The 122052-nt window shown below is 42.9% G+C and overlaps 1 protein-coding gene across 3 annotated transcripts; it reads right to left on the reverse strand.

Annotated features, from left to right (window-relative positions):
- Positions 1-1997: 1997 nt before the first annotated feature.
- Positions 1998-88776, reverse strand: LOC149446100 (EF-hand calcium-binding domain-containing protein 6-like). Of its 3 annotated transcripts, none has more exons than XM_089653089.1 (18): positions 88488-88776; positions 71950-72035; positions 63077-63177; positions 58973-59050; positions 46716-46889; positions 40401-40520; positions 37461-37603; positions 30161-30306; positions 26679-26872; positions 25366-25473; positions 24023-24088; positions 21187-21297; positions 19649-19778; positions 18185-18309; positions 16442-16685; positions 5262-5431; positions 5043-5187; positions 1998-2302 (listed from the first exon to the last, which is right to left on the reverse strand). In XM_089653089.1, the coding sequence occupies exons 1-18, from the start codon at positions 88726-88728 to the stop codon at positions 2078-2080; spliced, it is 2607 nt and encodes an 868-aa protein (XP_089509215.1). In that variant the 5' UTR covers positions 88729-88776; the 3' UTR covers positions 1998-2077. The 3 variants fall into 3 exon arrangements, with proteins under 3 accessions (XP_089509215.1, XP_089509214.1, XP_089509216.1); XM_089653088.1 differs by having other exon boundaries at positions 88482-88776; XM_089653090.1 differs by lacking the exon at positions 58973-59050 and having other exon boundaries at positions 88482-88776.
- Between the last annotated feature and the right edge of the window lie 33276 nt (positions 88777-122052).

Consider the following 122052-nt stretch of genomic DNA (forward strand, 5'->3'; position numbering starts at 1 on the left):
ATCAGCAGGACCGGTATCTGCTCCTTTGTGTAAGGAGGAACAGGATGAGCACTGCCAGAGCCCTACAAAATTACCCCCAGCAGGCCACTGGTGTGAATGTCTCTGACAAAACAATCAGAAACAGACTTCATGAGGGTGGCTTGAGGGCCCGACATCCTCTAGTGGGCCCTGTGCTCACTGCCCGGCACCATAGAGCTCGACTGGCATTTGCCATTGAACACCAGAATTGGCAGGTCCGCCACTGGTGCCCTGTGCTTTTCACAGATGAGAGCAGGTTCACCCTGAGCACATGTGACAGACGTGAAAGGGTCTGGAGAAGCCATGGAGAACGTTATGCTGCCTGTAACATTGTTCAGCATGACTGTTTTGGTGGTGGGTCAGTGATGTTCTGGGGAGGCATATCCATGGAAGGACGCACAGACCTCTACAGGCTAGACAATGGCATTCTGACTGCCATTAGGTATCAGGATGAAATACTTGGACCCATTGTCAGACCCTATGATGGTGCAGTGGGCCCTGGGTTCCTCCTGGTGCACAATGCCCGGCCTCATGTGGTGAGAGTATGCAGGCAGTTCCTGGAGGATGAAGGAATTGATACCATTGAATGGCCCCCACACTCGCCTGACCTAAATCCAATAGAACACCTCTGGGATATCATGTTTCGGTCCATCCGACGCCTCCAGGTTGCACCTCAGACTGTCCAGGAGCTCAGTGATGCCCTGGTCCAGATCTGGGAGGAAATCCCCCAGGACACCATCCGTCATATCTTTAGGAGCATTACCCGACATTGTCAGGCATGCATACAAGCACGTGGGGGCCATACAAACTACTGAGTACCATTCTGAGTTGATTTCAGAAAAATGGACTAGCCTGCTGCATCATTTTTTCACGTTGATTTTCGGGTGTCTTTGAATTCAGTCCTCTGTAGGTTGATCATTTTCATTTCCATCAAACGATGGGGCATCCTTACATTCCTAATACACTACCCCGTCCATATCAGTATAGATATCCAGCATGAGACTTTTCCCCATTGAGATCTGATGTGTTTTCAAAGTGTTCCTTTAATTTTTTTGAGCAGTGTATTTTATCAGCTCAAAACAAGCTGATGCTGAAGTCTTTTGCTGTAATTTGTTTATTAAGGTGTGATATGTTTACCTTTGTGTATTTGTCCCACAGTTAATTGAGTCACCTATTGTTTCTGTCTGTTGGCTAGTCCTCCTGGATGTTCCTACATAATGGGATTAGTCTGGTGCCAATTTGACCTTGTTACCTAATCAGTGTGGGATGTTTACCCCAATGTGGAATGCTTGTTTTTATTGTTCACATGGGGACTGCCCCTATTTCTGAAGTGTATAAAAACCTGTATTTCTGTTCAATAAACAGTTCCAGTTGCACTTAAGCTAGTGTCGTCTAGTGTCTTTGGGTGCAATGCCAAGCTATAATACCTTGGTCCTGTGTCCCAGCAGTGAGGAAGCAGTTCTCTGATGGAAACACCCAGGCACTGTGCCAGGCAGTCCATCACAGGTACAGTAGTTGGCAATTTTCTGTCCAATGCATGCTCAATTAGGACTTGTATTTCAGATCTGGCGCTGTGCCCGGCTGCAGGGCAATTGATGTTGTGCATACATTGGCCAGATACAGCACTAGATCTACGAAAGACAGGAGTCCCCTACTGCACATGCCCTGACAAGACAGTGCAAGTTGCTGCTACTGGGCATGTACTGGCCAGGGGCAGTGCCAGGTTTCAGAAAGACAGGAGCCCCTACTACACATGCACAGGTCAGGCAGTGCCAGTTGCCACTACAGTGCAGTACCAGGGCACTAAAAGTCGGTGGCCCTTACTGTGCATGAAGTGGGAGCACGCACAATAGGGTGTCAACAGGGAGATACTGGAGACAAAGAAGACCCTATAGGCAGAAACTCAACAGAAGAATCTTACATAGGCTGGTAATGCTGTAAAGACTGCACAAAACTGGGGAGAGGAAACAATGGTGAGCTCAGGTACACAGATACATTTATTTATTTTTTCTAGCAGGGTTTAAAATCACTTTAATCTCCACTGCAGTGGTTTTCTCTTTCATCCTTCCCTCCTCTTGTGATCTGAAACAAGTCTGGAGTAGTTGATCTTCCCTGCTAGATCTTTATCATAGTGAGACATGATATGATAAATGTCATCCTCATCCAGGAGGATGTTGCAGAGCTTCACCATTGATCGGAACTCCGGGAGTAGGAGGTAACCCCAACCGTGTGTGTCCAGTTTCTGGCAAGTTTGTAGAAGGTTCCTCCAATCCACTGAGGACAGCTGGAGAGAACAGGAAAAATATAACTGTGATTGCTAACAGTCTCCATGATCATACAGTTGAACTAGATTATAGAAGATCAAACTGAAAGGATCTGTCCATCTAAAAGAAGTAATATAGTTGTAGGTTAAGCATGGTGAGCTGTAGGAGTTTAGCTTCTAAGTACAGAAATGGTGGGAGCCCCTCGTAATGGGCACAGCAGGTGTGTAGATCCAGGAGCTCAGCACAGGGATGGTCACCACGGCCATATAATAGGCACAGGACACCTGGGAACACAGCACATGGATGGTGGGAACCAGGGGCGGACTGACCATTTGGAAACTGCCCGAGGGCCCGGGGTCAGTAGGGGGCCCCATGAGATGCCCATGGTACCGTTTTCATAGGCTTTTTTGAGTTTGGGCAAGGACACAGGGGCCCCATGATCCCCTATTGCCCGGGGGCCCCATGAGTTGTCAGTCCGCCCCTGGTGGGAACCCTTCATAATAGGTACAGAAGGTATAAAGTAAGTCAGTGCCGGATGGTGAGAACCTCTCATATGGGCACAGCATGTGTGTAAACCAGGGGACTCAGTGCAGGGATGGTGCTCCACCTCATAATAGGCACAGTAGATACCTAGACCCGGCACATTAGAACTGGAAAAGTAGGAGCCACTCATAACTGTCACAGCAGGTGTGCAGAGTTCTCATCCACAGAGTCCCTTACAGATAGAAGATCCATTCCGGGGTGAACTTTCCATGTTGAAAAATCAGGTTTGAGTTGGCTGACCTTTTAAAATGTATCTGAAGCAAGAAAATCCCAATATAGACACCTGTTCTTGGATTAACTGTCTAAATGGAGGATTCCCTCACTTTGGAGAGATATCTCCTTACTTCCTGTTGTGTCTACGGGACAGGAAGAGAAAGGAAATCTCTCCAATGAAACACAGCAAACAAAACCAAGCCAAAGCCAAGTTTGGATTTAGATATACTTTTATACTTCACCATTTTAACATTAAGAATATTGACCCCCAACATTTGTTTTTATTTTTGCCATTTTTCAACATGTAATACTATTTTAACCTATAATGCTGTTATACCCTATAATTGTTATATTATTATATCCTATAATTATTATTGTATCTTCTAATTATTATATTACTGTAACACTAGTATATCTTATAATAACTATATTATTAGATCTTATTATATCCTTTATTTTTAACATTATTATAACACTAATATATCTTATAATTATTATGTTATTATATTCTATAACCATTATATGATGATATCCTATAATCATTATATTATTATAAACACTATATTATTATATCCTATTATTATTACATTATTATTATTATATCCTAATATATCCTTTTAATTATAATATTATATACTAGTATATCCTATAATCATTATATTATATCCTTTATTTTTAATATTATTATAACACCAATATATCCTATAATTATTATGTTATTATATTCTATAACCATTATATGATGATATCCTATAATCATTATATTATTATAAACACTATATTATTATATCCTATTATTATTATTATTATTTTATTAATATATCCTAATATATTCTTTTAATTATAGTATTATATACTAGTATATCCTATAATCATATTATTATATCCTTTATTTTTAATATTATTATAACACCAATATATCCTATAATCATTATGTTATTATAAACACTATATTATTATATCCTATAATTATTATATTATTGTATCTTCTAATTATTATATTACTGTAACACTATTATATCTTATAATAACTATATTATTAGATCTTATTATATCCTTTATTTTAATATTATTATAACACTAATATATCTTATAATTATTATGTTATTATATTCTATAACCATTATAAGATGATATCCTATAATCATTATATTATTATAAACACTATATTATTATATCCTATGATTATTATATCCTATATTTATTGTAATATTATAACACTATTATATCCTATTATTTTTACATGATTGTAGACTATTATATACTATAATCAGGGCTTTTTATCAGCGGGAACGCAGGGGGAACACAGTTCCGGCACCTCCAGAAGTGAATGTATGTAATGGCATGTGGTGTGTTGGAGGATCTATTGTTGCTGGCTGCTGGGGGTTGATTGCCACTGGGGGCCTATTGTTGCTGGTGGGAGAGCTATTGTTGATGAGGGGGCCAATTAATGATGTAAGGGATTTACTGTTGAGGAAGGGGTCTATTGATGCTGGCTGCTGGGAAATCTATTGTTGCTGGCAGGGGTCTATTGTTTCTTGGGTAGATCTATTGTTACTGGGGGAGGTCTATTTTTGCTAACTGTAGGGAATCTATTTTACAACATTTCTTGATATTATGAACAAATTCCATATCAATTACTTAGTAACACAAAATATTATGTTTGTTCTGTATTCTCTGAAAGGGGTACTACTAGGGGGTGGAATCAAGGGACAGTGATCGGAGGTGGGTAGTGGGAGGAGACAAGGAGTGACTTGGAAAGGGGGGGGGGGGAGAGTACCTGCTACTATTCTCTGAGGAAAATTATTATTATAACACTTTTATATCCTATAATTATATACTATTATATCCTATGAGCATTATATTATTCTATCCTATTACATCTTATAATTATTATTTTATAGAAATCGATTGTATAATTAATATAATACTATTTTATTTTATACTTCGTATATTATTACGTATATCCTCTTAGATCCTATCATTTAATAACCCATTTATTACCTTCTGTCGTAGTTTGAAGGAGATTTCATTCAGACTCTGATCTATGGGCCCTCTCGGAGGGGTCACCGGTTTGACTTTGGCTCCATTCTGTCTGATTGTGGAGGTTTCGGTCTGGTAGGGTTGAAGGAACTTCACATAGGAAATTCTGCAATGACAGAATGAAGACGTTGTAGACATTTGAGTCAATATTCCACCAATCACATGATAGCGTTAGCTTACTTGTCTGGCCCGTGTCCGAATTTGGCAGCCAAGGTGTCACATTGGTGAATAGTGAGGTCTGGGCTCAGCTCCTGCAAGATGTCAAGAAATTCTTCTTTGGTGACACATCCCGAATTCTGAGGGTCCAATTCCTGGAACTGTCGCCTGAGGTCAGGCAGGAGGAGTTTGACCTAAAATACAGAAATATATTCAAACGCCCCAATGTCAGGACCTGCTGGAGGGTTATAACCTGTGCATATTTTTTTTTCTGCCATCTGTGCCCCATTAGGGGGATTTCCCTTCACTTCCTCCCCCATAGTCAAAACAGGAAGTGAAAGGAAATCCCTCCAAAATGAGGGAATTCCTGGGAATTTCTGCACATTGTATGTAGGACAGCCCATTCATTTCAATATACTGTTCTATGTGAAAAAAAATGCTTAAAAAAGGTCCCTGACCATTTTGAAAAGCTGCCTGCAAATCACTTTCTGTTGTCACCAGGACGAATAAGTGAACTTTCTTAGTGGGGAATCAAATATTTCCTACCTAGTTTCCTGGCTGGAGGACATCCAGCATTATCTAGCTCTGCCCTCCCCAGCCTGACTGTCCCTGGCCTGCCTCTTTCATTCATTTGATTTCAATTCTTTCAATCATGGAGGCTCAGTATAACATGTGGGAGTTAGCACATCTTCACATTGTGTGCATTAGTGGCTGCAACAAGTCAGATAGAGGCCACCTCATTGTTTGGCTTGAGAACATCCAGCATCATGTAGCACAGTGGTCCCCAAACTGCGGCCCAAAGGCTGGATGTGGCCCTTTGCTAGCCTTTACCCAGCCCTTGGGGCATTATTCCTAACACTGACACTAAAGTGGGGAATAATTCCCCTAACTGACACCAGCAATGGGACACTTTTCTTCCCACTAATATCAACGATGGAGCCCCATTCCATCCACTAACATCAATGATGGGCCAATATTCCTTTCAGTGATAGCAATGATGGGGCACTACTACTCACTGATGTTGGCCCTAAGACTTTTTCTACCCCCACTGGCCACAATCTGGCCCCCCTAAAGTCTGAAGGACAGTAAACTGTGTTGTTATATCACATAGACATAGGATTCTTCAGTTGTCCAATCTGTTGTCTTGTATCAACTTATAAGTCGACCTCAATGCTCTGTGTAATGGGGCAACTATGTGGCAAATGAGGTTTAATGTTGATAAATGTAAGGTTCTGCACTTGGGGGCTAAGAATATGCATGCATCATACATACTAGGGGGGGTACAACTGGGGGGTCAATGGTGGAGAAGGATCTGGGGATTCTGGTAGATCACAAGCTTAATAATGGCATGCAATGCCAAGCTGCGGTTTCTAAAGTGAGCAAAATCCTCTCTTGTATTAAAAGAGGTATAGACTCCAGAGAGAGATATCATTTCCTCCGGTACAAATCATTAGTAAGACCTCATCTGGAATATGCAGTTCAGTTTTGGGCAACAATTCACAAAAAGAACATTGGGGGACTGGAGAAAGTACAGAGAAGGGTAACTAAACTGATAAGAGGCATGGACGAGATCAGCTATGAGGAAAGATTAGAGGAACTGAATTTATTCTCTGTTGAAAAAAGGAGATTAAGGGGGGATATGATCTCCATGTATAATACATAAGGGGGGATATGATCTCCATGTATAATACATAAGGGAGGATATGATCTCCATGTATAATACATAAGAGAGGATATGATCTCCATGTATAATACATAAGGGGGGATATGATCTCCATGTATAATACATAAGGGGGGATATGATCTCCATGTATAATACATAAGGGGGGATATGATCTCCATGTATAATACATAAGGGGGATATGATCTCCATGTATAATACATAAGGGGGATATGATCTCCATGTATAATACATAAGGGGGGATATGATCTCCATGTATAATACATAAGGGGGGATATGATCTCCATGTATAATACATAAGGGGGGATATGATCACCATGTATAATACATAAGGGGGATATGATCTCCATGTATAATACATAAGGGGGATATGATCTCCATGTATAATACATAAGGGGGATATGATCTCCATGTATAATACATAAGGGGGGGGATATGATCTCCATGTATAATACATAAGGGGGGGATATGATCACAATGTATAATACATTGGGGGGGATATGATCTCCATGTATAATACATAAGGGGGGATATGATCACCATGTATAATACATAAGGGGGGATATGATCACCATGTATAATACATAAGGGGGGGATATGATCACCATGTATAATACATAAGGGGGGGATATGATCTCCATGTATAATACATAAGGGTAGATATGATCACCATGTATAATAAATTAGGGGGGATATGATCTCCATGTATAAAACATAAGGGGGGATATGATCTCTATGTATAATACATAAGGGGGGATATGATCTCCATGTATAATACATAAGGGGGGATATGATCTCCATGTATAAATACATGTTCATATTGTTCATATTGTGAACCTGGTGTAGAGCTATTCACTCTGAGGTCATCACAGAGGACAAGAGGGCACTCTCTACGTCTGGAGGAAAAGAAATGTAATCTCCAAATACGGAAAGGTTTCTTCACAGTAAGAGCTGTGAAAATGTGGAATAGACTCCCTCAAGAGCTGGTTCTGGCCAGCTCAGTGGATTGCTTTAAAAAAGTCCTGGATTCTTTCCTATATACACAGAATATAACTGGATATATCATTTATAGGTAAAGTTGATCCAGGGAATATCCGATTGCCTCTCAGGAAGGAGCAAATTGGATCATGCTTTGCTGGGTTTTATTGACTTCCTCTGGATCAACTGTGGGTGTAGGATTGTAACTTTTTTTTTTTTTTAACGGTTGAACTGGATGGACTTTGTCTTTTTTCAGTCAGACTAATTATGTAACTACAGTGAGGAACAGAAGTATTTGAACACCCTGCGATTTTGCAAGTTCTCCCATTTAGAAATCATGGAGGGGTCTGAAATTCACATTGTAGGTGCATTCCCACTCTGAGAGACAGAATTTAAATAAATTCAGGCAATCACATTGTATGATTTTTAAAGAATGTATTTGTCTTGCACTGCTGAACATAAGTATTTGGACACCTGAGAAAATCAGTGTTAATATTTGGTACAGAAGCCTTTGTTTGCAATTACAGAGGTCAAACGTTTCCTGTAGTTCTTGACCAGGTTTGCACTGCAACAGGGGTTTTGGCCGACTCCTCCACACAGATCTCCTTTAGATCTGTCAGGTTTCGGGGCTGTCGCTGAGCAACACGGAGTTTCAGTTCCCTCCAAAGATGTTCTATTGGATTTAGGTCTGGAGACTGACTAGGCCACTCCAGGACCTTGATATGCTTCTTTCGGAGCCACTCCTTGGTTATCCTGGCTATGTGCTTCGGGTCGTTGTCATGTTGGAAGACCCAGCCACGACCCATCTTCAATGCTCTGACTGAGGGAAGGAGGTTGTTGGTCAAAATCTCACAATAAATAACCCCATTCATCCTCTCCTTAATACAGTGCAGTCGTCCTGTCCCCTTCGCAGAAAAGCACCCCCAAAGCATGATATTACCACCCCCATGCTTCACAGAAGGGATGGTGTTCTTGGGATGCAACTCATCCTTTTTCCTCCAAACACGAAGAGTGAGGTTTAGACCAAAAAGTTCTACTTTGGTCTCATCTGACCACATGACTTTCTCCCATGCCTCCTCTGGATCATCCAGATGGTCATTGGCAAACTTCAGACGGGCCTGGACATGTGATGACTTGAGCAGGGGAACCTTCTGTGCAATGCATGACTTGAAACCATGACAGCGTAGTGTTCTACCGACAGTGACCTTTGAAACTGTGGTCCCAGCTCTCTTCATGTCATTGACCAGCTCCTCCCTTGTAGTTCTGGGCTGATTCCTCACCTTTCTTATCATCAGTGATACCCCACGAGGTTAGATCTTGCATGGAGCCCCAGTCCGAGGGAGACTGACAGTCGTCTTTAGCCTCTTCCATTTTCTAACAATTGCTCCAACAGTTGATCTATTTTCACCAAGCTGCTTGGCAATTGCCCCGTAGCCCTTTCCAGCCTTGTGGAGGTCCACAATTTTGTCTCTGGTGTCTTTTGACAGCTCTTTGGTCTTGCCCATGGTAGTAGTTGGCGTCTGACCGACTGTGGGGTGGACAGGTGTCTTTGAAGAGCTCAGACAGGTGCTACTAAGTTAGATTAATGAGTGGAGTAGAGGTGGACTTTTTAAAGGCGCAGTAACAGGTCTTTGAGAGCCAGAATTCTTGCTGTTTCTTAGGTGTTCAAATACTTATGTTCAGCAGTGCAAGACAAATAAATTCTTTAAAATCATACAATGTGATTTCCTGAATCTTTTTTTTAAATTCTGTCTCTCAGAGTGGGAATGCACCTACAATGTGAATTTCACACCCCTCCATGATTTCTAAGTGGGAGAACTTGCAAAATCGCAGGGTGTTCAAATACGTCTGTTACTCATTGTATATCCAATCCATAAGATTTATACATCACACACAGAAGGTGACGAGTGTATTTATAAATGTATTTTCCCACAGCAACAAGTCCAACAGTTCTTTTCCAGAAAGAGATTTAATGTTCTCAGCAACAATCCTTAAGACAGAGGTACAGACAAGGCAGATGACAGGCTACTTAGAATATTCATACAATCAGACACCTTCAGAGGATCCACTTCCTCCTGTCACAACCAGGGGTGGACTGACAACTCCTGGGGGCCCCCGGGCAATAGGTGATCAAGGGGCCCCTGTGTCCTTGCCCAAACTCAAAAAAGACTATGAAAAAGGTACCAGGGGCATCTCATGGGGCCCCCTACTGACCCCGAGCCCTCGGGCAGTGCTCAAGTTTCCAAATGGTCAATCCGCCCCTGGTCACAACTCAACCAAAAAACCTTCCATAATATACACCTTTTCCCATTGACCAAAGTGTCGAGCAATCTGATTGGTTGGTTTTATGAGCATGTTTGATCCTATGTGTTACAAACAATGTATCTAGATCTAGAACAGCTGCATGCATAGATTTTAATTAAAAAGTTCAATGGATACTCCTTGTCTTGTTTATGGCAAAACTGCAATCTTTACCAACCTTGTACAAAGGTGGAAATTCTCTTCACCATAAACAACACTATGAATATTTAAGAGGCACTAAACCCATTTACCATGGTACTTCTCATACTGTTTACGGGAAAATTGGGTGTTTTTACCCTTCCTGTATAGGTAAAGACTATCTCTTTAACAAAGTCTATTTCTCATAATCAAGGGCCTCATCAATATTTAAGACCTTTCCAAATCTAATCAGATAAACTTGCATTTTACAATGCTGGTAGATTTGCAAACAACCTGCTCTGAAACGTTCCCTGACTTTCCACATATTTATCCAAAAACAGGTTAGCCCAACATAACAAAGGTAAGATAATTACCTCGTGCATAAATGAACATAGTAAGGAGTCCTTGGCTATCCTTTTGGCCAAAAACATGAATATACACTATATATATATATATTTACAATATCCTGCAAACTGGCCCTTTGTTTGGAAAGTTTGGAGACCCCCAATCTAGCACTTTTCTGTCCCAGCCTGGCTGTCCCTGGTTCACCCTGTTCATTCATTGGATATCTGTTCTTTCAATCAAGGAGGCGTAGCATTACATGTGGGCTTTATCTAGGGTGGTCTGCATGCAAATACAGCAGGCTTAGGAACCCCCACTCCTCCAGACTGACACCATCCATCAAGGCTTTTTAAAATTCAACATTAACAGCCTCCCAAAGCCCAGGGCCGGACTGACAACTCATGGGGCCCCCGAGCAATAGGGGATCATGGGGCCCCTGTGTCCTTGCCCACACTCAAAGCTCACCCAAAAAAGCCTAAAAAAAGTACCAGGGGCATTTCATGGGGCCCCCTACTGACCCCGGGCCCTCTGGCAGTGCCCGAGTGCTCAAATGGTCAGTCCGCCCCGGTACAGCACTCTGCTAACCCCTCCCACCAGCCATAAATTGCCTGTATTGCATAGAGAAGCACAGTGAGCCAGTGATGACATCATTGGACATAAAATGAGTTATGTAATGACATGAAAAGGCTTTATTTAAATCTTTCATCGGCATGTTGATGAGTGTCGAAAGGAGGAAATGGGGGAGCCAAAATATAAGCAGATTAAACTTCAACTTCATATATTTATATATAGAGGGCCTTGGTGCAAGAAAGCACGAAGGGCTCCTCTGACCCATTTCTGAGCCATTTCCATTGGGATTGGGGCCCTTGCCATTGGTCTTTGGTCCCTTCCCACTGATCCTAGGACCTTTTCCATTGGTCCCAGGGCCCTTCCCTCCAAGGCCAGAGCCCTTCCCACTGATTTACTCTCTTCATGGGGCCCTTTATTATGGCCCCACAGAGGGACACTTTCACATGTTCTGCAGCTGGCCCCCTTCCTGACGTCTTGTGACCCCTCCAAGCTGCTGAATGCCAGGACCAGGTCATAAGTGTGACCTTTGTGACCCTGGTAGTTCTGCCATTGTTTAGATCACTCTTTAAAGGGCACTATTTGTTAATCATTAAAAATAACAGATTGATGTATCAATTCTGTATCAAAATTTTGTTCACAAGTTTCAGAATATCCCCAGTCTAAACAGTTTTACTGGAACTGACTGGGAGTTTCAGAGTTAATGTATCGCTGAGCGATCCACATTTACAGGACAAAGCGCCACAGCGGTCCACTTACAAACATGATTAGCTCCGCAGTCAGCTCCATTGAGTCCTGTCGCTCATTATATAACATTGGGGTCTATAACATCTCCTTCTCCGATTTCCCACCTTAACCCGTACAGCCAAATAAAAGCTCTCCACGATTAGGATCGGGGCTCTTTATTCTCAGCTCCATTAGCTGGCCCGTCAATGTCTTCCTCGCACACTGGGCCCATTGTCCTCCTATGTCCTCTTTCTCTGGAGCAGACTAATTGTGGATGAAATGGGAACACTGTCTCGGAAGATACAAGGTTTCTATCAATTTATGGATGGGCTATCCCTATATCATGGGAACTCTGGAAGTCTATGGACAGGGGCAGCTAATATTGTATATTTGCCTTGCACAGAGACTGGTTTAGTACTCAGGGAAGAAAAACAGATAGCTGGATGATCTATGCCTCGATAAATTCATGGAATTCATGGCTAGCAAGATTTCAAAGAAAATCCACTGGAACAGGCTTTTAAAGTCGAAAACTCCAATGGATATATTTTTGTCCTTCCTGATTGAGATTTACACAGCTCCGTGCCAGCCAGCAGTCCTGATTTATATCTGCTGCTGATGAAGGCTAATGACACCTACTGAAAAATGTTTTTAAATAAAAGGCATTTTTTAATAATTAAAGCAATATTAAACCCAAAAGCAAACATTATATTGCAGCTTACCAATTCTTAGATGTGATGACTGCATTTGTTTTCTTTTTTCTCTCATTCCTATATTTTCATCTGGTGATCTGGCCAGAAAGTCTATTGTTTTTTCAAAAAGAACAAGCTCTGTTCCAGCTGTGTCAGTTTACAGGGATAAGACACACCATTCAACACTGACAGAGGTGCTTAAAATTATCAGTTTTATTTATTTATGTAAAACCTTTATCCCAAAATTAAAATACTGCTTGTGTAACTGCAGTGTGAGCTGGAGTTTGGATTCAGTTTGTTAGTGTATCTAAATCTGCTAGTGCATCTAATAATCCCCTCCCCACAGACAATGCTGCTGTCCAAAGGTGTCACTGTGCTCCTACATCCAGAGTGGGTGCTCTAATACATGAGGTGTGTTACTAGGTGAAAACAGAGGGAGAAAAGAAAAAAAAAAAGAAGGAAACGAATGCAGACAACACATGTAATGATTGGTAGGCTGCAATATATTACATTTTTTATTTTTGGTTTAATACTGCTTTAACCTCCCTGACGGTATTCCTGAGAGTAGCTCGGGGTTAACTTTCAGTACCAAAAGCGGTAACCCCGAGCTACACTTGGGATTACCCTGCAGCGTTGCTCTGGGATCCCTTCTGCACTTACCTTGTCCTGCGCTCCCACGATGTCCCCCCTGCAGCGTCCCCGGCCATCTCCTCTGGCCGATGCCAGCATCTGTCTTCCGGGTTCCATTCCCTGCGAGCGTCAGTACCAGGGGCGGACTGACCATTTGGAAACTCAGGCACTGCCCGAGGGCCCGGGGTCAGTGGGGGCCCCATGAGATGCCCCTGGTACCTTTTTCATAGGCTTTTTTGAGTTTGGGCAAGGACACAGGGGCCCCATGATCTCCTATTGCTCGGGGGCCCCATGAGTTGTCAGTCCGCCCCTGGTCAGTACATACGGGGGACGGAACCGGCGGGAAATTAAAAAATTTAAAAAGTGACATTCACTAAATACACTAAAATCACATAGTATAACATTGCTGTTTCAAACCATTTCACATACATTTTGTCCCGAGTGCTTTGTCCTGTGCCCTGCCTGCATTTGTACTGTTCTTTCTGCCTGGAAACTGAGAAATGTCCATGGCGTCCAAAAAGCGTCCCTTTAGGTCAAAAGCGGTTTTAGACCGGCTAGAGTACAGCCATAGTAAATCAGAACCACTTGCAGAATTGAGTGATAATGATTTGTGGGGGAAATTCGTCATCAGACACTGAAAACAATTTTGTGACTTTGCTCAGCGATGTGCGAACTTGGCGCTATATTTCAAATTTCAGTGTTTTTGGTTTGATTATATTATTGAATTAAATTTATTATTACTATATTAATATTTTTTATGCTTATTTATTATATTATCATTTATGATTTCGCGTTTCAAATTTTATCATACCCGGGATGTTTACTAGACTCTTGTTCGGACAGATTTCAGTGAGTTATTCCTAAAAATTACAGGCCTACAATAAAAAAACAACATATTTCCATGCAAAAATAATGTACTGCTTTGAGCACAGAAATATGGACATAATCAGACCGCTAGGGAGGTTAATATAAAAATGTGATTTTTTTTGTTTGTTTGTCGCAGGTCTGTATCAAGTCATCTATCAAGTATCAAGGGGTAGGACAGGGGAACTGGGCGTAGTAGTGCATGCAATAGTCACGGAGCATGGCTATGAGCAGCTTGGAGGAATGATCGATGTTTACATCGCTGCTTCCGACAGGAGCTCCCCACAGGTGCACTCACTGAACAGTTGGCAGTGACAATTGAACTCACTGCCTGAGCTCAGCAAAAGGAAAGATCACAAATTGGGTTTGTGGCAGGGGAGGAGCTGACAGCTAGAAATGGAAGCAGTAAAGAAGGGATTTTCTTTACAACTCATTAGCATTTCCTTGGAGAGACAAAGACAGGTATTTATACATGAGCTTATGGAGCTGTATTTAAATGTTCATGAGAGTTCTTTTAATATGTCACTACAAGGGAAACAAATGTGTACTGAACCACTGAAAACAAAAGCACTTTTATGAATCTTTTAAATGTGGAGTGTTAAAGTGTGACAGGGCACAGAGGTCTGAAAAAACCCTGCTCACTTCCCGATTTGAACTTGTGGAAACCATCACTCAGTGGGCGGATTGTGCATGCTGGGGTGGCTCCATCTAGTGCCTGTAGATACCTTTATTCTCTGATTCTGTATTACTCTATTTTACTATCTCTGTCTATTTCTATCTTTACTTCTCTCATTTTACTTTATCCCTTTCTTTCTCCCCCTCTCTCTCTCTCGCTCCTTCTTTCTCTTTCTCTCTCCCTCCCTCCCACTCTGTCACTCTCTCCCTCCCACTCTCTCTCCCTCTTTCTCTTTCCTTCTGTCCCACTCTCTCTCTAACTTCCTCCCTCTCAGTGCGAATGTGTCAATCATTTGCAAAGCCCTTACAAATCTTCACCATAATTTGCTTAATATGTTCATTTCCTAGGATTGTAATCGCCATCTAGTGGCAATAATACAGTATTTTCCTGATTGAGGAAAATAATGCACTATGGACAGTAGATGGAGCTGATTATCCTTGAAAATAAACATTTTGATACAAATTTTGGTGATCTTTGACACCTGTTTACACAATTACATAGATTCTTTTTCTCTCTCTCTCTTCATTTCTATCTCTCTTTCTTTCATCCTTTCTCTATCTCTCTTTCTATCTCGTTTTCATTTGTGCTTTCTCTTTCTACTGCACTTTCTTTCTTTCTCTCTCTATGTTTCATTTCTCCTTTCTCTTTCTATCGCTCTTTTTTTCTTTCTTTCTTATTATCTATTTGTCTTTCTATCTCTCGTTCTTCCGTCCTTTCTCTCTCTGTCTCTTTCTCTCTCTCTCTTTTGCTTTTTTTTCTTTCTACCTTTGTGTTTCTACTTCTTTCTTTCGTCATTTCTCTCTCTTTCTTTTCTCTTTTTATCTCTCTTTCTACTTCTCTTTATTTCTATCTCTGTTTCTTTCTCTCTTGCTTTTTTTTTTCTTTCTCTCTCTTTCTTTCTCCTTCTCTTTCTTTCCTTTCTCTTTTTATCTCTTTCTACTTTTCTTATTCTACCTCTTTCTTCCTTTCTCTTTCTATCTCTCTCTCGCTCTTCCTTTCTCTTTCTATCTCTCCCTTTTTATCTTCTTTCTTCCTTTCTCTTTCTACTTCTCTTTCTTTCTCCATTTCTCTCCCTTTTTTTTTCTTTCTGTCTCTCTTTCTTCCTTTCTCTATCTCTCTTCCTTTCGTTCTTTCTCATTATCTCTTAATTTTTATAATCTTCCTCTCTTACGTTTTTGAAAGTTATTTGCAAATAATTATGTAAGAGGTTCACAGATAGAAGCCATAATGAAGCCATACTAGGAATTTAGATGAGATGAATCAGAACTTTCAAGTTGGTGACAGCTATCACTCAATACTGATATTACTTAGCACTAAAAATCAAACATAAGGTGGAGAATATGTCAAGGCATGAAAAACTGAATCCAGAGATAAATGGTATTTAGGACATCACATGACCGCATCTCATACATTTCTGCACCTCAGCTTAAAGTTCTCCTTGAGGTGCAGGAGTCTCTTGCTTCACTGAATAGCAGTTGACCATAAATTGGTCACAATGCTTCTATTCAATATTGGTAAGTCCTGCTACTCATAGTAAACAGGATAGATTCCACAGCAGAAAGTCCAGAAACAATTGTACTAACAACACTGATGCTGGGCTTGCTTCTCTTACCTTGGTCTGCAGGAAATTGGCGATGATCTTGGTGTCGGAATTCAGTTTTAGAGAGCGAATCAGGCAGTCACCATCACCTCTGACTGGTGGAGAGATTTTAGCATTGAGAAAACACGAGGATTTGATGGAAAAGCCAAAGTGTCTGACAAACTGGAAGTAATCCACTGTCTGGTCCTGATTCTGGATCAGCGTTCTCCAGACCTTACCAACCTCCTCTCTGGACATTTCTGGATGAATACCACATCTAGAATAGGAAACAGGCTTTGTCATATATTCTTGGTAACAGCTAGTTTTTGGGGATGAGGCTTGGATTTGGGTCAAACATGAATTAATCGCGAACCCAGAACCTTCTAATGTGCACTTTGCAGCATCTGAATTCCCAGCTCTTTTTTTAAGAACTACATCTTACTGTTCCATAACACCACTTGCAGCTTTAGGGCATTTAAAGGATTTATGCAGTTTCAATGTTACCCTCTAAACAACATGAAAAGATCCCTTCCCCACTGAAAAGTATTTTTTAAAACCATGTCCCCAATGGTGGGTATTTTTAATACCATGATCCCCATGGCAGGTATTTTTAATACTGAGCCCCATGGTGGGTATTTTTTAATATCATGTTCTCCATGTCAGGTATTTATGTAATACCATGATCCGCATGGCAGGTATTTATTTATTATCATGTACCCCATGGCAGGTATTTTTAATACCATGATCTCGATGGCAGGCATTTTATAATATTATGTCCCCATAACAGGTATTTTTAATATCATGTCCCCCATGACAGGTTTTAATACCATGTCCACCATGGTCAGGTAGTTTTTTTTATACCATGATCCCTATGACAGGTATTTATGTAATACAATGTCCCCCATGGCAGGTATTTTTTTATTATGATGTTACTCATGGCAGGTATTTTTTAATACCATGGCCCCAATGGCAGGCATTTTTTTAATATCATGTCCCCATGATAGGTATTTTAATACCATGTATACCATGGCAAGTATTTTTTAATACCATGTCCCCCACGGCAAGTATTTTTTAATACCATGTCCCCCATGGCAAGTATTTTTTAATACCATGTCCCCCATGGCAGGCATTTTTTAATAACGTGTCCCATGGCAGTTATTTTTTAATACTATGCCCCCACACTAGTGCAGTGAAATCAGTCTTCACCGTTGTCACCCTATGGATATGGTAGTCTTATTAGTATTATATAGGCAGAACATTGGTAATGAACTTTAAGTAAAAGACATACCAATTAAAACCCAATGCCAGCAAACATTTTTTAAACTGTTACAGAAACATTTTATTTGTTTTGGGTTCAAAACCATACAAATAAAAGATGACCATTGTAAGCACCCCCAGCAGTGTTTTACGGTTCATTTCATGTAACTCTCACTTTTGCTGTACAGCTTGGCCTGTTACAGGAAGTGAAAAAAATAATGGATCTACTGGAAGGACCAGCAGGTAATAAAACTATACTATGGAGGTGGGGTACCTCTGGCAAGTGATCCTTTATTGTCAACCAGTTCATCCAATCTGACTGGCAATCTGGCAAACTGGTTCACTCATCTTTATATAGTAGGCAGCTGTGACAAAGACAGTTTAGATCCACGCCTGTGCAGATCCATTTCCTCAGACATGGATTTCCCCTTTAAGAACTTAAAGTAATATCTTGAAACAATGTATCACCATAAGGATTTTTTTTTGAAGACCCAGATACTGACCGGATGGTGGATTTACCTTTTCAGTAGCTGGTACAGGCTCTCTGCTGTCATCCTCCTGGTATTCATGGGATCCATCTCATTGAAATTCCTTTCCAGAAATTCATAATTATTCTTAACAAGATTTTTTATGACTCCAGTAAGCTGAAAAATGATGACATTTTATGCTGAAATTAGAACTTTACTATTTTAATTTGTTTGATCTTCAACATTTTGCCTTTTCTAGAATTATACATTTTTTTTTGTGGCTACACCACAAAACTACTGAGTGAGGAAAAGAAATCCATTCCGCTGGTAATTGGACAGAGTGGAGTCCATTATCTTCTCCATCAATGTACAGGTTAACTGATAGTTGCAAATGTCCCCTATAGAGGATTCTGCTGGGTCCCTTTCTTAGGTTATGCCTGGTCAGGTATAGGATTTAATGGGGATCCTACTTAAAGACACAGTCCACCTTTCACAGCACAGCCACGTCATCCATTCATAGATTGCTGAATGGGTAGACTACAAGTCCCATTTGCCCCAGTGCAGTATTCAGGCACTGGGGAAAGTAACAGAACTCATTTTCCAGAGTTCTGTTACTTGTCCCAGTGGCTGAATACAGGTGCTCCCGATGCATGAGACTCTGGATATAATCGACTCATTAGTATTGCTCTTATAAGACCAGGGGCGGACTGACCATTTGGAAACTTGGGCACTGACCGAGGGCCCGGGGTCAGTAGGGGGCCCCATGACATGCCCCTGGTACCTTTTTCATAGGCTTTTTTGAGTTTGGGCAAGGACACAGGGGCCCCATAATCCCCTATTGCCCGGGGGCCCCATGAGTTGTCAGTCCGCCCCTGTATAGGACGGAAGGTAGTTGTATAACATTTAATTCATACTGTGTGTGGCCCGGGTCATTTTAAGGTGATAATGTTATCATACTTTATTTTAATGTGAATTGAGGATCTATTTAGCCTAATAGGTCTATTACCTTTTTGTGAATTTAATAAAGCTGTTGGTTTTATTCATACCGCTGTTGGTTCTCTTTTTAAACCTCTTTTTTTTTGAGGGGGTCTCTTGGATCCCCCAACATCTTTTTCTCTATACTTTGGTTTTTGAGGACCCCACCATGTTCAATAAGGCGAGTCAGTGATGACCGTAGCAACCATTTTTTGGCTCCCTAGTTAGGGAGAGGTAATAATAGAATATTTTTTATTTTATTAATTGATTATTTTAAATCATACAACTGACTCTAAGTCAGGATTTTTGACTTCATGTAAAAATTGATGCAGGTCTGAAGCCAAAAGGTAGTCCAACCAAATAGTATCTTGATTTAGACTTTTCATTCGCTCACTTTGCATTTTGTAAATTGATAAAAATAAACAATTAAAATATATATTTTTTAAACCAATCTTACTTTATAGCATTTCTTCCCACCATAAAACGTTTGTACAGTACTGTGTATATTCCTATATACAAAAAAATGGTGTTCTTTTTTTACCTGCTCCACATTCCTCACTTGTGCTTTGTCACTTTTCCCCTTATTGCCGACTTTACTGACTTTTTTCGATTTTTGGCTGCAGTTGGTCAGAATTGTTTTGTTTCCGCCCCACAGACTCAAATTCTCATCCCTGTATTTAGAGAAAAGTAACTTTGTTTCTGTTTGTGGTATATGGATGTGAGTGCAAGCACATTCACTGATCACATATAAATTATAATTATACTTAATTATAAAAGCCTCCAATTATCCCACTGTACAACACAGAATTCATGGAGCCATTCACAGCATTCTCAGCTCACTTCTACTGATCTCCTGCATCCTCTTTCCATTTACTTCCTGTCTATATGAACTCCAGTGATGGCTGCCTGATGGGAACAACAGTGGACCATGTTTAACAATTTATGCTAAAAACAGAAATATATGTGTAAGCCTCAGTGCCTACGCCAAGGCACCTCTGTGTACTGCAGTCCTAATGCTATAATTTACAGAGTCTCCCATGTTGCGTGTTGTGCATTGCCCTTCCATGGGCACCTTACTGCAAAGGCTGGTTATAGATTGGGTTGGTTGCCACATCTTTGAACAGTGTACCATACCTGTGTGATGTGTGTTGAAATGGCCACTTGTAGTCTCCATCAGAAACCTGGGTGACAACACATAAGCATAATTGGTAGACAGAGACAGAGCGTTGTCACCCTATAACAGGAAGTGCCTGAACAGAGACTTTCCTGGCGGGATCATCAGGGTTCAGTTTCTTTTTTTATTCCATTTACAGTAGATACAGTCCATGCATACCTTGTGCATTGTATTTATTATTTAAGGCAACACATACCAGAGATGTTTTAAATGAAAGATGCAGGTTTAGAAATATTGGAAATGGTTTTTGAAATGACAATAAGGTGTTGAAGCTTACCTAAGAATTTAGTAATTGTCTTTACATCCACTTTAAATGCCTAGGCTTTAGGGCTGTCATAGAGATCCTGTCTTTGCTACACAGTAATATGGCACAAAGCATGCAGCCAGTGAAAAGTCTGAATTCCCATTCTGTGTCAGTGATTCAGTGAGTATTGAAGGGTGGATGAAGATCACAGCCCTGAAGTCAGATCACACATTTCTATCACTTGGGTTCCCTTTAAAGTATGATGTTACATCGTTACATAGGCTGAAAAAAATGGTCCATTGAGTTCAACCAATAGGAAAAAATTGATAATTAAATAGATTAAAAACCTGCATATACAGAACCCTTATCTCCAGCTGATCCAGAAGAAAGGAAAAAAAAACCCATAGCCATTGCAGAGTCTATCAGTATTTTAGAAATATGACTTTCAAAATTAAAAAGTTTAAAAAGTTTGAACTGTCATGCTTGAGTTTGACCAGTAGAGGGCAGTGTCTCACCATTCTCTGTAACAATGGATACTTTGTATTAATCGCCATAAATATATATTCAGTAGATAAAATGCTCTTCATCTGCCAATCAAAAGTCTTGTCTGCTGACAGCGATCTCTTATCTCTCAGGGCTGGTTTGCCATTTCATTCTTTACCTGCTATTGAACTTGGCCATGAAGTCCAGGTATCTGATGGCTCCATGATGATCGACTGGAATTCTCTCCAGTAAGTAGGCGAATTCTTCATCTGTCACCTTGATGTAGAACCTGGGAGCAGAAACACAGAACATGAGGTCTTCTGGATCAGAGCTGGGAGCGGCCTAAAGTGAACTAGTCTTAGAGGAATACCTTCTCCAAGTAACAGCTTAAAGTGTAACTCTAGCCACAGCTGTGAAGGGTTAGAGCCTTGGCCACCTTTTTATTGATACTTGTTTGGAGAATTTCCATCACTTTTATGTCAATAGCTGTCAACCTCCCTTCACTTTTTATTGGGATACAAGGTGAAGGTTTGCCACAGACAGCAATAAAAATCTGACAGGGGTTCTAACCTTTCTACACTCCATGCATCAGCTCCGCTTTCTCCATAATTGAGGACCTCATGGGGCCGGAAGGAAAAGACCGAGGAGGAAGAGGACCGTGTTTGTCATGTGACCGGCCTGAAGACATTGGAAAAATGTAGGTATACGAAGAAGAAGCAACACATACATGCCAGGGGGCGCTGTAACACATTGTGATGCTGTGATGCGCATTGTGATGCATTTGTGCCGTGTGCTGTTTTACTTTGGAGACATGCTGTTTTCAGGGGTGGACTGACAACTCATGGGGCCCCCGGGCAATAGGGGATCATGGGGCCCCTGTGTCCTTGCCCAAACTCAAAAAAGCCTATGAAAAAGGTACCAGGGGCATTTCATGGGGCCCCCTACTGACCCTGGGCCCTTGGGCAGTGCCCGAGTTTCCAAATGGTCAGTCCGCCCCTGGCTGTTTTGTATCTCTGTTGTGCAGAGGGATACAAAGCTGCATGTCCATGCTGACAGGAGAGAGACCACTGTTTACATACAGGTCTCTCCCCTATCAGCTTTACCAATGATCGCCAAGTGCTGACCAAGAATCACCGGCCGGGATCCGGTGATTGACGTCTAATAGCTGCGCGGGTAGGGTGGTGTGCGCGCACGCGCCTCCTACACAGAAATGCAAATTATGTATACTGTATATACGTGACTTTGCGCAGCCATTCTGCCCTGTAGCAGTACTTCTGCTATAGGGCGGGTGGCAAGTGGTTTAATTATCAATGGGATATCTAACATTGCCGTTATATGACAGGTTTCCTTAAAGTGGTATTAAATTCTCTGCGTTTTTTTAGCTTATCACATTGAGAGCACGGCAGAATAAACATTTATCAGTTTATTCTTTGGTAAAGTTCCTACCCCAGCACTTGCAGTTTACAGCTTTCAATACTTCTGGCTCCTGACCTCTCAGTACTGCTTCCCTGAACTTCCAGTCTTCACAGGAAATGGATAACAGGGGGCAGTGCAGTCCAGCACACGGAAGTGCCTTGGCATCCAAGGCTATGGGGCTATGTGCTTCTATTGATGCACACAGTGTAGGGAGACAATTCTAGTCCCGACATGCAAGGGTGGCTCCATAAGATGCTGCAAGAGAAAGGAGCCACCCTGAAACTGTAAACCTGGGGCAGCGGTCAGTTATGGCACCACCCTAAACTGGAACATAGGCAAGGATTAATCATCTTAATACCACCGTATATAAATATAAATATATATATATATGTCCTGGTCAGGGGTGGACTGACAACTCATGGGGCCCCCGGGCAATAGGGGATCATGGGGCCCCTGTGTCCTTTCCCACACCCAAAAAAGCCTATGAAAAAGCCAATGAAAGGTACCAGGGGCATCTCATGGGGCCCACTACTGAGCCCGGGCCCTCGGGCAGTGCCAGAGTGATTGAATGGTCAGTCCGCCCCTAGTCCTGGTATAGAGGTGGTCATACCGGGATCATGGTTGAGGCTACGACCATGATCTCGATATCGTTTTTTACATCTAGCGATTCTGCACATTGGATTTCATCACTTCCGCTTTTGGTTTGTTGTAAACAAGCCACTGATGCTTTAGAGGCCAGAGGATAACTCCGGGGTCTCATAGACCCCAGATCTCTCCCTAAAGAGGACCTGTCACGGCCCATGCCATCACAAACGATGTTGTTCATCCCTTGTGATGGCAATAAAAGTGATTAATAAATTAAAGGTCCAGTGTAAAAAGTAAAAAATAAAATAGATAATAATAGAATAAATGTTAAGCGCCCTGTCCCCCCGTGCTCACACACAAAGGTGAATGCATGCGTCATTCCTGTACACGTATGTAAACAGTGATCACACCACATGTGAGGTATTCCCGCGAACATCAGAGCGAGAGCAATAAATCTAAGGCCAGACCTCCTGCGGAACTCTAAACTGGTAACCCTGTAAAGGCTTTTAAAGTGTCGCCTATAGATAATTTAATGTATCCAAGTTTGTCACACGTGCACAGTTTCAAAGCGTGACATGTTTGGTGTCTATCTACTCGGCATAATATCATCTTTTATGTTTTACCAAAAAGTATACTAGGATAAAAAAGCTGCATACTCAGTAAGCGATTAAAATCAACTGCTGAAGTGTTATACCTCTTTGTGCCGACTGGACACACCTTTGTGGCCGCTCGGCGGGTGGGTCTTAATGCCCAGTTGCCACATACTGTATATCTGGCTTTGTGTAAGCAATTTACTGTGCTCTGGCAGGGATTGGTAAGCTCCCGATACATACTTGTGATCAGGAACTTTCCAATCATGTGACCACTGTGACAGCCAATCACAATGGGTACATGATCCGGACGCCCGTCCCCTTTTGTAAAAGGCCGGGAGGCGGTTGTCATGAAGGGGTGAAACAAATGAGGGTTTAATATCACTTTGATTTGATATAAATACATTTCACTGTATAAATTACCTCCTCTCCAGGATTCCTCTGAAGTCTTGCTGACTGATTACACCCAGGTTGTTGGTATCGGCCTTCCTAGGGGAAAGCGAAACACATTGGATTGAGACTTGAATCTTCTTACAGTGAACATGATTGGATAAGTTGTATTAGCTTGGTCTAGTCAGGAGAACATCCCCATAGCCATCATCCTGAATGGCACCCCAAACACACTAAAGGCAATGCACCCACATTGAATTCCGCAATGCGTGACAACACATGGTCTTCCAATTGTGCTCCTGCGTTGTCACCATGTCACATGAACTTTCGATGGAGACTACAAGTGGCCGTTTCAATGCACATTACACAGGCATGTTCTGCTGTTACCACCATCAGGGAAATCTGCTCTGCAAAACCCATTATTCTGATTCAACTACAGGATGATAAACCTTATCTCCTATGATGTATACAGCTATACCACATGGTGTTGAATTTATCCCTTGCATCGGGTCAGATAGTTTAACTCAATGAATAAACTCACATGTTGAGGAAGCCAGATGAGGAAACCCATTTGAATCTTCCGTTTAATGGCGAATATTCATAGGTAGAAAAACGTTAATGTTGTAAGCCTCATGGAAGATGTATTCAGGAAGACAGGATACAGTGGAATGATTACAGAGAGAGGCAGGGGGAGGAGTATACGCAAGTACGGTGAGAGAAAGAGCTCACCTTAGACAGAAGGAGACAGCCTAAAGACATAGAGCAATGATAAACAAGTGATGGTCACAGAGAAATAATAATAAATAGTGTAACACAACACCCATGCACATTAAATGTCATCCAGTTAGGGTTTACATTTACTTTAAAGCAGAACACCAGCCAAAAACAAAAAAATCAAAAGAATGCAATTCTGAAAGAATAGAATTCTTGAACGATAAAATAACAAAACAGCTTTTGTTACAATATTCACCTTCAGTCCAGAGATTTCCCTACAGTAGTTTGTGCTACTAGATGCCCTCAGTCTGATTGCCAGCATCATTCAACCTACTTCCTCTGAGCCCAGGTCCTCATGGACTCTCCCCCAGCCCATGACCGGACAGTAGCAGGAAAAGCAGCACAGTGATGAGTTCATCTCTCTGTCACTCTGATCTCTCCTCCTACCAGCATGCTCCTTGTCAGCATATGAACTGACTGGCTGCTTGTACTGCGTCTTCCTCTCACACTCCAGCCCTGCTGTACATAAGCTGATACCAAGTCACATTCAGGTAATTAGATTTCTTGCATTTAAAAATACAAGTAATGATGTATTAATGATTACAGAGCTGTAATTGTCATTTATATCTGCCTGAAGTTCAGCTTTAAAAATACACACTCACCTGAACTCATCCAGGAGGGCGCTGAAGTCAGCATGGAAATAATGCAGCAGTTTCTCCTCCAGGGCCCTGGTAGTGGACGCTGAGTTTACAGAGAGTCTGTGTGCAGACCTGAGCATATCAGAAAAGCTTTGTCAGTTTAAAATCCATTTACTAAAATGTTTCAGAATTTCATCACATTCTGACTGTGGAATGAAAATGACAAGCTTCTTCAAAGAATGAAATCGTTACCCCCCCTATTCAATGCAAAAAGTGGCTTCCACCATCCCTGCAGTGTGGTCCTATGTCTGCCTCGCCCATTATGAGGGGCTCCCACCATCCTTGCTGGATTTTTCTTTATGTAAACCAGTGCATGCCTTTATCTAGCCCTTGGGAATTTCACCCACAGATATGAAGTGCTATTCTTCCCACTGATACCAATGATGGGGCAATATTCCTTCCACTAACACCAATGATGGGGCAATATTCCTTCCACTAACACCAATGATGGAGCACTATTTCTCCCATTGATATTGACGATGGGGCACTATTGACACCAATGATTAGGCACTTTTCCTCCCCCTGACACCAACAATAGGGAACTATTCCTTCCACTGATAGCAATGATGAGACACTATTCCTTCTACTGATACAGACTTTGGGGTTTTATTCCTTCCACTGACACAAATGATAAGACACTATTCCTTCTACTGATACAGACTTTGGGTTTTTATTTCTTCCACTGACACCAATGATGAAACATTCCTCTCACTGATACCAATGATGGGGCACCATTCCTTCCACTGACACCAATGATTAGACACTATTCTTTCCATTGATACAGACGATTGGGCACTATTACAACCACTGATATCGATAATAAGGTGTTATTCCTACCACTAATACCCATTATGGGGCACAATGTCATTTTTTTATTCCCACTAATCACAGTCCGGCTCCCCTAAAGTCTGAAGGACAGTAAACTGGCCCTTTGTTTAAAAAGTTTGGGGACCCCAGTTTTAAACCATAGAGAATGTAACAGGAAGAGCTGGAACACTCAAAACTCCCAGCTGGCCAAGTACAGTGTTGAAAATTTGGGCAGGGTGGTCTGATTGTCCGAGTATCCAAGACAAATAGGAAGGCAGGGGGTGACTACCAACCAGATTTTGGGTGGACTGAGCCTTTATTGTTAGAAGGTAACTCTTCTTTTGCTGGAATATTGATATAAACCATCTATCTACTACACAGCCTTTTGCAATTTAATTCAGCTCCAGTCTACATATCCTATAGATTCTCCGTTTACACCACTCAAATATTTCTACTAATTGTGACCCCACCTGTTTTCCTTGCTCAGGATTTTGTGAGTTCTTCCGCTCTTCCTTCTTGTCTGAGTACGTTGTAGAAAGTCCACATAGTCCACATCAGAGGAATTCTCATCTAAACCACAACGAGCGAGGAAATGACCCAACTGCTCCCCAGTGAGATGGAGCTGGAACTTATCCAAAACCTTAAGGAAATCTTCTCTTGAGACCTGGTGGAAAGCCAGATTATTCCAGCTAAAAACTGTATTTTCTTTATCCCAACACCAATACCAAGACATTGAATCAAGGTAAAATCTCAATGCCAAAGAAAAGAAATAGATTTCACTGATTTTAGGATACACTTTATGGCCAAAAGTATGTGGAAGCCTGATCATCACACCTATATGAGTTGGTTGAACACCCCATTCCAAAACCATGGCCATTTATATGGATTTGCCCTCTTTGTGGCTAAAACCTCTTGCACGCTTCTGGAAAGGCTTTCCACAAGATTTCGGAGGGTGTCCATTTGTGAGGTCAGGTACTGATGTTGGATGAGAAGACCTGTGTAACGGAACCGACCCCAGTCTGCGATTGGGCACTTCCATTAGAATACCGCTTCCCCGTCCAAACACCAACCACGGACACCATAGCCGACCAAACAAGACTAGACGACACCAGTCTTGAAGTAAACCAGGAAGTAGACTAGTTTATTTTAACACAGATACAAGATATATACACTCAGGGGACAATCCCTCCTCCCTGCATAATGACACAGGGCAGGGCAATCTACATTTAGTAACAAGAGACACACCAACAGACAGTCCCATCAGGAGGGAGGGTTGCTGGAGACACCCCCCACTAAGCTAATACACATAAACACATACATCCCATAATAGTTTGTTCCCAAGCCAGACACAATAGAACAATGGGATGCAACCACATGGCATTAAACAATCAACAACCCCCCACCCCAATATTAGGACAGATCACCCTGAACCCCTAACAGGCACAGGGTTCCTTACACATAAGAGGTATATGGGTAGCTGAGACAGGGGTCTCCCCACCTCTCCAAAGGGAGCTGGGTTCCATCGACCCCCCCAACCAAAGTGACTCCTGTCACAACCTGGTTCACAACTGGAATTCCAGTTTGTCCCAGAGGTGTTCAGTAGGGTTAAGGTCAGGGCTCTGTTCACAATATTCGAGTTCCTCTTTTCCAAACTGGTCAAACTATGTATTTATGTAGCTGACTGTGTACACAGGGGAACAATCATTCTGGAACAGAAAAGGGCCGTACCAAACTGTTACCACAAGATTGGAAGAGTGCAATTGTCTATAATGTCTTTGTATGCTGTATTGTCAACCCTTCACTGGAAACCCTTGATCTCAATAATTTGGAGAGTTTTCACATACTTTTAGCCTGATAATGTCAGTTTTGCGATGGAGAGTCATGGGAATAACATAGGGCACAAAATACAGGCAAGATCCAGATTGTTAATATAATAGGTGGAGGCTTTATGATAAATCTTAGAAAGTAAGTCACTTGAGGGTTAGGGACTGATGTGAATATACAGTATATATGTAAAGTGCTGCGTAAATTGACAGCGCTATATAAGTACCTGAAATAAATAAATAAGATAAGTACATAGAGCTTGAGGACTCAGTTGTAGTCACAGTGGTGAATGAAGTGTAAATTGGTGAAAACTAGACAATTTGTTGATAAAAAAAAAAAAACCCCATTGCATTGTGCACATTTGTGGATTTTATTCATTGTTTTAAATGTGGCACTTTTCAGATGCATTTTAGGTTGTTTTAATTGTGTTACTGTGCGATCCTGAGAGAAGATACTTGTTGATGGAAGCTTCCCCAAAAGATTCAGCAAGCGAGATTTTTTCGAATGTAAAAGTATTAATGTAGACTTAGAGCAGCATAAATTATTTGCAATTTGGAAATTTGTACCAGTTAGCTAAATGCATCTTCAAAAAATGTTTTATAGATTAATGGTAAACTGTGTCATTACCAAGAACAGATTTCTCCATAGCTAGTACAGTTCGCTGTACTATATTTGAATGCTTGTTGGTGAAATCATGCACCGTGAACTCACAGTTGGGTATATTTGAAAGTGGTCCCTTTTGAGAAACACAGAAAGGACCATGGACCCATCATTTGACCATAAAGTACTGGGCTTCTAGCAAGGGAACATCTTTTGTGATTTGCTTTTTAACAATAAAGTTCTTTTTTATATTGCATGAGGAGAAGCGGGTTTCGTTTGTCCACCAAAGTGGTTATTGGATTGCCAAAGGCCATTAGTTTGAGTCCACAGCCAGACATGAGAGGGAAACTTGGATCATGAAAGTAATAAGTAGAGTGATCATGCATGACCACATACTGTATGAGGGCAGAGAAGTCTATATGTTAGAGTACTTTATACTTCTTATACTTTTTATTTTATTACTTTATAACAAAGATGTATGTGTGAGCGGGAAGGATGATTTGGAGGGTAATGAAGTCTTTTATTCTGCTTATAGCGATCATTGATACACTTAGTATTGAGCAGTTCAGAGATTAGAGCAATCTATTCTTTACATTCAGTAGAAGGCCTGGGCATTCTGTAGAAGACCTGGGGCACTTAGTAGAAGACCTGGGGCACTTAGAAAAAGACCTAGGGCACTTGGTAGAAGATCTTGGCCACTTGGTAGAAGTGCTGGGGGTACTGATAGAATACCCGGGACACTTGAGAGAAGACCTGGAACACTTGGTAGAAGACCTTTGTCACTAGGTAGAAGACCTAGAGCACTTGGTGGAAGACATGGGACATCTGGTAAAAGACCTGGGGAATTCAGTAAAAAACCTGAGACAACCTGGGGAACCTGGTAAAACACCTGGCTCATTTATTAGAAGACCTGTGGCACTGGATTGAAGACCTAGGGAACTCATTAGGAAACCTTGGGAACTCCTTAAAAAAACCTGCGGCACTCATTAGCAGACCTGGGGAACCCATTAGAAGATTTGGGGCACTCAGTAGAAGACCTGGGTCACTCATTATGAGGTGTGGAGAACTTGGTAAAAGAGCTGGGTGCCAGGGTATAGCAAGGTACCTACTATGAGCCTCTCTGTGCCCAGCCTCGGCATACCTATTTGGTAAAATGGCATGACTTTGCTTGTAGGACTCTAAGGTTGGCTGTTTGACTTGCTTTGGATGGAGAATGGTAGCAAAAGACAGTTGGCCTAGAAGCACAGAAAGTATTAATCTTACTAAAGAAAATGGAGTTTCTTCCCACCAGCCTCCAATGAGATCAAACTCTCTGGTCATCCTGGAATCTGATTGGTGGCCTATTGGAGTAATTTCATTTCTATTAAGTCCAACGTGATACAGCTTGCCTACCTTGTCTTAAGCATTATTTTAAATGGTGGCAATGACAATGCCAAGGAACACACCACTTTCAAATGATTTTGATAATATTGTCCATGATGTTTCTACATGACTTGGATGACTCTTCAAAGAGGAGACACCAACTCACCTTGTGGGTCCTCTCTGGATCACACACCAGGAATTCGGCCATCATGGCTCGAACCCCCTCTCTGAATCTCTCCTTCAACCACTTCTCAATGCTGAGCGACAACTTCCTCTCATTTCTTGATCGCGATCCAACCCCTGTACTCATTTCTGGCAAAACAGAATGTGTTGTTAGAGACAATGAGTGTGTTCTGGAGTTCCTTTACTTCTACAAATCAATTTGAAGTGTGCCCTAAAATGTATCAGGTTGGTTATTATGTGGATATTACTCTAGTTCTTAGGAAGAACACATTAGTACATCAGACTGAAAGAATTTAGCAGTCATAAACATGCGAGAGGATAGTAGGGTATACTAATCTATATCTCTCATCACTACCTAAAAGGTCAGTTTTAATTTTTACATATTTACTGTAACATATTTTCATGACTGTATTTCACATATAGATTTGCAGATTCTTCTTGACATATAAATGTCCATATGAAAATTGTTGTTGCATTAACAACTTCTATATGCCCTACCGTCACTTCCCTGTTGTAGTTGGGCAGTGTGTCTACATATGACTCTATAGTCCAATAAGCACCAGTCTGACCACAGATCACAGTACACTCCATAATCTAACAGACCTGGTCGGACATACTCTCTCTAGTAAGACACGCCCCTTCACTAGGAAAAGACACACCCCGCACTTTCCCAGCTCTACCTGTCTGTGTGTGGACGTATGTGATGGGTGTATGTCCTTAACTTTGGATAACTAATGGGTCAGAATTTCATTCCATTCATTAATTCGGATGCACATTACGCCAGTCGATATTGTCCAATCAGCTCATGCCATTTCTCTTGGTGTGTTGGACTAGCGTCTGAAAATATCGAATCCTTCCGATTTCAATCCATCTGATTCGATAATATATCAAATATATAAAAATAAAAATAAATCCTCCTGCTTCCCAGTAACCCCCTTAAGTTTATGAGTTGCAGCAAGCACCCAACAGTGTTCCCGCCAGTGTTAAATCAAAATTAAAATAAAATATGACACTGCGCTACTCAAAAAATAACTTAAAAGTAAACACCCTACAAAGCACTTAAAAACAATAAGTACAGTGAGGAACAGAAGTATTTGAACACACTGCGATTTTGCAAGTTCTCCCACTTAGAAATCATGGAGGGGTCTGAAATTCACATTGTAGGTGCATTCCCACTCTGAGAGACAGAATTTAAAAAAAAAAAATCAGGAAATCACATTGTATGAGTTTTAAAGAATTTGTCTTGCACTGCTGAACATAAGTATTTGAACACCTAAGAAACAGCAAGAATTCTGGCTCTCAAAGACCTGTTACTGTGCCTTTAAAAAGCCCACCTCTACTCCACTCATTAATCTAACTTAGTAGCACCTGTCTGAGCTCTTTAAAGACACCTGTCCACCCCACAGTCAGTCAGACGCCAACTACTACCATGGGCAAGACCAAAGAGCTGTCAAAAGACACCAGAGACAAAACTGTGGACCTCCACAAGGCTGGAAAGGGCTACGGGGCAATTGCCAAGCAGCTTGGTGAAAATAGATCAACTGTTGGAGCAATTGTTAGAAAATGGAAGAGGCTAAAGACGACTGTCAGTCTCCCTCGGACTGGGGCTCCATGCAAGATCTCACCTCGTGGGGTATCACTGATGATAAGGAAGGTGAGGAATCAGCCCAGAACTACAAGGGAGGAGCTGGTCAATGACATGAAGAGAGCTGTGACCACAGTTTCAAAGGTCACTGTCGGTAGAACACTACGCCGTCATGGTTTCAAATCATGCATTGCACGGAAGGTTCCCCTGCTCAAGTCATCACATGTCCAGGCCCGTCTGAAGTTTGCCAATGACCATCTGGATGACCCAGAGGAGGCATGGGAGAAATTCATGTGGTCAGATGAGACCGAAGTAGAACTTTTTGGTCTAAACTTCACTCGTCGTGTTTGGAGGAAAAAGAAGGATGAGTTGCATCCCAAGAACACCATCCCTACTGTGAAGCATGGGGGTGGTAACATCATGCTTTGGGGGTGCTTCTCTGTGAAGGGGACAGGACGACTGCACTGTATTAAGGAAAGGATGAATGGGGCCATTTATTGTGAGATTTTGAGCAAAAACCTCCTTCCCTCAGTCAGAGTATTGAAGATGGGTCGTGGCTGGGTCTTCCAACATGACAACGACCCGAAGCACACAGCCAAGGAGTGGCTCCGAAAGAAGCATATCAAGGTTTTGGAGTGGCCTAGCCAGTCTCCAGACCTAAATCCAAAAGAACATCTTTGGAGGGAGCTGAAACTCCATGTTGCTCAGCGACAGCCTCGAAACCTGACAGATCTAGAGGAGATCTGTGTGGAGGAGTGGGCCAAAATCCCTGTTGCAGTGCAAACCTGGTCAAGAACTACAGGAAACGTCTGACCTCTGTAATTGCAAACAAAGGCTTCTGTACCAAATATTAACACTGATTTTCTCAGGTGTTCAAATACTTATGTTTAGCAGTGCAAGACAAATACATTCTTTAAAAATCATACAATGTGATTTCCTGAAATTTTTTTTTTAATTCTGTCTCTCAGAGTGGGAATGCACCTACAATGTGAATTTCAGACCCCTCCATGATTTCTAAGTGGGAGAACTTGCAAAATCGCAGGGTGTTCAAATACTTCTGTTCCTCACTGTAGTTGTAGTAACAGATAAATAATCACATAAACATAATAAACTTATAGTGATAAAATAACTACAACCAATAAAATGTGTATAAAGTGACTGACCAATAATTATTCAAAAAACTATTTGCATAATAAATAAATCAGCAACACAGTGAAATAATCAAACTGACTGCAAAGTGCTTCATAGTGACAAAATTGCACAAATGTACCAAAAAATTCAATAAAACCTCAAAGTGAAATCACATAAATAGTATAAAGTCCCAATATGTGCAATAACAGAATCTTCAATAATAATCTGTGAATCCACCAGTGACCAGCGCTTGTGCTCCTCCACCAGCTAGCATGCGCGCTTACCTCCAGCTCTGACCCAAACAGGGTCGTACACGCTTTAAATGAATGTACTCAGCTGTGTTATCCTCGGATGTCCCCTCCGTGATGTATCAAAGGATCCTCTTATATGGACCATACTTTCCACTTTTCCTGAGACTTTGAAAAGTATGGTTATAGTACTGTAATATTGCAGCTGTGGATTTGCTCATCCCCCGGAAATCCCGGAGCTCGGTGTCCACTCCACACCGATCGGTTTCCTTCTAACTGGATATAAAGAATATTACAGTAAGGCTCCATGTACACTGCAGCTGATAAACTGACGTTTAGGAGCTTTTCTGTGTTTTTTTCAGCAGCCCCTGAACTCTCCCATTTGGAAACTCGGGCACTGCCCGAGGGCCCGGGGTCAGTAGGGGGCACCATGAGATGCCCCTGGTACCTTTTTCATAGGCTTTTTTGAGTTTGGGCAAGGACACAGGGGCCCCATGATCCCCTATTGCCCGGGGGCCCCATGAGTCCGCCCCTGCTCCCTAATGTTTTCCTATGTATCCATGTACATATAGTCGTTTACAGTCGTTTACAGGCAGTTGAGTTTACAGTCTTTTTTTTAACGCACCAAACTTGCGTTCTGGAGTAGATTTTATCAGCGTTTCAAACGCGGCTAACCACGTTTATAAGCATTTGTGTTTGGAAATTTTTTTTAACTCTTCCATTTCCAGATGCTGTCCAGAGCCTTTCTTCATCATGAAAAATGCATGCAAAGTGTTTTCCCGGTACTCAAATGGACCCGGTACATCATACTTTGAGGTTTCGAATGAAAGAAAATATGTTAGACACTGCTGCAATAATGTCTGCACAGAAATGAGCTGGAACACATCCAAACACCACAAAAAAAAAAGACAGCTAATCTCAACACATACTGCTCTCTCTGCTTCTGCTCTCTCTATTTCTCTCAAAATGTCTGAAATAGTTAATTTTTTACTGTTTTTCAGGGCATTTTGGAAGGTCTCCTTATGTTATCTTTAAAAAACAGTTTTAAACGCAAACGCGGTATGTAAACGCGGCTAAACAGACGTTTTTTTAACCTACGTTTTCCAGCAATCAGTTTCCATTCTTCAGAGTGTTCCGTGTACATGGAGCCTAATATAAGCATACTTGTCAAAGTCTCAGGAAAAGTGATAAAAACATGAAAGTGACAGTGTAAAAAAATCAAATAACTAATAATTAAAAAATGTAAAAGTGCCCCCATGCTCGCGCGCAAAGATGAATGCACACATCAGTCCAGCAATCCTATGTAAGTGGCGATCGCACCACACCACACCACGTATGGCCGAAAAATTGAGAGAGAGCAAAAATTCTAGCACGAGACCACTTGTGTAACTCTAAACTGGTAAAAGCTTTAAAAGCAACACCTATGGAGATTTTTAAGTAGTTTGTTTCCATTTGTGTGCAATTTTAAAGCTTGACATGTTTGATATTTAATTACTCGGCATAATGTCATCTTTCATATTTTACCATACAATTGGATATTATATTGTTTTTTGTGCATTAAATACTGTGTGATATAAAAAAATTGCAACATCTACCATTTTATTCTCTAGGGCCTCTGCTTAAAAAATATATAATATTTTGGGGTTCTACGAAATTTTCTAGCAAAAAAATGCCAAAGCATCCCAAAACCCTTCAATAAATGATACTACTATACTGACTTCACAGCTCATGCAGATACGGAGCAGGGAAAGTTCCCTATGGATTACTAAAAAACAAAAATATTTGGGTACAATTTGCTAAATATTAACCTGTGTTCTGCCTGTGTAGGGCAAAGCAAAGCAAAACACTAACCGGAATCTGAAATACTAGGAATTTCTCAAGCATCCTAGCAACAGATGAGGGCAGCAGCAGTACAGGGAAGGTAAATACAGTACAGCATGCTTAAAGCAGTACTAAACTCAAAACATTGTTTAACCTTCAAGTGTTACCAGGGTGGGTAAATATCGATGATTTTTTTTTTTATAGAAAAAAAAATCTGATTTTTTTTAATTTAAATCGGAATTTTTTTATTTTTATCAAATTTATTTTAATAAAATGCTTTTGGAGTAAAAATATATCTAAAGATAGTTTTCTATTTAAGATACATTAATAATATAGTTATTCAGCCTGAAATGGAACTTAGTTATGTAGCATGAGCAGGGGCGGATTGACCATTTGGAAACTCGGGCACTGCCCGAGGGCCCGGGGTCAGTGGGGGGCCCCATGAGATGCCCCTGGTACCTTTTTCATAGGTTTTTTTGAGTTTGGGCAAGGATACAGGGGCCCCATGATCCCCTATTGCCCGGGGGCCCCATGAGTTGTCAGTCCACCCCTGAGTATAAGGCTGTATATTCTGCAATATGTACATTTTTGGAATACTCATTTAATGAATCCAAGCTCTGCAAGCTGAGATAACACGCACTGTATTGAGGCATTCACACAATTTCAGAGTAACCATGAGAAAAAACATGAAATAAAAGAATTTGAGTAGTTCTCCGGCTATGTGTGAGTAATCTATTAACCTAATATTGGTTCTGATATCGCTGTTTTACTAACCTGATAGCTTATTATTCTAAAAAGGAAATCTTCAATTGGTTTGCAAATATTAAAGATTCCAACTATCAGCAAGAATGAGTCGGATTCCTTACATTTAAAGAGCACCTGTCATTTTAGATCCATCATGGCAGCGCCTGTTAGTAGGCATCCACTCACCTGCTCCCGCCATGTCCCTTGCCTTGTTGTGTCCTTGCCTCATCACCAGCCATCCCATTAAAGTGAATGGGACCGTCGGTGAGTCAACAGCGGGTGAGAGGAAGAGCCACTGCGGGACAGAGATGACAGTCGCTCTTTAAAAATTATGATTTAAATCGAGCCTTTCCACTAGTGATTTAAATCAAATCCACCCTGAGTGTTACTAAACCCAGAACCCTGTATTCACTATATCTGGTCTCCCTGGAACCTGCATTCACTATATCTGGTCTCCCTGGAACCTGCATTCACTATACTTGGTCTCCCTGGATCCTGCATTCACTATATCTGGTCTCCCCGTACCCTGCATTCACTATAGCTGGTCTCCCAGGACCCTGCATTCACTATATCTGGTCTCTCTGGACCCTGCATTCACTATATCTGGTCTCCCCGGACCCTGCATTCACTATATCTGGTCTCCCTGGAACCTGCATTCACTATACCTGGTCTCCCTGGATCCTGCATTTACTATATCTGGTCTCCCCGTACCCTGCATTCACTATATCTGGTCTCCCTGGACCCTGCATTCTCTATATCTGGTCTCCCCGGACCCTGCATTCACTATATCTGGTCTCCCAGGACCCTGCATTCACTATATCCGGTCTCCCAGGACCCTGCATTCACTATATCTGCTCTCCCAGGGCCCTGCATTCACTATATCTGGTCTCCCACAGTGCACACAATATGGAAATGCAATTTGTTTAGTAAATATAAACTGCTAAATATGTTTTCTCTAAAACAGCAGTCTTGTAACTTCTATCAGTGTCCAGAGGAGCAGTGGTTAATCATGTAGGAGGAATTTCCATTCTCCTCTGACTGTCCTATGAGGCTGCATGACCCCTGACCCTCTGTCTGGACAGTGCTGATTGACCCTGTGCTGATCATATGCACTCTCCCGAAAATAAAAAAAACTCTCTAGCAATACACACCAAACTGAGCATGTGCAGACTTGCCACTGCTGCTCTGTACTATGGCAGATGCACTGGGGACAGTAGAAGAAGGGGGGATCAGAAAACACAGGATCAAACAGCCTTTTTACACAATGCAAAGGATTAACCCCTTAGGTTCCACAGTGAGTATAACAAGCGTGCTTCAGTGCATATACAGACTGATTGTACTGTTGTGTGTTCCGTAACACTTTAGGTTTCCCTAGACCTGAGATAAAGGTCAGACTTGCACGTTCTATCTGATGTCACTCAGAATCCAACAGTATGCTGGATCGATGCTGCGGAAGGTTCCTGATACTCATCAGCAGGGGCGGACTGCCCATTTGAAAACTCGGGCACTGCCCAAAGGCCTGGGGTCAATAGGGGGCCCCATGAGATGCCCCTGGTACCTTTTTCATAGGCTTTTTTGAGTTTGGGCAAGGACACAGGGGCCCCATGATCCCCTATTGCCCGGGGGCCCCATGAGTTGTCAGTCCGCCCCTGCTCATCAGTACTGAGGAAGTCGCTTGGATGAGTAGCGAAACGTCGTCATAGCATGACCTGGACACCTTCACAGAGACATTCTTAGTCTACTTCTCCTCCTACTTTGCTCTCTGTGGCTTTGAGACACTTTTTGCAGTCCGGAGAGCAGAGTGCTACGATCTTCATATACATCCTGCGCACTCTTTGCTCCTAGGTGACAACGCAGGTCCTCAATCCCCAGAATCCCGCTGTCTTCTCTGACGTATCTACAAAGGAAAAAAATCCCATCAGTGACAATAATTTGGAAACTCAATGTATATCTCTAGCCAGAAACTGAGAAATGTTGGATCTCCCATTACGTTTATTACCGGGGACAATGGTCAACAGAACAAAATGTGAGGGTGAATCCTGGTTGCTCAACCTACCTAGGAATGCCCACTCCTCCAGAGTGACACCCACTCATCAAGGCATTCTGATATTTGCATAACTCCTCCCACTGTTTGCATCAGGACTGAAGGCTCTTGAGAGGAGTACTGAGGCAGGGTGCTGTGATGTTTTCATTAGGCTATGTACAGCACCCTGCTGGCCCCTCCCACCAGCCATGATCTGCCTGTATTGCATAGAGAAGCATAGAGACGCAGTGATGATATCACTGGAGGTAAAATAAGGTAACAAAGCCAGAATGGTTTTATGTAAAAATTTAATAAGCATTTTAATGAGGGAGTGAGGGAGGAACCATCGAATAAAAAGGATAAGCAGAGTAAACTTTAGCTTTGAGCGGACAGCAATAAAAACCTGACAGGGGTTCCAACCTTTACCTATCATATCCAAAATAAAACAAAATTTGGTTAGAAATACACATTAACTGATTCCAATATTCAGTAAATGCTAATACTGAAAGAATATGTAAACCCAACATTTCATATTCCTGATATGTGCCTCCTCTACCATGTACTTGTATGAAAAAGTATCTGGTTCTCTTTGTACTGCTTTCTTCGTGTGAAATCCCTGATGATTCTGCCAGTCCCTCTGCTTACCTATTAAAAACTGACCACACTAGGCATGAGACCATAGCGTCATCAGTTCTCTAGCTGTACTGGGGACCCAGCCTGCACTCCTCCACTGATCAGATTTTACCTGGCAACCCCCTTCCCACCCCCGCACAGCCATTTACTGGAAAGAACTATGCGCTGCTGTAACCTGATCTGATCTGGGGGTGCAGAAAAAAAGTCAGGGGCCATAATGTCAACACTGTGTGTGAGTCACTGACAGTCTATCACAGTGTCACAACCTGGGAAACACTATTGTGTATTAGGTTGTCATTAGATTATGGTGAATAAACAGAACCTGTGCCCCCTTATATCAAATGTCCTTATCAGAGCCCCATTTACATCAGGTTCCCATCAGAGTCCCCCTTTACATCAGGTTCCCATCAGAGTGCCCCCTTACATCAGGTTCCCATCAGAGTGCCCCTTACATCAGGTGCCCCATCAGAGTGGCCCTTACATCAGGTGTTCCCATCAGACTGCCCCCTTACATCAGGTACCCCCATCAGAGTGCCACTTGCATCAGGTACCCCCATCAGAGTGCCCCCTTACATCAGGTGCCCCCATCAGAGTGCCCCTTACATCAGCTGTCCCCATAAGAGTGCCCCCTTACATCAGGTGTTCCCATCAGAGTGCCCCATTACATCAGGTGTTTCTAACAGACCACCCCTTTCATCAGGTGTTCACATCAGAGTGCCCCCATATATCAGGTATTCCCATCAAAGTGCCCCTTACATCAGGTGTTCCCATAAGAGTGGCCCCTTACATCAGGTGTTCCCATAAGAGTGCCCCCTTACATCAGGTGTTTCCAACAGACCGCCCCCTCACATCAGGTGTTCCCATCAGAGTGCCCCTTACATCAGGTGTTCCCAACAGACTGCCTTCTTACATCAGGTGTTCCCATCAGAGTGCCCCCTTACATCAGGTGTTCCCATCACAGTGCCCCCTTACATCAGGTGTTGCCATCAGAGTGCCCATTACATCAGGTGTTCCCATCAGAGTGCCCCTTACATCAGGTGTTCCCATCAGAGTGCCCCCTTACATCAGATGTTCCCATAAGAGTGCCCCTTACATCAGGTGTTCCCATCAGAGTGCCCCCTTACATCAGGTGTTCCCATCAGAGTGCCCTTACATCAGGTGTTCCCATCAGAGTGCCCCCTTGCATCAGGTGTTCCCATCAGAGTGCCCTTACATCAGGTGTTCCCATCAGAGTGCTCCCTTACATCAGGTGTTCCCATCAGAGTGCCCCTTACATCAGGTGTTCCCAACAAACTGCCTTCTTACATCAGGTGTTCCCATCAGAGTGCCCCCTTACATCAGATGTTCCCATCAGAGTGCCCCCTTACATCAGGTGTTCCCATCAGAGTGCCCCCTTACATCAGTTGTCCCCATCAGAGTGCCCCTTACATCAGGTGTTCCCATCAGAGTGCCCCCTTACATCAGTTGTCCCCATCAGAGTGCCCCCTTACATCAGTTGTCCCCATCAGAGTGCCCCTTACATCAGGTGTTCCCATCAGAGAGTGCCCCCTTACATCAGTTGTCCCCATCAGAGTGCCCCCTTACATCAGTTGTCCCCATCAGAGTGTCCTCTTACATAGGATCAATTATGCCCATCAGAGTGCTCCTTACATCAGGTGTCAAAAACAGAGTGCCCCCTTACATGGATAGTCCCCATCAAAGTGCCTCCTTACCTGCATCAATCTGGCTCATGAATCAATGGATGCACTCTCCCAGTGACCTGGGGGGGGGGGGACAACTAAAATCTGGGGGGGGGGGGGCACAGCCCACCCCAGCACCCCCCACCTCCCCCAGCTCTCTGAGCTCCTTATGCAGCTGAGAACAGAGGGTATGTGATCACTTATAAAAAAGGAAAAGAAAGTGTTTATAATTTGTTTTTATATCTATACACAAATGCTTTCCCTTTCATTTCTGTTATAAGCTGAATGGACTGTGTTACCAGGTGAGGGTTGACATACTGGAAGCGCGGCCAGGAATATGGGCCTGCAGGTTGTCTTACCGCTGCCACAACTTCTGGAACTCTTCTTCAGCCATCCTTACACCCAGCTTGGACAAGGAGCTGTGGAACTCCGATGAGGTCAGGGAATCCTTTGGGAAAAGCTTCAGGAGTTCAAAATATCTGCAAAAGTTTTTAAGCACAGTGACCAGACATAGTTATTATATACTGTATGTATTGGATGTCTATATTTATTAGATTGTAAGCTCCCAGGCTCAGGGCCATTGCTACCCTCTTGTATTGGATGCCATTGTAACTGTACTGTTCCCCTTTATTATATAAAGTGCTGTGGAAACTGTTGGCGCTATAGAAATCCTGAAATATAATAATAATAATAATAATAATCCCTGCAGTCCTATTATGGGGAAAGCATTTTAACATAACATAGTAATTCTGTAATTGGAATGAACAAATAACAGTTTCAGCAGGTAAGCGATAACCCCTGGTTCACATATATGTGGCCGTGCGGGCTGCGTTTTTGCACGGGCACAAGAGCCCATTCATTTGAATGTACTCCCGTGCCCGTGACACGCAGGGAAGAAGTCCCTGCACTTCTTTGGAAAACGCAGCTCGCACGGGAACCTCGGTTCCCAGTACGGTTGCATTTTCCAGTACGGTCGACATGCCATTAGAACAAATGGCACCCGCCCACAGCTCCGCATTTATCTGTGCGGATCGGCAGCAGCACCACCCGCACAGATGTGAACCTAGGGTAAATGTAAAATAAATATAGGTGATGTTCCATAATCGGTGTTGTGGATGTTGTGGGTTACTTTGCAATTGATGCGCCGCAAAGTAACTAAGCTCGGGTTCACACCAATGTGGCGCGGTTGAAGCTGCGAATCCTGTGCATTTCCCGCACCGCATTGTAAACGCATTGTGTTCGTGCGATCTGGTGCAGGTGTCAATCATAAATTAATGACACCCCGAAACAGATCGCAGAACGCGATGTGATTGCCAGAAATTGCATCACATGGGAGAGAACACCTATGCGATGCAATTCAGGTGCAGATTTAAAAAAAAGGGTTCTGCACCTTTTTGGTACAAGATGTATGGCTCAAATTGCACCACGCAGACATTTGCATGTAATTCACTGAAATGCATGCGGGGTCCGCATAGTGAGTACCCGGGCTAAAAGACGCACTTTAACTCCAGGCTTCCCTTCAGTCTTGCAAAGTTGTAACAGCTCCTCTCCTGGACTGAAATGACTGACTCTGATTTCACTGCACACTGTGAGCTTCTCACAATGTGCATTGGAAGCTGCAGCAAGTCAGATAGAACCAGCCTCATTTCCTAGCTGGAGGACGTCCATCATGATATAGCGCTTTCCTCCCCAGCCTGGCTGTGCCTGGCCCCGCCCCTATTATCCATTGGATTTCAGTTCTTTCAATCACAGAATATTACCTAGAATGGTCTGCAGGCAACTACATCCTGCTTAGGAACATCCACTCCTACGGACTGACACCACCCATCAAGGCATTTTTATATTTCCATAACTCCTCCCAGGAGCCAGCCCACTGTTTGCATCAGAGAAGAGGCGCACTGTGTCCCTTACCTCCAATCAGCTCTCAGAACTCCCCTCACTGAGCTCTGCAGAATCACCTTCCCGCTCCCTTTTTTCTGAACTCTTAGACAAGCTTTGTACACTGCTCAAAAAAATGAAAGGAACACTTTGAAAACACATCAGATCTCAATGGGGCAAAAATCTCATGCTGGATCTCTATACTGATATGGACGGGGTAATGTGTTAGGAATGTAAGGATGCCCCATCATTTGATGGAAATGAAAATTATCAACCTACAGAGGACTGAATTCAAAGACACCCCGAAAATCAAGTGAAAAAATGATGCAGCAGGCTAGTCCATTTTGCTGAAATTTCATTGCAGCAACTCAGAATGGTCTCAGTAGTTTGTATGGCCCCCCCGTGCTTGTATGCGTTCCTGACAATGTCGGGGGAGGCTCCTAATGAGAAAATGGATGGTGTCCTGGGGGGATTTCCTCCCAGATTTGGACCAGGGCATCACTGAGCTCCTGGACAGTCTGTGGTGCAATCTGGTGGTATCGGATGGACCAAAACATGATATCCCAGAGGTGTTCTATTGGATTTAGGTCAGGTGAGCGTGGGGGCCATTCAATGGTATAAATTTCTTCTTCCTCCGGGAACTGCCTGCAAACTCTCACCACATGAAGCCGGGCATTGTCGTGCACCAGGAGGAACCCAGGACCCACTGCACCAGTGTAGGGTCTGACAATGGGTCCAAGGATTTCATCCCGATACCTAATGGCAGTCAGGGTGCCATTGTCTAGCCTGTAGAGGTCTGTGCGTCCCTCCATGGATATGCCTCCCCAGACCATCACTGACCCACCACCATAACGGTCATGCTGAACGATGTTACAGGCAGCATAATGTTCTCCACGGCTTCTCCAGACCCTTTCACATCTGTCACATGTGCTCAGGGTGAACCTGCTCTCATCTGGGAAAAGGGCACCAGTGGTGGACCTGCCAATTCTGGTGTTCAATGGCAAATGCCAATTGAACTCTATGGTGCCGGGCAGTGAGCACAGGGCCCACTAGAGGATGTTGGGCTCTCAGGCCACCCTCATGAAGTCTGTTTCTGATTGTTTGGTCAGAGACATTCACACCAGTGGCCTTCTGGAGGTCATTTTGTAGAGCTCTGGCATCGCTCATCCTGTTCCTCCTTGCACAAAGTAGCAGATACCGGTCCTGCTGATGGGTTAAGGATCTTCTACAGCTCTGTCCAGCTCTCCTAGAGTACCGGCCTGTCTACTGGAATCTCCTCCATGCTTTTGAGACTGTGCTGGGAGACTCAGCAAACCCATTGGCAATGACACGTATTGATGTGCCATCCTGGAGGACTTGGACTGCCTGTGCAACCTCCGTAGATCCAGGTATTGCCTCATGCTACCAGTAGTGACACTGACCCTAGCCAAGTGCAACACTAGTGAAAAACAGTCAGAAAAGATGAGTAGGGAAAAAAATGTCAGTGGTCTCCACCTGTAAAACCATTCCTGTTTTGGGAGTTGTCTCATTGTTGCCCATCTAGTGCGCCTGTAGTTAATTTCATTAACACCAAAGCAGCTGAAACTGATTAACAACCCCCTCTGCTACTTAACTCACCAGATCAATATCCCAGGAGTTTCATTGACTTGATGCTATACTCTGATTAAAAAGTGTTCCTTTAATTATTTTGAGCATCACTTTGAACTGATGTAGATAGTAGAAGATTGCAAATAAACTGGTACACCTTATGTAGGGAAGTTTGTTTCATCTCTGTGTATCATCTGAGGCCCGTCACTTCACTGGGTATATATAAGGGTTTATAACCACTTTAATTTATCGTACCAAAAAAAATAATAATAATAATAATAATCAATTAATGGTAACTTAAAGTAACTTAAATTAAAGTATCCTAAAGTAGATCTAACTCCCGGTTCACATATATGCAGCTGTGCGGGACACGTTTTTCACGTACACGAGAGCCCATTCATTTGAATGTGACACGCAGGGAAAGAAGTCCCTGCACTACTTTGGAAAACGCAGCCCGCACGGGAACCTCGGTTCCCAGTACAGTTGCGTTTCCCAGTGCGGGCGGTATGCCATTAGAACTAATGGCACCTGCCCACCGGGTCCGCAATTCTCTGTGCTGGTGGTGCGGCTGCACGGATTTTCGTGCACCACCCGCACAGATGTGAACCTAGGGTTATCGTGTACTGCGCCTTGTCTACCATTAACAGTTGTCTTTTTTTTGGTGTGTGCTAAAACACCCACACGTAGTCTATATCAGAAGCCATGTGATGGGGTGACAACACAGGAGCACATTTGGGAGAAAGGGATTGAGCGTTGTCACCCTATTAAAAAAAAGCGGCCTGAATAAAATCCTCAAAGCTACCCCATGGGGGAGATTTACTAAAACTGGTGCACACAGAATCAGATGCAGCTGTGCATAGTAGCCAATCAGCTTCCAGGTTTTATTGTCAAAGCTTAATTGGACAAACCAAAAGTTACAAACTGATTGGCTACCATGCACAGCAGCACCAGATTCTGTGTGCGCCAGTTTCAGTAACCCCCCCCCCCTTTTTGTATCCTTCTGATGTCTACACAACGGAAGCTTTACATGCACAAGATACATTATGCACATAAAATGTAATGGGAAGATTGTTGGTAAAATGAATGGTGTGGTGACAGGGTCTCTTTAAAGGTAGAAAGCTTGCAAGAAAGCTGTAAAGAGCAATAGTAGCAATCAGATCTCGGAAATCTCTCGCTCTTATCTTTCAGTAATTAAGATTCTAGTCAACTGTCCATAGAGCCGTCGCTGACAATAATGAGCTCTGTGTGCTGGGTGCCAAAATAATGCCAGCACTCCGTCTCAGTGGAGTTCAATAATCCACCCCAGTCTATCCATTCCAGATGTGACCCAAGAATACCATACGAGAGAGATGAACAGACACTCCAGGGAAGGTTGGTATCTCTATCATTTGTATAATTGCAAAAAAAAAAAAATCATATTGAATAAAATTCTTTGTAATTTAAATTAAAGTGGTTATAAACCCTTACCTATACCTAGTGACGTGACTGCCCTCCGGTGATACACAGAGAAGAAACAAATCCTCCTACGTGAGTTGTACCTGTTTATAAGCAGCCCTCTCTTCTCTACAATCATTCAAAGTGCTGGATTCTATACAGGATCTCTCAGCTCTGAAAAGCAGGGGGCGGGGAGCTGATGTTACATCAGTGAGGGGAGCTCTGAGAGCTGATTGGAGGAAAACAAGGGAAGAATGTCACCAGCACACCAAGGTTCTGTGATATGGGTCCAAAGCTTTAACCACTAGCCCATTGCCCTATAATAGAAGTACTGCTACAGGGCGACAGGGCTGTGCAAAATCACGTGTATATATATATATATATATATATATATGTGATTAGCATTTCCGGGTAGGGTGTGCATGCGAGCCCTACCCACGCCGCTATTAATTTAAACGTATTGGGATTTTTTTTCAGCAAATAAATGTAGCAGAATACGTTTTGGCCTAAATTTATGATAAATTTGATTTTTTTACATTTTTTCATTGGACATGTTTTATATTTAAAAGTCAAAAATATTGGGGTTTTTTTCAAAATTGTCAGTTTTTTTTATAGCGCAAAAAATTAAAAATGCACAGGTGATCAAATACCACCGAAAGAAAGGTCTATTTGTGGGGAAAAAAGGACATACATGTCAATTGGGTGCAATGTTGCATGACCGCACAATTGTCAGGTAAAGTAACGCAGCGCCGTATCGCAAAAAAATGGCCTAGTCAGGTAGGCGGGTAAATCCTCTGCAGGGCAAGTGGGTAATAAGCAAGCACATAGTTACAGAAAGAGCAACGTTTCGGAGTCTCGCAGGACCCCTTCATCAGGCATGTGACAAGTTGTGATAACACAGAGAAACTATTTAAAAAAACATCCACCAATCAGTGCAAATGAAGTAAGCTAAGCCCCGCCCTTAAAGAGTCATATTCTCTCTAAATATATATATATATATATATATATATATATATATATATATGTATATATATATATATAAAAATGTAAACTACATCACTGCTTGTTGTCAGGATAAATACACTGCAAGACGGAGATGAAATCTGCAGATCATGTAGTACATAAGGGGTATAAGATACAATCACAAATACGATTTAATTATCCCCATGACTGTATGCCAATTAAGTGTTTGCGTTAGCACTCCGCGGTGTAAACAAGGGAGGGCGGGTCATTCATATTTGTCAAAAATAGCTGGGCATCATAGCTTGAAGACACAGGAGGTGTGTCTCCTTGCTCCAATCATGTGTCCAGTCGCACGCACGCGCGCTGTGTCACTCCTGATGACGTGCGGCCAACCGCTAGTACCCGGAGACACTGGCGCATGCGCATTTCAATCTATGCGCATACACCCCACTCTAATGTGGCACCGGAGTCATGGACGCTACCGACTTCATTTTCAGGCAGGTGTGGTCATGCGCATCACAGAACTCTCACTCAAGACTGTGGTGAGGCTGAGGCAGCAGACAGAAATGACACTTAGTGCTCTGGATTGAGACAAGTACACACTATAGGGGGATATGCATTGTTCATATTTTGTGTCTGAGGTTCACAACCACTTTAAAATAGATCTAACCCCTAGGTGAATAATATTTCATTTCCATCTACATGCGCTCCAGGGATGGCTGATAATGACCACAGTGGACCATGCCTGGGAGTGAATGAACTGAAAAAGAAGTCACATCTGGTACACGTGTAGGTGAGATCCTCCTCCTCACCTGTGATTAGCCATGTCCTTGAGCTCCAGGTGAACCTCGTGGGCGGTCTTTACAGCTGCTTTATATTTCCTTTTCATAGGGTCCAGCCAGTCTGGAGGGTTTTTATTTTCTTCCAGTTTGAAGTGATCATAGAAATGATCAAACGTGATGATGGGTTTTTCATCCAGACGTAACCTGTGAAAAAACATTGTGCAAAAAATTTTGCAAAGTGTAGCTTTAGGCTGAACATACCTTTTAATTCCATTGTCTGAGCTAAATATATACAGGTGAAATACCTACTCTACTGTATAATGTATATGATCTGCTACCTAAAGTCTTAGTCATTCTGCTCGTCCAGTCCTGTGATCCAGGTACCTAACAGTCCTAAAGCTTGTATAAAAAAATGACACTGCCAGACCAAAGAACTAAGGTCCTCTTCACACGGACATACTTAAAGCAACATTCACTTATGTGTGTCGGGAATGTGCGCAAAATCACGTCTTCCCAACACACACAGAAATGCGCTGCCCTTTAGAAGACGTGCCGTGGTTCCATTAATTCAAAGCCACCATCAATCCCACCCTGCAAGCCAAAGTCCTAGGTGTCACCCTGGACTCAAACCTATTCTTTCAACCTCATGTCCAATTGCTGGCAATGAAAGGTTGTCGATAGCCCCTGGCTATCAGTCTTTATCAGGCTGTTGAAGGTACGACGCATCGGGAAGATTGACTTCATCTCAGAAAAGACAACAGACATACACACAGTGATAGTTGAAATCAATCTCTCAAGTTTATTAGTGGGAAGAAAATTAATATAACAGAAAAAAGAAAGGTGGGGGGTACAGGGTATCAAAAAGCTGAGTTGTCAGTAATTGATTGGCTGAATACAAAAAGACAACATTGACGTCAATTCTGAAAAGTGATGAGAAGCGGAGTTTCACTTTCCCAGGAATAAAAGTTTCTAAATTGTTTTAAAACACTTATCTACTACATACAACAGAATCTCGCTAGATACTTGTCAAGGCTATGAACATGACTTTCTCAGGCCTTGAAATCAGTTACAAGTAGAGATGAGCGAATCGAACTAGGCGAACCGGAATTCGAGTCGAATTTCAGGAAATATTCGATTCGTGTCGAAACCGAAATTTTGCCTACTTCGGGTGCGCGAATCGAACATTTCCCGATCAGCCGGCAAAAGTGTCCCTGCAGTGAGCTCCGCTATTTCTGACAGTTCTCTGACAGAAGGAAACACATGTTTAGCGGTTGAAACATTGTATCTATTAGTTTACATTTAGGATACAGATGTTTCAACCACTGTACATGTGAAGAAGTTGTGAGAGAACTGTCAGAAATAGAGGAACTCTGCACATACACTTTTTGCCGGCTTGGAATTATTCTTCTTTTCATCCTACTTCTTCTTCTTCTTCATCCTCAGAAGAAGAGGATGAGGATGAGGATGAAGAAGAAGAAGAAGAAGAAGAAGAAGAAGAAGAAGTAGGATGAAAAGAAGAATAATTCCAAGCCGGCAAAAAGTGTATGTGCAGAGTTCCTCTATTTCTGACAGTTCTCTCACAGCTTCTTCACATGTACAGCGGTTGAAACATCTGTATCCTAAATGGAAACTAATAGATACAATTTGTATCTATTAGTTTCCATTTAGGATACAGATATTTCAACCGCTGTACATGTGAAGAAGCTGTGAGAGAACTGTCAGAAATAGAGGAACTCTGCACATACACTTTTTGCCGGCTTGGAAATTATTCTTCTTTTCATTCTTCTTCTTCTTCCTCATCCTCATCCTCATCCTCATCCTCTTCTTCTGAGGATGAGGATGAAGAAGAAGAAGAAGAAGAAGTAGGATGAAAAGAAGAATAATTCCAAGCCGGCAAAAAGTGTATGTGCAGAGTTCCTCTATTCTGCAGATACACTTAGAGGAGCTCTGCAGATACACTTAGAGGAGCTCTGCACATACACTTTTTGCCGGCTTGGAATTAATCTTATTTTCATCCTACTTCTTCTTCTTCTTCTTCTTCTTCTTCATCCTCATCCTCAGAAGAAGAAGAGGATGAGGATGAGGATGAAGAAGAAGAAGAAGAAGTAGGATGAAAATAAGAATAATTCCAAACCGGAAAAAAGTGTATGTGCAGAGCTCCTCTAAGTGTATCTGCAGAGCTCCTCTAAGTGTATCTGCAGAATAGAGGAACTCTGCACATACACTTTTTGCCGGAAACCGCTGTATGGAGTGAATGTCCCAGAACTGTCAGAAATAGACTATTTATGACAGTTCTGGGACATTCACTGCATACAGCTGTTTTAACCGCTGTATGGAGGGAATGTCATGGAACTGTCAGAAATAGACTATTAATGACAGTTCTGGGACTGTCCTTCAATGCAGCGGTTGAAACATTGTATGTATTTGTTTCCATAAATGGATCCATTTATGGAAACAAATACATACAATGTTTCAACCGCTGCATGGAAGGACAGTCCCAGAACTGTCATTAATAGTCTATTTCTGACAGTTCCATGACATTCCCTCCATACAGCGGTTAAAACAGCTGTATGGAGTGAATGTCCCAGATCTATCAGAAATAGACTATTTATGACAGTTCTGGGACATTCACTGCATACAGCTGTTTTAACCGCTGTATGGAGGGAATGTCATGGAACTGTCAGAAATAGACTATTAATGACAGTTCTGGGACTGTCCTTCAATGCAGCGGTTGAAACATTGTATGTATTTGTTTCCATAAATGGATCCATTTATGGAAACAAATACATACAATGTTTCAACCGCTGCATGGAAGGACAGTCCCAGAACTGTCATTAATAGTCTATTTCTGACAGTTCCATGACATTCCCTCCATACAGCGGTTAAAACAGCTGTATGGAGTGAATGTCCCAGATCTATCAGAAATAGACTATTTATGACAGTTCTGGGACAATTCACTGCATACAGCTGTTTTAACCGCTGTATGGAGGGAATGTCATGGAACTGTCAGAAATAGACTATTAATGACAGTTCTGGGACTGTCCTTCAATGCAGCGGGTTGAAACATTGTATGTATTTGTTTCCATAAATGGATCCATTTATGGAAACAAATACATACAATGTTTCAACCGCTGCATGGAAGGACAGTCCCAGAACTGTCATTAATAGTCTATTTCTGACAGTTCCATGACATTCCCTCCATACAGCGGTTAAAACAGCTGTATGGAGTGAATGTCCCAGATCTATCAGAAATAGACTATTTATGACAGTTCTGGGACATTCACTGCATACAGCTGTTTTAACCGCTGTATGGAGGGAATGTCATGGAACTGTCAGAAATAGACTATTAATGACAGTTCTGGGACTGTCCTTCAATGCAGCGGTTGAAACATTGTATGTATTTGTTTCCATAAATGGATCCATTTATGGAAACAAATACATACAATGTTTCAACCGCTGCATGGAAGGACAGTCCCAGAACTGTCATTAATAGTCTATTTCTGACAGTTCCATGACATTCCCTCCATACAGCGGTTAAAACAGCTGTATGGAGTGAATGTCCCAGATCTATCAGAAATAGACTATTTATGACAGTTCTGGGACATTCACTGCATACAGCTGTTTTAACCGCTGTATGGAGGGAATGTCATGGAACTGTCAGAAATAGACTATTAATGACAGTTCTGGGACTGTCCTTCCATGCAGCGGTTGAAACATTGTATGTATTTGTTTCCATAAATGGATCCATTTATGGAAACAAATACATACAATGTTTCAACCGCTGCATGGAAGGACAGTCCCAGAACTGTCATTAATAGTCTATTTCTGACAGTTCCATGACATTCCCTCCATACAGCGGTTAAAACAGCTGTATGGAGTGAATGTCCCAGATCTATCAGAAATAGACTATTTATGACAGTTCTGGGACATTCACTGCATACAGCTGTTTTAACCGCTGTATGGAGGGAATGTCATGGAACTGTCAGAAATAGACTATTAATGACAGTTCTGGGACTGTCCTTCCATGCAGCGGTTGAAACATTGTATGTATTTGTTTCCATAAATGGATCCATTTATGGAAACAAATACATACAATGTTTCAACCGCTGCATGGAAGGACAGTCCCAGAACTGTCATTAATAGTCTATTTCTGACAGTTCTATGACATTCCCTCCATACAGCGGTTGAAACCGCTGTATGGAGTGAATGTCCCAGAACTGTCAGAAATAGACAGAAACTGGTCACAGAACTGTCCTTCTTCTCATCCTTCTCCTTCTTCTCATCCTTCTTCTCATCCTTCTTCTCATCCTTCTCCTTCTTCTCATCCTTCTCCTTCTTCTCATCCTTCTCCTTCTGCTCATCCTTCTTCTCATCCTTCTCCTTCTTCTCATCCTTCTCCTTCTCCTTCTTCTCATCCTTCTCCTTCTCCTTCTTCTCATCCTTCTCCTTCTCATCCTTCTCCTTCTCCTTCTCATCCTTCTCCTTCTTCTCATCCTTCTCCTTCTTCTCATCCTTCTCCTTCTCCTTCTTCTCCTTCTCCTTCTCCTTCTCATCCTTCTCCTTCTTCTCATCCTTCTCCTTCTCCTCATCCTTTTTCTTCTCATCCTTCTCCTTCTCCTTCTTCTCATCCTTCTCCTTCTTCTCATCCTTCTCCTTCTTCTCATCCTTCTCCTTCTTCTCATCCTTCTCCTTCTTCTCCTTCTTCTCATCATTCTCCTTCTTCTCATCCTTCTCCTTCTTCTCATCCTTCTCATCCTTCTTCTCATCCTTCTTCTTCTCATCCTTCTCCTTCTTCTCATCCTTCTCCTTCTCCTTCTTCTCATCCTTCTCCTTCTTCTCATCCTTCTCCTTCTTCTCATCCTTCTCCTTCTCATCCTTCTCCTTCTCCTTCTTCTCTTCCTTCTCCTTCTTCTCATCCTTCTCCTTCTTCTCATCCTTCTTCTTCTCATCCTTCTCCTCCTTCTTCTCATCCTTCTTCTCATCCTTCTTCTTCTCATCCTTCTCCTTCTTCTCATCCTTCTCCTTCTCCTTCTTCTCATCCTTCTCCTTCTTCTCATCCTTCTCCTTCTTCTCATCCTTCTCCTTCTTCTCATCCTTCTCCTTCTTCTCATCCTTCTCCTTCTCCTTCTTCTCTTCCTTCTCCTTCTTATCATCCTTCTCCTTCTTCTCATCATTCTCCTTCTTCTCATCCTTCTCCTTCTTCTCATCCTTCTTCTTCTCATCCTTTTCCTTCTTCTCATCCTTCTTCTTCTCATCCTTCTTCTTCTCATCCTTCTCCTTCTCATCCTTCTCTTTCTTCTCATCCTTCTCCTTCTCCTTCTTCTCATCCTTCTCCTGCTTCTCATCCTTCTCCTTCTCCTTCTTCTCATCCTTCTCCTTATTCTCAGCCTTCTTCTTCTCATCCTTCTCCTTCTCATCCTTCTCCTTCTCATCCTTCTCCTTCTTCTCATCCTTCTCCTTCTTCTCATCCTTCTCCTTCTCCTTCTTCTCATCCTTCTCCTTCTCCTTCTTCTCATCCTTCTCCTTCTCCTTCTTCTCATCCTTCTCCTTCTTCTCATCCTTCTCCATCTTCTCATCCTTCTCCTTCTCCTTCTTCTCATCCTTCTCCTTCTCCTCATCCTTTTTCTTCTCATCCTTCTCCTTCTCCTTCTTCTCATCCTTCTCCTTCTTCTCATCCTTCTCCTTCTTCTCATCCTTCTCCTTCTTCTCATCCTTCTCCTTCTTCTCATCCTTCTCCTTCTCCTTCTTCTCTTCCTTCTCCTTCTTATCATCCTTCTCCTTCTTCTCATCATTCTCCTTCTTCTCATCCTTCTTCTTCTTCTCATCCTTCTTCTTCTCATCCTTTTCCTTCTTCTCATCCTTCTTCTTCTCATCCTTCTTCTTCTCATCCTTCTCCTTCTCATCCTTCTCTTTCTTCTCATCCTTCTCCTTCTTCTCATCCTTCTCCTTCTTCTCATCCTTCTCCTTCTTCTCATCCTTCTCCTTATTCTCAGCCTTCTTCTTCTCATCCTTCTCCTTCTCATCCTTCTCCTTCTCATCCTTCTCCTTCTTCTCATCCTTCTCCTTCTTCTCATCCTTCTCCTTCTCCTTCTTCTCATCCTTCTCCTTCTTCTCATCCTTCTCCTTCTCCTTCTTCTCATCCTTCTCCTTCTTCTCATCCTTCTCCTTCTTCTCATCCTTCTCCTTCTCCTTCTTCTCATCCTTCTCCTTCTCCTCATCCTTTTTCTTCTCATCCTTCTCCTTCTCCTTCTTCTCATCCTTCTCCTTCTTCTCATCCTTCTCCTTCTTCTCATCCTTCTCCTTCTTCTCATCCTTCTCCTTCTTCTCCTTCTTCTCATCATTCTCCTTCTTCTCATCCTTCTCCTTCTTCTCATCCTTCTCATCCTTCTTCTCATCCTTCTTCTTCTCATCCTTCTCCTTCTTCTCATCCTTCTCCTTCTCCTTCTTCTCATCCTTCTCCTTCTTCTCATCCTTCTCCTTCTCATCCTTCTCCTTCTCCTTCTTCTCTTCCTTCTCCTTCTTCTCATCCTTCTCCTTCTTCTCATCCTTCTTCTTCTCATCCTTCTCCTCCTTCTTCTCATCCTTCTTCTCATCCTTCTTCTTCTCATCCTTCTCCTTCTTCTCATCCTTCTCCTTCTCCTTCTTCTCATCCTTCTCCTTCTTCTCATCCTTCTCCTTCTTCTCATCCTTCTCCTTCTTCTCATCCTTCTCCTTCTTCTCATCCTTCTCCTTCTCCTTCTTCTCTTCCTTGTCCTTCTTATCATCCTTCTCCTTCTCTCATCATTCTCCTTCTTCTCATCCTTCTCCTTCTTCTCATCCTTCTTCTTCTCATCCTTTTCCTTCTTCTCATCCTTCTTCTTCTCATCCTTCTTCTTCTCATCCTTCTCCTTCTCATCCTTCTCTTTCTTCTCATCCTTCTCCTTCTCCTTCTTCTCATCCTTCTCCTTCTTCTCATCCTTCTCCTTCTCCTTCTTCTCATCCTTCTCCTTATTCTCAGCCTTCTTCTTCTCATCCTTCTCCTTCTCATCCTTCTCCTTCTCATCCTTCTCCTTCTTCTCATCCTTCTCCTTCTTCTCATCCTTCTCCTTCTCCTTCTTCTCATCCTTCTCCTTCTCCTTCTTCTCATCCTTCTCCTTCTTCTCATCCTTCTCCTTCTTCTCACCCTTCTCCTTCTCCTTCTTCTCATCCTTCTCCTTCTCCTTCTTCTCATCCTTCTCCTTCTCCTTCTCCTTCCTCATCTCCAAGGGCATTTAAATTAAAGGTACAGTGTTCTGCACTAATTTAAAGGCTCTCTGAAGCCTAGAAACCCTTTAAATAAGTCATCTTCGTAGCGGAGAAATTCGCATCGAATCGAATTTCACACTGGAATTCGCCGAATCAGCCGAATCGAATTTTTCATTTCTTCGCTCATCTCTAGTTACAAGTATCCAACAATTATTTTCATATGGGACAGAAGTATTTGACTTTTAATTATATCATAACAGAAACAGGTGCTGTTAGTATAAAGAAATAATTGGATACTATCTCCTCTACCAAGGCTAAGCTAGAAGAAATAGAAGAAGAATATTGTGAGTTCAGTTCTGTAACACATAACTGACACAGCATATTTTCATTAACTCATTCTGGGTATAATACAAAACAATGAATCAACATGTTAGTACAAAATATAGAATGGAGTGGGGGAAAACAAAATGACAGACCTAAAAGACATACATTTCCCTTCAGGCAACTTCATGCAGGCTCCACCTCCACAACATCTCCAAGATACGTCCGTTCCTCACCCCAGACACTACTAAACAACTCGTACACTCCCTTATTATCTCACGCCTGGACTACTGTAACTCCCTTCTCACCGGCCTACCTCATCTCAGGCTATCCCCGCTTCAGTCCATCCTGAATTCAGCGGCCAGACTCATCCACCTTACCAACCGCTCCTCTTCTGCCACCCCCCTCTGTCATTCCCTCCACTGGCTTCCGATTGCCCAACGCATTAAATTCAAATTACTAACATTGACATACAAAGCCATTCATAACACTGCCCCAAACTACCTCACTGACCTGATACCCAAATACCACCCAACCCGTACTCTTCGCTCCTCACAAGACCTCCTACTTTCTAGCTCCCTGGTCTCCTCCTCCCACGCCCAACTGCAGGACTTCTCCAGGACTTCCCCCATCCTCTGGAACTCTCTACCCCAATCCATCAGACTGTCACCTACCATCCTCACCTTCAGGCGCACCCTGAAAACCCATCTCTTCAGGGAAGCCTACCCCACACTCACCTAACAGCCGAACTCCTCTACTCTTCCTACCACTCCATCCCCCACAGCCACTTCCCCCTGTACCTCTATCCCCTCCCTCCTAGATTGTATACTCGAAAGAGCAGGCGACCCCTCGTGTATTGTTTTGTTACTGTACTGTCCCATGTACTGTCCCCCACTATAATGTACAGCGCTGAGCAAACCTTTTGGCGCTATATAAATACTGTATAATAATTCAAAATGGCACTTCCAGGCATCTGCTAATGCAATCCTACAGCGGCTGCATCCCAATGGCCATGACTGGGACTGCCTGTACGTGGATGCGTGGAACACCTGTGCATCCCATGCAGGCAAAACACAGCACTCATATTGCTGTACGCTTAAAGCAAAATTCTGGGCAAAAACTTCTTTACATGTCTATGTTACTGATTTCCTACCTTCACTGACTGTCATTCATCTTCTGCTTCACTCAGTAGTTGCTCTGAAGCAGCCTATTCATTTTCAGATCAAACCGTTAATTCTCTTTGGTTTCCTGTTTGTAAGACCGGTGGCTGCTATGCCTCCTATTCCCCCAGCCACTGGTCTTTGCACATCCCCTCTGTAGTTCTTTCTCCAGGAAGCAGTGATGTAATTTAGCCCCACTTCCGATGGTGGGCGGACTGAGACTCTCAGATATATTCAACATGTACAGCCCTAGTGTGCCCGTCCACATTCACTACAATTCAGGGCCGTCTTAATAGCATCATGGGCCCTTGGGCATAGTAATGTACTGGGGCCCCTATTAGCCTGCCCCAATTTAAACACCGACTCTTAAGAATTAAAATATAATTAGCTAATAGAACTAAACATATATTTCTTAGTACTTTCAATAAAATTGATTTTAAACAATAAGGCTCCATGCACACTAGCATTTTTTAAGCTCTTAGAATCTGTTATCACCATTTGTTTTCTGCTCCAAGAAACTAAATAGTGTTCTCCTATGTATCCATGCACACTACTTTAGGCTATTAGCATTTTTTTAGCTTCAGCATCGAGGAGCAGAAAAAAAAAATGTTTGCAGAGTTTTTTGTATCATTTTTCCAGCAGAAAAAAATGCTAAACACTCCTAAATGCTGCTAAACACTACTAACACAATCCTAACAGCTTTTTTTCTAGCTTTGTTAAAAACTTTTCTCTACATGTACTATAAAAATAAGGCCCCATGCAGGGGCAGACTGACCATTTGGAAACGTAGGCACTGCCCGAGGGCTCGGGATAAGTAGGGGGCCCCATAAGATGCCCCTGGTACCTTTTTCATAGGCTTTTTTGAATTTGAGCAAGGACACAGGGGCCCCATGATCCCCTATTGCCCGGGGGCCCCATGAGTTGTCAGTCCGCCCCTGGCCCCATGTACGCGGGACACTTCTAAATGATGGAAACTGACTGCTGGAAAACGTAGGTTAAAAAACGCCCGTTTAGCCGCATTTGCATACCGCGTTTATGCACATTTACGTTTAGAATCGTTTTTTAAAGATAAGCACAGGAAAACCTCCCAAATGCCCAGAATGCACTGAAAAGTGGTAAATTATTAACTATTTCAGACTGTTTCAGAGAAATACAGAGAGTAGAAGCAGAGACAGCAGTATGTGTTGAGATTAGCTTAGGTGTGAGTTGCTCATTAACATTTCTTTTGTTTCCAAGGGTGGGAAGGTGTCTGGTGGAGGGAGTCATTAAGGTCACCTGGCAGGGGGTCTTCATGAGGAATTTGAGGTGTGAATGGTCATTAACATATCTTTTGTTTCCAAGGGTGGGAGAGGTCTGAGGTGTGAATTGGTCATTACAATGTGTGACAAGTTTGGTAGGAACATCCTGTGTTCAGTGTTTTGTCCACCTGAGTACCTTGAAAATGCTTTGCATGCATTTTTCATGATGAAAAAAGGCTCTGGACAGCATCGGGAAGTGGAAGAGTTAAAAACTAATTTCAGACGCAAACGCTTATAAGCGCGATTTGCCATGTTTAGCCGCGTTTTGTGTTTGAAATGCTGATAGAATCGACTGCTGAATGCAAGTTTTCTGTGTTCAAAAAAAAGACTGTAAATTCAAATGCCTGTAAACGAAGATGTGTACATGGACACATAGGAAAACATTAGGGTGAGTTCAGGGGATGCTGAAAAAAACGTTAAAACAGCTCCTGAACGTGAGTTTATCAGCTGCAGTGTACATGAGCCCTAAAAATGCTAATGCTCCCAAACGCTACTAAAAACACTATTACCAGCGTTTTTTGAGTAAAAAAAATGCTGTGTGCACGGATGCTTAGGCTCCATGCATACTTGTGTTTTATTTACGCTCCTAACAGCTTTTTTTTCTCCTCTACATCTACTGTAAAAATGCTAATAAAATGCTAACTCTCTTAGACACTCCTGAACGCGACTACCAGGGTTTTTCTCAGCATTTTTTGAGCTTATAAAAAAAAGCTAGTGTGCATGGAGCCTAAGAAAACATGCCAATATCAAATGACTAATCAATTTGAAGGGCACAGTACAAAGAAGGAAGGCAGAAGGGCTCAGTACGAGGGATCAGGATGGCACAATACTGGGATCAGGACGACACACTACAGGTTCCAGGATGCTGCCCGAGGCATCCTGGGACAGCTTAGTAAAAAGTGTGACTGTCCCAGCGAATCCAGGACAGTTGGCAAATATGATGTAATGCAAGATTATCATGGGGCCCCCATACACTTGGCGCTCCTGCGCAGTGCCCAGGGCTTTCAATGTATTAAGACTGCCCTGCTACAATTCCCTGTGGTTGATGGGAACTGTAGTTTCCTTTTACTGCAGGGGAGAGGATATGATGTAATCCCTTCTGTTACACCTCCTCCTTGGCAGAGCAGATGCTGTTATCTTTTAAATTACAAAGATGGGGTCATGAAAATTCAGTTAGACTTATCTCCAGAATGGTAAGGATTTTTACAATTTTATTAGCTGTTTAGTGTTTTGTGTAGGGGGGTGTACTAAGGCAGGATTTTTTTTTCCTATCCTGGACTTTTTCTTTAAGTTTGCCCAAGTGGACAAAGCCTAAGAGTCCCACTTATTTTATTGGTGTTCCTTTATATCAAGAAAACATAAAACAGCCAGCATGTTTCAGGGGTTCAAAGGTCTCTCTCTCCCTTCTTCAGGGCTTGTTCTGAAACACTTATTATCCATCATCCAGTGTATCCATCACTGCTGCATTGGATTTCATTATGTAAGTACTAGTGGCTGGATTCTGACATCTAGCAGTAATTCGTGTAACTACAACTTGTAATTTAATGTCTGGAAAATGGTACATTCCAGCTTACCTATATGTTGGGGCTAGTTGGTTGATTCCTTTTTAGACCCCTCTCTTCTTCTTCATGTCTCCCCATTAGTTACCAGCTCATAGTGGGCACAAGGCTTAGAATATTACTGTCTCTTCACACTTCAAATGACAACTGAACATCCCATGTACTGCATTTTAACAATTAAAACCACATTGGAGTAAACTACCGGGTCTTTTTGGAGAGTTAAGCTGTCTGTGGAGGGTACTTATTCAGCAGGTGGCCATACCAGCTGGATGGATCGATTTCTAAAAGTGGTATGTCACTGCATAAAGTGGTGCTTGAAAGATAACAGGGCTCAAATGTTGTATGTATTTGGGAGGACTCACAAATAGCACAGTCTTCATAAATATTTGAAAGATGAACCATGAAAAGAGCCCTGGAGCAATGAAATGGCAGAAGGCCCCAAAAAGCCTTGGATGTTTTATGTTTATTATGAACAAACAGCAATATTAAGACTTTGATTTTTTTAATTCACAACCACTCTGATTAGGGACCTGAGCTGTCCATGACAGTTGGTATTGAGAGCCACCAGGCATGAAAAGTGTGGGGTGGTGGCCCTCAAAGAGGGATCTATATTAATAATACCCCACTAAGAGGGAGGAAGTTGGGAAATGTTAATATACATAATGCAGGCAGGAGGAAATTGAACAAAAATGTCTTCTCCCATTATGCAGTAATATGATGCTCACCTGCTTAGGAGATGTTGAAACTGCATTCTACTAATAAACCGGCCGAGGAACATAGTCAGGACCACCAGCAGAGCATCCCTTAAAGAGAGGGACAAAGTCATAACCTTCACAGCACTGATATGTGTGTAATGTGCAGTAATCTATAGTCTACACACAGCCATTGTACAGATCAGTGTTGTCTGATTTACTTTGTTAAAGCAAACCAAGCATCAGATATACACTATACTACCAAAAGTATTGGGGCGCCTGCCTTTCCATGCACATGAACTTTAATGCCCCCCCAGTCTTAATCCGTAAGGTTCAATATTGAGTTGGCCCCGCCCTTTGCAGCTATAACAGCTTCAACTCTTCTGGGAAGGCCGTCCACAAGGTTTAGGAGGGTGTCTATGGGAAGGTTGGACCATTCTTCAAGAAGCACATTTGTGAGGTCAAGCACTGATGTTGGACGAGAAGGCCTGGCTCACAGTCTCCACTCTAATTCATCCCAAAGGTGTTCTATCGGGTTGAGGTCAGGACTCTGTGCAGGCCAGTCAAGTTCCTCCACCCCAAACTGGCTCCTCCATGTCTTTATGGACCTTGCTTTGTGCACTGGTGTGCAGGCATGTTGGAACAGGAAGGGGCCATCCCCAAACTGTTCCCACAAAGTTGGGAGCATGAAATTGTCCAAAATGTCTTGGTATGCTGATGCCTTAAGAGTTCTCTTCACTGGAACTAAGGGGCCAAGCCCAACCCCTGGAAAACAACCCCACACCATAATCCTCTGTCCACCAAACTTTACACTTGGCACACTGCAGTCAGGAAAGTACCGTTTTCCTGGCAAACACCAAACCCAGAGAAGTCCATCAGATTGCCAAACAGAGAAGTGTGATTGGTTACTCCAGAGAACATGTCTCCACTGCTCTAGGGTCCAGTGGTGGCGTGCTTTACACCACTTCTTCCGACGCTTTGCATTGCACTTGGTGATGTAAGGCTTGGATGCAGCTGCTCAGCCATGGAAACCCATTCCATGAAGCTCTCTACACACTGTTGTTGTGCTAATCTGAAGGCCACACAAAGTTTGGAGGTCTTTAGCTATTGACTCTTCAGACAGTTGGTAACTTCTGCGCACTGTGTGTTTCAGCATGCGCTGACCCCGCTCTGTCATGTGACGTGGCCTACCACTTGGTGGCTGAGTTGCTGTTGTTCCCAGTTGCCTCCACTTTGTTATAATACCTTTAACAGATGACCGTGGAATATTTAGTAGTAAGGAAATGTCACGGATGGACTTACTGCACAGGTGACAACTAGTGGTGCACTGAAATGAAAATCTTGGGGCCAAAACCGATACCAAAAATTCAAAATGCACATGGCCGAAAACAGAAATGTCTGCGTATGTGGGGAGGCTCAATTTTTTGTTGTATTTTTTTTTAACTTTAATGTGTATTTTTATTTATTTTTTTACTTATGATTTTATTGCTATCACATAAGGGCCAATAGTCCCCTATGTGATAGCATATGCGTGACAGATCCTCTTTGCGGGGGGGGGCAGTGTGTGCAAGGAGGGGGCAGCAGAGGAGCAGTGTATACAGTGAGCTACCACTAAATGTCACTGCCAGTTTTTGAATGTAATCACTGGCTTTTTTTTCCCTTCACTATAGCTCAGAGAAGGAGCTGTCTGCTCCTCGCCGCTATAGGAAATAAAGAGGCGGGGTCACTGGATAATGTTACCGGCTGACCCCGCCCCTTTATATCCTTTAGCGGCAGAGAGAATGACAGCTCCTTCTCTGAGCTATAGTGAAGGAAAAAAAGATAGTAATTAGATTTAAAAATCAGCATTGTTTTTAAATGCAATTACCGGCTTTTTTTCCTTCACTATAGCTCAGAGAAGGAGCTGTCATTCTCTCTGCCGCTAAAGGAAATAAAGGGGGGGGGTCACCACGTAATGTCATTGGTGACCCCACCCCTTTGTTTCCTTTAGCGGCGGGAAGAATGACAGCTCCTTCTTGGAGCTATAGCTAAGGGGAAAAAAAGCCAGTAATTGCATTTAAAACAATGCTGGTTTTTAAATTTAGCGGTAGCTCACTGTATACACTGCTCCTCTCCTGCCTTTCTCCCCCCCCCCCTACATGTGCAATACACACAGCCCCTTGTATCGGCACCTGCATCGACTAAAATTTTCCTATCGGCAAAATGCTGATAGGGCTATTTTCAGCCGATATGTTTCGGCTGCGTCCTGCACTTAGAATGCAAAATATATCCAAAGATCATTCCATTTTTAAATACATACAGTTGCAAGAAAAAGTATGTGAACCCCTTGGGGTTACATGGCGTTTTGCATGAATTGGGCATAAAATGTGCTCTGAACGTCATCTAAGTCACAACAAGAGAAGACCACAGTCTGCTGAACATAATACTACACAAACATTAGATGTTGCCATGGTTTAACTGCACATAACATGTAAACATTCACAGTGCAGGGAGGAAAAATTATGTGAGGCCCTAGCTTAATGACTTCTCCCAGAGCTAATTGGAGCCAGGAGTGAGCCAACCTTGACTCCAATCAGTGTGATGATATTGGATGTGTTGCTGACAGCTGTCCTGCCCTTAAAAAAACACACACCTGTTTTGGGTTTACTGGTTTCAAGAAGCACTGTCTGATGTGAACCATGCCTCGCAGAAAAGAGCTCTCAGAAGACCTACGATCAAGAATTGTTGACTTGCATGAAGCTGGAAAGGGTTACAAAAGTATCTCCAAAAGCCTTGATGTTCATGTGTCCACGGTAAGACAGACTGTCTACAAATGGAGAAAGTTTAGCACTGTTGCTACTCTCCCTAGGCGTTGTCGTCCTGTAAAAATGACTGCAAGAGCACAGCGCAGAATGCTCCATGAGGTAAAGAAGAATCCCAGAGTGTCAGCTAAAGACCTACAGACATCTCTGGCACATGCTAACATTTTTGTTGACACATCTACAATAAGGAAAACATTAAACAAGAATGGAGTACATGGGAGGACACCACGGAGGAAGCCATTGCTGTCCAAAAAGAATATTGCAGCATGTTTGAAGTTTGCAAAAGAGCACCTGGATGTTCCACAGCACTACTGGCAAAATATACTGTGGACAGATGAAACCAAGATTGAGTTGTTTGGGAAGAACACCCAACACTATGTGTGGAGAAAAAAAGGCACAGCACGCCAACATCAAAACCTCATCCCCACTGTAAAACATGGCGGAGGGAGCATCATGGTTTGGGGCTGCTTTGCTGCCTCAGGGCCTGGACGGATTGTTGTCATTGATGGGAAAATGAATTTCAGAGTTTATCAAGACATTTTGCAGGAAAACGTATGACCATCTGTCCGCCAACTGAAGCTCCGCAGAGGATGGGTGATGCAACAGGACAATGACCCAAAGCATACAAGTAATTCAACAAAACAATGGCTGCAACAGCACAGAATACGCCTTCTGGAGTGGCCCAGTCAGAGTCCTGACCTCAACCCAATTGAAATGCTGTGGCATGACCTTAAGAGAGCGATTCACACCACACATCCCAAGAATATTGCTACACTGAAACAGTTTTGTGAAGAGGAGTGGTCCAAAATTACTCCAGATCGTTGTGCAGGTCTGATCTGCAACTACTGGAAACGTTTGGTTGAGGTTATTGCTGCCAAAGGAGGGTCAACCAGTTATTAAGTCCAAAGGTTCACATACTTTTTCCTCCCTGCACTGTGAATGTTTACATGTTATGTGCAATGAAACCATGGCAATATTTAATGTTTGTGTAGTATTATGTTCAGCAGACTGTGTTCTTCTATTGTTGTGACTTAGATGAGCACGTTCAGAGCACATTTTATGCCCAATTCATGCAAAACTCCACGTAATCCCAAGGGGTTCACATACTTTTTCTTGCAACTGTATGTTGGTGTTGCCAACAGGCCTATGGGGTTATAGAAGGTTGAAAATCGGTGTAAATCGATAGCTCTTCTGTCTACTTATTGCTGGATTTTCTCTTGTGTGTGGAGTTATGCTTACAGACAGGACAGCCTACAGCTGAGTGTGCTGCGTTGTCAGGGTTTGCCAGATGGTGAGCCTTGTATAAAACTATATGCGTTAGCAGGGCTATAAATACCTGGTGACTCTCCCGCGGCCTTCTGGGTCATGGGACAAGAACAGTCTTTTCAGGTCATAAAACCCTCCAGTATTTATCTTCTCCAGCAGCTGGAACTGAATCTGGAGGAAGAACCAAGAAACAATGTAACAACATTCTATTCATACCTCTATGAGCTCTAATCTGCTAACCTGGGTCATTCTCCCCCCCCATCAAGTTGGTAATAAAACTTTTCCATTTGCATTCCATACCGTATTGTAGACCCAGTGTTGTCATAACTGGCTCCCTGTGCTCTTCCCTATGCAAAGCAGGCAGATCATGGCTAGTGGAGCGGTACTGTACGTAGCTTCCTGAAAACCTCACAGTACTCCTCTCATGAGTACTGGCTCCAATCGCACCGCACACAAATCGCATGTGATTTGCACAGGAATGTGGTGCGGGTTCCTATGTGGATCATATGCGATGTGCCGCACCGCATCGGTGTGAACCTGGGCTCAGTGTTGCTCTGGGATCACTGGGTCATGTTGCTTTTCCTTTCAGTCTGCTGCTTTGCTCTTTTTCTATAAGAAACGCTGCCTAGTCAGACCACCCATTGCATAGCTGCCAACTGTCATGGATTACCCAGGATAGTCCCGATATTTTGAATAATGTCCCACCATTGCCCCGGAAATCTGAGATCAGGGCAGGGACAGCCGCACATAGTGCTTCGTAATTCTGTGTGAGCAGTGAAAAACATTAAAAACTTTCCTGTTGCCATTTGCTATGCGGGAAGGGGGACCGCAGCAGACGGGGCACTATTTTTACATTTTCTGGTCTGGCGGACTAATTTGTAATGCCGCTGTTTCTTATCCTCTTGGCGCTGGCCACACGCAAATGTGTGGCCTCCCAGCGTCTGGGCCTTAACGCCGAGCGGCCGCACATTTGCGTGCAATTACACCTGGCAGTACTAGGGTCGTTGGTTCGAATCCCAACCACGGCACCACCTGCCTGGAGTTTGCATGTTCTCCCTGTGCCTGCGTGGGTTTCCTCCGGGTACTCCGGTTTCCTCCCACACTCCAAAGACATGCTGGTAGGTTAATTGGCTCCTGTCTAAATTGGCCCTAGTATGTATGAATGTGAGTTAGGGACCTTAGATTGTACACCCCTTGAATGTGAATGTATAATATATATGTAAAGTGCTGCGTAAATTGACGGCGCTATATAAGTACCTGAAATAAATAAATAAATTAAGAAAAACATATGTGCTGAGAGTTCGCACTCTCCGGTACTCACGGAAAGGTCCCGATCTCCTCTTGCAATCGGGACCTTTCCCGATCATGTGACCGCCGTGACAGTGAATCACAACGGTCACATGACCCTAAAACCCCACCTGCCTCCCAGCTTCTGAAACCCTTAAAGGGCCGGGAGGCGCCGGCGCCAAGGGGTTAATGATGAATGAAACTCCTGGCCTCTTTGTATCAATCCACCAGACTGCCCGACGGATTGATGTAGAAAAGGCCGGGACATTAACTTAATTCACAGGAGCCTCTGCACTGTGAACCAGACCCGAAAATGGAAAAAGTATTCCTCTTCCCACATAGCAAATGGCAACAGGAAAGTTTTTTTATTTTTTTTTTTTTAACTGCTCTAAGCTAGCGCAGAACTACGAAGCACTGTCTGCGACTGTCTCCCCCCAAATAATGAGACACAGGAAGGACAAACTGGACCAGGGGATTTTACCATCTAACCTCAAGAGACTACATTTGATAGCATGGACGTTGAGCGGCTGGGGCTACCGAGTCAAGGGTGCTCAGTGGAGGTAGTGGCTACCTTGTGTCAAGCCAGAGAGGTCTCCATGAATAAGACTGATCAGAGAGTAAGGCTGGCCATACACTATACAATTTTCTTATCATTTTCTGTCCAATTTCCTTTAGATTTACCTTCAACTATGTAGTGCAAGGGCCTGCCTAATTGGGTACAGTTGTTTAGGTTCCTCTTATTATATGGTTTTTGGTAAATCTAAAGCAAAATCTGCAAGAAAATTGTATAATATATGGCCAGCCTATGTCTAAAATAGGCAGATCTCACAGGCCAAAAGCCTGGAGTCCTTTATCACCATAATGAGCCAAGGTTCTGCAGTTCTTACAACTAGGACTGGACAATGGCCTAGGTTCAATTACATTTAGCATTCAAAGTTCACCCGCACCTTCAGAGGTTTAAGGAACCCTTAACCCTTTAGTACTTAAAGGCTTGCAAGAAGACCTGCCAGGTAACTTTTATTCCCTAAGTGGGATTGGCCTATGTTCCCCAAAGCTCCATCGAGGCCTCATTTCTATCTTACAGCTACACTCTGCAATCTAACCCTGAAAACCATATTTCCGATTGCTACAACCTCTGTGAAAGGGTGTCAGGCTCCAAGCTTTGCACTTGAGGAGCCTCAACTAACGTCCTACTCTGACAGAATAATCCAAAAATCCCCAGCCTGCTTTTATCCAAAAGGTGTGTTTCTCCTTCCACTTTAACCAGGAGCTAAATTTACCATCTTTCTTTGGTGAAACGGAAGAACTACATTCCCTGGATGTTGGTCTAACTCTGATGGCTTGCTTGGCAGCTACTTTTTCATTCAGGAAAGATGAAACGTATTCCCTTGATAAAGTCACGTGACTAGTGACGAAACGCGTCGGAGAGGAGTGTGCGGATGACATCACGACGTTGCCATTCATCAGGATAGTGGCCTGTAGTACTCTACAAACGGCTCTTGGAACGATATTACAGCAGGCAATAGCATTCATTAAGTGGTCCCTGCTTTGCCTTGTATTATATTATGGATGGTGTCTGTTTTGAGCTTGTACAGGACTCTGCTGCTGAGATGATACTGCCATCTAGTGTTTAATCAGTACATCACGGGATCTTCATCATACCTGGTGCAACATACACCTCCGGAACGTGAGAATATTTCATATGTATTTATTGATGAATAAACGTTTATAAGGATAAAGCACTATGTTGAGTTCTTTTTAATGAGGAATATGGCTGATACAAAGACGCTCATCAGGAGGGAGTTTACTTTGGAGTCTTCATTCAGCAAGCTGATCTTCTGTGTCCATATGGGACCAAAAGTGCAGTTAGACCGTAACACTGTATAATGTGAGGTCACACTGCGTGAGGTGAGCAGATATATGGTGGAGGATGTCTCTGCACGGGAATTGATGACAGATGCATATATTTTTCATTATCCAAAGGAGGGTTCACTGAATGAACACTTTATTGATAGAACTTGATTTTTGATTGACTTTTATTTGATTCATACTTAAAATATTCTTAATTTATATATTTTATGTGTTTTGTTTTATATGTATATTTTTTATATATATATTGTTTATGTGTGTATATATATATATATTTATATTCTCATATATCTATATTTTTATTTCAATATTAATATTTTTTCTACTACTATTTATTCTTCTAATAATGATTTATTTTTTCACTTTGTTTTTTGGTAATATAATAGTTTGTGCCATTGGTTTATGTAGCGCAGCATTTTTTCACTTCACTTTATGATTGTATAATTTGCCCCACAGAGACATGGGGTGTGTGCACTAGAGGCTACAGCAATTTATTGTAATTTTTTGTTTTTACTTCACCATAGTTAGCGCTTGAGTTATTCAATATTTCAAATCGCGCCCTAGATTGTTAAAACAATTAAAGGAGCCTTTCTATTCTGTAAGACTTAAGCGCACATGCTACCAGGGCAGTGCCAGATCCATGGACAGCACAATGTTGAGTATCTCCTGAAGCTTTTTGCAAGTCAACAATAAAGTCCTCCCAGAACACCTTGCGCTTTATTAAGTGAACCCGGCTCAGCTTTACAACAGTAAAATCTGGAAAATGTGTTGTGCAGGAGCATACTTGTGCTACTGACCATTACAATTTTTTTTCATGTGCTCTCCCATATGGCGAGTTAGTTCCCATTGTATGCTGCCATGATGCGCCAGGAAAAGGAAAATTGTATGCTTGCCTTTCCATAATTTTCCTTTCTTGGTGCATCTTCATGGAAGCATACAGATTCCCACCCAAATGGTTAGCGTTACAGAGAATGCTGCGGGTCTGTAGTTAATCAGTCCTATCAGGTGGTGGGGGTGGAGTCACAACCCATTGTATGCTGCCATGAAGATGCTGAAGATGCACCAAGAAAGGAAAATTATGGCAAGGTAAGTATACAATTTCCCGTTTCGCTGCCAGATCCCTTTTTGCACATGTTATAGGCCTAAAGATTAATTAAAATCCCCAAACACACACACTGCTCAAAACAATTAAAGGAACACTTTGAAAACATATCAGATTTCAATGAGGACAAATCTCCTGCTGGATATCTATACTGATATGGACGGGCAATGTGTTAGGAACGTAAGAATGCCCCATCCTTTGATGGAAATGAAAATTATTAACCTACAGAGCACTGAATTCGAAGACACCCCGAAAATCAAAGTGAAAAAATGATGCAGCAGGCAAGTCCATTTTGCTGAAATTTCATTGCAGCAACTCAGAATGGCCCTCAGTAGTTTGTATGGCCCCCATGTGCTTGTATGCGTTCCTGACAACATTGGGGCATGCTCCTAATGAGACGACGGATGGTGTCCTGGGGTATTTCCTCCCAGATCTGGACCAGGGCATCACTGAGCAACTGGACAGTCTGAGGTGCAACCTGGTGGTGTCAAATGGATGGAAACATGATATTCCAGAGGTGTTCTATTAGATTTAGGTCAGGTGATCATGGGGGCCATTCAATGGTATCAGTTCCTTCATCCTCCAGGAACTGTCTGCATACTCTCGCCACATGAGGCAGGGCATTGTTGTGCACCAGGAAGAACCCAGGACCCACTGCACCAGCGTAGGGTCTGACATTGAGTCCAAGGATTTCATCCCGATACCTAATGGCAGTCAGGGTGCTATTGTCTAGCCCAGGGGTCTCCAAACTTTCTACACAAAGGGCCAGTTTACTGTCCTTCAGACTTTAGGTGGGCTGGAGTGGCCAGTGGGAGTAAAAAATGATCTAGCATCAGTAGGAGTAAAAAAAAGTAGAAGGAGGAATAGTGTCCAGTCATTGGTATTAGTTGGAGGAACAGTGCCCCATCATTGATATTAGTGGGGGGAATTTTGCCCCATCATTGGTATTAGTGGGAGGAATAGTGCCCCATCATTGGTGTCGGGGGGAGGAATAGTCTCCCATCATTGGTGTCAGTGGGATGAAGAGTGCCCTATTCTTGGTCTCAGAGGAAGGAATACTGCCCCATCCTTGGTATTAGTTGACAGGAATAGTACCTAATTGTTTATATCAGTGGGAGAAATTGTACCCCATCATTGGTGTCAGTGGAAGGAAAAATGTCCCATAGTTGGTGCCAGTGGAAGAAATGTTGCCTCCTTGTTGGTATCAGTGGGAGGAATAGTACCCCGAAGGTAGAGGCAAGCCAAGGGCTGCATTCAGCCCATGGGCCGCAGTTTGCAAACCATTGGTCTAGCCAGTAGAGGTCTGTGTGTCCCTCCATGGATATGCCTCCCCAGACCATCACTGACCCACCACCAAAATGGTCATGCTGAGCGATGTTACAGGCAGCATAATGTTCTCCAAGGCTTCTCCAGACCCTTTCAAGTCTGTAATATGTGCTCAGGGTGAATCTGCTCTCATCTGTGAAAAAGAGGATGTTGGACCCTCAGGCCACCCTCATGAAGTCTGTTTCTGATTGTTTGGTCAGAGACATTCACACCAGTGGCCTACTGGAGGTCATTTTTTAGGAATCTGGCAGTGCTCATCCTGTTCCTCCTTGCACAAAGGAGCAGATACCGGTCCTGCTGATGGGTTAAGGACCTTCTACAGCTCTGTCCAGCTCTCCTAGAGTAACTGCCTGTCTCCTGGAATCTCCTCCATGCTCTTGAGACTGTGCAGGGAGACACAGCAAACCTTCTGGCAATGGCATGTATTGATGTGCCTGTGCAACCTCTGTAGGGTCCAGGTTTGGCCTCATGCTACCAGTAGTGACACTGTCCCTGGCCAAATGCAAAACTAGTGAAAAACAGTCAGAAAAGATGAGTAGGGAAAAAAAATGTCAGTGGCCTCGACCTGTCCCGTTGTCGCCCATGTAGTGCACCTGTTGTTAATTTCATTAACATCAAAGCAGCAGAAACTGTCAGTGGTCTCCACCTGTAAAACTATTCCTGTTTTGGGGGTTGTCTCATTGTTGCCCATCTAGTGCACCTGTTGTTAATTTCATTAACACCAAAGCAGCAGAAACTGATTAACAACCCCCTCTGCTTCTTACCTGACCAGACCAATATCCCAGGAGTTTCATTGCCTTGATGCTATACTCTGATTAAAAGGTGTTCCTTTAATTTTTTTTAGCAGTGTATTTTCTGAAAGCAGAGATCCTAAAGAATAAAATGGTCCAATTTGTTACGTTAAACGATATTAGCCAAACTGTTTATCAAATGTATATTTTCAGTAAAAAAATACACAGTTGCTAGATACTACCCAATTTTTGGTAAAATATAAAAGATGAGGTTGTGCCGACTAAATGGATACAAAACATATCAAGCATTAAAGCTGAGCATCCCCATGACACGGCAATCACTTTAACCACTTCAATACCAGACGCTTTCACCCCTTCCTGCTGAGGCCAATTTCCAGCTTTCAGCGCTGCCGCACTTTGAATAATTTTTGGTGGTATTTAATCACCACTGGGTTTTTAATTTTTTTCCTAAAAAAGATGTTGAGAAAAATAAAAACCTTTTTCTTAGTTTCTGTTAGAAAATTTTGCAAATAAGTAATTTTTTTCCTTCACTAATGTGTGCTGATGAGGCTGCACTGATGGGCACTAATGAGGCGGCACTGATGGGCACTAATGAGGCGGCACTGATGAGGAGGCTCTGATGGACACTGATTGGCTGCACTGGTGAGGCGGCACTGATGAGGAAGCACTGATGGTGCTGCACTGATCATCAGGGCACTGATGATCAGTGCCCTGATTATCTGTGTAAACGTCCACCTGTGTGATTTGTCAGTTACCAGCTCTCCTCTCCTCACTCTGTGACAGCGTGTGAGGATAGGACTGCTGATAGCTGTTTACAATGTGATCAGCTGTGATTGGACACAGCTGATCATATGGTAAAGGGCTGCACAGGGCATGGTTCTGGGAGGACATCCATGGGTGCCTTCTTAGAACTGGACGACTGCGCTGTAGCTGTCTTTTGCATCCTCTTTTGCAATCTGTGCAGCCACTGAATCACTTCCATCTCAAAGCTGATAGTCAGGTTGTGTAGTTTACATGCATTGCCAGCTACTGTAGCAGCGGTGAGTGCGTGTTAGACACCCCTCCACAGTGCTACGGACATAAGTACAATGTCCATGGAAGTGAAAAGGTTAAAGAAGTTTAATTTCTTTTTTATTACAATATTCTACACATGTAGTACTTTGTTTCCTCTTCCCACAAGCTGTGGAGGGCTAGCTACATGGTTGGACAACCCCCTCCCTTCACAGTCACCCGACAACGCAGCTAGCAAGGAGACGGTTGCATTGTCCCCAGAGACAAGCTCCAGATAGAGGTGTCAAACTGGTGGCCCTCCAGTTGTTGCGAAAGTCCCATCATGCCTCTACCTTTGGGAGTAATGCTTGTAACTGTCAATCTTGCAATGCCTCATTGGACTTTGGCAATAGCTGGAGGGCCGCCAGTTTGACACCCGTTTGACACCCATGAGCTAGAGCAGCTTTCTCAACCAGGGTGCCCAGACACTCTGGGGTGCCTTGAGGTTTCTTCAGGGGTGCCTTGGCAAAATGTCTAAAAATTGCCCAAAACTTGTATGCAAGCCTGCCTTTTAGTTACACAAAGCCACAGGTTGTCATTGTGCACCATTATGACCTTCTAGCTGCCAGCTTCCTGACAACCAATGACATCATCAGTTGATAAGGAGGATGCCAGCTGCCTGTACAGCATCCTAGTTGGACCCTCCAAAAAGTGTATTTGCTTTGGAAGAATAAATCACCTCTAATGTTGGGTGTCCTACATGTTTGGATGTTGCTGCGTTCTATAAAACTTTTCACATTTAGAATGGGGTGCCCTTTTAAAATTATGGACAGTCTTGAGGCCCCCTATTTTAGAATTGGGTGCATCAAGACTGTCCATAATTTTAAAGGGTGCCTTGGGAATGTCCATAATTTTTAAGGGTGCCTTGACTGAAAAAAGGTTGAGAAACACTGAGCTAGAGGAATGAAGAGAAACGAGAGGCTGACACACAACCCCACACCTTCCTTCCCCCCATTATCTTCTTGTCAGCACTTCTTTTGGGGGAAATTCTTGGAGCAGGAGACAAGTGTTGGCATTAATGCAGCCGTCTTCTTACTAGCTGTGATGTTGGATGACCATGGAAAGAAGGGGAAATCTTATCCTTCCACGTAGCTAACCTTCCACAGTGCCTAGGAAGACAAGAGCACTGTAATAAAAAGGAAATGAGACTTCTTTGTGGTCCAGTGTTCTGCCCAGCCTTTTATTCTACCCAGGGGCGGACTGACCATTTAGAAATTCGGGCACTGCCCGAGGGCCCAGGGTCAGTAGGGGGCCCCATGAGATGCCCCTGGTACCTTTTTCATAGGCTTTTGTGAGTTTGGGCAAGGACACAGGGGCCCTATGATCCCCTATTGCCCGGGGGCCCCATGAGTCGTCAGTCCGCCCCTGATTCTACCACTTCCGGCCCTGATGAAGGGAGACTGGCGAGCCCCCAATACACGTTGGCCTCTCTTTGGCAAATAAAAGACAACTACTAAACATAGTTGCTGCTCTCATGTCTTGGATGTCTTTTTTGAATCTCCAGATCAGGAACTAGGAGGACTTTGGTAGTGGTTGGGTGTTGTAGTCATTAGTTACCTCTTCAGTTTGGTTTTCCAGCTGAGACTTGTTATGAGCTCCGATCTCCTTCTTCTCATTTGGGTGCCCCTCCGGGAATTTCCTGTCTGGGGAGAAAAGACATCATTATCTCAGGGAGGGATTGGGGGTGAGCAGATCTGACTGGGTTCAAATCTTGCTCGAAGTTTGCAGCGAACTCCACTGAAGTCTTTCGCTTCAGTGCTCTTGTACTGAAATGGCTTACTCTGATTTCACTGCACACTGTGAGCTTCTCACGATGTGCATTAGAAGCTGCAGCAAGTCAGATAGAGCCCACCTTTCCTGGATCCAGCATCAGCTAGAGCTTTCCTTCCCAATCTGACAGTTCCTGGCCCACACCACCCTTAATGAGCTAGAAGGGAAATCTAATGCGGGCAGCATTGTGGTTAGCACTTCCACCTGGCAGTACTAGGGTCGCTGGTTTGAATCCCAACCACAGCACCACCTGCCTGGAGTTTGCATGTTCTCCCTGTGACTGTGTGGGTTTCCTCCAGGTACTCCAGTTTCCTTGCACACTCCAAAAACATGCTGGCAGGTTAATTGGCTCCTGTCTAAATTGGCTCTACTATATGTATGAATGTAAGCTAGGGACCTTAGATTGTATGTCCCTTGAGGGTTAGGGACTGATGTGAATGTACAATATATATGTAAAGCTCTGCGTAAATTGATGGCGCTATATAAGTACCTGAAATAAATAAATAATAAATGCAGCCCCTGACATCACCAAAGGGCAGAACATAATGCTTGGGAGGACTGTCAGAAACTTCAGACCTAAGTCCTCATGCAGACCAGATGTTTTTGGCTTTTGATTTTTTTTCCTACAGCCAGTAAACCCCCCAGCATGTTATCTTATGTATCCATGTACATAGACTGTAATCAACGTTTTTTGGCTGGGATGTTTTTTGGCTGAAAAAAAAAACAGGACTATTGGGTTTCTAGATGAGGTTTTTAGCTGGAAAAATGCTCTAATGCTGAAAAACGCCGCAAACTGGCATTGTTGGACGTTTTTTGACCCCCCCCAATTTTTTTTTTTTTAAACGCTGGAAAACGCCGCTAAGCGCTAATGCAAATGCTAAAAAAAGCTAAAAAACTCAGGTTTTTAACGTGACTTTAGACAGCTAACGTTACCAGCGTTATCAAACCGTCCCATGGACTAATAATGTTATGTGCAATTAAACCATGGCAACATCTAATGTTTGTGTAGTATTATGTTCAGCAGACTGTGTTCTTCTATTGTTGTGACTTAGATGATGTTCAGAGCACATTTTATGCCCAATTCATGCAAAACTCTACGGAATCCCAAGGGGTTCACACACTTTTTCTTGCAACTGTATATATATATATATATATATATATATATATATATATATATACACTGTACAGTGGGGATCGAAAGTTTGGGCACCCCAGCTAAAAATTTGTATTAATGTGCATAAAGAAGCCAAGGAAAGATGGAAAAATCTCCAAAAGGCATCAAATTACAGATTAGACATTCTTATAATATGTCAACAAAAGTTAGATTTTATTTCCATCATTTACACTTTCAAAATAACAGAAAACAAAAAAATGGCGTCTGCAAAAGTTTGGGCACCCTGCAGAATTTATAGCATGTACTGCCCCTTTTGCCAAGCTGAGACCTGCCAGTGTCATGGATTGTTCTCAATCATCGTCTGGGAAGACCAGGTGATGTCAATCTCAAAGGTTTTAAATGCCCAGACTCATCTGACCTTGCCCCAACAATCAGCACCATGGGTTCTTCTAAGCAGTTGTCTAGAAAACTGAAACTGAAAATAGTTGACGCTCACAAAGCTGGAGAAGGCTATAAGAAGATAGCAAAGCATTTTCAGATGTCAATATCCTCTGTTCGGAATGTAATTAAGAAATGGCAGTCATCAGGAACAGTGGAAGTTAAAGCAACATCTGGAAGACCAAGAAAAATATCAGACAGAACAGCTCGCAGGATTGTGAGAAAAACAATTCAAAACCACGATCCCTCCAGAAAGATCTGGCAGACACTGGAGTTGTGGTACACTATTCCACTATAAAGAGATACTTGTACAAATATGGTCTTCATGGAAGAGTCATAAGAAGAAAACCTCTTCTATGTCCTCACCACAAAAATCATCGTTTGAACTTTGCAAATGAACATATGGACAAGCCTGATGCAATTTGGAAACAAGTTCTGTGGACCGATGAGGTTAAAATTTAACTTTTTGGCCAGAATGAGCAAAGGTACATTTGGAGAAGAAGGGGCACAGAATTTAATGAACAGAACCTCTGTCCAACTGTTAAGCATGGGGTTGGATCAATCATGCTTTGGGGTTGTATTGCAGCCAGTGGCACAGGGAACATCTCACGAGTAGAAGGAAAAATGGATTCAATAAAATTTCAGCAAATTTTGGATGGTAACTTGATGCCATCTGTGAAAAAGCTGAAGTTAAAGAGAGGATGGCTTCTACAAATGGATATTGATCCTAAACACACCTCGAAATCCATGGGGGATTACATCAAGAGGCGTAAACTGAAGGTGTTGCCATGGCCTTCACAATCTCCTGACCACAACATAATTGAAAATCTATGGATAGACCTTAAAAGAGCAGTGTGTGACAGACAGCCCAGAAATCTCAAAGAACTGGAAGACTTTTGGAAGGAAGAATGGGCAAAGATACCTCAAACAAGAATTGAAAGACTCTTGGCTGGCTACAAAAAGCGTTTACAAGCTGTGATACTTGCCAAAGGAGGCAGTACAAGATATTAACTCTGCAGGGTGCCCAAACTTTTGCAGACGCCATTTTTTTGTTTTCTGTTATTTTGAAAGTGTAAATGATGGAAATAAAATCTAACTTTTGTTGACATATTATAAGAATGTTGAATCTGTAATTTGATGCTTTTTGGAGATTTTTCCATCTTTCCTTGACTTTTTTATGCACATTAATACAAATTTTTAGCTGGAGTGCCCAAACTTTCGATCCCCACTGTATGTTGAAATGTGTTTTTATTACACAATATATGAAAAATATTTTTAAAAATACATTTCAAATATACTGCATGTCTTTAAAAATCCAAATCTACATTTCTGGAATGCATTTACAAATATATGTTAAAAATATGTTAAAAATGACTTTTTTATATGTTATAAAAAATCTGAAGAATAGATTTTAAAAAAATATATTTTTAAAAATATATATTTTTAAAATATATTTTTCAGACCAGATTTTTTTTAACATATATTTTTACATACATTTGTAAATGCATTCCAAAAATGTAGATTTGTATTTTTAAAGACATACAGTATATTTGAAATGTATTTTTACAAATATTTTTCATACATTTTGTAATAAAAAGCATTTCAACATACAGTATTTATATATACTGTATGTATATATATATATATATATATATATATATTGAAATATATTTTTAAATATGTTGAATATGGCCAAAATTGTAACATTACAAATATATGTCAATATACTTGGGTAGAATATTTAAAAAGTATATTTCAAATATATTTTTCTTCCTTATGGGTCGGGCCAGAGGTTCGGCTCTAGAGACTTAAGTATACATCTGAATAAAACACAGGTGTTTTATTCATCCATATGAAGGCAGTCCCATGCATGTGCTGGTCCCAATTTGACAGTCGTCCAGCTGCGGGCGTGTGCACCCTGTCTGTGTTCATTGTGATCACATAATCAGGAGACAGTCAGGAGACTGAGAACTGTCTATGACAGCTCGTACACTGTGCTGGGAGCAGGGGCAGACTGACCATTTGGAAACTCGGGCACTGCCCGAGGGCCCGGGGTCAGTACGGGGCCCCATGAGATGCCCCTGGTACCTTTTTCATAGGTTTTTTTAAGTTTGGGTATGGACACAGGGGCCCCATGATCCCCTATTGCCCGGGGGCCCCATGAGTTGTCAGTCTGCCCCTGGCTGGGAGCACACAAAGAGCACGCTCTCAGCACAGACACCTCTGTCTTCCATGGATGCATAAATGTGCAACATGTAGGCGTTAAAGCCCACCCTCTTCGCCCCCGCATATATGCGTGATGGTTACAATTTGGGGACAGGGAGGTGACCAGGCTGTAACTGCAGCAGAGAAGAATCAGTTATGGCACAGCTGTGTAAATCTCAGGACAGGATGAACAGAAATACAGCCCAAATATCATATATATATATATATATATATATATTAAAATAAAATATGTATTCTTTTCTTTTTTTTTTATATTATCCGTGCATTCAGCTGATTGACTGGAGTTGAGCTGTAAGATGATCATACTGACCCAGATGTCTGCTCACTGACGATATCGCAGAATTTATGGGCTGAATAGTCAGCATTGGATTACACCGGTATAATAAAAGAATTCCTCACTTTCGGAGACCGGATGGGTCACATGAGATGGCCACCCTATCGGATTAATCCGCCTGATAGTCCGGATTTGATCAGGTGGACAACGGACGTCTGAATTCTCCATATCATTTCCATTTGAATGATAAGCCACAAACTGCTTCAAGGAAGGTGATGACGGAAAGGAACGATAAGACTCTACATTCACTGCCAGATCCTGAAACCGATATCTGTCCATTCCTCGAACTATGGCTGCTGATCTAGATAAAGGAAATCCCAGCGGGTGGGGGGGGACGGAAAGATCCCCTTCCTTTTTATATGCATCCATTATTGCCTAGGTCTACTGATTTAAAGGACAACTCCAATCAGAACCATGCATGGAGCTGTTGGTTTTCCTATAAATAAAGCGAAGCTCTGAGTTTTAACCTTTTCTCTGCCAGAGCCGTTCTTGCCTTTTTGCATGTGTTTTAAAAAATCATTTTAGGCCTGATGATTACTTAAAACCCCCATAACAGGAATTATTTTGTGAAAGCAAAGACTGCGTAGAATAAAATGGCGGTTGTGACAATTGTTTATGTCACATACAGGGGCGGACTGACCATTTGGAACCTTGGGCACTGCCCGAGGTCCCGGGGTCAGTAGGGGGCCCCATGAGATGCCCCTGGTACCTTTTTCATAGGCTTTTTTGAGTTTGGGCAAGGACACAGGGGCCCCATGATCCCCTATTGCCCGGGGGCCCCATGAGTTGTCAGTCCGCCCCTGGTCACATATTAACAGTTTGTGTCAGGGATCTCCTCGATCCCTGCCGCGATGGTCCCGGCGCAGGCGCACTGCTCCACCTAGTACACGGGCACTAGGTCCGGGCCGGCCGCGGCGTTCGAGCTCGCGCATGCGCAGTAGAAGCCGCGGCCGCCCGCTGGGCACCAATGGCAGCGCAGGGCGGGATATTTAAAGGTCCCTGAGCTGTCATTTCGTTGCCTTCTGGTCTTACCTGCTTCCTGTGTTCCTGTACCTGTGCCTAGTAAGTTATTGACCCGGATTGCCTTTGACCTTGCTGATTTCTCCTGCCCAGACCCTTGCTTGCCTGACCTCTCTCCCTGGATGCCCCTTATTAGATCTGACCTCCTGCTGCTGACCTGGCGTGTGACCCGACGATTCTCTGCCTGCTCCCTTGTACCTTACCGTCCTCTACAATACCGACTCGGCCTGTCTGACTACGCACTTGCTCAGCCATCCATCCATCCATCCCATCGGGGTCACCCGACCTCCTCACATCTGGCTCTCCCTGGTTGGAGCCCCTGGCGAACACCACTACCACTGACAGGTGTGCTCAGCAGAGGCGACCTGGTCTCGGGGTACTACAAGTCCATCCCCACCATCAGGGGCCCTGGTGAACAAGTACCCTGGGGCTTAGACTCTGCGCTCTGGGCACGCCTGACCAGTGGAGTGCTAGTGGTGCCGCTCGGCGGTCCCTCACAGTACCAGAAGGCCATGACTGAGCCTCGAGGAGGACTCTCCCCGTTGGACGAGGTTTGCAGGCACCTGGCTACCCTGACGCAAGCCGTAAACACATTACAGGACAGATGTCTGCAGATCGAGAATCGGTTTCAGGCCTGCACCATATCTGTTCCTGTCTCACAGGCCCCGGCCCCTGCACCACTGGTCGCAGCAGTCCATGAGCCGGCTCCTGGGCCTCCCACATCACTCCCTATGGCAGAACCCCGAGTACCCTTACCCGAGTGCTTCCATGGGGATCGCACACGCTTTCGGTCATTCCGTGACTCCTGTCTGCTCTATTTTGAACTGCAGCCACGGACCTTTTTGACGGAATCAGTGAAAGTGGGGTTTGTTGTCTCCCTGTTGCAGGGTGAACCCCAAGACTGGGCCCACCGACTAAGGGGAAACAATGACCCTCACCTGGTTACGGTCGACAGCTTCTTTAACGCTATGGCCATCTTATATGATGACCCACAACGGGCAGCCTCGGCCGAGGCCACATTATACGCACTCCGACAAGGTCGGCGGGCGGCCGAGGAATACGCCTCTGACTTTAGGCGCTGGATGGGTGACACTCGTTGGAACGAGTTCGCACTTTTGCACCAGTTTCGTATGGGCCTATCAGAGGCTCTGAAAGATGAGCTCGCCCGGGTGGAGGTGCCCGAGACATTAGAGGACCTAATTGCACTCACCATCAAAATTGACCGTAGACTACGGGAGCGCAGATTGGAGAGGTCTGGTCAGGGTCGCGGAAATCCCTGGGGGTCATTTCAGGGATCCAGTCAACATACTAGGCCAAGCACCCAGAACCTGCCGTTTGAAGATGCTCCCGAACCCATGCAGCTAGGCCTGGCTCGGCCTAAACTATCGCCTGAGGAACGCCAGCGCAGACGCTCCCAGAATCTGTGTCTGTACTGCGGCGAAGCTGGTCACATGGTGCGTTCCTGCCCGCAGAAACTGAGTAAGTTCACCTCATCTTCTTTATCTGTTGGCAATATGAACCCGTCCCAGTACTTAGTTGTTCCCCTCTCCTTTCAGCTTTCAGAAAGGACCGTGGAGGTGACGGCCATAGTTGATTCGGGTGCATGCAGCTGTTTTGTGGATATCAATTTTGCTCACCAGCAGGGTATTCCCCTCCGCCCAAAGAAGAAGGGGTTTCACATCTTTTTGGCTGATGGTTCCCGGATAAAGTCAGGGGTGGTTAACCAGGAGACCCCTTCCATTGTGACTTCCATTGCCGGTCAGCACCGGGAACTCCTCCGCCTGGATGCTATTGCATCACCCCTTTTCCCAGTCATTCTGGGGCTCCCTTGGTTGCGGGCCCATAACCCCCAAATTGACTGGGAGACTGGGGTTGTCTCGTTCCCTTCCCCATATTGTCGGGAACTGTGTCGAACTTCGGGCCCGGAGGTCCCCCGGGTCCTCCTGTGCTCTGAAGGGGATGACAGCCTAAAACAAGTGATTCCTGCAGCCTACCATGAGTTTCTTGATGTGTTCAGTGAACGGGGAGCAGATGCTCTACCCCCCCACCGCCCATATGACTGTCCTATTGATCTGTTGCCCGGTTCGGAAATTCCGTTCGGGCGAATTTTTCCCCTTTCTGAGCTAGAATTAGGGGCCCTGAAGGACTATATTGAGGATAGCCTCCGAAAGGGATTCATCCGTCCCTCCACTTCCCCAGCAGGTGCAGGGATCTTCTTTGTAGAAAAGAAGGACAAGACTTTGAGGCCATGCATTGACTATCGGGAGCTGAATAGGGTCATCATTAAAAATCGTTACCCATTACCACTGGTACCTGAACTATTCCAGAGCCTAAAAGCTGCAGTAGTGTTTACCAAGTTGGACTTAAGGGGAGCCTACAATTTGGTTCGCATAAGGGAGGGGGATGAGTGGAAGACGGCCTTCCGCACCCGTTTCGGCCATTTTGAGTACCTGGTCATGCCTTTCGGGTTGTGCAATGCGCCAGCCACCTTCCAACACTTTGTGAACGACATCTTTAGGGACTTCCTGGACATCTTTGTCATCGTCTACTTAGACGACATTTTGATTTTTTCATCCTCCCTGGGGGAGCACAGGGTACATGTATCAAAGGTGTTGGGGCGGTTGCGGCAGCACGGGTTGTACGCTAAAGCAGAGAAATGCTGCTTTGAACAGGCTAGTGTTACATTTCTGGGTCTGATCATCTCCACCACGGGGGTCGCAATGGACCCTCAGAAGGTCTCAGCGATCCTAGATTGGCCTGAACCCACGGACAGGAAGAGTGTCCAACGTTTTATTGGGTTCGCAAATTTTTACCGGAAGTTCATCAAGAACTTCTCGGGTCTGGTCTCCCCCATCACTCAGTTAACCAAGCTTGGGACGCGATTCAGATGGACGCCCGAGGCACAGGAAGCTTTTGAAGCACTAAAAAGGTTATTTACCTCGGCACCCATTCTGGGTCATCCCGACGCCTCCCTGCCCTACATCTTAGAAGTAGATGCATCTGAAAACGCGGTTGGCTCCATCCTTTCCCAGCGGAAGGGCGCCAAGGAATTACTTCACCCAGTAGCATTCTTTTCACGGAAACTTACCCCTGCGGAGAGGAACTACGACATTGGGGATCGCGAGCTACTGGCTATCAAAACCGCTTTAGAAGAATGGAGGTACCTGCTGGAAGGTGCCTCCCACCCCATCCTGATATTCACGGACCACAAGAACCTGGAATATCTGAGGACGGCCAAACGTCTACGCCCACGACAAGCAAGATGGGCATTGTTTTTCTCGAGGTTCCAGTTCCACATCACATACAGGCCCGGCTCGAAAAACACGAAGCCTGACGCGTTGTCACGCATGTACGAGGACACCAAGGAGATGCCAGTGCCCGACACTATTCTTCCTGCAGGAAATTTCTTGGCCCTTCAGACAAACCTTCACTCCGAGATCCTGAGAGCGTCCACAGCAATGTCCACCTCCGATGGGGCTCCCCTCCAGAACAAGGAGGGACTCCTATGGAGGGAGGACCGGATTGTGGTGCCGGAGGATGCCCGAACCTTAGTCTTGGGACATTGCCATGACCATCCACTGGCAGGACATTTTGGGCCGGTCAAGACCCTGGAACTTCTCCGACGTTCCTTCTGGTGGCCGGACATGGCCAAGGATTGTAAGAACTACGTGGGCTCCTGTGCCATCTGCCAGCGGAACAAGCCTTCAAGGAATAAGGCGTGGGGCCTGCTACGTCCATTGCCCATCCCTGAACGACCCTGGCAGAAAATCTCCATGGACTTCATAGTCGAGCTTCCACCTTCACTGAACCACACGGCAATTCTCGTGGTCGTGGACCGCTTGTCCAAGATGGCCCATTTCATCCCTTTACGGAAAACCCCATCAGCAGCCGAGACGGCGCAAGTCTTCATTCGAGAGATCGTTAGACTGCATGGGGTTCCCGAAGACATCATCTCGGACCGTGGGGTGCAGTTTACCTCGCGGTTTTGGAGGGCATTGTGCAAAGCCCTGGATATCAAGCTGTCCCTTTCCTCGGCATTTCACCCTCAGACCAATGGCCAGACCGAGAGGACCAATCAGACCCTGGAGCAATACCTTCGATGCTACACATCATTCTCTCAGGACGACTGGGTGCCACTCCTCCCTTTGGCAGAATTCGCGTACAACAACGCTTGCCATTCAGCAACTGGGCAGTCCCCGTTCTTCGCCAACTATGGGTTTCATCCTGTCTTCCTCCCGGACTTGGTCCCGGAATGCCCGATTCCAGCGACACAGGATGCACTGACCTTTTTCACCTCCAACAATAGGAAACTACAGGAAGCCATCCGTCAAGCCCAAGAGGACTACAGGAGGGCTTTTAATAGGAAGCGAAGAGGGGATCTGGTTTTGCAGCCCGGAGAGAAGGTTTGGCTGGCTACGTCTAACTTGAGGATGCTCTGCCCGTCAAAAAAGTTGGGACCTAAATTTATAGGCCCTTTCTGCATCAAACGGATGGTCAATGAGGTGGCCTATGAACTTGTTCTCCCCGAGACACTCAAGATCCACCCTGTCTTCCACGTGTCCCTGTTGAAACCAGTAGTCCCTGATGCCTTCCCGGAACGAGAATCCAGGCCCCCGGAGGCCGTAACAGTTGAAGAGGAAGAAGAATTCGAGGTGGAGGCAATCTTGAAGTGCCGACGAAGGGGGGGCCAGACCCAATTTCTCATCAAGTGGAAGGGCTACGGCCCTGAGGACAATTCGTGGGAGCCAGCCCATAATGTCCATGCACCTAGGCTTGTCCGGAGGTTTCTTTGTGATCACCCGTGGTGGAGAGATCGGATGGGCATCCGGAGGTTGCCCGTAGGGGGGGGGCAATGTCAGGGATCTCCTCGATCCCTGCCGCGATGGTCCCGGCGCAGGCGCACTGCTCCACCTAGTACACGGGCACTAGGTCCGGGCCGGCCGCGGCGTTCGAGCTCGCGCATGCGCAGTAGAAGCCGCGGCCGCCCGCTGGGCACCAATGGCAGCGCAGGGCGGGATATTTAAAGGTCCCTGAGCTGTCATTTTGTTGCCTTCTGGTCTTACCTGCTTCCTGTGTTCCTGTACCTGTGCCTAGTAAGTTATTGACCCGGATTGCCTTTGACCTTGCTGATTTCTCCTGCCCAGACCCTTGCTTGCCTGACCTCTCTCCCTGGATGCCCCTTATTAGATCTGACCTCCTGCTGCTGACCTGGCGTGTGACCCGACGATTCTCTGCCTGCTCCCTTGTACCTTACCGTCCTCTACAATACCGACTCGGCCTGTCTGACTACGCACTTGCTCAGCCATCCATCCATCCATCCCATCGGGGTCACCCGACCTCCTCACATCTGGCTCTCCCTGGTTGGAGCCCCTGGCGAACACCACTACCACTGACAGGTGTGCTCAGCAGAGGCGACCTGGTCTCGGGGTACTACAAGTCCATCCCCACCATCAGGGGCCCTGGTGAACAAGTACCCTGGGGCTTAGACTCTGCGCTCTGGGCACGCCTGACCAGTGGAGTGCTAGTGGTGCCGCTCGGCGGTCCCTCACAGTTTGGTCTCATGTACACTGCAGCTACTAAACGGACATTCAGGAGCTGTTCAGCTTTTTTTCAGCAGCCCCTGAACTCTCCCTAATGTTTTCCTATGTGTCCATGTACACATTGTCCTTTACAGGCAGTTGAGTTTACAATAGTTTTTTTGAACGCACAAAACTTGTGTTCAGGAGTAGATTTTAGCCGGTATTTCAAACACCAAATGCTAACCGCGTTTTAAGCGTTTGCGTTTAGAAGCGTTTTTTTAACTGTTCCATGTCCAAATGCTGCCCAGAGCCTTTTTCATCATCAGAAATGCATGCAAAGCATTTCCATGTATTCAAATGGACCCGGTATACCAGCGCAGTCAGTTCCAGGTTTGCGTGAAGGAAAAAATGGTAGAACGTGCCGCATTATGCTCATGATGGGATCCATAGTGAATACAACTAGAAAAGACAGGTCATCTCAACACATACTGCTCTCTCTGCTTCTGCTTTCTCTTTTTCTCTCAAAATGTTTGAAATAATTAACTTTTTACTGTTTTTCAGTGCATTCTGGGCATTTTGGAAGGTCTTCTGAGGTTATCTTTTAAAAACGCTTCTAAACGCAAATGTGCATAAACGTGGTATGAGAACGCGGCTAAACTGACGTTTTTAAGCTACATTTTCCAGCAGTCAGTTTCCATCGTTCAGAAGAGTTTTCCAAATGTCCCGTGTACATGAGCCCTTTATCAAGCCTAAAATTCATTAAAAATATGTATGAAGTCAATTTTAAAGCACACAAATGCAACATATTATCCATTTTAAAAAAATATAAAATCTGAGGTTGCGCAGAGTAACTAGATACCAAACATGTAAAGCTTTTAAACTGCGTGAGCTGTGAATTGGCGATAAACTTTGGTGCTCTAAATTTTCCATAGATGGCCCTCAAAAAGCCCCCACAGGTCATCCGTGTATAATCTGAATTCTAGGTACAGTTTTGCATAGTTATATTGCTTCAGCTTGGACCAATGTAACTACAGTATGTTCATACCAGGGGCGGACTGACCATTTGGAAACTCGGGCACTGCCCGAGGGCCCGGGGCCAGTAGGGGGCCCCATGAGATGTCCCTGGTACCTTTTTCAAAGGCTTTTTTGAGTTTGGGCAAGGACACAGGGGCCTCATGATCCCTTATTGCCCGGGGGGCCCCATGAGTTATCAGTCCGCCCCTGGTTCATACCATCTGTGGGATTCCTCTGGAAGCAAGAGATCACTACTACTCCAGTGATCCAACCCCAGGGGCTCACACCGAGTGGCTGTCTGATGCACTGTGAACAAAGGAGGTTTTTCGCTCTGCATGAGCGCCATTCAGAGAATATTTTGCATTTTCACTATGAATACAAAATTTTCTCTGATTGGAAAAAGTAGAAAGGTGGGGTGGTGACATCATGCTCTATTTTTGTGACAGGTTCTCTTTAATGAGCCATCAAGGGGGTCTATTAGGCACCTGATGTTTCACCTGCCTTCCATTAAAACTAATGGAGCAAATGATAGCTTAACCCAGAAGTTGTGCAATGCATGTCACTGCTGGATTCCTAATAGTTATGGGGATCAGTGAATAGATGTTCATTGTTCTCCCTTACCAGGCATCCACCATGCCAGTCTCAGCTCTGCAGGTGGGACAGTGGAACCCAGGAAATATGTCGGGGGATCCACGCTGGAGGGGTTGAAATCTGAAAGTGTGTGGAGCAATTGGGTAGCTGTACAGCCTCCCGATTGCATCCACCTGGCAGCTGACAGTTGCCTTGTCAGATAGAAAACTCCCCGCCGCTGTTGACATGTACCATATGTTGGCAGTAGTGAAAGGGTTAAAGCATATCTAAACCCAAAAATAAAAATGTTATATATTGAAGCCTTAGATGAGGTGGCTGCATTCGTTTTCCAGGCTCTCTTCCTTTATTTTCACCTTCCTGTCCCTGCATGCCTACGTTCGATTCTCCACTATGGAGGGAGCCATAGTTGTCACGCAGACTGCACTTTAAATCTTGTCTGCCTTTGTTCATCTTGGGGGAGTGGATGGGATATGAAATTTATAAAGGAAAGATAACATTGTTTTCAGCTCACAGGAAGTGACAAGGACACTGCATTTCTGCCAGGATCAACAGGTATATCCAGTATTTGCTGAAAACGTTCTTAGCTTGAAAAAAAGAAAATGAATGCAATCTCCATGCCTAAGAACTGGTAAGCTGCAATATATTACATTTTTACGCTTTAACATGACATAATATATATCTGCTAATTAGTGCATTTTTCTTGCGCATTTAAATTGTCCTGCTGCTGGCCAATTTTACATTGCTGTAAATATGCGATATCTTAATTCTTGTAGTAAAGCCCCAGGCTGTGCCCTTTGTCATTAGTATATTTAAGCCTAGCCTTGCTCAATAAAAATGTCCTGCTGCTGGCCTATTTTACACTGTTGTATCCTCTGCAATATCCTAATTCTTGTAGTAAATCCCCAGGCTGTGCCCTTTGCCATTAGTATAGTTAGGCCTAGCCTTGCTCATTAAAAATGTCCTGCTGCTGGCCAATTTTACATTGCTGTAAATATGCGATATCTTAATTCTTGTAGTAAAGCCCCAGGCTGTGCCCTTTGTCATTAGTATATTTAGGCCTAGCCTTGCTCAATAAAAATGTCCTGCTGCTGGCCTATTTTACACTGTTGTATCCTCTGCAATATCCTAATTCTTGTAGTAAATCCCCAGGCTGTGCCCTTTGCCATTAGTATAGTTAGGCCTAGCCTTGCTCATTAAAAATGTCCTGCTGCTGGCCAATTTTGCACTGCTGTATCCTCTGCAATATCTTAATACTTGTAGTAAAGCCCCAGACTGTGCCCTTTGTCATTAGTATATTTAGGCCTAGCCTTGCCCATTAAAAAATGCCCAGCTGCTGGCCTATTATACACTGTTGTATCCTCCTACTCTGCCTCATTCAGGGCCGAGTTCCTGTGTAGTTTCCCGCACTGCATTCCAGTTGCACGGCCCTTGGGATCTGCAGCACGTTAACAAATACATCCCTTTGTAATCTGATTGCACAATCCTCTCCAGATGTACTACAACCATATGCGGGCCAACATAACCAATCCAATCTGATGTTCCAAATACTTCTGACTACATATCAGGAAGATCTAAAGGCAATTGTGCAATCACATTGCATTGTGTGTGGTCTGCTTTAAGGCTGCCTGTGATAAGAATACCTCTGTGATAATAATTTCCACACAAGTCATTACTGGCTGTGTAATCTGAGCCACATGTGGACGCACCTGGATACAACAAATCAACTTGAAGCAGCTGCTGGCCAATGATTCACAGTACTTTTTTATGCCACTAGATGACCCCAGTCTGAGGGCCATCTTTCTACCTATTTCCTTTGAGCCCAGGTCATCCTTGACCCCCCACCCCCAGCCTGTAATTGGACAAGAAAAGGAGATGCAGCACAGTGATGTGTTCATCTGTCTGTCACTCTACTCTAGCCTTCTATCACCACGTGTCGTGTCAGCACATTATTTTTTGGCTCCTTGTGCTGTTTCTCCCTCCCCCAGTCTGAGCTCTGCTGTACAGGAGCTGCAAAAGTTTGACACTTGATTACATTCAGATATGTACTCTGCTTGCATTTGCAAAAAAAACAAACAAACATTTTTTGATGCATTATTGATTAGAGAACTGCATTCATTTGTATCTTTTGTATCTTTCTGGAGTTCAGCTTTAAAAATCTCCACCCAAAATCTCTTCAATGGGATTAAAGCACGTCTTTATAGAATAGGGACAGGTTTGAATGCCCGATAAAGTTTTCATTTTCTGTATGTACTTTCCTGTCCTGGTGACAACCACTGCTCCCATTTTATGTGCTGGTGTCACCAGGACAGGAAGTGAGTGAAAATTTACAGACTAGGGACACAGACACCAATAAAATGCTAACAAAACCCCTCTCCAACCCTTCATCTAATAAAATGATTTTTATTTCCATGATGATATTTGATAAGATTTCCTCTTCACCTCCTCAAGACAGGATGTGATAAGAAATCTCTCCAATGGGGACACTAAAACTAAAAACTAAAATTGGAGAAAGGTAAGAACTTCTGATAGGGTTTGAATTTTCTGTCTGTGCCTTCCTGTCCTAGTGACGAATGATGCTCCCATTTCTTGTGCTGGTGTCACCAGGACAGGAAGTGAGTGAAAATTTTCAGAATGGAGACACAGACAGATCTAAAACGCCAACAGACCCTTCCCATCTAATAAAAGGTAATTTGATTGCCATGATGACGTGGATGGAGTGATTTCCTATTCACTTCCTGTCAGGACAGGAAGTGATGAGAAATCTCTTTATTGGTGACACAGACAAAAACACGCCTTTAGTACTGTAGAGCATTTTCAGTCTTTGCCTTCCTATCCTGGTGCCAACTGCTCCCATTTCTTTTGCTGGTGTCACCAGGACACGAAGTGAGTGAACATTTTCAGAATGGAGACACAGACAGATCTAAAACGCCCATCTAATGAAAAGTAATTTGATTGCCATGATGACGTGGATGAAGTGATTTCCTATTCACCTCCTGTCAAGACAGGAAGTGATGAGAAATCTCTCTATTGGTGACACACCTTCAGTAGTGTAGAGCATTTTCAGTCTTTGTGTCACTAGGACAGAGAGTGAGTGAAAATTTCTAGAACGGAGACATAGACAGCCATAAACAGCTATCAGACCCTCACCATCTAATAAAAATGTGACTGCCATAATGATTTTGATAAAGAGATTTCTTCTTCACTTCCTGTCAAGAAGTGGTGAGAAATCTCTCCAATGGGGACACAGACTAAACACATCATTAGTAGATTGGGGAAAGGTTAGGCTACTTTCACACTGATCCAAGGCAAAAAAAATGCGGTCAAAATGCATATGCGTTTTTGCTGAGATTTTTACCACATTTGCGGTGCATTTTTTTTAAAGGACACGTGACTCAAAAAACGCAGCAAAAACGTTTTTGACATCGGTCACACCACTGCGATTTAAAATTGCGCGTTGTGTGCAATTTCAGCACGATTTCAGGTGCCATTTCTGAAGAATTTATTGCTACTTGTGAAGAATTTCAACAATTTCGTACAATTTGCAGTGCGATTTCCATTATAGTCTATGTATGTGAAATCTCAACAAAACTGCAGAAAAAGTAATGCGAGAACTACTTTAGAAATCGCGCTGCAACAAATCGCAAATGTTAAATCACGTTCATTGGATGCGATTTCAGGTCTGATTTCAATTCCCAAATTGCACCTGAAATCTGATTTCAATGGGGTTTTTTTTTTTTTTTTTTCACCGCACCAAAAATGGAAAGGAATACATGGTCACTTTTTTTTTGTACACAAAAGCGGAAGAAAATCGGATCAGTGTGAAAGCAGCCTTAGAAGTTCTGATAAAGTTCTCATTTTCTGTCGGTGACTTCCTGTCCCAGTGACAACTGCTCCTCCCATGTCTTGAGCTGGTGTCACCAGGACAGGAAGTGAGGGAAATTTCCAGAATGGGGTCACAGACAGCAGAAAATATAAACAAAACTTGGCAATGGTTCTAGCTCTTCCAAAATGGAAAAGAACATTTTTGGCTAGCGATACACTTTAGCAGTACAATGATGTCCACCTTTACCGACGTTGGCCCAGTGGTCCAGGCTCCTCCAGGTTTCCAGGTGAACGCTCCCACTTTTTCTCAGGTTGTCAGGCTGAGATGTCTTCCTCCTGGAAACTCGAGAGGAAGCAGACAGGTCCTCTTTACCTCCGGCTCTGGAGTATCCCCGCACAGAAAGGGTGTCGGGGTCCCCCAGGAGGAGGACTGGATGGCGTATATCTGGCAGCAGTGAAGGGGCCCCCCATGGGCGCTGAGTCCCCATCCCTGCCGTGAATCAGCAGCACTCACTGGCTGTTCCTTGTCATTGACTGCAAACTCCTTTTGGAACTTTCAGTATCAACAACAGAGTTGCTGGGGGAACGCAGAATAGACCCAGAGAGCCGGGAACAATGGTCACCGCGGAGACGCTCATATTCCATCCAATAAATTCCCCGCGACCGACACATACCGCCATTGTCAGCCAGAACAATGATAATTGCTCTGCTACAAAGTATCACATTTCATTGTATCCAATGTGACAAAATGATCAATCAGGACAGGAAGTGAGAGGAAGTCTTCCTAAAGCTGGACAGAGATGGAGAGAATTTCAAATGAAAATTTCGTAGGACCAAGAAAATAAATCTGAAAAGATTTTGTTTGATTTTGGAGTGAATAACTTTACCGAACAAAAACCACATGCGCTGTTAGAAATTTGTTTGTTCGAGAAAAATTTTCCATCCTGCTCCTTCAAATTTTCCTATCACTGAGGTCAAAAACGAATGTCGATTTGACCGACTATAATTAGAAAAACCAACAAACTTTCTTAGAACCATCTTTTTGTAAAACAGGACAAAAGAATGATTGTTTGACTTTCAAATAAGTAGTAGTAGGAATATTGTGCCCCCAGCAACAGACTTTCTTTGCGTGACCGTCGAAAATGACCGTAGTAGTAACATTGTACAACTTTGGGGAAGTCATCAGTATTATTTTTTTTTTTTTTTTACACAATTTGCTTATAGCAAGAATTACTTTGCTATAAGCAAGCATTTACCTGAATGACATCGATTCATTCAGGGTTTTTTTTTTTTTGTGCTCAGCTGTGATTTGGCCACAGCTAATCACATGACATGTGCATGTGATCGCTGTGACCATTCACAGCTAGACACTAGTATACAATGGATGGCATGAATGAAGCCATCCATTGTATACAACTGTCATGTGACCTGCTGTGATTGGCGTCCACCTGGAAATCTACAGCATTTTGCCGGCCGCCAAATAGCTATTGGCCGGGCGGCTATTGGTTAATAATGGTTGGATATTTTCAGCTGCTTTGCATTTAGGATCTGCTGGGTGATGGATATCCCCTGGAGTTTCCTAGATAATCCGATCCTTGTTTGCAGGTATGGATGCAGAGACCTCTCCCTCTTTATGCTGAAGGATTGCTCCTCTGTCCCTCCGTTTCCCCTTATTTCTCCAACGTTTAAATATGTGAAAGAAAGGAAATATAGTGCCTTATACTTTTTAAAAACCTTTTAATGTGTGCCCAATATGCGTATGCACTCACATTGTATATATAAATAACACGCTTTGTAATATAAAAAGAGCCTCCTCTGTGTGTGTGCCGCACACAGCCTATACTCGCCGCCTAGTCCTCGGGTGCGTGGTGATGTCAGAGCCCCTCCCCTACATGTTGCACCACCGGGTCATGTGGCTTTGTCAGGGGGATGTGATAGGACATTCACCTTACTCATAGTGCTTTATATAGCTGCTCGGCTCCATTTTACTGTAGTTCCCCTAGTCACGGCCATCTTTATGGGGCCAGACTTGTACAACGATCATTTGCATTTACCTGTGTTGTTCAAACAGCAACTTTGTAACTATTTATGAATACACTTTAACTATTTACTCTGATACTTCTCACTATACTAGTTGGACTGATAAGATTAAGGTCCGGGAGTGGCCTAGCCAGTCTCCAGACCTTAATCTGATTGAAAATCTGTGGAGGAAGCTGAAACATCGGCCACCAAACCTTAATGACTTGGAGAGGATCTGCCAGGAGAAGTGGGCCAAAGTCCCACCTGAGATGTGTGCAAACCTGGTGGCCAACTACAGGAAACGTCTGACCTGTGATTGCCAACAAGGGATTTGCCACCAAGTACTAAGTCATGTTTTGTGAAGGGGATCAAATACTTATTTCCCTCATGAACATGCAAATCAGTGTATCATTTGTTACACATGCATTTCTTATTAATTTTCTGTTGCTATTTTGTCTCTCAGTGTTACAATACACCGAACATTCGATTTTTAGACTGATCATTTCTTTGTGAGTGGGCAAACATTCAAAATCAGCAGGGGATCAAATACTTATTTCTTTACTGTATGTGCTGCTTTTCCTTCCTGGTTTTGAAGGAGAAGAAAAAGCCAGATTACTCTTCTGTGTACACAGACCTCTGTGTGTGTGTGTAAACACAAAAGTATTGGGACAGCCTTCCAAATCATTGGATTCATGTGTTCCAATCACCTCCATGGCCACAGGTGTATAAAATCATCACCTAGGCATGAAGACTGCTTCTACAAACATTTGTGAACGAATGGGTCACTCTAAGGATAAGTCCATCCGTGACATTTCCTGGCTACTAAATATTCCACGGTCATCTATTAGTGGGATTATAACAAAGTGGAAGCAACTGGGAACAACAGCAACTCAGCCACCAAGTGGTAGGCCACATAAAATGACAGCACAGGGTCAGCGCATGCTGAAGCGCACAGTGCGCAGAAGTCACCAACTGTCTGCAGAGTCAATAGCTAAAAACCTCCAAACTTCATGTGGCCTTCAGATTAGCACAACAACAATGCATAGAGAGCTTCATGGAATGGGTTTCCATGGCCAAGCAGCTGCAGCCAAGCCTTACATTACCAAGTGCAATGCAAAGCGTCCGATGCAGTGGTGTAAAGCACGCCGCCACTGGACTTTAGAGCAGTGGAGACATGTTCTCTGGAGTGACTAATAACGTTTCTCCGTCTGGTCATCCAATGGGCGTGTCTGAGTTTGGCGGTTGCCAAGAGAACGGTACTTGCCTGACTGCATTGTGCCAAGTGTAAAGTTTGGTGGAGGGGGGATTATGGTGTGGGGTTGTTTTTCAGGAGTTGGGCTTGACCCCTTAGTTCCAGTGAAGGGAACCCTTAAGTGGTCAAGACATTTTGGACTATTTCATGCTCCCAACTTTGTGGGAACAGTTTGGGGATGGCCTCTTCCTGTTTATGACCAGTGCGCAAAGCAAGGTCCATAAAGACATGGATGAGTGAGTTTGGGGTGGAGGAACTTGACTGGTCTGCACAGAGTCCTGACCTCAACCTGATAAAACACCATTGGGATGAATTAAAGCGGAGACTGCGAGTGGCTTTATTTAAAAATTTAATTAGCATGGTAATGAGGGAGTAACAGAGGAACCAGAGAAGACAAAATATAAACAGATTAAACTTTAGCTTTGAGCAGACAGCAATAAAAACCCGACAGGGGTTCCATTTACCTATCATATCCAAAATAAGAGAAAACAAAAAAAACAAAAACAAAATTTGGTTAGAACAGCACTTTAACCGATACCAATATTCAGTAAATGCTAATACTGAAAGAATATGCAAGCCCAACATTTCCTATTCCTTATATGTGCCTCCTGTACCATGTACTTGTATGAAAAGTATCCTGTTCTCTTTGCATTGCCTCCTTTGTGTGAAATCCCTGATGATCCTGCCAGCCCATCTGCTTATCTATTAAAAACTGACCACACGGGTGCACATGTGCGGAGGATGAAGATGGTGGTCGCATGTTGACCTTGCTTCGCTTCTCAGCTCTCTCTTCCAGCTCCTCTGGCGCTAACATCAGCTATTTACAGCAGAGGAGAACGGGTACCAGACGCAGCATCACTTGCAGATCCCCATGGGCAAATTCAGGCATCAGAAATACCCTCCATCGCCCGCCAAGCAATTGCAGCCTACACATATGTAAAATATGCATCACAAGCCACATCCCCGGCCTCGAGTGATCACACAATCCCAGCAGCAGAACTGGATGATCCAACAGGTCGCGAGGCGGAGGTAACACATACTGCTCTATCTCCCCCTTCTCCTATCCCCTATCTTACAGCAGACATTCTGGATGATAAGTTACATTGTCTTTTGCAAAGTTTGTCCCATACTATATCTGTGGCAGTAGGGAAAATAGCACAGGAACTCAGAGGGGAGATAGCATTGGTGGAAGAACGTACAGATCACCTAGAAACCAAATCTGATGATCTGGTGCAGTATGTACATATACTGGAGGAAGACAATCATACTTTGAAGCAACAGATGTCCCAGCTACAATCTCTGCAAGAAGATCATAATTGGCTACTATGCACAGCTGTGCCAGTTTCAGTAACCCCCCCCCCCCCATGTGTATCCTTATTGTAAGCCGTATACCGGGGTGGGCTCCCCAGGATACATTGAAGTCACGAACGAGGTAAACAACCCCAACAGCTTTTGTCACAACTGAATTTTACTTAGATGTGGCAAATAAACACAACCACAAATGCTGGAAACATACAATAAATGTACATACACCCAGCCCAAAGGCTGAGACCCTTGTGCTGCACAGCATGGCGCCTCCTGATGGATGAAGGTAGAAGGTGTAATAATTTACCTATTGGCGGGCACAACTAAGCTGCCACACCTTACCCGTTATTACCCTAAAAGACCAGGAATCAGTGTATGGGTGTATGGTATGGGCTAGCCTGCGGTGCAGCTTACAATCTTACACAAATCTACAGTATTCCCCCTCCCATAACTGGTCCTGTAGCACGTGCCTGAGTATTCCTTCTGAGCAAAACGCCAGTCTGGCTTGAGTTTGTGGGATGTTATCAGCTCTCCAATGTGAAATGTCACTTTAACTTATGGAGTCCTTCCAATGATCAGTAATAACACTTGTGGCCTGACACAAACAAAGACCCTAACTAACTAACTATAGGCCTGGACTCAGTCTCTAGGCGCCAACACTGAAATGAGGTGCGTGCCCGATCTTACCGACCCGGGTCTGCTTTGAATTCGCTGGTGACTCTGAACAGAACAAATGTCTCTCCAACAAGCAAGCGTTATCGCAGTGTATGTTGCTTTGTTCCTCTGCTCTCATTAGCATTCCTGGCAGCAATCCTCCTTTCTCTGAACAGGATCAGGGTCTTGGACACAATAAGCTTCACTTAGCTGCAGCTCTGGTTACTGAGGGATGTTCTCACACCTGGATGCCATCAGATTCTCTGCTCACACGGCTCCTGCATTCACCATCCTCCAAAACATGGCTTCTGTCTCTCTCCTTCCTGTTCTTTAAACTCTGTGTGAAAAACCCCACCTCTTCATGAATATAGAAATATCTATGCAGTCTGAGGCTGTGTTAGGAAAACAGTGGCATCTTGTGGCTAAACCGCAGAATGTCACTCCAGAACATTTAATTTACTCCACACAATAATTTACTGCACACAAACAGTGTTCAAACAATGAGAGCTGTTTCCCCATCTCACACTTATGATGTCTACACAACGGGAGCTTTACATGCAGAAGACACATTATGCACATAAAATGTGATGGAAAGATTGTTGGTAAAATGAATGGTGTGGTGACAGGGTCTCTTTAAAGGTAGAAAGCTTGCAAGAAAGCTGTAAAGAGCAATAGTGAGCAATCAGACCTCAGAAATCTCTCACGCTTATCTTTCAGTAATTAAGATTCTAGTCAACTGTCCATAGAGCCGTCGCTGACAATAATGAGCTTTGTGTGCTGAGTGCCAAAATAATGCCAGCACTCCGTCTCAGTAGAGTTCAATAATCCACCCCAGTCTATCCATACCAGATGTGACCCAAGAATACCATACGAGAGAGATGAACAGACACTCCAGGGAAGGTTGGTATTTCTATCATTTGTATAATTGCAAAAAAAAAATCATATTGAATAAAATATGTTGTAATTTAACCACTTTAATACCGCACTATAGCCAAAAGATGGCTACAGTGCAGTTCACACATTTTTTTTTTGGGGGGGGAGTCTGTAGACGTCCTCCCAGAATGCACCTCACACACCTTGCCTGGGGCACACCACATGTCTTAGGCGCGCTCTGTGATTGCTCTGTCCTTTGGACACAGATGATCACAGATTGCAGTAAAGGGCCAATCACAACAGCCCTTTACTATGTGACCAACTATGTCCAATCACAGCTGACCACATGTAAACAGACTTGCCGATTATCAACTTTTTCTTTCCTAAGCGCTGTCACTATGTGAGGAATGCTGACAGTGCTTTGTTTACACTGATAATAAGGGCACTGATGTGAAATGCCATGATTATTAGTGCAGCCTCTTGAGTGCCCATCAGTGCAGCCTCACTAGTGCAGCCTATCAGTGGCCATCAGTGCAGCCTCATCAGTGCCCATCAGTGCAGCCTCACTAGTGCAGCCTATCAGTGGCCATCAGTGCAGCCTCATCAGTGCCCATTAGTTCAGTCTCACTAGTGCTGCCTATCAGTGGCCATCAGTGCCGCCTCATCAGTGGCCATCAGTGCAGCCCCATTACTGCAGCCTGTCAGTGGCCATCAGTGCAGCCTCATCAGTGCCCATCAGTGCAGCCTCACTAGTACAGCCCATCAGTGCAGCCTCACTAGTGCAGCCTATCAGTAGCCATCAGTGCAATCTCATTAGTGCAGCCTATCAGTGCCCATAAGTGCAGCCTCACTAGTACAGCCCATCAGTGCAGCCTCACTAGTGCAGCCTATCAGTGGCCATCAGTGCAGCCTCACTAGTACAGCCTATCAGTGCAGCCTCCTCAGTGGCAATCAGTGCAGCTTCACTATTGCACCCTATCCGTGCCCATCAGTGCAGCTTCATCCGTGCACATCAGTGAAAAAGAAAAATAGTTTTTTTTGCAAAGTTTTATAACATAAATGAAGAAAAAGGGGACCTTTTTTCTTCAATTTTTTTTCCGTTTATTTCGCAAAAAAAATAAAAAACCTAGCAGTGATTAAATATCACCAAAATAAAGCTCTGTCTCAAAAAAATGCTAAAAATGTCATTTGGTTACAGTGTTGCATGACCGCGCAATTGTCATTCAAAGTGTGACAGCACTAAAAGCTGAAAACTGGCCTGGGCAAAAGGAGGTGAAAGTTCCCGGTATTGAAGTGGTTAAATTAAATTAGATCCAATCCCTTAGCAAATAACATTTAATTTGTTGTAAGCACTGAGAGTCATAAACAATTTCCATCTGCATGCACTCCAGGGATGGCTGATGGTGACCACAGTGGACCATGCCTGAGAGTGAATGAACTGAAAAAAAGTCACATCTGGTACACGTGTAGGTGAGATCTTCCTCCTCACCTGTGATTAGCCATGTCCTTGAGCTCCAGGTGAACCTCGTGGGCGGTCTTTACAGCTGCTTTATATTTCCTTTGCATAGGGTCCAGCCAGTCTGGAGGGTTTTTATTTTCTTCTAGTTTGAAGTGATCATTGAAAAGGCCAAACGTGATGATAGGTTTTTCATCCAGACATAACCTGTGAAAAAACATTTTTGCAGAGCGGCAAAGTGGAGCTTTAAGCTGTACATACCTTCTAACTCCATTGTCTGAGCTAAATATATACAGGTGAAATACCTACTCTATACTGTAATATGATCTGTTGCTTAAAGAAGTATTCATTCTGCTCATCCAGTCCTGTGATCCAGGTACCTAACAGTCCTAATGAATAACAGATAGGAACAGTGCCTCTGGAACTAAAAAAAAAAAAAAATATATATATATATATATATATATATGTAAATAAGGAATATGTTAAAAGGAGAGCTGCTATCAACCCAAACAGGGCAAACAACCAAAGCAAAGAATATCAAGACAGCGCTCTTCCCACAAATATCTCTTATAATACAAAAGTGTTGAAAAACAACTTATAAAACAAACTATAAAAAACTTATAATAAAAAAGTGTGGGAAAGTGTGCAAAACTACAATGTGAGGAAAATTATTCAAAAACATAGCATATTAATAATCAATATATCTTGGAGTGATTAACATCAACATAAATATCAAAAAAATATTAACAACAAAAGGTGTGGAAAAGTGCTCAAAAGAAAAAAATCAATAACCTTGTGAAACAATTCGTGAACCAAACGTAAAAACCGATGAACAGAAATGTATTAAACCCAACCATGACAAACAACCAAGGCACTATAGAACACTATACCCAAAAAATATCTCTAATGATGCAAAAGTGCTAAAAAAAACAAATATAGAAAACTTGTAATAAAAAAAGTGTCCAAAACTGAGATGTGTGGAAAACTGTTCAAAAAGATAACATACTCATATCATAAAATGATTGACATCAAACCATAAACAAAAGTGCAACAAATATTGTGAGAAGGTGTCCAAAATAAAAAAAAGTCAATAAATAGTCAATAAATTGGTGAGACAATAGGTTAAAAAATCAGTAAAACAATGGTGAGGTGCTCCAATCTTCAAAATTCTTTATCTTGTATGATGTTTACCCAAATGAAAATCCACCATCTGTGTATAAAGAACAAAAGTGAGCACTATGGGTGAGCTGCTGTAACACCAAAAAAGGTACCAAAAACCTGAGACAAATAAAACAAAGCAAGGTTCAGTGCTAAAATCCGTAAAACTCAAAAGTACAATAAAGTGCAATGTATTCACAACTTATAAATCATCAAGAACCAGTAATAAGTTATTTTTCAACTTTTAACTGTAAAGTGAAGATAGTGCTAATTAAAGTGATAAATCAATCAGCACTGACAGATATATAAAGTGACACAGTGTAAATAATCCTCCATTAAAGTGATTATTAGTGCTGATAAAGTGACAAAGTCCGTATATAAATATCAATGAACGTGAAGTCTCAGATAAAGGTGATCCTCTTTCTATCTTCTGGTGATATATAAATAATAGAATTGCGCACTCACCAGATGCGCAATAACATCACGCATTTGAGAACACAATATCTCAGTGGGTCAGCTGGATCCTCTTATGGACATCTATACCCTGGTATGGACTCCCCTCTGGATCATCTGTGGAATGCAGCACCTCTCACCTCCTCCTGTAATAGGCTCTGTGGGTGGTAAGGCTCATCAAGAACCCCCAAAACGGATGCCAGAATAGCGTGATACTGCTTCAGAGGGTTTTATTAATCCAATCACGGGTAAGTAACAAGGTAAATAGAAAACTAAAAAACTGACCATATACTGTTGTAAAGATGGCCGCTGGACCTACAAGGGGCCTCGGCGGCGTGACATCAGGACGTTGCAGCCCCTTTTGACGCGTTTCGTGCTCTAGCACATAGTCAGAGTGGGTGTGCCTGCATAACCCAAGTGAAAATCCACCACCAAATAGATTGAATCCACTCACCAGAGCTCCATGCTGGCAAGAAGTACACCAGCTATAATTGCTTGTGCTCTGGGAGCAAAACTCCGTAGCAACAGACTTCAGCTGGTGGAAAACCTCTCAATGGCAATTATTTCATCATATATTCAGAGGAGGACATGGAGGAGAAAGAAGAAGGAATCCACATCGTGTAAAACCATACAAAATCCTTATCCATCCAAATTCATATAAAACCACTCGCATTAAAAGGTGTCACAGCCGACACTACCATCTCACACTTAAAACATCAATGGAAGATGAAACAAGATAAAACCTAACAGTCCTAAAGCCCAACTCCAGCCCAGGGGCGGACTGACAACTCATGGGGCCCCCGGGCAATAGGGGATCATGGGGCCCCTGTGTCCTTGCACACACTCCAAAAAGCCTATAAAAGGTACCAGGGGCATTTCATGGGGCCCCCTACTGACCCAGGGCCCTCGGGCACTGCCCGAGTGCTCGATTGGTCAGTCCGCCCCTGCTCCAGCCAAAACTGTCTTTGTAACTTTGGACAGAGTGGGGAAAGGTCATAGCCTCTGTAGAATTTTAAATGCCTGTATAAAAAAAATGATAGTGCCAGACCAAAGAACTAAGGTCCTATTCACACAGACATACTTAAAGCAGCAGTCACTTATGTGTGTTGGGAATGCGCTGCCCTTTAGAAGATGTGCCGTGGTTCCATTAATTCATAATGGTACCTCCAGGCATCTGCTAATGCAATGTTCCTGCGCCCTGCGATTTTGTGTCCCTGCAGCGGCTGCGTCCCAATGGCCATGACTGGGGCTGCCTGCACGTGGATGCATGGAACACCTGTGCATTCCATGCAGGCAAAACACAGCACTCATGAGGGTGCTTGCTTAAAGCAGAACTCCGGGCAAAAACTTCTTTACATGTCCTTGTTGCTGATTTTCTACCTTCAGTGACTATGTCCTCCATCTTCTGGTTCACTCAGTAGTTGCTCTGAAGCAGTCTATTTATTTTTAAATCAAAATGTTAATTCTCTTTGGTTTCCTGTTTGTATGGCACCTCCAGGCATCTGTTAATGCAATCCTTCAGCGACTGCATCCCAATGGCCATGACTGGGACTGCCTGTACGTGGATGCGTGGGACACCTGTGCATCCCAAGCAGGCAAAACACAGCACTCATGTTGCTGTACACTTAAAGCAAAACTCCGGGCAAAAACTTATTTACATGTCTATGTTGCTGATTTCCTACCTTCACTGACTGTCATTCATCTTCTGCTTCACTCAGTAGTTGCTCTGAAGTAGCCTATTCATTTTCAGTTCAACCCGTTAATTCTCTTTGGTTTCCTGTTTGTAAGACCGGTGGCTGCTATGCCTCTTATTCGATCAGCCACTGGTCTTGGCACATCCCCTCTGTAGTTCTTTCTCCAGGAAGCAGGGATGTATTTCAGCCCCACTAGTAGTGGTGGGCGGACCGAGACTCTCAGCCACATTCAAGATGTACAGGCCTGTTGTACTCGCCCACATTCACTAGAGTTCTATGTGGTTGATGGGAACTGTAGTTTCCTTTTACTGCAGAGGAGAGGATATGATGTAATCCTTTCTCTTACACCTCCTCCTTGGCAGAGCAGATACTGTTATCTTTTGAATTACAAAGATGGGGTCATGAAAATTCAGTTAAACTTTTCTCCAGAATGGTAAGGATTTTTACAATGTTATTAGCTGGTTAGTGTTTTGTGTAGGGGGGTGTACTAATGGGTGATTTCTTTGCCTGTCCTGGAATTTTTCTTTACGTTTGCCCAAGTGGACAAGGCCTAAGAGTCCCACATATTTTATTGGTGTTCCTTTATATCAAGAAAACATAAAATAGCCAGCATGTTTCAGGGGCTCAAAGGTCTCTCTCTCCCTTCTTCAGGGCTTGTTCTGAAACACTTATTATCCATCATCCAGTGTATCCATCACTGCTGCATTGGATTTCATTATGTAAGTACTAGTGGCTGGATTCTGACATCTAGCAGTAATTCATGTAACTACAACTTGTAATTTAATGTCTGTAAAATGGTACATTCTAGTTTACCTATATGTTGGGGCTAGTTGGTTGATTCCTTTTTAGACCCCTCTCTTCTTCTTCATGTCTCCCCATTAGTTACCAGCTCATAGTGGGCACAAGGCTTAGAATATTACTGTCTCTTTACACTTCAAATGACCACTGAACATCCCATGTACTGCATTGTAACAATTAAAACCACATTGGAATAAACTACTGGGTCTTTTTGGAGAGTTAAGCTGTCTGTGGAGGGTACTTATTCAGCAGGTGGCTATACCAGCTGGATGGACTAATTTCTAAAAGTGGTATGTCACTGCATAAAGCGGTGCTTGAAAGATAACAGGGCTCAAATGTTGTATGTATTTGGGAGGACTCACATGTAGCACAGTCTCCATAACTATTTGAAAGATGAACCATGAAAAGAGCCCTGGAGCAATGAAATGACAGCAGGCCCGAAAAGCCTTGGATGTTTTATGTTTATTATGAACAAACACCAATATTAAGACTTTGATTTTTTTAATTCACAACCACTCTGATTAGGGACCTGAGCTGTCCATGACAGTTGGTATTGAGAGCCACCAGGCATGAAAAGTGTGGGGTGGTGGCCCTCAAAGAGGGATCTATATTAATAATACCCCACTAAGAGGGAGGAAGTTGGGAAATGTTAATATACATAATGCAGGCAGGAGGGAATTAAACAAAAATGTCTTCTCCCATTATGCAGTAATATGATGCTCACCTGCTTAGGAGATGTTGAAACTGCATTCTACTAATAAACCGGCCGAGAAACATAGTCAGGACCACCAGCAGAGCATCCCTTAAAGAGAGGGACAAAGTCATAACCTTCACAGCACTGATATGTGTGTAATGTGCAGTAATCTATAGTCTACACACAGCCATTGTACAGATCAGTGTTGTCTGATTTACTTTGTTAAAGCAAACCAAGCATCAGATACTGTATACATTATATTACCAAAAGTATTGGTACTCCTGCCTTTCCACACACATGAACTTTAATGGCTCCCCAGTCTTAGTCCGTAGGGTTCAATATTGAGTTGGCCCCGCCCTTTGCAGCTATAACAGCTTCAACTCTTCTGGGAAGGCCGTCCACAAGGTTTAGGAGGGTGTCTATGGGAAGGTTGGACCATTCTTCCAGAAGAGCATTTGTGAGGTCAGGCACTGATGTCAGATGAGAAGGCCTGGCTCACAGTCTCCGCTCTAATTCATCCCAAAGGTGTTCTATGGGGTTGAGGTCAGGACTCTGTGCAGGCCAGTCATGTTCCTCCACCCAAAACTCGCTCATCCATGTCTTTATGGACCGTGCTTTGTGCCCGGGTGTGCAAAACCTTGTGTAAATATTTATGAATATATCCTTATTCCTTAGAATATATAAATTAAACCCAAAACGTGAAAACTCCGTGATCACTTCAAACAAATATAAACACACTCTGTGATCAGCCACTCCGTGACCACTTCAATCTTATATCAACACTCTGTGTCAACCACTTGTGATACTAGGTACTAGTACCCTCTATATTCCAGCCAAAGGTGATACCAGGTACTTTTACCCTTTTGTAGTTGTTTTCAAGCATAGGCTATCTTAAGGACTCCATTTTTCCCAATAGTTCACATCAGGGGCACTTCTCCAGGATCCTCATAGAGATAAACAAGCTCTGTGTGCCAACTTCATCCTATGTGCCACCAGCTGGACAGTCCTGACCTCTGCTACTTCACCAAGATGAAAAAGTTGGCAGCATGAGTGTCACCATTTATCACAAGTCACAAGTGGTTGACCCAGAGTGTTGATATAAGATTGAAGTGGTCACGGAGTGGCTGATCACAGAGTGTGTTTATATTTGTTTGAAGTGATCACGGAGTTTTCACGTTTTGGGTTTAATTTATATATTCTAAGGAATAAGGATATATTCATAAATATTTACACAAGGTTTTTTTTTTTGTTTTTTTTTTCTTCTCACCATTTGAAGGGTGGTTTTTGGTCTTACACTGAGTGAAGTATATATAATTAAAAAGTTAATGCACTACGGATTTTCTTTTTTCTTTTTATTTTGAGGTTGGTATGGAATATTGAGGACTAAAGGGAAAGTTTGGGACTTGGACATTGGAAACTATTTGATTTGGAGTTTTGGGACACTATTGAAAGTGAATTTTTGGACACAAATTACATATTTGTATTTTATATTTTATTTTATTTATATTTATTTGTATATGAATTAAGTATTTGTGGAATTCATTCTAGGGTTGTATGTGGAATTTAGATGGTTTTTCACAAAAAGGATATGTTGGATTGTGTACTTTCTAGGGAGAAAGTGTGACTTTTTGGTGGGAATTGAAGGAATTTATTGATTGAGAGAAGTGTGATTGGTTACTCCAGAGAACACGTCTCCACTGCTCGAGAGTCCAGTGGCGGCGTGCTTTACACCACTGCATCTGACGCTTTGCATTGCACTTGGTGATGTAAGGCTTGGATGCAGCTACTCAGCCATGGAAACCCATTCCATGAAGCTCTCTATGCACTGTTGTTGTGCTAATCTGAAGGCCACATGAAGTTTGGAGGTCTTTAGCTATTGACTCTGCAGACAGTTGGCGACTTCTGCGCACTGTGCGCTTTAGCATGCACTGACCCCGCTCTGTCATGTGACGTGGTCTACCACTTGGTGGCTGAGTTGCTGTTGTTCCCAGTTGCTTCCACTTTGTTATAATCCCACTAACAGTTGAGCGTGGAATATTTAGTAGCCAGGAAATGTCACGGATGGACTTATTGCACAGGTGGCAACCTATCACGGTACCTATCACTGAGCTCCTGAGACCAACCCATTCTTTCACCAATGTTTGTAGAAGCAGTCTGCATGCCTAGGGGCTTGATTGTATACACCTGTGTCCATGGAGGTGATTGGAACACCTGAATCACATGATATGGAGGGGATTGAAACACCTGAATCACATGATTTGGAGGGCTGGCCCAATACGTTTGGCTATATCGTGTATATGTTCCTATTTGGTGCCTTCATAAAAAGTATTACTCCTGTAGGTATTCCTCACCTCCTGTACAGACTTATGCAATTCCCTGGATCAGAGCTCAAGGTAGATCTGTCAGTAACTTTACAAGCCTACATGAATAAATTCCACAATTTATAATCAGCAGTCACATTTTACAGCAGCAGTATCATTTTTCAGAAAAGCTCCACCTTTCACCCCTGAGGGCTTTGCCTGGGCGAAGATCATGTCATGATCTTCTGCAGACAAGAGGAATCATTCTAATTTCCTCTCTCAGTGATCAGACTGCAACATTGTAACTTTGTAGCAAGTCACACAGTAGGAGGCTGCAGCAGGGGCTGATCTGTGTCAAACTTTTTTGAACACTTCCAAGAACTGCACAAGCACCATCAACTGACTATGTCATTGCCGAGTCCAGGAAGTAGATGGTGACCCTGAATCATGTCTAAATAAAGATGGCGCCATCCTTCTGGAGACAAAAGCAGATGGAGACACTGCCATGGGAAGTATGTGATATTGGTGAGGGGTAATAAATAGGTGGAAATGACTTTGACTCAGAATGCAAAATATATTCAAAGATTGTTTCATTTTTACATACATATGTTGGTGTTGCCAACAGGCCTATAGGGTTATAGAAGGTTGAAAATCGTTGAAAATCATTGTAAATTGTTAGCTCTTCTGTCTACTTATTGCTGGATTTTCTCTTTTGTATGGAGTTGTGCTTACAGACAGGACAGCCTACAGCTGAGTGTGCTGGATTAGGATCTTATCCAACTCCTAAAGGGGACCTCTACAGAGTTATTTATTGCGTATATACATTACGCATCTGGTGAGTGCGTAATTTTACCACACTATTTGGAGCACGATTACTGGATTCTACTGCTTATTCACGCAGACTGTCACTTTTTTGTCCTTTAATTCAGCATATTTATGGACATTATTAATGTTTTTTAGTGCTGCACCTATTTACTTGTTATGATTTTCTGAAGGTTTTATATTGGTTGCCTTTGGTGCTCTAGCAGCTTTTTGTGAGCGCTCACTTTTCCATTTTACCTTATGTTTGCTTTAATGTTGAATTATTTATTGGTGTTATGCTGCAATAATAAACTGATCTCAGTGGACTTCTCTCTGGGATTGATTAGCACATTCGCTCTTTCTGCTTCACTATCGATCTGCTGGGTCAGCGCTGTAGCGGGATTGGCCAGAAGCGCTCCTAACTGTTTTCTTTTTTGTCAGAGTCTTATTTTTTTATTTGCATCTTTTCGATTTACTCGATGCCTCCAGAGGCTGCGCTGGTTCAGTTATTAAAGAGATCCAACCGGAATAGTTTCTGTAACAGCCGCATAACAAGCCCGCTATCCTGCTATCAGAGACCGAGACCCCTTATCCCCGGGTCACACTGATGCGACTTGCCACACATAGGGGGAGAATTACTAAAACTGGTAATAAAACCTGGAAGCTGATTGGTTTCTATGCACAGGTGCACCAGATTTTGCACTTGCCAGTTTTAGTAAATAACCCCATAACGTCGCATGACAAGGCAACACACATTCATTTCAATGGGTGCTGTCTTAATCAATGCGACTCAAGTCGCAGCAACAACAAAAAAGGTTCCTGCGCTACTTTTCTGTGACTTTGGTGCAACTCGAGTGCCATAGACTGCAAAGTTATATCATAAAAGTCGCAAGCAAGTCGCAGGACTTTGGTGTCGCAGCAGTGTGAACCAAGCCTTAGGCTGGCCATACATTATACAATTTTCTTGAGATTTTTGCTTTAGATTTACCAAAAACCATATAATATGAGGTCAAACCCAAACAACACTTTCAGTTGTATCCAATTAGGCAGGCCCTTGCACTACATAGTTGAAGGTAAATCTAAAGGAAATTGGGCAGAAATTGGACAGAAAATTGTATAGTGTATGGCCAGCCTTAGGCTTCATGCACACGGGCGCATTAACCCCCCTGGCGGTATTCCCGAGTGTAGCTCGGGGTAAAATTTCAGTACCAAAAGTGGTAACCCCGAGCTACACTTGGGCTTACCATGCGGCACTGCATAGGGAGTCCCTGCAGAGCTTACCTTGTCCTTCGCTCCCGCGATGTGTCCCCTGCAGCATCCCCGGCCATCTCCTCCGGCCGATGCCGGCATCTGGCTTCCGTGTTCCGATCCCTGTGACGTCGGGACGTACGGGCGCCGGAACCGGCGGGAAATTTAAAATTTTTTAAAATGTCATTTTTTTCCAAACAACTTTTACATAGTAAAACATTGCTGTTTCAAACCATTTCACATACATGTTGTCCCGAGTGCTTTGTCCTGCGCCCTGCCTGCATTTTGTCTGTTCTTTCTGCCTGGAAACTGAGAAACGTCCATGGCGTCCAAAAAGTGTCCCTTTAGGTCAAAAGCGGTTTTAGACCGGCTAGAGAACAGTGATAGTAAATCAGAACCACTTGCAGAATTGAGTGATAATGATTCGTGGGAGAAATTCCTCATCAGACACTGAAAACGATTTTGCGACTTTGCTCAGCAATGTGCGAACTTGACGCTATATTTAAAATTTCAGTGTTTTTGGTTTGATTATATTATTGAATTACATTTATTATTATTATATTATTATTTTTTATGATTATTCATTAAATTATAATTTATGATTTCGTGTTTCAAATGTTATCCTACCGGGATGTTTACTAGACTCTTGTTCGGACAGATTTCAGGGAGTTATTCCTAAAAATTACAGCCTACAATAAAAAAACTACATATTTCCATGCAAAAAAATGGTACCGCTTTCAGCACAAAAAATCTGAAATAATCATACTGCCAGGGAGGTTAAAATATTCCTGTCTACTTTGGATTTTTCTTCTAGGAGATGGCAGAAAAGTCAAGTGTAAGAGCTGGATCACACCAGGAATCGCATAAGAATGTGCTGTGCATTCCTGTGCGTTTCACATGCAGAGCAGTGCGCTGTGATTTCAGCAAATTCATTTTGAATAGGCTGAATTGTACCGGACGCACCAGATGGTGTCCATACACTACTTTAAAAAATGCCAGTGCAGGAAAACGCACTGGATTGACAGCCTGAATTTGGGGTGTTGACATTGACACCTGATGCAGATCACATCTGCACTGCATTTTGAATGTGTGTTGGGGGAAACGTGCACAAAATGCCAGTTTCCCACACCATGTTCTGGGGTGAACCCGCACTAAATGCTTGTTTTGAAGAGAATTTACAGGTGTATGGTGATTTGAAGTTTAAACTCATTCTACTGGCCAGAATAATCAGTACTTCTAGCCACTGGAATACATTTGCGCACATATGTGTGCCTTTATGTGCGTTTAGGTGTTCATTCACACAAGGAAATGCTTATATTCAGCACACATACATTCACACCTGAGCCTTGTGTCACCTGTCACCTGAAGCTCAAAAAAGTACCTGAGCTTCCTTGAGGCTATAAAAGCAGAATAATAATAAAAAAACTTGACAACAAACCTGGTTCTAGTTCTTCCAAAATGTAAAAGAACATTTTTGGCTAGAGATACACATTAACATTACAATGAGGGATTGATGTCCACCTTTACCGACGTAGGCTCAGTGGTCCAGGTTTCCAGGTGAAAGCTCCCACTTTTTCTCAGGTTGTCACCCTGAACTAATAATTTTTTCTTTTTCAATTTGTCATTCTGTGGCAGCACCCAAATATTGTAGAGTTCCCCTTAAGTTTTAACATTTCTAACAGCATCTGTTAGAAAAGCAAAGTTATCAGCTCACATGCCCCCTCCCTTATTTCCTGTGTAAGAATGTGTTCCAGTCTGTAGCTGGTATTCTTATCTGTAGCTGTAGATAAATTATCTAGCAAGGCCATGCTCTGAATTGCTTAGAAAGCCTTTTAAATGTACAGAAAGTGAAAGAGGAAATATATGCATTGTGACGTAATTGTTGATATGTGTACTCTGTGAGATGTTTTACAAGCCACTTAGCTTGCTGGCATGAGCCCTTGCTGGGTCACTCAGCACTAATGAATTTCCTCAAGTTTGTGTTCAGAGTTTTACCTGGTATTCCCAAAGTTGCTACTACAATTCTTCCTTTTTTTTTCATTTGTTTTCTTTTTAATTTTTTCTTTTTCATTTCTATTTTCGTTTTTTCAACTCTTTCTTTTCTTTTTTCACTTTTTCTTTTTCTTTGTCCCTGTAAAATTCAGTGATTTCAGTTCTCCCCTTTTCATATTTAAACATCTTATGCTGAATAAATGTTTGCTCAAGACCTCTTAATTAATCTTTCCTCACATCACCTGCATATACACCTGTTTCCACAGCCAATGATGCTACATATACACTAGCTCTTGGGCTGTTCATTCACCAAGCCCCCTATGGGCGGGGCAAAACATGTCAGCGGGCGTGGCCAGAGTGACGGCTGAGGCCATCCTGCTACATCTTGTTCCTCTCTGACTCCTGGGGATCGGTTCGAGTGGCCGCCATCCTCATCTATACTTCGAAGTTTCTGGAGTTACTTGGGACACTGCTCCCACCTTCTTTTCTCTGCTGGCAGGGGGGGGGGGGTATTTTTAATTTTGTTGTCAGTCTCAAATGGCACCAGAAGCACACCCACGGTTGTCATGCTGAACTGTCTTCTAGTTGGAAACTCGAGAGGACGCAGACAGGGCCTCTTTACCTCCGGCTCTGGAGTATCCCCGCACGGAAAGGGTGTCGGGGTCCCCCAGGAGAAGGACTGGATGATGTATATCTGGCAGCAGTGAAGGGGCCCCCCGTGAGCTCCGAGTCCCCATCCCGCCATGAACCAGCAGCACTCACTGGCTGTTCCTTGTCATTGACTGCAAATTCTTTTGGACCTTTCAGTATCAACAACAGAGTTGCTGGGGGAACGCAGAATAGACCCAGAGATCCGGGAACAATGGTCACCGTGGAGACGCTCATTTTCCATCCAATAAATTCCCCGCGACCGACACACACCGCCATTGTCAGCCAGAACAATGATAATTACGGCTCTGCTACAAAGTATCACATTTCATTGTATCCAATGTGACAAAATGATCAATCAGGACAGGAAGTGAGAGGAAGTCTTCCTAAAGCTGGACAGAGATGGAGAGAATTTCAAATGAAAATTTCATAAGGAAAGACTTAGGAGCAAAAAAATTCTCAGAACATTCGTTTGTCGTTCAAAAGATTTCATTTGAATTTGGAGTGAGTGGACTTTACCGAATGAAAACCACATACACAGTTAGAAATTGATTGAGAAAAATTTTCCATCCTGCTCCTTTGGATTTTCCCATCATTGAGGTCGAAAACGAATGTCGATTTGACCGACTATAAATAGAAAAACGAACAAACTTTCTTAGAACCTTCTTTTCCTAAAGCGGGACAAAAGAACGATTGTTTCACTTTCGAATAAGTAGTTTTCCGACAGCTGATTTTCGCGCGACCATCGAAAATGACCGAACGAACATTTTGGAAGTTTCTTTTTTAAGAACAATCGATTTTCTAATTGTTGACGATGTGCAGAATCGAATCGTATAGGTGTCAATACCTGTGCGATCCAATTCTAGTGCGGACCAAAAAAAGGGTCCTGCACCTTTCTGGTGTGGGTGCTGTGTGATTAGAACCATACAGAATGTATGACTCCAATCGCACCGCACACAAATCGCATGTGATTCGCACAGGAATGAGGTGGGGTTCCTGTGCAAATCACGTGATATTCTGCACCGCATATATGCGAACCCGGGCTGAAAGTTACATGAAAACATTTGATGAAGAAACTTATAATGGCCACACACATAACAATCTGACTGAGTGAATCTTCCCTGAGCAGGGCGGCACAGTGGCTTAGTGGTTAGCATGTCTGCCTTGCAGTAAATGGGTCATGGGTTTAATTCCTGACCATGGTGCCTCCTGCATGGAGTTTGCATGTTCTCCCTGTGCTTGCATGGGTTTCCCCCAGGTGCTCCAGTTTCCTCCCACACTCCAAATACATGCTGGTAGGTTCATTGGATCCTGTCTAAATTGGCCCTAGTATGTGTATGTATGAATGTAAGTTAGGGACCTTAGATTGTACACCCCTTGAGGGTTAGGGACTGATGTGAATGTACAATATATATGTTAAGTGCTGTGTAAATTGACGGCACTATATAAGTACCTGAAATAAATAAACTGGACATTGGGATTGAATTTATGATATATGAAAAAGACACATAGGGGTGTATTTAAGAAAAAATACATGGCAATTCGCCCAGTAAAAATGCATCTACATTCGTTCTGTACATATAGAGGAAACAAAAATCATTTTAGGCTATTTTCTGTGCTTATCAAATGTTATTAACTGATTTAATACCTCATCTGGCCACTAGATGGCGCTAGCTGTCATAGTTTCCAAATGCCATATTTTCTTTTTTAAATAGTTTTAAATAGAAATTATTGGACCAGCACAGCAAAAAAGCCTAACAACATTTGTTTTTTTTTTTGTTTCTTAGTTAAAAAATGGCCACTTTTTTTGATCAGATCATCAATAGACACAATCCACTGATTTTATTACTTTTAACTTGCCTCACTTAACATGAAAAATGTATATGATGACAGGTCCACTTTAAAGAGCTCTCAGTATCCCTTCTAAAGCCTGGTGGACCATAACATTGATTTTACAATGGAAAATACCACATTTGGCCACTAGATGATGCTAAGTATCATAGCCAATTCCTATTTTTTTTCATTTCTTGGTCTAAAAAAATGGGCAAATTTAGGGTGAATTTTACATCAAATCATCAATAGATACAATCCACTGACACATTATTTTTAACAAGCCTCACTTGTATATTTATTTGAGGATAGGTCCACTTTTAGAGCACTCAGCATCCCTTCTAAAGCTAGGGGCAGGGGCAGACTGACCATTTGGAAACTCGGGCACTGCCCGAGGGCCCGGGGTCAGTAGGGGGCCCCATGAGATGCCCCTGATACCTTTTTCATAGGCTTTTTTGAGTTTGGGCAAGGACACAGGGGCCCCATGATCCCCTATTGCCCGGGGGCCCCATGAGTTGTCAGTTCGCCCCTGGGCATCTGAAATTGTACCAGTATGAACCAGGAAATACCACTTCCCTCCTTCCAACATGGAAGAAAAATATATTTTAAATATATTTTAAAAATACATTCTTAATATATTCTTCCCAGATATATTGACATATATTTCAAATACTACAATTTTGGCCATATTCAATATATTTCAAAAATAGATTTCAATATATTTGTGAATATATTATTAACCATTAGCCGCCCGGCCAATGGCCGTTTGGCGGTTTCAATTGTGTCACTGCATTCCGGGTGCACGCCATTTGGCGTGCTCCCGCACATGCGCCGTTTGCGCTAATGCAGAGCGGCGCAGCAGTGCGATCTGTCAGCGGCCGTGCACCTCGGACACGGACGATGACAGATCCGAGTACCGGCTCCCGTTGCTGGTACCATGTGACCTGCTGTGACCAATCACAGCAGGTCACATGACAGTTGTATACAATGGATGGCTTCATTCATGATGCCATCCATTGTATACTAGTGCCTAGCTGTGAATGGTCACAGCTAATCACATGCACATGTCATGTGATTAGCTGTGACCAAATCACAGCTAAGCACAAAAAAAAAAAAAAGCTGAATGAATCGATTTCATTCAGGTAAATGCTTGCTTATAGCAAAGTAATTCTTTGCTATAAGCAAATTGTGTAAAAAAAAAAAAAAAAAAAAAAAATACTGATCACTTCCCCAAAGTAGTACAATGTTACTATGGTAACATTGCACTACTTTGGTCAAAGTAAAGTATGAAAAAAAAATCTTAAAAAAAATAAAAAAAATGTAATAAAAAATTAAATATAATAAAAAAAAAATATATATATATATATATTTTTTTTTTCATCCAGTCAGTGTCCCTGATCACTGCCATGCCAGTTACATGATGACGCTGTACTGCACTGGTGACAGTATGTAAAAAAAAAAATAGTGAAAATAATTTTTTTAATTTTTTCATTTTCCGAAAAATTATGACAAAAAAATACAACTTCAAAAAACTCGCCATACCTCTTATGAAGTACGTCGGACTGTCTACTCTGCAAAAAGGGGTAATTTGGGGATATCTGTACTGTTCTGACATTCTTGGACCTCAAGAAATTAGATTGGCCGTCAGTACTTCAGGATTGATCAATATTCAGATCTATACCATAGTTTGTGAACTCTATAACTTTCCTACAAACTAAAAAATACATCTAATTTGGGTTATTTTCACCAAAGACATGTAGCAGAATACATCTTGGCCTAAATTTATGAAGAACAATTATTTATTTGTAAACTTTTATAACAGAAACAAAGAAAAATGTGTTTTTTTTTCAAAATTTTTTTGTTAATTTAGCAAAAAATAAAAACCCCAGCGGTGATTAAATACCACCAAAAGAAAGCTCTAATTGTGTGAAGAAAATGATAAAATTTTAGTTTGGGTACAATGTTGTATGACCGCGCAATTGTCATTCAAAGTGTGAGAGCGCTGAAACCTGAAAACTGGCCTGGGCAGGAAGGTGTAAATTGCACGGTATTGAAACGGTTAAAAGTATATTCAGAACACATGCTGCAATAGTCTTGATTTAAAAGGAAAAATACTGCAATTGGCCAGTAGAGGGTGATCTAGGCAATTTCTATGATATTTAGCTTCACCTAGTGGCCAAATGATGTATTTTTCTTTTTAAATCAATGAAAACCTTCCAACCAACATGGGAAATTAGACCTAATAACATTCTTTTTTTTTTATTTCTGGGCAAAAAAATGGTTGAATTTTAGGCAAATATTAAGTCAAATCATCAGTAAATAAAATCCCCGTTACTTTTAGCAAGCCTCACTTGACATGAAATATATCTCTGATGACAGGTCCACTTTAAAAACCACTTGCCCTCCAGAGGATTTATCCCCCCCTTCCTGTCTAGGCCATTTTTTGCTTTACAGCGCTGCTATATTTTAACTGACAATTGTGCAGTCATGCAACGCTATACATAAATGAAATCTGTGTCCTTTTTTCCCCACAAATAGAGCTTTCTGTCAGTGGTATTTGATTGCCTGAGCGTTTTTATTTTTTTTGCTATAAACAAAAAAAACACAACAATTTTGAAAAAAAAACACAATATTTTTGACTTTTTGCCAAAAAACATATCCAGTTAAAGAATTTAAAAAAATGTTCTGCTACATGTATTTACTAAACAAAATCCCAATACATGTAAATTAATTTTTTCTTTTTTTAAGTCCCCGGAGGTGCGAAAAAAGGAAAAGCCCGTAAGTGGACAAAAAACGTGCAAGTGTAAAACACCAACACAAAAATGTGCACTTAGTCTCTACCCTGATCCCCCGTGGCGCGATATTCCAGACCGGGACAGAGGTTTCCACATGATCCACCTAGCCAAAAGGCCTGGTGGACCCCTTTCCTTGTGGCTAGCCGAGGCTGACCACCAAGTACTAGGTCAGGGGGGTCTCCCGAAGAGAGACCCCCCCCAGGAACGGGAGGAAGGACCCAAAAGGCCGCACATCCTCCCCCCAGACTTCAGGGCAGGCCCGAGGACCCACACCCTACCATCTTAGCGAGAACAAAACACACACAAAAGTGAAAGGTGACAAAACATGGGAGAAAATAATTAAATAAATAAGTGGCCGTGCAATTGTGCCCTGGCTAGGCCCTGAAGCCTGTAATTGATTTACGCAGGGGCGGACTGACCATTTGGAAACTCGGGCACTGCCCGAGGGCCCGGGGTCAGTAGGGGGCCCCACGAGATGCCCCTGGTACCTTTTTCATAGGCTTTTTTGAGTTTGGGCAAGGACACAGGGGCCCCATGATTCCCTATTGCCCGGGGGCCCCATGAGTTGTCAGTCCGCCCCTGGGAGAGACATTAGAGTGTAAGCTCTTCTGGTGCAGAGACTGATGTGACTTTTACAATGTTCCTTATACGACACTACAGAATATGGCAGAACTATATAAATGTATATTAATAATACTGTGTGGCTGTGGAGAGACATTACAGTGTAAATTATTTGTTTTTCATAGGCTTTTTTGAGTTTGGGCAAGGACACAGGGGCCCCATGATTCCCTATTGCCCGGGGGGCCCCATGAGTTGTCAGTCCACCCCTGGCGTTTACGTGAAAGTTATAGCGTCTACAAATGGCGGTATATATACTGGAATTTTTTTTTATACTAGTACCGGCGGCGATCAGCAAATTATAGCGGGACTGCATGGATTATATCTATATTTTATTTCTTCTCTCCTCTCTCCCCCCTCACATAGGGACTGCCAGGCAGCAGTGGCAGCCATTGGCTCCTGCTGCTGTCAATCAAATTCAGTGATGAGGGAGTAGGGGGCTGGGCCAAGCTGGGCTGTGTGTGCGTTTGTGGACAAACACAGCCCAGCTTGGGAGTAAACCCGTACGAGCGCCCCCATAACAAGCAGCTTCCTATGGGGGCACTGGCAGAATAGGAGGAGCCAGAAGCACCAGAAAAGAGGATATTTAGGGCCACTCTGTACAATTTCCATTGCACAGAGCAGGAAAGTATAAACCTGTTTGTTCCTTTTAAGAAAATGACTTTACAATGACTTTAAAGAACACTCAGAGCCCTTTGAACAGTTCAGGTGTGTATGGTATGAGGGGTGTGACACTCATAATAATGACCACAACAAATGCCATTACCAGAATCAGGAAGCCGTAATACACTTACGTAATATCTAAATATTATTGTCCCGGCTTCAGCAGTCAGGTTCGGTTTTAGCAGAGCTCAGCAAAATCCTATTACAGAGGAATATCGAGTTTGAATAATGAGTTTTCGGAATGTGGGTGGAGCTCCAGGTGGCACAGAGCTGGCGTTTGCAGTTACATAATAAATCGGGTCACTTGTAGAGCCTGATGGTCGCTGCTTACGGGATTGCAGGATATTTTCATTGTCCCAGAATATGTCCAGTGCTGTTATATCCAGAGAGGGACCTAGTCCTGTGTGCCTGGACCACAGACATATATCTACAGGATAATAGAAAGGCGGACTGACCATTTGGAAACTCGGGCACTGCCCGAGGGCCCGGGGTCAGTAGGGGGCCCCATGAGATGCCCCTGGTACCTTTTTCATAGGCTTTTTGAGTTTGGGCAAGGACACAGGGGCCCCATGATCCCCTATTGCCCAGGGGCCCCATGAGTTGTCAGTCCACCCCTGGTCCGCCCCTGATAGAAAGGCATTGCTGAGAAGCACCAACATCCCATGGATTTAAACTCCACGAGCGAGGCCCTCATATTCCTTCTTTACTGAAATGTATTGTAATTGTATTTTCTCCCGTTATATTGTAAAGCGCTGCGCAAACTGTTGGCGCTATATAAATCCTGTATAATAATAATAATATAAATCCTGTATAATAATAATATAAATCCTGTATAATAATAATAATATAAATCCTGTATAATAATAATATAAATCCTGTATAATAATAATAATAATATACAGCTGCCGGAGAGTCTGATCTCATCCCACCCAGAAATGACACCCGGTATCACCCTAGGGCGAGGAAGAGACTATTTATGGGGAGCTGATTTTCAATAATGTCTCTGTGTATGACCTGGTTAAGGCATCTCACTATTTATTTGGCGGAACCCATATGGAAGAGAAATATATTTTCAATATATTTAGAAAAACAAAATTGTACATGCAACATATATTTACAATATATTGGCCTACACGAATATATTTTTACATGTATTCCAAAAATGTAAATTAAAATATATTTTCCAAAGGCATATATTTAAAAATATACTTTTCAAAATATATTTTTCAGATATTTTTGAAAATCTAAAAAAATGCATTTAAACATAGATTTTTAAATATACTTGTAAATGCATTCCAAATTACACTTTGATATATATTGCAGCATGTGTTCTGAATATATTTTTAATAATATATTCACAAATATATTGAAATCTATTTTTGAAATATATTGATTATGGCCAAAATTGTAGTATTTGAAATATATGTCAATATATCTGGGAAGAATATATTAAGAATGTATTTTTAAAATATATCTAAAATATATTTTTCTTCCATGTTGGAAGGAGGGAAGTGGTATTTCCTGGTTCATACTGGTACAATTTCAGATGCCCAGGGGCGGACTGACAACTTATGGGGCCCCCGGGCAATAGGGGATCATGGGGCCCCTGTGTACTTGCCCAAACTCAAAAAAGCCTATGAAAAAGGTACCAGGGGCATCTCATGGGGCCCCCTACTGACCCCGGGCCCTCGAGCAGTGTCTGAGTTTCCAAATGGTCAGTCCGCCCCTGCGAGATGCCACTTGGGTCGCATGGAATTGCATGACAATGGAAATCACATTAATTTCAATAGTGTCTGTTCACACAACTGCAATGCCACTTTGGGGAAGGTACAGGTGTTACGTTAGTGCAACGCAGCACAATTTAGTGCCCCATAGACTTCAATGGAAACGCACCAAAAACACATGTATAACGCATGTACATGCATTTTTAGGAAATTTTTGGCAGATTTTTGTATACTCTCCTACAAAAAAACTTATCAGCATGAAAAAAGTGTAAAAAAAAAAACACTTTTTTTTTTAAGTGCCCTTATCCCCCTGTGCAAGGTATCACTGCAAACGTCACATCATGGACAGTAATTCTAGCACCAGACCTGCATCTGTAAATCTAAAGTGGTAACCTGCAAAGGTTTTTAAAATGTTGCCTTTGGATAGTAATATTTACATCGCTTGTCGCCCTTGCACTGGTGTGCGCAATTTTGAAGCATGGCATGTTTGGTATCTATTTACTCAGCGTAACATCATCTTTTAGGCCCCATATACACAGGACACTTCTGAACGATGGAAACTGACTGCTGGAAAACGTAGGTTAAAAAATGTCTGTTTATCCGCATTTGCATAATGCGTTTATGCGAGTTTATATGAACCTCCCAAATGCCCAGAATGCACTGAAAAGTGGTAAATTATTAACTATTTCAGACTGTTTCAGAGAAATACAGAGAGTAGAAGCAGAGACAGCAGTATGTGTTGAGATAATTAGGTGCGAGTTGCTCATTAACATTTCTTTTGTTTCCAAGGGTGCGAAGGTGTCTGGTGGATGGAGTCATTAAGGTCACCTGGCAGGGGGTCTTCATGAGGAATTTGAGGTGTGAATGGTCATTAACATATCTTTTGTTTCCAAGGGTGGGAGAGGTCTGAGGTGTGAATTGGTCATTACAATGTGTGACAAGTTTGGTAGGAACATCCTGTGTTCAGTGTTTTGTCCATCTGAGCACCTTGAAAATGCTTTGAATGCATTTTTCATGATGAAAAAAGGCTCTGGACAGCATTGGGAACTGGAAGAGTTAAAACATTTTTTTTAGACGCAAACGCTTATAAACACGATTTGCCACGTTTAGCCTCGTTTTGCATTTGAAACATTGGTAAAATCGACTGCTGATCGTAAAGTTTTCCACATTCATAAAAAACGACTGTAAACTCAACTGCCTGTAAACGACGATGTGTACATGGACACTTAGGGAGAGTTCAGGGACTGCTGAAAAAAATGCTAAACAGCTCCTAAACGTGAGTTTATCAGCTGCAGTGTACATGAGCCCTTAGACTTAACAAAAAATTGGTTGTATTGTGGAGTTTTTTTGCATTAAAATTCAAAAAAAGTGTTTTTTTTTTTCAAAAAATTGCATTTGAAAAACTGCTGGGCAATACCGTGTGACATTAAAAAATTGCAAAACCATTTTATCCTTTAGGGTCTCTGCTTTTAAAAAACAAATATGTAATGTTTGGGGGTTGTAAGATATTTTCTAGCAAAAAATACAAATTGTTACACGGGAACAAAAAAATGCCAGAATAGGGTTTGGTCTTCAAGTGGACAATTTCTGTACAATCTCCTTTAGAATCGCCTTCACCTATGCGGGGCAAGGGCCTGCCTGAGTGAATATAAATCACAAGTGTTTAGGTCTGACCTCATATTATATGGTTTTTGGTAAATCTAAAGGAATATAATGCAATTAGATTGTATAATGTATGGCTAGCTTTACATGCAACAAGCTGGAAAGTGCAGAAAATGCGTGGAAATGTGCATGTGCTCCGTTACGCCTGTATGGCGTGAACCTAAATATCACCCAAACTGTACTCTCTGCTCCTCGCAAGACCTCCTGCTCTCTAACTCCCTTGTCTCCTCCTCCCATGCTTGTCCACAGGACTTCTCCAGGGCTTCCCACATCCTCTGGAACTCCCTACCCCAATCTACCAGACTATCGCCTACTCTTCTCACTTTTAGGCGCTCTGTTCAGGAAAGCCTACCCCGCCCTCAGCTAATACTGGAATCCTCTACTCTTCCAACCACTCTATCCCCCACAGTTATTACCTTTTGTACCACTAGCCCCTTCCTCCTAGATTGTAAGCTCCAAGGACCAGGCCCTCAAATCCCTCGTGTATTGAACTGTATTGTTACTGTATTGTCTCCCACTATATTGTAAAGCACTGAGCAAACTGTCGGCGCTATATAAATCCTGTATAATAATAATAATAATAATAACCTAGAATCATTGTCCGGGACTGATGTAAATCTTTTGAAAAGTGCTGCCATAAACCCAAACTTCAGGGGGAGCCAGCAGGAGAAGGGTTACATATTTCTCTACATGCTGTCCATGGGGTCCGCAGCAAAGGGCTTTTCAGGCGACTGGCCTAGTTCAGACAATTGCTCTTTGTCTCCATTGTCCCCCATGGAGTGACGCTTTAAGGTGGCACACTGAGAGGGGGTGGAGCTCCGGGATTTTCACACCGCGTGTTTCCAGAGTAACCCCATTGATGGGAGCCAGCCAGGACAGCGGACAAAGGGAACTAATTAAAAATACGGTTTAAATATGAACCAGAAGAGATTAGAAGGATTAGGAGACTCTGGCAGAACACTGTGGGCATAAGAGTTAGTAAACTTGTATTAATCCCCCCCAAATACTGCTGAACTACAAGTTCCAGCATAACGTCATCCCAGCAACAAGCACTGCTAGTAATACTATAACCCACCAATCAGAAACAGTTCTGACTGCTCCTAAAACCGAAAAAGGGTTTCTTTTTGGTTTTTGGTGGTGCAGTAGAGAAAAAAATCCCCCCTTGTTAGGTGTGAAGTCAGCCTAGAAGTCAGTCTGGTGTGCTGTGTGCAAATGGGCTGCCAAGGAGCATGCTGATAGGGGGAGAGAGCAGACTGAGCAAAGAGATTTCCTTATTAGTCTGATGGCCTTCTCCAGAAAAAAAAAGTGTGTTCTTTACCTCCAAATTACTGTGAACCTCCAAAACATATACATTTTCCAAAAGACAATTGGGAAACCTTTCCAAAAAAAACCTTGGCTGGCTCTTCCGATTGGCCCGCCAACTCCGACAGGACACGTTCCCATCGACTTTTATCTGTATTAATGTCCTGAATTTAAAGGATGGGAGTGTTGTTGGTACTTCGAAAGGGAGAATGTCACCAGCACACCGAGGATCACCAATATGGGTCCAAACGTTTTAGTAAACGATCACAAGGCAACGTTTCGGAGTCTCGCAGGACCCCTTCATCAGGCATGTGTCCTGTGATCATATTGGTGATCCTCGGTGCGCTGGTGACATTCTCCCTTGCTGATTCTGATTGGTTCCAGCCGACGGTCGCTGCAGCACCCACTTATACACACAGCCATTTTTAACGCAGGAACGTGTGCATTGGGATTGTACACTTGCATTGTTGGTACTTTGGTCCCCATTCATGCCTAGCATTTTTTTCTTTACAATGGGCTGCCCTATGTGCAACAAAGTGGCAAAGTAGCTCATTGAACTTTTTGACACTTTTCACTTTACATTTTTTTTCCCCATGTGTTTTATTGCTTTTGTTGCACTTTTTTTTGTGGTTGCGTGCCACGGTTGGGGCACCATTATCATATATGTGAACCTCCAAAACCGTACATTTTCCAAAAGCAGAGACCCTGGAGAATAAAATGGCAGCAGCTGATAAATGATATTTGCATAGGTATTTATCAGAAACATATTTTCAGGAAAAAAATACCCTAAAATTAAGTTTAGTGTAAACAAACACAATACTATGCCCGATTTTTTTGGTCAAATATAAATGATTGGTTTGCGTCGAGTAAATAGATACCAAACATGTCAAGTCTTAAAATTGAGCACGCCTGTGAAATTGCAAAAAAAAAAAAACATGGCACCTAAACTTCTCCATCAGTAATGACTGAAAAGCTTTTATAGGTTATCAGTGTAGATTTGAGGCGCCATTTGAGGCGCCATTTGAGGCGCCATTATCATATATGTGAACCTCCAAAACATATACATTTTTCAAAAGCAGAGACCCTGGAGAATAAAATGGTGGCAGCTGATAAATGATATTTGCATAGGTATTTATCAGAAACATATATTCAGGAAAAAAATACCCTAAAATTAAGTTTAGTGCAAACAAACACAATACTATACCCAATTTTTTGGTCAAATATAAATGATTGGTTTGCATCAAGTAAATAGATACCAAACCTGTCAAGTTTTAAAATTGAGCACGCCTGTGAAATTGCAAAAAAAAAAAAACGATGGCACCCAAACTTCTCCATCAGTAATGATTGAAAAGCTTTTATAGGTTATCAGTTTAGATTTGAGGCGCCATTTGAGGCGCCATTATCATATACAGTCATGGCCGAAATTGTTGGCACCCTTGATATTTCTCCAGGAAATCATGTATTTCTCACGAAACGTATTGCATTAACACATGTTTTGCTATACACATGTTTATTCCCTTTGTGTGTATTGGGACAAAACAAAAAAAGGGAGGAAAGAAAGCAAATTCGACATAATGTCACACAAACCTCCAAAAATGGGCTGGACAAAAGTATTGGCACCCTTTCACAACTGCGGATAAATAAGAATGTTACAAGCATGTGATGCTCCTGTAAACTCACCTGGGGCAAGTAACAGGTGTGGGCAATATAGAAATCACACCTGAAAGCAGATAAAAAGGAGAGACGTTCACTTAACCTTTGCATTGTGTGTCTGTCTGTGCCACACTAAGCATGGACAACAGAAAGAGGAGACGAGAACTGTCTGAGGACCTGAGAACCAAAATTGTGGCAAAATATCAACAATCTCAAGGTTACAAGTCCATCTCCAGAGAACTAGATTTGCCTTTGTCCACAGTGCGCAACATTATCAAGAAGTTTGCAACCCATGGCACTGTAGCTAATCTCCCTGGTCGTGGACGGATGAGGAAAATTGATGAAAGATTGCAACGCAGAATAGTCCGGATGGTGGATAAGCAGCCCCAAACATGTTCCAAAGACATTCAAGCTGTCCTGCAGGCTCAGGGAGCATCAGTGTCAGCGCGAACTATCCGTCGACATTTAAATGAAATGAAACGCTATGGCAGGAGACCCAGGAGGACCCCACTGCTGACACAGAGACATAAAAAAGCAAGACTACAGTTTGCCAAAATGTACTTGAGTAAGCCAAAAGCCTTCTGGGAAAACGTCTTGTGGACAGATGAGACCAAGATAGAGCTTTTCGGTAAAGCACATCATTCTACTGTTTACCGAAAACGGAATGAGGCCTACAAAGAACAAAACACAGTACCTACGGTAAAATATGGTGGAGGTTCAATGATGTTTTGGGGTTGTTTTGCTGCCTCTGGCACTGGGTGCCTTGACTGTGTGCAAGGCATCATGAAATCTGAGGATTACCAAAGGATTTTGGGTCGCACTGTAGGGCCCAGTGTCAGAAAGCTGGGTTTGCGTCCAAGATCCTGGGTCTTCCAGCAGGACAATGACCCCAAACATATGTCAAAAAGCACTCAGAAATGGATGGCAAAGAAGCGCTGGAGAGTTCTGAAGTGGCCAGCAATGAGCCCAGATCTAAATCCCATTGAACACCTGTGGAGAGATCTTAAAATTGCTGTTGGGAAAAGGTGTCCTTCCAATAAGAGAGACCTGGAGCTGTTTGCAAAGGAAGAGTGGTCCAAAATTCCGGGTGAGAGGTGTCAGAAGCTTATTGATGGTTATAGGAAGCGACTGATTTCAGTTATGTTTTCCAAAGGGTGTGCAACCAAATATTAAGTTAAGGGTGCCAATACTTTTGTCCAGCCCATTTTTGGGGTTTTGTGTGACATTATGTCATATTTGCTTTTCTGCCTCTGTTTTATATTTGTTCCAATACATACAAAGGGAATAAACATGTGTATAGCAAAACATGTGTTAATGCAATACCTTTTTTGTGTGAAATACTTGATTTTCAGGAAAAATATCAAGGGTGCCAACAATTTCGGCCATGACTGTAGGTGAACCTTCAAAACATATACATTTTCCAAAGGCAGAGACCCTGGAGAATAAAATGGCGGCAGCTGATAAATATTTGCATAGGTATTTATCAGAAACATATTTTCAGGAAAAAAATACCCTAAAATGAAGTTTAGTGCAAACAAACACAATACTATACCCAATTTTTGGTCAAATATAAATTATTGGTTTGCGTCAAGTAAATAGATACCAAACACGTCAAGTCTTAAAATTGAGCACGCCTGTGGAATTGCAAAAAAAAAAACGATGGCACCCAAACTTCTCAATAAGCAATGATTGAAAAGCCTTTATAGGTTATCAGTTTAGAGTTAACCATGAATCATCCATGGCACCACCTGCCTGGAGCTTGCATGTTCTCCCTGCGCCTGCGTGGGTTTTCTCCGGGTACTCCGGTTTCCTCCCACACTCCAAAAGACATGCTTTGGTAGATTAATTGGATCCTGTCTACATTGGCCCTAATATGTGTATGTATGAATGTGAGTTAGGGACCTTAGATTGTACAACCCTTGATGGTTAGGGACTGATGTGAATGTACCGGGGGCTGAGGGTCAGTGGGGGGCCCCATGATATGCCCCTAGTACCTTTCATAGGCTTTTTTGGGTGTGGTTTGAGTGTGGGTGAGGACACAGAGGCCCCATGATCCCCTATTGCCCGGGGGCCCCATGAGTTGTCAGTCCACCCTTGGAATGTACAATATATATATATGTAAAGCACTGCGTAAATTGACGACAGTACCTGTAATAATAAATAAAATAAATTATGGACCACAAATTATTGCTCTCACTACGATTTCTGTGACAATACATA

This window comes from Staurois parvus, unplaced genomic scaffold (genome assembly GCF_062004578.1).
Source record: "Staurois parvus isolate SC_StPar_1 unplaced genomic scaffold, SC_StPar_1.0 ptg000697l, whole genome shotgun sequence".
NCBI classification, from domain to species: Eukaryota; Metazoa; Chordata; class Amphibia; order Anura; family Ranidae; genus Staurois; species Staurois parvus.

Coding starts and splice junctions, on each gene's coding strand:
- LOC149446100 (XM_089653088.1), bottom strand. CDS start 88,728: ATGGGGACTCAGCGCCCATGGGGGGCCCCTTCACTGCTGCCAGATATA. Junction 46,890..58,972: donor TTTCAACATCTCCTAAGCAG/GTGAGCATCATA, acceptor GTTTTTTCACAG/GTTACGTCTGGATGAAAAAC. Junction 26,873..30,160: donor ATCCAGAGAGGACCCACAAG/GTGAGTTGGTGT, acceptor GCTTTCCACCAG/GTCTCAAGAGAAGATTTCCT.